Below are 114,998 nucleotides of genomic sequence, written 5' to 3'. Positions count from 1 at the left end.
GCGGCTCCGTAGTGGGCTCTCTTCCCACTCCCTCCTCCCCCAGTGCGCTGCTGCTCATACTCTGCTTCTAGTCGGGCTATCCTTCCAGTTAGCCCTCCTACCGTGGAGTCTAGTTCCCCGATCTCGGATCGGATGGTCTCAACGGAGGATTGCAGTTTGGTCATATTCTCACCTACGTGGGTTACCCTCTCACCTACATGGGTTATCTTACCGTCCATTTGGTCTACCCGGCCAGCAATATCTCCCATGCCGGTCTGTAACCCGGCTACCCACCCCGGGGTGGTCTCGCTGGGTCTCTGGGGCTCCCTTGCTCGTCCCCTTACTGCGATGGCGGGCTTTTCCTCCTCGTCGGAGAGTAGGCTCGCTACGGCGCACTCTTGTCCCCTCCCTCGAGGCTGCGCGCGCTCACCCGAGAGTTTCTCGCATTTGCACGCGCGCTCAACGAGGGTGTTAAAAGAGAGGCGTGCACCGTCTACATTTGGCTGCCACCACGGGGTGCGTGCCAAATATCGCTGGACCTTCCCGGCGGCGAGGCCCTCAATTATTTTTGACTCGTACTCTGGGTACGCGAGCTGGGTCAACATGCGTACGTCCTCGGCGTAATCTCGCAGATCCTCGCCGGGTTGGCGGCGGCGTGCCTCTAAGGCCGTCTGCGCATCCTCCTCGTCATAGGCGCCGAAGCGCCGTTCGAGTTCGCACATTAATTTTTCCCACTGAGTTTGTGCGCTTGCGGGCAGAGCTTCCACAAAGTCAGCTGCCCGCCCATCTAAATGTAGCTCTAACTGCTGCAACGCCTCCTCATCTGACCACCCATTAACTTTTTTAGCCCCCCTGATGCTGCGGGCAAACGATTTCCATGATGGAATTCCTTTGCCCGTAAATGTGCATTTGATTTTAATCTGGGTTGGGGGGTCTCTCTCCCTTGGGGGCGCGGGGGATTGTCCCGTTTCTGACACCAATATGTGGGGGCCGTTGGCCCCCGGGGTCCCTCCCGCCTGCATCCCCTATTCCGTTTACGTTACCCCACCTCCCTATTACCCGCTACGGTTTCGCCGGCATTCGAACGCGACGCCCCTACTGTTGCAGCCTCGCGCTGCGCTCCCACGCTGCGAGCATACGTGCACACAGCATCATCAATCAAACGCCACACTCCCCCTCTTTACACCGCTACGTACAGCTCTCGCACACTGCGAGCGTGTGCCCGTCTATAGCCCTGTGCGGCACTCGCCTCCACGATGAATAACCACGTTACCAATGCGCATCTGTATCCGACACGTAACGAACGTATGCGCACTCACGCACACAGCTCTCTGCGGCACTCACTCACCACTGAATACTCGCGTTATGATCGTGCACCTGTATCACACACGGAGTGAACACACGCGACACCCACTCTCGCACCGCTCTGCGCAGCGCTCCCCCAAGGCGAGCCGCAGCACTACAGAACCAGTGTACACACGCTCACCCACGCGCTCAGCTCCGCGCAGCGCTCACTCACGTGGCGAACCACTGTGTACACCCGCGCACCCACACGCTCACACTGCTCGACAAGATCACGCGAGGCCACGCTTTGCTATTAATGATTTATTATCTGCTACCTGGTAATTAATGTTGAATCAGTGAGTCGACGAGGCTGGCCTATTCCACTAAACCTGTACCTATTCCCTATCTATCGGCTATTATCCTACTTCATCTCCCCACTCACTGTTTGGTGCCGACGATGGTTCGCTGCGCCCTGTGCTAACAGCGTACCTCGGTGCGTCGCACGGACGTCCGGGTCGCTGGCTGGAGCTGCTGCTGGTCCTCTGGCGCTGGAGACAAGAGAGCGATTTCCCCTTTGCGCTCCCTATTTATCCTCCCTACCTCAAAGGGATGCGGCTCTGAACAATAGGCTCGCGACCCTCTGGCACGCGCACGGCGGTTCCGGGCGCTTTTGATATGCTAATTAATGCTCAACCTGCACGGCGCAAATTCCAATCAATCCCTTTCTCACGCAGGCCCCCCCATTATTGCAGTTCATGCGGCGGCGTCCGTCACAAAGGCTCGCCGTGGGAATCTGTGCACGGGCTCCCCGCGCGCCTCCCCTCTCCTGATCTATTCATACCTTCAGCTCAATCATTTACCCTCCCCAACAATTGTGCCTGCGCGCTCAAGCGCAACTATCCCAACCTTCCGCGACTATGCGCAAGAGCCCCTGCGGTCCTGCTACTCATGCTGTCCCGTCCTTCCCCTGCTGGCCTCGTCGACGCATGGGGGGGGGGGGGGGTGTGTGTGGGGGATGCGTTTCAACCATGGTGGCCGAATGCCCTTCGCCGCGGCCACACCATATTAAGGCCGGTCGCAGCGCCGCGGTGCAACGTAGCGTCGGGGGAGGTCATCCAATTCCCTGATCGCCGGAAACCGTGAGAGTTAATCCCGATAAGGGTTTCTCGGATAAAAAACGGTCGATCAGGTGTCCTCCCCTTCCCGCTCTATGGGGGGGGGGGGATGCGTGCGGGTGTGTTCATGTGAGGTGAGGTGAGGGGGACGTGGGGTCGGCTCCGTCGCTTGGTGGTGGCGAGGCCGCAGATGGGGCGCCTGCTGAACGGCTTCGTGGTGGCGGCATCACATCTTCCTTCCGTTATCAGGAAGCCACTGGGAGCTATGCACTTTTACATGCTCTAGATTGACAAGTTATTTCTTAAGAGGGTTAGATCGCGTAAATATAAATGTTTCGTTAAACCCGCCACCACCCGACAAAGACAATTTGTAATGTTTGTCACGTAAATGAAACGTGCCAATTCGTTACTCGTTCAGCTGAACTAGTAACGAGTTGGTATGTTTTGTTTACGTGACAAACCTCACTAATTGGCTTTGTAGGGCGGTGGTGGGTTTAACGACACGTTTATGTTCACGCGATCTAACCCAGAGCCCTCTATTGTGGATATTGGTCGCCCTCCGTGTTCAACTTATTTATGAAGGACTGTTTTTGTTTGTTTGTTGTCCTCCCCTCGCACCTCCGATTATCACGGTTGGCTACGTACAGTGCGAAAAAGTTCAACATGCAGGACATACTCCTCGGCCACTGCACTTAACCCATCGCCGACACATGACTAATGTTGATGTAGAACAACAACTATCATTTAAAATCGAAGTGGTTGAGCCAGATGATTGCGTCAGGAGTAGCGGAGTGAGTCGTTAAATGTCCCAAGGTTTTCTCTGGTTGACCACAGTCCAGTTTCTGGACCAGGATGTCCTTTGTCTTCACCGCTACCTTCTTAAAGGTGAACATGTAAGGTTGGCGTGAGGTCCAGCTTCACTCCGAGATAGGTCAGTGGGGTCATGTTGGATGTCTTTGTTGAGCGGCCTTTTGTGGAGTGGAGGAACCAGTCAAACGGCCTTGTTTTTAAATCAGCTACGTAACGCTGTGCGGAAGCTACAAGACCCTGCCGCTCCAAATAAAGCTGCCGCTCTTCACGGTCACACTGATGTCGTCCCTTTTTGTATATGCTTGGGAAACGTCCAGCCATGGTAAAGGAACATCTGCACTGGTTTGAAACATTTAGGCCAGCCTGTCTGCGATCTGTCCTGGGTTTGACCAGACTATTGTGTAAGGAGCTCACAGATCCATCAGTGAGCTCCTCCGGCAGGCGAGGCTGCGTTAGCGAGGTAATTTAGCCCGCATGCCCAGCTACCGCATGCCCAAGCAGTTCATGTCTGGCCGGATAGAGTGGGCGAAACGGTCACGGCGTGGGTTAGATGTGGTGCAGAAGAATGTGGAGCCGAGTGGCCTTTCCGAAGTCAGGTACATAACCAGCGGTGTCAAGATCGGCCTCTATGGAGGATGTTCGTGAAGGACGCTCCTGGGCAGCTGGAAGCAGTCACCCTCCAACAACAGCGTGAGGGTGGAGTGACGCTCACAACAACGAGCTCGTTGGCACAGTGGGGGGCACAGGTGGTTGTTCCTCAGTTATCGCAGTAAACCCATAGCACTAGGGTCTGTCCCGTGACCGCTTGCCAACGAGCTTTTCCACGTGGCTTCAATGTGCACGGAGCATGGCACAAGCGCCATAGTGACGACACCGCCACTTTGTGGAGAGCCGGTGGTTGTTGTGAGGGAGCTGGGCAGAGGAGTGCGAGGGAGTGTGGGGGGGAGGGGCAGAGACGAGGGTGAGTGGGGGGTAGGGGAGAGTTGATGGGAGGGAGTTGAGAGCCTCACCTGTGAGTGGGAGGGAGGTGTGGGGGGGAGTGAGAGAGTGTGGGGGGGGAGAGGCAGAGACGAGGGTGAGTGGGGGGTAGGGGAGGGTTGATGGGAGGGAGTTGAGAGCCTCACCTGTGAGTGGGAGGGAGGTGTGGGGGGGGAGTGAGAGAGTGTGGGGGGGGAGGCAGAGACGAGGGTGAGTGGGGGGTAGGGGAGGGTTGATGGGAGGGAGTTGAGAGCCTCACCTGTGAGTGGGAGGGAGGTGTGGGGGAGGAGTGAGTGGAGGCGGCGCGTGGGGGGCGCGGTGGGGGAGGGTGACGCGGCGGCGGCGGGATGAGGGCTGCTGCTGCTGGCTGGAGGTAGGGGGAGGGGAGAGAAGAGGAGGAGGAGAGGGGTCTCGCCTCGTTTCCCCGGGACTGGGAGAGTGGAACATGGCGGTGGCGAGTGCTACAAGTGGCCGTCGGGACGCGCTGCAGTGAAGTGGCCGCCACGATGCCCTTCTACAGCCGCGTGGTCGAGCCGCGCCACCTGGGCCGCCGCCACCGCGCGGGAGACGAAGCGGCGCTTCCCCTTCGCCATGGCGTGGAGCTGCGGGACGGAGCGAACCGGGGTCTGGTGGGGCTGCTGCGGCAGCTGGGAGAGCTGAGCCGGCACGCCGAGGGGGTCCTGGCGGGGCTCGAGGAGGAGGCGAGTGCCGTGGGGGGCCGCGCGGGGCTCCTGGCGGCCCGCGTGGGCGCGCTCGGCACGGCCGTGGCCGCTCTGGATGCCAAGCGGGTTCGAGTCCGTGAGTGTCTCCCCCTCACCACTACTCACCAATACTCACTCCACTACTCACACTGCCCCTCACCAATACTCACCACTACTCACACTGCCCCTCACCACTACTCGCCACTACTCACACTGCTGCTCACCACTACTCACATTGCCCCTCACCACTACTCACCACTACTCACTCCACTACTCACCACTACTCACTCCACTACTCACCACTACTCACACTGCCGCTCACCACTACTCACTCCACTACTCACTCAACTACTCACACTGCCCCTCACCACTACTCACCACTACTCACTCCACTACTCACCACTACTCACCACTACTCACACTGCCGCTCACCACTACTCACCACTACTCACTCCACTACTCACACTGCCCCTCACCACTACTCACTCCACTACTCACCACTACTCACCACTACTCACACTGCCGCTCACCACTACTCACTCCACTACTCACTCAACTACTCACACTGCCCCTCACCACTACTCACCACTACTCACTCCACTACTCACCACTACTCACCACTACTCACACTGCCGCTCACCACTACTCACTCCACTACTCACTCAACTACTCACACTGCCCCTCACCACTACTCACCACTACTCACTCCACTACTCACCACTACTCACCACTACTCACACTGCCGCTCACCACTACTCACTCCACTACTCACCACTACTCACACTGCTCCTCACCACTACTCACTCCACTACTCACCACTACTCACTCCACTACTCACACTGCCCCTCACCACTACTCACACTGCTCCTCACCACTACTCACCACTACTCACCACTACTCACTCCACTACTCACACTGCCCCTCACCACTACTCACACTGCTGCTCACCACTACTCACTCCACTACTCACTCTGCTGCTCACCACTACTCACACTGCTACTCACCACTACTCACACTGCCCCTCACCACTACTCACACTGCCCCTCACCACTACTCACCACTACTCACTCCACTACTCACACTGCTACTCACCACTACCCACTGCTGCTCACCACTACTCACACTGCCCCTCACCACTACTCACCACTACTCACTCCACTACTCACACTTACACGACCACCTCTCACGCAGCTACCGGCCGCAGCGAATACAAACAAATACGCCGCACGCACACGCCGTACACGCCGTACACCCAACACAATACACTACACATTGTGTGCACTGTATATAGACAATACACAGCTTATATACACAACATGTAGAACTTGTACATGAACACAACTTATATTTACACACACATACCACACTTTTATACCAAACTTTTTACACACAAAGCATATTCGCAACACAACTTTTACACACAACACACACAACACACACAACACACATACACCCAACACAGACAACGTCTATACACACCACCACCACCGCCACAGACTATACACCACAACACACAACTTATACAACACAGTACACACAACTTATACACCACAACACACAACTTATACACCACAATACACAACTTATACACCACGACACACAACTTATACACCACGACACGCAACTTATACACCACAATACACAACTTATAAAGCACAACACACAACTTATACACCACGACACACAACTTATACACCACGACACACAACTTATACACCACGACACACAACTTATACACCACGACACGCAACTTATACACCACAACACGCAACTTATACACCACGACACACAACTTATACACCACGACACGCAACTTATACACCACAATACACAACTTATAAAGCACAACACACAACTTATACACCACGACACACAACTTATACACCACGACACACCACTTATACACCACAATACACAACTTATAAAGCACAACACACAACTTATACACCACGACACGCAACTTATACACCACAACACGCAACTTATACACCACGACACACAACTTATACACCACGACACGCAACTTATACACCACAATACACAACTTATAAAGCACAACACACAACTTATACACCACGACACACAACTTATACACCACGACACGCAACTTATACACCACAACACGCAACTTATACACCACAACACACAACTTATACACCACAACACACAACTTATACAACACGACACACAACTTATACACCACGACACACAACTTATACAACACGACACACAACTTATACACCACGACACACAACTTATACACCACGACACACAACTTATACACCACAACACACAACTTATACAACACGACACACAACTTATACACCACGACACACAACTTATACACCACGACACACAACTTATACACCACGACACACGACGTATACACCACGACACACAACTTATACACCACGACACACAACTTATACACCACAACACACAACTTATACAACACGACACACAACTTATACACCACGACACACAACTTATACACCACGACACACGACGTATACACCACGACACACAACTTATACACCACGACACACAACTTATACAACACGACACACAACTTATACACCACGACACACAACTTATACACCACGACACACAACTTATACACCACGACACACGACGTATACACCACGACACACAACTTATACACCACGACACACAACTTATACACCACGACACACAACTTATACACCACGACACACAACTTATACAACACGACACACAACTTATACACCACGACACACAACTTATACACCACGACACACGACTTATACACCACGACACACGACTTATACACCACGACACACAACTTATACACCACGACACACCACTTATACACCACGACACACGACTTATACACCACGACACACCACTTATACACCACGACACACAACTTATACACCACGACACACAACTTATACACCACGACACACAACTTATACACCACGACACACAACTTATACACCACGACACACAACTTATACACCACGACACACAACTTATACACCACGACACACGACTTATACACCACGACACACAACTTATACACCACAACACACAACTTATACAACACGACACACAACTTATACACCACGACACACAACTTATACACCACGACACACAACTTATACACCACGACACACGACTTATACACCACGACACACAACTTCTACACCACACAACTTCTACAACACACAACGTATACACGACAGTACACACGCACAGTCGGACTGTGCACTGCTGTCGTAGTGGAGTCGCTGTGCGTGGTGGTAGAGGGGGGGGAGTCGAGCCCAGGCCACGCATCCTGTGGAGGAGACGACTGGAGTGCCCCTCCGAGACGGTCACCTCCCGTCTCGGTCGGGGCAGCTGACGGCAGCAGCAGCAGGAGGAGGAGGGTTCGGTGATGTGTGCTGGTTGTTTTGATTCCCGTAAATGATGGTAATCTTGAGGATGATTTTGTTGATGATAGAGCCGCCGGCTTCCTTTACGCCCAGGAGCGTTTCGGATAACTTTACACCTGATAAGCGACTTTCAAAAGTCGCATCTCATCTTCAACACATTCGAAAGGGGCACCCCTCCCCCAGTGGCAGCTGTCCCCGTGCGGCGGCACAAGGTGAACTCGGGGGGGGGGGGCGATGCCTGCTGCTGTGTGAGAGATCCCACACCGCAGTAATAACCAGGGCGGACTGGTGGAGTCGAACCGCAGAGCTCCACAACAGAGCGGCCGAGAAGGTGCCAACCGCTGTGGCTGTGAAGGTTTCCCACGTGGGGAGCCGATTGTTTGAGTTGTGGGGGAACCCTTTGATCAACGTGTCTGGGTTTCGCCCGGGTAGACTGCCTGGTAGCAACAGAACTTCGCACTGAAGTTTGGTTCAAATCGGATCGAGTTACTGGAGTTGTTATCCTGAGCTCCGCGTGTAGCCCACGGACGGACGGACCTCGTGCCCTGTTCTGATCTCGGCTGCGATTGTGAAGTGTGAAGCCGCGATGGACACAGACCCCGACATCTGGCACAACCCAACGTACAGCGCAGAGCCACTCAAGCACACAGTACAACCACACTACTACTACACAGTACAACCACACAGTACAACCACACTACTACTACACAGTACAACCACTCGGTACAACCACTCTACTACTACACAGTACAACCACACAGTACAACCACTCTACTACTACACAGTACAACCACTCTACTACTACACAGTACAACCACTCACAGTATAACCACTCACAGTACAACCACTCACAGTACAACCACTCGGTACAACCACTCTACTACTACACAGTACAGCCACTCTCAACCACACAGTACAACCACTCAGTACAACCACACAGTACAACCACTCTTCATCATACACAGTGCAACCACACAGAGTACAACCACACAGAGTACAACCACACAGAGTACAACCACACAGAGTACAACCACACAGAGTACAACCACACACAGTACAACCACACACAGTACAACCACACACAGTACAACCACACACAGTACAACCACACACAGTACAACCACTCTACTACTACTCAGTACAACCACACAGTATAACCACTCTACTACTAGTCAGCACAACCACACACAGTACAACCACTCACAATACAACCACGCTGACCACTGCACGCGGCGCAGTCCCCGTGTTGACTCTGGGAGCCCCCCCCCCGGCTGGGTCTGCGTGAGCAAGAGATTAGTCACGTGCCGCTACCCACACGCATCCGCAGCGGGCGTCTGGCATCTGCTTCTCGCTGCAGCAGGGGGCTCGGGTTCAGCTTGCAGCAGGGGTGAGTGCAGCAGGGGTGTCTGGCTCATAGTGCAGCAGGGGGCTCGGGTTCGGTGTGCAGCTGGGGTGTCTGGCTCATAGTGCAGCTGAGTGTGTAGCAGGGGTGGGTGCAGCAGAGGTGTCTGGTTCATAGTGCAGCAGGGGTACATCAGGTTCGTGGTGCAGCAGGGGTGTCTGTGTCGGTGCCGCAGGGTCGCTGCACGTGTGCAGGACGGGGTCAGTCGTTGTTTCAGGGTGAACGTGTAACAGCAGGGGCTGTTTGAATGAAGTGTAGCAGTGGGTGCAGCAGGATATGCAGCAGAGTTTGCTTGGAGAAGTGTGCAGTGGGGTGTGCGTGTATGAGAGTGCGGCAGGATGTGTAGATGGCGGGGGGGGGGTTGCAGCAGGGGTCCTGGGGTCGCTCCCCGTGTCCCAGTAAACACCCGGGCCCCGTGAGAATCTCGGTGCTTCCTTCCTCCGCGGGGGGGGGGGTGGAGAAATCTCACGCTTCTCTCGGAGTGAGTGTTAGAATGCGTGTGTGCGTGTGAGTTTGCGCGTGTGTGTGCGCGTGTGTGTGCGTGTGAGTGTGAGTTTGCGCGTGAGTGTGCGTGTGTGTGAGTGTGCGTGAGTTTGCGCGTGTGTGTGAGTGTGCGTGTGAGTTTGTGCGTGGGAATGTGTAAGTGTGTGAGTGAGCGTGTGTGTGTGCGTGTGTGTGCGTGTGAGTGTGAGTCTGCGTGTGTGAGTGTGTGTGTGAGCGTGTGTGTGAGTCGTGTGAGTGAGCGTGCATGAACTTTGGGAGCGGCACACACACACTGGTTAAACGCATCGCGCCAAGAACCCGGCGACCCGAGTTCGCTTCCCACTCACGGCCAAAATCGGTGACGAATATCCCCTCGACTCGGCCTTTAATGATTTCCTGTGCAAACACCAACGCTGGGGAGACAAAGGCGGCCCGGCGTGGTGCTGGCCACTAGTCCCCCCCCCCCCCGTCATCATGTGTGTGCCAACTTGGATAGAAGGTCGCTAACGGCCCTTGCCCCCCCCCCCCAACAGTCTGTTAAAGGCTACACGGGGGACCTTTTCCTTGTGTGCGTGTGTGGGATGCGGGTGCCCGGCTGTGCGGGAAGCCGCTGCCTTCCGCCCATTGATGTTCAGTGGGGACCGGGACCCACGGACGAGGGGGGGGGGGTGAAATTGTGAGTGGGGGTCATGGCTGAATGGGGGGCAGGTGGGGGTACCCCCAGTGGGAACGAGGAAGGAACAGGCGGAGGAGCTGATCACCGTGAGCCCCCAACATGGCGGCGGCGTGGCTCTCGAGTGTGCAGGCGGTGCAGCTGCAGAGCGGCCCATGCTGGGGTACAAAGTGGGGGTGGGGGGCGGAATTGGGCCACTGCACTCGCAGAGAGACCCACAGACTCCTACAGAGACCCACACACTCAGAGACTCGCAGAGACCCACGGACTCGCACAGAGACCCCCACAGACTCCTACAGAGACCCACACACTCAGAGACTCGCAGAGACCCACGGACTTCCACAGAGACCCCCACAGACTCCTACAGAGACCCACACTCTCACAGAGACTCCCACAGAGACCCACGGACTCCCACAGAGACCCACGGACTCCCACAGACTCCCACAGAGACCCACAGACTCCCACAGAGACCCACAGACTCCCACAGACTCCCACAGAGACCCACAGACTCCCACAGACTCCCACAGACTCCCACAGACTCCCACAGACTCCCACAGAGACCCACAGAGACCCACAGACTCCCACAGAGACCCACAGACTCCCACAGAGACCCACAGACTCCCACAGAGACCCACAGACTCCCACAGAGACCCACAGACTCCCACAGAGACCCACAGACTCCCACAGAGACCCACAGACTCCCACAGAGACCCACAGACTCAATGCGAACCAATGGTCTCTCACACACAAGAGCCTAGTGACACCATGAGCCACATGCTGTTGGCCCCTTTCTGCTCTGTACCCCTCTGCTGCCCTCTCCTAGCTCCTGCGTCCGATGGCAAGGGGGGGGGGGTGAACTAGTTGGGGGTAGGGGATTATGAAGCGATGTTGAGAAATGTGTGTTTTTGACAGCTCTAGGCGACGTCGACCGTCGCCACTGGCCCCGCGGTGTGGTTTCCTGACCGGGATGGGGTGGGGAGGCAGGGGGGACAGTCTTGGCAGGGGGAGCTGTCTTGGGGACTTTAGACAGGCACTGGTGACCGTGCTGTGTGGACATGGCCTGCAGTCCAGCGCCGTGCAGTCAGCCAGGGTTGGCGGATCGCACACAAAAAGACATATCCCCCATATAGCCTTAACAGACTGTAGGGGAAAGTGCTGTTAGCGAGCACCTATGAAGGCCGGAACGGTACACGAGGGGGTGGGTGGCCAGCACCACGCCCGACCGCCTTTGTCTCCCTCGTGGCGATGTTTACACACTGCACCAGGTACTCATTTGAGGCTGAGTCGACCTAGGGGAGGCCCAGGACCGGTTCAGATAATCATCACCGGTGTTGGCCGTGAGCGGGAATCAAACCCGGGTCTCCAGGTTCGTAGCGCAGCGCGCTAACCGCTACACTACCACTCCCCATAATCACACACACACACACTTACGCACACTCTCATGGCTTGTCAGGGGATTATTGCAGTACAGCAAGTGGGTTAGTTTCCATCGTCGACGGGGATTGAGCGTTGTTACCTCCCCGCTCGCACGCGTGGGGTTTCTCCGGACACTCTGGTTTCCTTTCGTAGTTGGAGTCGGCTGAACATCCCAATGTAGGACCACAGAGCTCAAGCAAATTGTTGATGCCGGTTCTCGCTGCTTTCCCACTCTTCAGTGGTCTCCCACGCCTCTTAAATCCTCAAACACTGTTACAAAAAATATATGTATTAATTTATTGTTATTCTATTCTTTGGGTCTTTCGGTAAAGTCACGTATAGATAGGTTCAAAGAAAATAACAAAACTACGACGTTTCGATCGCAACACAAGCGGTCGTCATCAGGAAAAGTCAAGATTTATTGTCATTCTTATTATTGCTGGGACCAGTCCAGTGCTAGTGCTGAGCCAGAGCCCCCCGTTCACAATGGCCATGGCCAGGGACTGATCTCTCACTCAACGTCTTCTGCAACGCTGCTGCGAGGCTGTGCCCGGAGTCGGGTTTATCAGCATAAGGCACTACCACTAGGATCATTATGGCTGCCCATAATGATCCTATATTATCGTACGCTATGTTCCTATACTCCTCTAGGGACACAGTCATTATTGCAAGGACACCGCAAGGCGAGGTGGATGTCGTGTGCCAACGTAATTGCAGTGTTATCATTACAGTTATTATTGTTGTTACTCCGCCTGCTTACCCAGGAAAGCCTCGCCAAGTCCCAAGACTCGTTTCTATTCAGTCGTCACCGATCCCCACGAGTCCGGCGACCCAGGGGGAGGAGATAGCCTAAGAGCAGATGGTGAGAGGCTGTGAGGACAGACCTATGGGTGTGTGTGTGTGCGGGTCTTTATGTGAGTACATATGTCTTTCTATGAGTCCATGGGTTTCTGTGCAAGTCTGTGGGTTTCTCTGCAAGTCTAAGTCTATGTTAATCTGTGGCCCTCTACGTGAGCCAATGGGTCTCTTTTTGAGGCTATTGGTCTTTGTGTGAGTCTATTGGCCTTTGTGTGAGTGGCTCTCCGATGTGAGTCTATGGCTCTATGTGAGTCTGTGGACCTCGACGTGAGTCTATGGGTCTCTGTGAGTCGATGGCTCTCCTATGTGAGTCGATGGCTCTCCAAGTGTGAGTCTATGGCACTAGGTGAGTCTGTGGACCTCTACGTGAGTCTATGGGTCTCTGTGAGTCTATTGGTCTGTGTGAGTCTATGGGTCTCCGTGTAAGTCTATGGCTCTCCTATGTGAGTCTGTGGCTCTCCTATGTGAGGCTATTGGCCTCGGTGTCATGAGACGGTCAGGACGGATCGTGGAGGTCACCGCGCGTCGCCTGTGTGGCAGCTGCCGGAGGGCCGAACGCATCGGTGGAGATGAGGAGCAGTGGGGGGCTAAGCGGCTCTGGCCGTGGTGATGTCATCGTGGATTGGTCATAAACGAGGGGTGTGTCCTGGAAACTTACGATAGCCCACACAAAACCTTCCTCTTATATAAACACTTGCCAATTACTCTTGAGAGCATCCATGCATGGGCCATCATAAGCATTGACCCACCCACTCGCTCATTTACCCACCCTCGTACTCGTATTCACCCACTCACCCGCTCACTCGCTCACCCACTCACTCGCTCACCCACTCGCTCACCCACTCACTCACCCATCCACTTACTCGTGCATTCACCCACTCACTCGCCCACCCACTCACTCGCTCACCCACTCACTCGCTCATCCACTTACTCGCCCACCCACTCACTCGCTCACCCACTCACTCGCTCACCCACTTACTCACCCATCCACTTACTAGTGCATTCACCCACTCACCCGGGCGTGGTACTGGCCACCCACCCCTCGTGTTCTGTGCGGGCCTTCATAGGTGCTACGCGCTAACAGCACTCGCCCCAACAGTCTGGTAAAAGGCTATATGGGGGATCATTGCCTTGTTTGTGTGTGTAGCACTTGCCCCTACAGTCTGTGTAGGCTATACGGAGGGCCTTTGTCTTGAGTGGGGAGACTCAAAACCTGGCCCCTCCTCGCTCACTGAGACTCCACTCGGCGCTTGCCTTGTTAAGGTTGCTGAACCCCCAGGTCCCTCCCATTGCGCGTCACGCTGTGGAGTTTATCCTCACGTGAGCAACAGCAGCAGCAGATTGTGATGGTCATGCAGCCAGAGTGAAATACTCGTCGGGGAGAGCAGAGAGATCACAGGAAGAAGAGCAGGAGACGGGAAGGAAATCACTGGCTCACTTGTCTACTCGCTCGCTCACACGCTTGCTCACTTGTTCACCCACCCACTAACCATCTTAATCTCCCACCCACTGGCCCACCAAGCCATTCACTCACTCACCCACCCACTCACTCACCCACCCACTCACTCACCCACCCACTCACTCATCCACCCACCCACTCATCCACCCACCCACTCATCCACCCACCCACCCACTCGCCCACCCACTCACCCATCCACTCACCTACTCACCTACTCACCTACCCACCCACCCACTCACCCAACAAAATCCTCAACCTACGCACTCACCAACTCACCCCGTCCCTCCCACACTCATTCAACAGCAGCAGGTTCCATTTGGTAACGTGCCCAGAGAATAACGAACATCTCGGGGCGTAGAGATACACAGGGAAAGGGGGAGGGAGCCAGCAAGGAGAGGAAGGAATCTCCGAGTGGAAGACTGGCGCTCCCCCTTCATTAAAAAACAAAATTTCGTAATGGATCCTCTCTGCGAGGTGTCAGTTTGTTCGCTGCTGCTGCCTTGCACAGTTCCCTCACTATGCCTGGTGCGTGGTGAAGTACGGAAAAAAGTTCCCGCGACTCGTGAAACAACGTGGGGGGTGGGGGGTGGAATCCGTCATCGAGCAGTGGATTGACGAGAGGACTGTACGTGCGCACGTGGGTGTGACCCTGCTTGGCCCCGATCCAGAGGTCACAAGATCGTGGTTTGGTTCCGGCTCAGCCTGGCAAGCACTCGGTTGAAAAACCACCAGAAACACGATCGATGATGGCCCTGTGCTGCTACAGCTCGGATGTGGCAGTGGAAAAGGCGGAGTGGGGTTAACAGCCATGCACAGGGGCCCCATGTGGGGTTGTCAGACTGTCGGGGTTTGACGCAGGACGGACTGGGAATCGGTGTTGTCTGTGTTCGGATGGCGGCACCAGGATGTTGATTTGTAACCGAAATCTGGTACCCGGTGGCGTTGCCGTGTGTTGAACCTCATTGCAGTTGTTTTGTGCATAGATTTAGTTGTAGACCCGGTGCCGACTGAGAAACGCGGCCAGGGTTGCTCGGCAGTGGAAAAGGCGGTGAACCTACCACCCACTCGCTCTGTCAGTCATTAATTGCACTCATTAGTTAATTCACTTATTAATTTGCCAAGTCACTCAGTAACTCACCCGCTTGTGCCCTCGCCCACTCACTCTCACTCAACCCGTTCGCTCGCTCACTCACCCGCTCGCTCACTCACTCACCACCGTTTAGGGTTGCCACCTTCTCTGGGTGCGACCCGGGACAGTCCGGGAATGTTTGGCTGGCGGCCGGAATTGAGTTTGTATCCGAGATCCTGGGACCGGTGTCGCCGTGAGTCGAACTTTACATTGCCGGCAACTTCGCTATTTCGATAACACCCCCCCGCTTCCTCGGGTGCCGACTGAGGAATCCGTTTGGGTTCGGCCTCCAGTAGAGAAGGCGGCCCAGCCTTGCCCCAGCCTCCACCGCGAACGACGCTGACCCCGCAGCGTTACCCCCCCCCCACCTCGTGAGTCCCGCGTGAACTTGTGACGTGGACAGCAGGCCGCGGGAGATGAGGGGCATCGGCTGTTTGGGCAGCTGCTTGGGCCTGTTTACTCTCACCGGGACGGTGAATGGAGGAGACTGCTCTGTGAGCTTCCCACCGTGGCCGGGTGTAAGATGCTCTTTGATGTGTACCTGTGTGTGATGTGTGTGTGTTTTCCGAGTGTATGATGTGAGTGTGCATGATGCCTGTGTGATGTGTGTGTGTGTTGTGCGAGTGTGTTGTGTGTGCATGATGCCTGTGTGAGGTGTGTGTTGTGGATGTGTGATGAATGTGTGTTGTGGGTGTGTAAGTATCTGTAATGTGGGAACATGTATCTATGAGTGTGTGTGTGTGATGTGCATCTGACCTCCAGGTGCACCTAGCCTGCCACAAGTGCCGTCATTGCGTCACTGGCACTTTGTGGCGTTGGTGGTAGTTGCGTGTGATCAATGCGGAAAACGATGGTGCGTTTTGCGCTACCAACCTTGCCATCCAAGTTTAATTCCAGCTCATGGCCAGCAAAAGTGGAAAATGTCCGAACCAGTCCAGGGCCACCCCTAGTAAGACTCAAGACTTAAATTACTACCTGGTGTAGTGTGTAAACATTTTCACTGTCGTGACAAAGATAACACGTGACAAAGATGGCACGTGACTGACCACCCAGCCCCTAGTGTGCCTTGCCGGCTTTCATAGACGTTCACCCCAGCAGCCTAATAAAGTTTATAGGAGGCATGTTTATATTTGTGTCTGTGTGATTGTGTGTTGGAGGAGGCTAGACGGGCGCGGCACGGCTAGAGAAGAGATGGCCTGATGTGGTACTGGAGGAGGTGGAGCTGAGTGGACTTGCCAATGACTGGTACCAGCGGTGTCAAGATCGGCCTCTATGGAGGAGCTCTTGAAGAACGCTACTGGGCAATTGGAGGCAGTCGCAAGTTGGCACAGTAGGGGGGCACCCGGGTCTCTTCCGTGACCTGCCAGCAGCGAGCATTTGACACGTCACGTGATGGCCTCAAGAGGGACCTAGCCTAGTACAGGTGACATTACCACCACTTAGTGGTGAACGACGGTTGTTGTTGTTGTTGGTATGCAATCTTGGTGTGTGCGATGTGTATCCGTGCGAGTTTTTGATGCCTGAGTGGCGTGTGAATGTGCGTGAGTGTGTGGTGTGTGCGAGTCTGAGTGCGTGGCTGAGTGTACGAGTCTTTGTGTATATTGGACTATGAGTGTGTAACTGTGGGTAGTGTAGCAGATAATATTAATAATTTACATTTATTTGTAAGCCACCTTCCACTAATGTCTCAAGGCGCCTTGCAATATTAAGGTCAAGATAGAAGAAGCTAAATAGAATTAACTGACATTTTCTGCACTACGAACCCGGCAACCCGAGTTCGATTCCGGCTCACGGTCAATACCAGTGACGATTCTCTGAACCTGCCCTGGGCCTCCCCAAGGTCGACTCAGCCTCAAATGAGTACCTGGTGCGGTGGGTAAATATTTCGCCACAGGGGAGATAAAGGCGGCCGGGCGTGGTGCTGGCCACCCACCCCCTCATGTGCCGTTCTGGCCTTCATAGGTGCTCGCTAACAGCACTTGCCCCAACAGTCAGTTAAAGGCTATACGGGGGATCTTTGTATTTCAGTGTAGCGGTTAGCTCGCTGCTCTATGAACCCGGAAACCCGAGTTCGATTCCCGCTCACGGTCAACACCAGTGACGATTCTCTGAACCTGCCCTGGGCTACCCCTAGGTCGACTCTGCCTCAAATGAGCACCTGGTGCGGTGTGTGAACATTGCTACTCGGAAGGCAAAGGCGGCCAGGCGTGGTATTGTCCCCACCACCCCCTCGTGTGTCGTGCCAGCCTGCATAATTGCTCGTAAATCGCACCTGCCCCAACAGTCTGTTATGGTTACATGGGGAGGGGGGGTCTTTGTGCGTGACTATGTGGGTCTAAGTGTGTGTGTGTGACTATGAGAGTGTGTGGATGTGTGTGTGTGAGAGACACTGAATGGGCTAAGCTACAATAATTACCCACTCTCTCATAATGACTCTCCCACCATTATGCCATTGCACCCCCTCGCCTGGCTAATAGTGGTGGGCGTGGGCCGTGACGTCTTCCACAGGTGAGCCCAGCCAGGCAGTGGCCTTGAGAATACAGTAGGATACACGTGGACGTGTGTCTGTGTGTGTGTGTTTTAGTTTTTGGGGAGCGATAGTGTAGTGGTTTGCGCGCTGCGCTAAGAAGCCTGGTGACCCGAGTTCGATTTCCGCTCACGGCCAACATCAGTGACAATTATCTGTACCGGTCCTGGGCCTCGCCTAGGTCGACTCGGCCTCAAATGAGTACCTGGTGCAGTGTGTAAATATCGCCACTGGGGAGACAAAGGCGGCCGGGCGTGGTGCTGGCCACGCACCTCGTCTGCTGTTCTGGCCTTCACAGGTGCTCACTAACAACACTTGCCCCCACAGTCTGTTAAGGCTATATGGGGGATCTTTGTCTTTTTGTGTTTGGGTGTACAGGTGTGTGAAGGTGTGTGAAGGTGTGTGTGTGTGTGCTTGTGAAGATGTGTGTGTATTTATAGGTGTTTGTGTAATCTGGGGCATCTGCCAGTCATCTTCGTCATCTCAGTCAGTCAGACCCAGGTGCCAACCCATGGCACCTGGCTCTGTCCCGTGATCTCCTTCCAGTGGGCGTTTGAAACTTCACGTGGCCTTAAAGTGCACCTAGCATGGCACAAGCGCCGTGGTGATGTCCCCTTCACTTCATGGTGAATGGCGGTTGTTGTTGTGTGTGGCTGGGTGTTAGTCCGTATCATCATGGACCAGAACGTTGGTTCAACTCTCAACACGGCATTGGTTGGTCATTCTGTTGCAGCAGGGCCCTCTTGATAAAGCATCTTGAGGCTCGGAGTGAGGCTTTCCAGGGTAAATGAATAACATTGGTGCCAAATACATCATATACACAGATCAAACACAACGCTTACACTGAGGGTTTCATTCATGAATCAAAAGCAATCTCAACTCTGCTATCCCGATCCAGGGATTACTCACATGGGCCGAGTCACTGATTTTTAAATACCACCGTCGATTTTCTGTAGCGGCCGTCACTAGCGGTGACCCGCGCTGTGATTCATGCGCCGTTTTTTTGGACGAGTGAATGAGCCCGCGTCCGTGTCCGTGCCGTTCTCTCCCAGAGCAAGGGGGGGCCCCGCCTATCGGCAGCTGCCCCCGTATCGGCAGCTGCCCCCGTATCGGCAGCTGCCCCCCTATCGGCAGCTGCCTCCCTATTGGCATCTGCCCCTGTGTGGTGCAAGGTTACGTGGCAGTAAGACTGCCCAGTCGCTGGCGAGGATTGCTATGCGAGTAATTTGCGGGTCATTTCTCAAAATGTTTGTTGCAAATTTTTACCGAGATTGACATTGGTTTTTTTTGTTCCGGGGGGAGGGGAAACTGGTATTACCCAGAGAAAACCCATACATAACAGGTGGAGAACATACAAACTCCATACACTCACACGAAGATAGAGATCCCTCTTATAGCCTTAACAGACTGTGGGGGAGTTACGAACCCAGCGACCCGAGTTTGATTCCCGCTCACGGCCACCAACACCAGTGACGATTTTCTGAACCGGACTTGGGCCTCCCCTAGGTCGACTCGGCTTCAAATGAGTACCTGGTTCGGTGTGTTAAACATTGCCACTGGGGAGACAAAGGCGGTCGAGTGTGGTGCTGGCCACCCACCCTCTTGTGTGCCGTGGCGTCCTTTATAGATGCTACTCACTAACAGCGTGTGTACTGCAAAGTTGTGAGCAGACTTAATAACATCAGTCCACAAACACCCCGCACGTTCCTCACTAATTACACCGCGACAGTACGTGTGGCCTGAAAACAGGAAATAGGTAACAGGCGACATTTCATGCAATAGCCATTCTGGGCCAGAGAGATGGAGTGGATAATATAAATGAGTTTACTCAATAGCTCCAATTAGTGTAACTATTTATAACCTTATTTACAAAACTGGTCTTCAGAACACATAAAAACAATATTCTCATCATCATCGGGCCGCTTGGTGTAAACAAGTGCAGTCCCCAACTCTTATGGTCATCCACTCCGTCTCTCTACAAGACCTCTATCTACATGCCATGAAGAAGGGCCATTCCCCAAAACGTCGCCTATATTTTGTTCCTTTTAAGGCCACCTGCGGCGGCAGCGTTGGCGGTGTTGTTGTTGGTACGGAATGTGTGGAGTTGTCTTTGTTGTCTGCTTGCGGCGCTTTCAGATGGCGCTTCTTCGGCCGTCTGGAATGCTATTCTTCTGATATTGGGAAGCCACTGGAGCTATGCACTTTGAAATAATCTAAATTGACAAACTAAATTTTTAGAACTGCTTTTTGTGTTTAGTTTGTTGTCCTTCCCCCACACCTCTGATTAACACGGTTGGCTACGTATGGTGCGAAAAAGTTCAACATAGATATATACATCATGAGTACATTACACACCCACTCTCTTGTCCTTACACTGGCTACCAGTCAAAGACCGAGTGGACTATGAGATGCTGCTGACCTGCAAGGCACTCGGGTCAGCCCTGCAATATCTACAGGAACCGATCCGTGTTTACTCTCCAACGAGCTGCCTTGAGATCTTCGGATCGCCTCCGGGGTCAAGGCTTTGTTCCTGGGGTGATGGGGCTGTTGCCACTGCTCAGCTGCCAGACTGCAAAACAACGCTTTGTGCCTTTGGCAATAAGACAATTGGAGTCGTTGGAGCTATCCTGACTTGAACACTCACGTCTGTAAACTGGCCTTTAACCCTTCGCCTAGTTCTGGCCATTTACCTTATGCAGGTTCTGTTAATTTCCTGGCTTTCCATACCATGGTGGTGGCGCATTGCTGCGATCTACAGATTAAATGCGCCACTTTGCAAATTTACATTACTGTCAGGCAAATCGTTACAGGTATCTGGGCGTCGAGGAGTCCGTGTGGCTCTGAGATCAGAGCGCCGGCACCGGCTGGGATTCCGGGTTCGATTTGGGGTTTCAGCCCCAATCACAGAGTTTAAACCGGATTATCAAGTCTAGTGAGCAATTGCATCAGCCCCTGTCTCACCAGTGACTCACGCAGAGACCCATAGACTCACACAGCGACCCAATGACTCACACAGAGACCCGTAAACTTACATACACATCCATAAACTCATGCAGACCGACCCGTGATTAAACTGGGTTCTCAAGTGCAGTGAGTTGATGGTCTCAGCCTGGTCACCAATGCCTGCACGAAAAAAAACAATCGCATTCTATCTGGTTATGTGCTTAATTTGGCTGAATTCCAGCTCTGAGAATAATAACATATCGGTTTGACTGTCACGCGACGAGCATTAGTCTCGTGCAGCAGAGCTGGTGGGAAAGTGATGTCCTCCACTCTGTTGACCAGGCAGTAGCTTGAAGAAGAAGGTATCTCAGAGGTAACTCGACGATATCCACTTCCGCAGGCCATTCTCCGACGCGAATGATCACGCCGCCCCTGCCAGAGTTTCCAAATGGATTTGAATGCTCTTTTTCCACTGGCACATCCGAGCCGTGTCAGCATGGTACTGTTATGGTACAGGTTGGTATTTCCATGGTTGTCTGCCGAGCCAGAACCAAACCGCATATGCACGTATGTTGAACTTCTTTCGTACCATACATAGCCAGCCGTGTTGATAAGCTTTTGGAATCGCGCGAAGACAATTGCTAACTTTATTCAGGGGGCCAAGTAAGGCCAGGGCCGTAGACGGGGGCAGGGGATAGCGACGCAGCCACTGTCATGTGACGTCATCGGCATGGGTCAGCTTGTGCAGTGTAAAAACGAGCTGGCTCTTCCCGAGTCAGCGTCTCGCAAGTTGCTCCAAGGCTGGCTTGGCATGGTTCGGGTTGTGTGGTGGAAAAAGCGGCACGTCGGTGCTGCGACCACGATGCTGACGGCAGTGATGTCACGGTCGCGTTGGGGGAACGAGCGAACGAAGCTCGTGTGGCGTTGGGTAGGCAGCTGTCGGACATGGTGGTGGTGGTATGCTCTTCAGGAATTAATTTATCGCTGAATATGTTCGCGGTGGATAAATTATATCTTATTTTAAGAATTGTTTTGTCCAAGCAGTTTCTGAGCACAGGCCCACAAAAGCCCAAATGTCAAGAAACAAACGGCACTCGTGCAACAGGTTTTTTAAGTTGAGCGAGGTTATTGTTGTGGTTAACCGTGGGGGGAATAGACGATGGGTGATGATGGTGATGATGGTGATGATGGTGATGATGGTGATGATGGTGATGATGGGAGGAGGGAATTCCAGAATGGAGCAGTGCGAGGGAAGAAACGGGGAGAAGAAGTGAGATGAAGTGGTGGGTGAGTAAATTGGTGAGTGTGTGGCTCAGTGGGACTTACACCTGGTAAGAAAAAAATCGTTTAGTTTAGTTTTATTTACACACCCACACACTCACCAATTTACTCACCCACCACTTCATCTCACTTCTTCTCCCCGTTTCTTCCCTCGCACTGCTCCATTCTGGAATTCCCTCCTCCCATCATCACCATCATCACCATCATCACCATCATCACCCATCGTCTATTCCCCCCACGGTTAACCACAACAATAACCTCGCTCAACTTAAAAAACCTGTGTGTGTAAATAAAACTAAACTAAACGATTTTTTTCTTACCAGGTGTAAGTCCCACTGAGCTATGTAGCTAGTTTTAAGAATCTACCTGGCCACAAATGGTAGCTGAATGAAGTGGCTTATCAAATCTATAGCAGCCAAATCCTCAACCCTTGTTTCTAAATGTGGAGGGAAAAACTGGAGGACCCGGAGAAAAATCCACGCGACCACAGGGAGAACACGCAAACTCCAAATATACAGCAGACGTCAGGGTTTGGATCGAACCCACGGACTCCTGCATACCAGAGATTGAGTGGATGAGTGTTGTGCATGAGTGAGTGAATTGTTGTGACCTGACGTGTGGTGAGTCTGAGTGAGTGAGTGCGTGAGTGAGTTGGTTTGGTGAATGAGTGAATGGTTGAGTGGGTGAGTGAGTGGAGGAGTAAGTTGGTGGGTGAATGAGTGATTGATTGGAAGAGTGATTGAGGGAACTGTTGTGACCTGAAGTGTGGTTGTTGAACAGTGTGATGTGTGAGACAAGACCACCCGGGTGGGTGAATCAGCGAGTGGAGTTGATGGGAACAGTAACTATGTTAGGAGCAATATCAGAGCGACAAGTAGGCGACTGACCGCTGGTGAGCAACTGAGCGGAGTGAACTACGTGATTCCCGGATCACATTTAGCCAAAGCCGTCGCGAGAGGAGGTGTGGTAGACTGGATACGGTGTGCTGGGGTGGTGGAATATATTTAGCGGGTCGCCGGGGGTTGTGAAGCCCCGGGTCCAATGAAGCCCTGGAGATGACGCTCAAAGTCTCTTATTGACCCTCGATGACTATTATTGACTCTCGATGACTATTCCCGTGACTGTATTTTGACTATTCCGTCACTGGGCAAGCGTGTGTGGGCACGCGCGCGCACGCCATGCCGCTGGCGGCCGAGGTCTCCCCGCGTCTGCTTTCACGACGGGGCTGTGGTGGCACTCGGCTACAGAAGGGAAGCTAAAGCCAACGTGGCCCCAACGAGCTCAAGGGTAACCTCGCCACCACCCCACCTCCACCACCCCCACTCAGGTTAATGCGACACTAAGCAGAGAAATGCACCAGACACAGTATCGGCTGGAGTTCAGATGGTAATAAATACATGATACGTCATCTCTCTCATCTCACTACAGTACTTATCTCTTATCTCTCACCCTCATCTCAATCCACATATATCTCACCTCGCGCCATCTCTAACACTCATCTGTATCTCCATCATCTCATTTGGGAGTTTATGAATTTAAAGAAGGGGATGCGGGGACCCCCCCCCCACCCTCTCATACTCTGATGGTACATTGTCTTTGAGTTGTGCGCCTTTTGGCGTCATCTGGTCCAACCCATGTGAGACTAGGCTCTAAGGAAAGCTGTCTCGGGTGTGGACCAATCAACTTCAAGGACAGTGCACATTATCAGAATTGTGTTTTTTGTTTGCATTATGACTGCAGGTATTGTGGTCTATGCAAACATGACTCCTTGTAAAAAGGTGTCAGTTTTGTTGCCAGATAGAAGGGTAAAAAAAGAATTACAGTAATCCCTCGCCACTTTGCGGTTCAAGTTTCGCGGCCTCAGTGCATCGCGGATTTTTCAAAAATATTCATCGAAAAATAAAAAATCAAAAATACCGCCATATCGGCAAGCGTATTGTGAAAAGCAGCGTTGTTTCATCGTGATGCGCGAGAGAAACGGTTTCCCAGGATGCCAGACAAAGAGAGAAACTCTCTCAGAGGCTTTGTACATACTCACGGGCACTCAAACAAGGCACGTGATTGGTTCCCGGCGCGAGATCGACGAATGAGAGCACGAGTGGATGTATCCCGTGAGCTGATTGGCTGCGCATCATCGCATCCTCTCCCAGCTTCTTCCCTTGTTGTATCTCGCCACTCTCGTTCACGCTGTCAACATATACGGAAATTCCTAGGGGGCCAATCCTACTTCGCGGATTTTCTCCTATCGCGAGGGGTTCCGGTCCCCATTAACCGCGATAAACGAGGGATCACTGTATCATATTTTTACTGGAAAATGAGGTTCCAAGACTGAGACGATTGAGCAGGATGCGTGCCAGGATCTTTCCTGCTATGGACAAGAGGGAGATCCCTCTGTAGTTTTCACAGCAAGACTTGTCCCCCTTCTTGAAGATTGTTACTTTGGTCGCATTCCTGAGGTCGCCAGGGAGGAGGTCTACCGCGTACCAGATCTTGAAGATCAGCTTGTGGAGCCTTGAAGTGAGCAGGTGGCTGCCAAAATGGAAGATTTCAGCTGGGATACCATCCAGACCGCAGGCTGTGTTGGACGTGATCTTCATGAGTGTAGTACAGTGGTTTTGAGCTGGTCCCATTGTGTGTGGATGGTGGCCTCTGATGTCCGAGTGCCTTTAGTATTGAAAGATTCAGCTTTCTCTGGCCGGACTTTCTGGTCTTCCGGTGTCTCAGCGCCAGATGAATAACCATTACAGAGTGCGGTGGTCGGTCTAGCAGTCCTCGGATCCCTTAATTGCCTTTGTAAAGATAATGTCTCTCAGATTACTGGCACAGATGATGACATAGTCCAGAAGGTGCCAGTGCTTGGACCTGGAGTACTTCCATATGGTCTTTTGTTGGTCTTTCTGATGAAAGACGATGTTTGTTATGATCAGGCCTTTTTGGGCACGCTTGGTCAGGAGGAGGATGCCGTTGGCGTTGACTCTTCCCACCCCGTCCTTGCAAATGGTTCTGCTCCAGATGCTGTGGTTACATCCAATCCGGGCATTGAAGTCGCACAGAAGTGTAATGCGGGCGTAAACGGCTTCGCGGATATGACGTCATGGGGGGGAGGAGTTAGGTCACGTGTGAGAGAGGGGTGAGGTCTTAAGGGAGAGATACCGGAAGAGACGGGAGAGTGTGGGAGACAGAGTTAGAGTGAGGCCACGCAGGGCGGAGGTCGAGGAGTGGCGAGATCGCCACACACACGGGGGAGTAAGACTTGGCACCTTCGGCCAGCGGTGACCAAGCGCGGAGGAACGACGGGCAGCGGTGGAGCTGCAGTGAGGGCAGCGGTGGAGCTGCAGTGAGGGCAGCCGGAGGACTGCACAGGGGATCTGCAGCGGAGCTGCAGAGGTGTGGAAGCTACGGGAGCGAGAGCAGCTATGGAACTGCCAAGGGGAGAGCTCTGAACGGGGGCCGTGTGGGAAAAGTGTAAGAACCCGAATAAAGGACAACGGAGACAGACCCAGGATCGAGTCCTATATTACAGAAGAATGACCTTGTCGCTCCTCGGGATGGCGGTGAGGGAGTCATCGATGCCGTCGCTCTGATGGTGGGTCATCAGCCTTTAATTGATACCTGTTGGGAGGTCCAGTAGCGCATTGGCAATCTTATTGTTGACTGCGAAGCAGACTCCATGGATCCGAGGTTAAACTGTCCAGCTTCCCCTTCCAGAAGAAGGTTTAATTACCTCCTCCTGCTTCCCTCCGTTGCCCCTCTACGGAAAGTCGTGTTTTACTGAGAGCAGTAATATCAATGTTGTGCTTCACTAACTCTGAACACGATGACCGTTCTTCGTTCCAGGAAATAATGCCTTGATGTTGTGCATGAGTGTTCTTACATTCCAGGTGCCAAAACTTATTTCTATTTTCGTTTCTTTTCCTCAATTTTTTTTGTTTTTGGTCGACCACAAGCATGGTGACCCCGCTGGGTGCTGTGTTGTTACCCCGCCAGGACATGTGGGATATCCTATGTTGAGGGCACCTGTTCTAGCCCCTTCCCCAATTTGAGGGTGAGCAGAGGGCATCCTAATGAGGACTGCTCAGCCACGGATGTTGCTGCCAAAGGACATCTCATCCACCATCTGCATGCAGAGTCGACTTCTAGATTTTTCACTAACCTGACAAAAACCTGCATGTGGAGTTGATTTACGTGGGGACCCTGGTGCGTGGTTGGGATCCACATGATCTTGACGGCTTAGTGGCTGGCTCCAGTGGCACTGCGAGCCACGGCGACTGAAGCCACTTTTCCCGCTGCAGCCTTCGTCCACCTTCACAGCCATTGAGACCCACCGTCTCTGCCTGTTCTGCCGTTGACTTCTTGGATTGCTTTTAGTTTTGAGCCTCCCTTTGACCTTGCCGCCATGAGTGACCCTACCAGGAGCACGAGGCTCCCGACAGCTTCGCTCTTGGGATCATTGGAACATGCAAACCTCTCCACCACAATAAGGTGGCAATCCTCGGAGAGCAGCTGCCTGCCAGCGAGATGTTGTGCACGTGTGTGTATGTACGTACTTGTGTGTACACGTTGTATGTACACCTGGTCTGAGCCATGGTATAGAATTAACACGCTTGTGTGTGGGCAGAGATAGTGCGGCGGTCATCGCGCTGCACTTCGAACTTGGCGACCCGAGTTCGATTCCCGCTCACGGCCACCAACACCAGTGACGATTATCTGAACCTGTCCTAGGACTCCCCTCGGTCAACTAGGCCTCAAATTAGTATCTGGCACGATGTGTAAACATTGCCACGAAGGAGACGAAGGTGGCCAGGCATGGTACTGGCCGCACCTCCGCCTCGTACCCTGCCCGCCTTTATAACAGCACTCACCCTAACAGTCTGTGGGGGCTATACAGGGATCTTTGTTCTGGTGTTGTGTAACACTGGGCCATGGGTGTGGTGAGTGTGTGGTGTGCTGTGTTTGTGTAACGTGTCATTATGTCTCTTTGTTTCCTGCCTGCACGCATTTTTTATGTCCCGTGAGTTTCTCTTGAATTCACCAAACATGTCAGAATAGTTTTTTAACTGTGCGCGCATGTGTGTGTGCCTTTCGCTGTACGCGTGGGGTTACGCTTGTTGTGCAGCGTGCGTGCTGCGGTGTGTGCAGGTATCGTAGTGCTGCTGTGCGTCACGCTGTGTAGTGTGCAGGTCTGCTTTGTGCGTGTCGTCGTGGAGTGTACCGGTGTGAGATTGTGGATGTGATGCTGTGTGTAGTCATATTGCACAGTGTGTAGCTAAAGTTTCCAGGTGTGTACTGATGTGTGTAGTAGTAGTAGCAACACGCTGTGAGCTACAGCTCACACACACAGGTACACGGGAAGCTCGCCGCGCGCAGCACCCCTATAACCGCGGCAGTGACACACAGGCGGAGGCGGCAGGGTGGACTTTGACAGGCCCGGTCTCCTCGCCCCCCGTGTATTTATAGCGCACGGGGGGGGGGGAATCTTCGAGTCCCCTCTTATAGGGGAAGAAGTTTCCCCCCTCTGTGTGGCATTATCTGGTCCTCGCCGGGTGAGCATGAGATGGTGGTGGTGATGATGATGGTGGTGGGGTCGGTGAGTCAGTGTCTCACTGGGGCGTGTGCCCGGATCAATGACACGGCTCACCTGGCGGCACACACGCGTGTAAACATACATACATACACGTAAGCACTCACACACGTGTAAACATATACACACATACATGTAAGCACACACACACGTGTAAACATACATACACACACGTAAGGAGCCGTCCATAAATGACGTCACGCGATTTTGGACGATTTTTGACCCCCCCCCCCCGTCACACGGCGTCACAAAAAGCCAGACTCTCCCCTCAAATATGACGTCACAAAGCTCTGCCACCCCCCCCCAAATAAAACATGCTTCAAATTTCTTTAAACTATTGTCATTGTAGTGCGTATTTAATGTGGCGCTGCACTCTGATGTTGTAGGAGAAAACACTTATTTAAAAGTCTATTTAAGTAGAACGTGTTGTCTATATTTATTTAAAGTTGCGAATTTTGATGTGACGTCACATTTCTCAACCCCCACCCCCCTCGTCACACATCGTCACAAATGTCTGACCCCCCCCCCCCCCAGGTGCGTGACGCCATTTATGGACGGCCCCTAAGCATCACACACGTGTAAAAATATACACACGTGTAAGCACACACACAACCACACACGTGTAAGCATGCACACACACACACGTGTAAGCATGCACACACCTACACTCCATGACACCCGAGACGCGAGCTGTCGCTCACTCTATGCACCAAAGCTTCTGTCGGCTGCGTTTGCCTCGGGGCAGCTTGGGTTTGTGTGTGGGTGGGTTTGTGTGTGGGTGGGTGGGTTTGTGTGTGTGGGTGGGTGGGTTTGTGTGTGTGGGTGGTTGGGTTTGTGTGTCTGGGTGGTTGGGTTTGTGTGTCTGGGTGGGTTTTGTGTGTCTGGGTGGGTGGGTTTTGTGTGTCTGGGTGGGTGGGTTTTGTGTGTGGGTGGGTGGGTTTGTGTGTGAGTGGGTGGGTTTGTGTGTGGGTGGGTGGGTTTGTGTGTGGGTGGGTGAGTTTGTGGGTGGGTGGGTTTGTGTGGGTGGGTTTGTGTGTGGGTGGGTGGGTTTGTGTGTGGGTGGGTTTGTGTGTGGGTGGGTGGGTTTGTGTGTGGGTGGGTGGGTTTGTGTGTGTGTGGGTGGGTTTGTGTGTGGGTGGGTGGGTGGGTTTGTGGGTGGGTGGGTTTGTGTGTGGGTGGGTGGGTGGGTTTGTGGGTGGGTTTATGTGTGGGTGGGTGGGTTTGTGTGTGGGTGGGTTTGTGTGTGTGTGGGTGGGTGGGTGTGTGGGTGGGTGGGTTTGTGTGTGGGTGGGTTTGTGTGTGGGTGGGTGGGTTTGTGTGTGGGTGGGTGGGTGGGTTTGTGGGTGGGTGGGTGGGTTTGTGGGTGGGTGGGTTTGTGGGTGGGTTTGTGGGTGGGTGGGTTTGTGGGTGGGTTTGTGGGTGGGTGGGTTTGTGGGTGGGTTTGTGGGTGGGTGGGTTTGTGTGTGGGTGGGTGGGTTTGTGTGTGGGTGGGTGGGTTTGTGTGTGTGGGTGGGTGGGTTTGTGTGTCTGGGTGGGTGGGTTTTGTGTGTGGGTGGGTTTGGGTGGGTGGGTGGGTTTGTGTGTGGGTGGGTGGGTTTGTATGTGGGTGGGTGGGTTTGTGTGTGGGTGGGTGGGTGGGTTTGTGTGTGGGTGGGTGGGTTTGTGTGTGGGTTTGTGTGTGGGTGGGTGGGTTTGTGTGTGGGTGGGTGGGTTTGTGTGTGGGTGGGTGGGTTTGTGTGTGGGTGGGTGGGTTTGTGTGTGGGTGGGTGGGTTTGTGTGTGGGTGGGTTTGTGTGTGTGTGGGTGGGTGGATTTGTGTGTGGGTGGGTGGGGTTGTGGGTGGGTGGGTGGGGTTGTGGGTGGGTGGGTGGCTGGGTTTGTGTGTGTGTGGGTGGATTTGTGTGTGGGTGGGTGGGGTTGTGGGTGGGTGGGTGGTGGTGGGTGTGTGGGTGAATGGGTTTGTGGGGGCTCTGGACGGGTGCGAGGGGCTGGTAACCCCTCCACCTTCAATTAACCACCACTAAACTACGAATTAAACATAAACCTGTAATTAATAAGCTTGTGCCGGAGGCCCCGGGGGGTCAGGCTTTTATGACGTCTCCTGGCCAAACCCCATTTGGCGGAGCCAGGAGATTGAATTTTAACCCTCGGGGCTCCTCCAGAAACAACGAAAAACCATTGCGGATGGCCACGTGGAATGTTCGAACGCTCACTGCGGAGGAGAGGCTGCCACTCCTCTGTCGGGAGCTGGACCAGTACCGCCTGGATCTCTGTGGCATTCAGGAGGTCCGGTGGACCGGTTCTGGCTCCTGCCACCATGAGGGGTGGACAGTCCTCTACTCGGGGCAGGAGACTGCCAAACAACAGGGTGTGGCTCTTCTTCTGAACAAAAGAATGAAGGGGGCGTGGGAGCGTGGCGGTGAGGTGTGGGAAGCTGTAAGCCCCAGGATACTTTGGGCTCGCCTTCCCATCAACCAGAGGCGAGGAGTGGTGGTCGTGGTTACTTATGCCCCCACCGAAGACGAACATCCGTGGAGGGATGCAGGCAAAGCCGATGAGTCGGACGCTTTCTATGACCTCCTGTCACAGGTGCTGGCTAAAGTGGCCACTCGGGACAGAGTCATCTTGTTGGGTGACTTCAATGCCCGAGTTGGTCATGATGCTGGCACCTGGTCTGGAGTGATTGGAAGGCATGGGCCAGATCAGCTCAATAATAACGGTAGGAGGCTGCTAGATTTTTGTGCAGCCCATGGGCTTGTAATTACCAACACGCTCTTCCGGCATCGGCGCATCCACACAACATCATGGATGCATGCCGGGTCCAAGCAAGAACATCTGCTGGACTACATAGTGACGGACCAGCGGATGCGAGCCCATGTCCTTGACACCAGGACCTACCGTGGAGCTGATCTGCCCTCTGACCATCGACTAGTCATCTGTAAGATGCGCCTGCCATTCTTCCACTCCGGTGGTGGGTGTACACCCAGGATCCCATTCCAACCAAAAGTGGCCTGGTCTAAGTTAGCTGATGAAAGTTGCAAGCGAGAATTTCATCATCGCTTGCAGCTGGGGTTGGCATCGTCCCCCACTCCACCTGATGTCGAGGGTAAATGGGCGAGGTTTAAGACTGTGACTCATGCAGCTGCAATGGCTGCTTTGGGTACGCGGTCCAGACCTCCCCAGAAACCCTGGCTGACGGAGGAGGTGTTCAGGTTAATTGAGAAAAAGCGACAGGCCCACTCTCATCGCCTACAGCATCCCACGTCAGAGAATGAGGAGGTTTACCGCAGCCTTCGCTCGGAGGTTCGGAGAGCCGTAAGGCGCTGTAAGGATGGGTGGTGGTCGCGGGTTGCTGAGGAGATGGAGTCTGCCTCAGTGGCCCGCGATCACAAATCACTATTTAACTCCATCAAAAAAGTAACCTGCAGCGCCACACCTATTACCATCATTAGAGGAAAAAACGGTGATCCAATCTCCGACCCCCAGGAACAGGTTTGCAGATTTGCTGAGCATTTCTGTGAGGTCCTGGGGGAGGGAAAATTTCTCAGCCAGGAAAACATCATGGCACAAAGTGGGGATAACCCTGCTGAGGCTGCGGTGCCTCAAATATTGGAAGAGGTCACTCCCTGTGAGTGGCTGGCTGAGGTACCAGCTGTTGAGGAAGTACTGAGGGCGATCCGGAGTCTGAGACCAGGGAAGGCACCGGGCAGAGATGATCTCCCAAGCGAAATGCTGAGGGAGGGTGGCGTTTGTGCACAGACTGCCCTATATGACATCATAACAACAGTCTGGACCACTGGACGGGTTCCGCAGGACTGGAAGGATGCCGTGGTGGTCCCCCTCTTTAAGAAGGGGGACCGTACCGACTGTAACAACTACAGGGGCATCTCACTCCTCAGTGTGCCGGGTAAGGTCCTGGCAAGGATTATTCAACATCGCCTTGCTAGGCACGCTGAGGAGAGGATTGCGGAGCCCCAATGCGGTTTCAGGAAAGGGCGGTCCTGCACAGATGCCATATTTTCTGTCCGTCTGCTACAGCAGAGGTGTAGGGAATTCCAAAAAGACCTACATCTCTGCTTTATTGACCTGGTCAAGGCCTATGATACCATCAGTAGGACTGGGCTCTGGGTTGTTCTTCGTGCTTTCGGAGTCCCTGACCCTCTGCTCACGATCATTAAGGACCTTCATGATGGTGAGCGGGCCCGGGTAAAACTACGTGGCCGGGAGTCGGAGCCTTTCCCTGTACACCTTGGGGTGCGACAGGGATGTCCTCTGGCTCCCACATTATTTAACATCTATTTCGACTGCATAGTTCGTGAAGCCTTCAATAGCTGTACCGGGGGAATTACCATTTGGTACAGATATAATGGGAGGCTGATCGACGCCCGGGTGCGATCAAGGGATGGCTCCTTATTGGTCAACCACGTTATGTATGCCGATGATTTGGTAATAGCTGCTCATTCAGAAGAGGAGTTGGAGACGCTGCTGCTGAGACTGGAGCGTGCCACTAAGAGGTGGGGTCTTACCATCAGCCCCACCAAAACTAAGCACCTGCCTGGGTATGTTGTACCATCGGGCACTCCACCCCCACAACTCTCAATCGGTGATGGGGCAGTTGTGGAGAGAGTGGAGAGTTTCCCATACCTGGGCAGTGTGCTTATGACCGGCTCCAGTTTATCAGCAGAGGTCTCACTCCGAATCAGTCGAGCGGCAATATCTTTTCATCGGTTGCGTAACGCTGTGTGGAAGCTACCTGGTCTGTCGCTCCGCACGAAGCTTCAGGTCTTCTCGGCCACGGTCATTCCCTCCCTTCTCTACGCTTGCGAAACGTGGACCCCCCTAGTGGAGCATCTTCGCCGGTTGGAAACATTTAGGCTGGCCTGCCTACGATCCATCCTGGGTTTAACCAGGCTGGATTGTGTGAGGAGCTCACAAGTCCTTGAAAGATCTGGGCAAAGTCCCATCAGTGAGCTCCTCCGGCAGGCAAGGCTGCGTTGGCTGGGTCATGTAGCCCGCATGCCCAGCCACCGCATGCCTAAACAGCTTTTGTTCGGCCGGATCGAGGGGGCTAAACGGGCGCGGCACGGGCTAGAGAAGAGATGGAGTGATGTGGCACAGGAGGACGTGGAGCTGAGTGGACTTGCCGATGACTGGTACCAGCGGTGTCAAGATCGGCCTCAGTGGAGGAGGCTCGTGAAGGACGCTACTGGGCAGTTGGAGGCAGTCGCCCTCCAACAACAACGGAGGGCGGAGGAGCGACGCTCACAACAACGAGCGGAGCGCCGGGTGGCTAAAGCACAGCAAGTTGGCACAGTAGGGGGCACAGGTGGTGCATCAGCCAGTCATCTCGGTCATCTCGGTCAGTCGACCCGTGGCACCTGGGTCTGCCCCGTGACCTCCTGCCAGCGGGCGTTCGACACTTCACGTGGCCTCAGGGTGCACATGGCCTGGCACAAGCGTCGTGGTGACGTCACCGCCACTTAGTGGCGAATGGCGGTTGTTGTTGTTGTTGAATGGGTTTGTGGATGGGTGGGTGGGTTTGTGGATGGGTGGGTGGGTTTGTGGATGGGTGGGTGGGTTTGTGGATGGGTGGGTGGGTTTGTGTGTGGGGTGGGTGAGTGGGTTTGTGTGTGGGTGGGTGAGTGGGTTTGTGTGTTTTGTGTGTGGGTGGGTTCGTGTGTGGGTGGATGGGGTGTTGGGTGGATGGGGTGGTGGGTGTGTGTGGGTGGGTTTGGGTGTGTGGGTGGTGAGTAGGTGTGTGTGGGTGGGTGGGTTTGTGTGTGGGTGGGTGGGTTTGTGTGTGGGTGGGTGGGTTTGTGTGTGGGTGGGTGGGTTTGTGCGTGGGTGGGTGGGTTTGTGCGTGGGTGGGTGGGTTTGTGTGTGGGTGGGTTTGTGTGTGGGTGGGTGGGTTTGTGTGTGGGTGGGTGGGTTTGTGTGTGGGTGGGTGGGTTTGTGTGTGGGTGGGTTTGTGTGTGGGTGGGTTTGTGTGTGGGTGGGTGGGTTGGTTTGTGTGTGGGTGGGTGGGTTGGTTTGTGTGTGGGTGGGTGGGTTGGTTTGTGTGTGGGTGGGTGGGTTTGTGGGTGGGTGGGTTTGTGTGTGGGTGGTTGGGTTTGTGTGTGGGTGGGTGGGTTTGTGTGTTGGTGGGTGGGTTTGTGTGTTGGTGGGTGGGTTTGTGTGTGGGTGGGTGGGTTTGTGTGTGGGTGGGTGGGTTTGTGTGTGGGTGGGTGGGTTTGTGTGTGGGTGGGTGGGTTTGTGTGTGGGTGGGTGTGTTTGTGGGTGGGTGGGTTTGTGTGTGGGTGGGTGGGTTTGTGTGTGGGTGGGTGGGTTTGTGTGTGGGTGGGTGGGTTTGTGTGTGGGTGGGTGGGTTTGTGTGTGGGTGGGTGGGTTTGTGTGTGTGTGGGTGGGTGGATTTGTGTGTGGGTGGGTGGATTTGTGTGTGTGTGGGTGGGTGGGGTTGTGGGTGGGTGGGGTTGTGTGTGGGTGGGTGGGTGGGTTTGTGTGTGTGTGGGTGGGTGGATTTGTGTGTGGGTGGGTGGGTGGGGTTGTGTGTGTGTGGGGTTGTGTGGGTGGGGTTGTGTGTGTGTGGGTGGGTGGGTTTGTGTGTGTGTGGGTGGGTGGGGTTGTGGGTGGGTGGGTGGGGTTGTGTGTGGGTCGGTGGGTTTGTTTGTGGGTGGGTGGTGGTGGTGGGTGTGTGGGTGAATGGGTTTGTGGATGGGTGGGTGGGTTTGTGGATGGGTGGGTGGGTTTGTGGATGGGTGGGTGGGTTTGTGGATGGGTGGGTGGGTTTGTGGATGGGTGGGTGGGTTTGTGGATGGGTGGGTGGGTTTGTGTGTGGGGTGGGTGAGTGGGTTTGTGTGTGGGTGGGTGAGTGGGTTTGTGTGTGGGTGGGTGAGTGGGTTTGTGTGTGGGTGGGTGAGTGGGTTTGTGTGTTTTGTGTGTGGGTGGGTTCGTGTGTGGGTGGATGGGGTGTTGGGTGGATGGGGTGGTGGGTGTGTGTGGGTGGTGAGTAGGTGTGTGTGGGTGGGTGGGTTTGTGTGGGTGGGTGGGTTTGTGTGTGGGTGGGTTTGTGTGTGGGTGGGTGGGTTTGTGTGTGGGTGGGTTTGTGTGTGGGTGGGTTTGTGTGTGTGTGGGTGGGTGGATTTGTGTGTGTGTGGGTGGGTGGGGTTGTGGGTGGGGTTGTGTGTGGGTGGGTGGGTTTGTGTGTGGGTGGGTTTGTGTGTGTGTGGGTGGGTGGATTTGTGTGTGGGTGGGTGGGGTTGTGTGTGTGCGGGTGGGTGGGTTTGTGTGTGTGTGGGTGGGTGGGTGGGGTTGTGTGTGGGTGGGTGGGTTTGTTTGTGGGTGGGTGGTGGTGGTGGGTGTGTGGGTGAATGGGTTTGTGGATGGGTGGGTGGGTTTGTGGATGGGTGGGTGGGTTTGTGGATGGGGGTGGGTGGGTTTGTGTGTGGGGTGGGTGAGTGGGTTTGTGTGTGGGTGGGTGAGTGGGTTTGTGTGTGGGTGGGTGAGTGGGTTTGTGTGTGGGTGGGTTCGTGTGTGGGTGGATGGGGTGTTGGGTGGATGGGGTGGTGGGTGTGTGTGGGTGGGTTTGGGTGTGTGGGTGGTGAGTAGGTGTGTGTGGGTGGGTGGGTTTGTGTGTGGGTGCGTGGGTTTGTGTGTGGGTGGGTGGGTTTGTATGTGGTTGGGTTTGTGTGTGGGTGGGTGGGTTTGTGGGTGGGTTTGTTCGTGGGTGGGTGGGTTTGTGTGGGTTGGTTTGTGTGTGGGTGGGTTTGTGTGTGGGTGGTTGGGTTTGTGTGTGGGTGGGTGGGTTTGTGTGTGGGTGGGTGGGTTTGTATGTGGGTGGTTGGGTTTGTGTGTGGGTGGTTGGGTTTGTGTGTGGGTGGTTGGGTTTGTGTGTGGGTGGGTGGGTTTGTGTGTTGGTGGGTGGGTTTGTGTGTGGGTGGGTGGGTTTGTGTGTGGGTGGGTGGGTTTGTGTGTGGGTGGGTGGGTTTGTGTGTGGGTGGGTGGGTTTGTGTGTGGGTGGGTGGGTTTGTGTGTGGGTGGGTGGGTTTGTGTGTGGGTTGGTGGGTTTGTGTGTGGGTGGGTGGGTTTGTGTGTGGGTGGGTGGGTTTGTGTGTGGGTGGGTGGGTTTGTGTGTGGGTGGGTGGGTTTGTGGGTGGGTTTGGGTGGGTTTGTGGGTGGGTTTGGGTGGGTGGGTTTGTGTGTGGGTGGGTGGGTGGGTTTGTGTGTGGGTGGGTGGGTTTGTGTGTGGGTGGGTGGGTTTGTGTGTGGGTGGGTGGGTTTGTGTGTGGGTGGGTGGGTTTGTGTGTGGGTGGGTGGGTTTGTGTGTGGGTGATTTTGTGTGTGGGTGGGTTTGTGTGTGGGTGGGTGGGTGGGTTTGTGTGTGGGTGGGTGGGTGGGTGGGTTTGTGTGTGGGTGGGTGGGTTTGTGGGTGGGTGGGTTTGTGGGTGGGTGGGTTTGTGGGTGGGTGGGTGGGTTTATGGGTGGGTGGGTTTGTGTGTGGTTGGGTGGGTGGGTTTGTGTGTGGGTGGGTGGGTGGGTTTGTGTGTGGGTGGGTGGGTTTGTGTGTGGGTGGGTGGGTTTGTGTGTGGGTGGGTTGGTTTGTGTGTGGGTGGGTGGGTTTGTGTCTGGGTGGGTGGGTTTGTGTGTGGGTGGGTTTGTGTGTGTGTGGGTGGGTGTGGTTGTGTGTGGGTGGGTGGGGTTGTGTGTGGGTGGGTGGGTGGGTTTGTGTGTGTGTGGGTGGGTGGGTGGGTTTGTGTGTGTGTGGGTGGGTGGGTGGGGTTGTGTCTGGGTTTGTGTGTGTGTGGGTGGGTGGGGTGGTGGGTGTGTGGGTGAATGGGTTTGTGTGTTTTGTGTGTGGGTGGGTTCGTGTGTGGGTGGATGGGGTGTTGGTTGGAGTGGGTGGTGGGTGTGTGTGGGTGGGTTTGGGTGTGTGGGTGGTGAGTAGGTGTGTGTGGGTGGGTGGGTTTGTGTGTGGGTGGTGGGTGGGTTTGTGTGTGGGTGGGTGGGTTTGTGTGTGGGTGGGTGGGTTTGTGTGTGGGTGGGTTTGTGTGTGGGTGGGTGGGTGTGTGGGTGGGTGGGTGTGTGGGTGGGTGGGTTTGTGGGTGGGTGGGTTTGTGGGTGGGTGGGTGGGTGTGTGTGGGTGGGTGGGTTTGTGTGTGTGTGTGTGTGTGGGTGGGTGGGTTTGTGTGTGCGTGGGTGAGTGGCGTTGTGTGTGCGTGGGTGGGTGGGGTTGTGTGTGGGTGGGTCGGTGGGTTTGTGTGTGGGTGGGTTTGTGTGTGTGTCGGTGGGTGGGGTTGTGTGTGGGTGGGTGGGTGGGTTTGTGTGTGGGGTGGTGGGTGTGTGGATGAATGGGTTTGTGGATGGGTGGGTGGGTTTGTGTGTGGGTGGGTGTGTTTGTGTGTGGGTGGGTGAGTGGGTTTGTGTGTGGGTGGGTGAGTGGGTTTGTGTGTGGGTGGGTGAGTGGGTTTGTGTTTTTTTTGTGTGGGTGGGTTCGTGTGTGGGTGGATGGGGTGTTGGATGGATGGGGTGGTGGGTGTGTGTAGGTGGGTTTGGGTGTGTGGGTGGTGCGTAGGTTTGTGTGTGGGTGGGTGGGTGTGTGGGTGAATGGGTTGGTATGTGGGTGGGTGTGTGGGTGGGTGGGTTCAAGTGCGGAATACTGGGGAGACAAAGGCGGCCGGGTGTGCTATTGTCCACCCTACCCCCTCGTGTATGCTCACAGCACTTTCCCCAAGCCTACACATAGGGGCGAGGGAACTTGCCCTTACAGTCGATATGTCTATACGGGGCTTCTATGGTTTTACTTTTGACCCATGTGAAACTTGGCTGTCGTCATCCTGTTCTGCGGCATCTGCAAATTGCTGATGTGCACACACAACAACAAAGATCACCCGTATAGCCATAACAGACTGATGGAGCAAGTGCTGTTAGCGAGTAGCATCTTTGAAGCCTGGCACGGCACACGTGGGAGAGGGTGGCCAAGCACCATGAACGGCCGCTTTTGTCTCCCTAGTGGCGATGCTTACACATCATACCAGGTACTCATTTGAGGCTGAGTCGACCTAGGGGAGTACCAGGACCGGTTCAGATCATTGTCACTGGTGTTGACCGAAAGCAGGATTCGAACCCTGGTCGCTGGGTTCTTAGTGCTACCGCTCTCTCACAAAGGCAAAGATCCCTGTAATGACTTAACAGACTGCTGGGGCAAGTGCTATTAGCGAACATTTAAAAGACACACATACACACAGACAGACACACACACAGACAGACACACACACAGACAGACACACATACACATAGAGACACACAAAGATCAAAGATCCCCCGTATAGCCTTAACAGACTGTAGGGGCAAGTGCTGTTAGCAAGCACCTATGAAGGCCAGAACGGTACACGAGGGGGTGGGTGGCAGCACCACGCCCGACCGCCTTTGTTTCCCCAGTGGCGATGTTTACACACCGCACCCACACATACACACACACATATACACACACATTCACGCGCGTGACTTCTATTGGCTGGTAGTGACATCATCGCGGGCAGGGCGTGGTGCTGGGGGAGGGTGGATGGGGGAAGGTTTTGCTGGGAGGGGTGAATGAGCCAGGTGAGTAGAGGAGGAGTCACCCAGCGAGCGTGGCTCGCAGAGACTGGGCGCGCGTGGCTCACTATCGCCCTCGTCCCCTTCGGAACCTCCACCCCGTCCCCGGGGGAGGGTGGGGGGCACTGACCCCGGGCCGAGACCCCTGCCATGGGGAGCCAATGGGGAGGTGGGGGTAGAACATGTGAGAATGTGCTGTGACATCCGTTCCATCTGTCCCGAGCTGCAGAGAGGAGCAGAAGCATGAGGCCCAATGCCACCCGCTCTAAGGAGACCACATGCATTCCTCTATCGCACACCTCTGTGTCTGTCCACGTGTCTTGCATATCCACGTGCGCGTGTACATGTGCTGTCGTGGCCATGTGTGCTCATGCGTCTGTATGTACCTCTTTCTTTACACGTGCTGATGTGTCTTTGTGTTCGTGTGTGTTTACACGTGCTGATGTCTGCGTTCGTGTCCATGTGTCTGTGTGTGTTTCCATGTGTTTTTGTGTGTTTCCATGTGTCTGTTGGTGTGTCCATGTGTCTGTGTGTACATGTGCTGATGTGTCTGTGTGTCCGTGTAAGATTGGGATCGGTAGTGCAGTGGTTAGCGCTCTGCGCTACGGACCTGGTAACCTAAGATCGATTCCCGTCCACGGCTAACACCAATGGCGAATATCTGAACCAGTCCTGGGCCTCCCCTCAGTCGACTGCCTTAAATGAGTACCTGGTGTGGTGTGTAAACATCAGCACTGGGGAGACAAAGCGGCCGGTTGTGGTGCTGGCTACCCACCCCCTCGTGTGCTGTGCCGGCCTTCATAGGTACTCGATAACAGCACTTGCCCTAACAGTCTGTTAAAGGCTATATGGGGGATCTTTTTCTTTGTTTTACCCCCTTTGTGTGAGTGGGGTTATCTGTCCCTTGAGGCTGGGGGACCCATGTGTGGGGTTAGCAGCTCTTACACTCATGCACGTATCGACTCACACGAACGCACGTGGCACACACGCGGCACGCATGCATAATGCATGACCACATGGTGGCTCACATCCACGGCTGGGACCTTCTGGCCGTGTGAGCTCCATTCTGGCTGTGGTCAGCTCCATGCTGCCTGTGTGGACTCAACGCTGCCTGTGTGAGCTCCACGCTGACTGTGTGAGCTCCACACTGACTGTGTGAGCTCCACGCTGACTGTGTGAGCTCCACACTGACTGTGTGAGCTCCACGCTGACTGTGTGAGCTCCACGCTGACTGTGTGAGCTCCACGCTGACTGTGTGAGCTCCACGCTGACTGTGTGAGCTCCACGCTGACTGTGTGAGCTCCACGCTGACTGTGTGAGCTCCATACTGTGTGAGCCCCACGCTGACTGTGTGAGCCCCACGCTGCCTGTGAGCTCCACGCTGACTGTGTGAGCTCCACGCTGACTGTGTGAGCTCCACGCTGACTGTGTGAGCTCCATACTGTGTGAGCCCCACGCTGACTGTGTGAGCTCCACGCTGACTGTGTGAGCTCCACGCTGACTGTGTGAGCTCCACGCTGGCTGGAGGTAAGACGGCCTGTCTCCTCTAGAATGGGGAATTCTGCTGTCAAGCCGCTATATCTCACTCGGCAACGTCCTGCAGGTGCGTGCGTGCGGTCGTTAAAGTCGGTCGTGAGAAGTCTGAAAAAATCTGTGAGGAGGCTTTATTGGGCAAATTTTGTTTGTGGGCGAAGTGGGTGGATAAGTGAGTCGGTGGACAGGCAGGTGAGTGGGGGTGGGTGAGCAGGTGAATGCCCGTGAGCCCCTTTCATGCAGCAGTGGATAGAGTCTGGCTGTGTGATAATAACAGCGTGTGCAAGCAATCACAGTATGCGTTCAAGCGTCACCACAATCTGTGCTGGGTGGTGGAGGGCTTAACAAGAACTACAGCATTAAAATAACACTGCCGCCTCGTGGCATCGCCCACACTCTGGTGGGCGATGATGGCAGCGGCACCGGAGTCTGATGCCAATGTCGAGGTCTTGCTGCTTGCCATGATGAGAGGACTTCAGCAGAGAGAGAGAGAGAGACTTTCATATCGTTTCACACGTCGCGCTTTCGCGACCAATATCCATAAGATACATTTTTTTTAGGGTTAGATTGTATCAATATTAATGTGTCGATAATCTCGCCACCACCCGACACAGCCAATTAGTACAGTTTGTGACCTGTACAAGATTATTAGAGTTTGTGGTTCTTCTCTTTCTCCTGCATTGAAGGAGCGCAGACTGCAGTGATTTACTAAATGGTCAATAGTTTGGGTTGCATGCCCACAATTTTCACTGTGCCTTCCCTTGACATTTTTCTCTGCATCTTTATTAAGCTATGCGTCTTTGGGAGTCTTTCTGCATCTGTCAGTCTCTGTGTATCCCCGTTAATCTCTTTTATGGGTTTCCTGTTTTGGTGCATAGTTTGGATTACAGTGACTGCTGTACTTAAGAACATTCGACTTACGAACTTTCAGAGATATGAACAAGACTGAGAGTTGTAAATTCAACTACCGTACAATGTATGGTTTCTACATCTACAGGAGATTATACAACTTTTAAAGCCATTCTCCATGTTTAGTGTACACGCCGTACAACGTGTTTGGAATCGACGGGAGTAAAGTTGAACTTGCGAACAAATCAACTTACGAACTGACCTGGAACTTAATTTGTTCATAAGTAGAGGAGTCCTTGTACATGGCTCAAGCGTGCTGCCGAGTTGTCCCTTAAATGTTTTACTCGTGATGGGAATGTTACGCATCGGCCTGCTGGTGACGTTCTGATGCGGTTGACGTTTCCACCAATGGAGGAATCTCAAAGCCAGGAGGAGGTGCCGATGATGTTTGGGTCTTGAGTGAGGTGCTTATTATTCTGGACGTCCGTGTTGTTACACTTTGTTTGCCAGCGTTCTTCCGGATCTAGGTGGCCCTATCTATTGTGTGTTTTGCGCGCCGCCTTAAACACAACTGACGGCGTCGTCCGGGCGAGATGGACGTCGTTTATTCGAATCCGGATCAGATCAGCAGAGCCTAGCCCAGAAAGAAATCTGAATTCATAGCATTGCCTACGAACACCCACGTTTTAAATACCCATCTTTTTTTTCTGTTGTGGTGCGTGCCGGTGTGTGTGTGCGTGCGTGTGTGTGCGTGAGCAGCTGTGTCGAGCCTGGAGGAGGGCGCCCGCCAGTGCGACCACTACCGCTCGTGGTGCGAGCTGCAGGAGCGAGTGCTGGCACCAGAGACGCGGCCACCCTGCGTGTGGGAGTTGCACCGCAACGCGCGCTCCTCCCTGCGAGCTGCGCTCACAGGTAAGCACGCGTCACTGCGCACGAACGCGTCACCCATGTGTCTTTGTAAGTGTGCTTCTGTGTATGTGTGCACATCACCCGTGTGTACCGGTGGTAGTGTAGCGGTTAGCGCTGAGCGGCACTACGAATCCTGGCGACCCGAGTCACGATTCCCGCTCGCAGCCAACACCAGTGACAATTATCTGAACTAGTCCTGGGCCTCCTCTAGGTCGACTCGGCCTCAAATGAGTAACTGGTGCTGTGTGTGGTAAACATCGCCACTAGGGAGACGAAGGCGGCAGAGTGTGGTGCTGTCCACTTTCCCCAACAGTCTGTTCAGGATATACGGGGGGTCTTTGTCTTTGTGCGTGCATGTGCAGACTGCGACTGGTTGCGAGGAGACGGGCACCCGTCGTCCGACCTCTACTCGCAGGGCCCCACGTTCGCGAGTCTCCCCGGAGGCCGCGCTTCGGTACTCGTTTGGTGCCTCCACACACACATGATGTGACCATGGCACTTGTGCCAGGCAGGAGGTCTTGGGACAGACCCAGCAGGTGCCATGGGTTGACTGAGATGACTGGCAGGTGCCCGGCGCTCCACTCGTTCTGAGCGTCGCTCCTCTGTTCTCCGTTGTTGCTGGAGGGCGAATGCCTCCCAACTAACTACCCATTAGCAGCGTCCTTCACAAGCCGCCTCCACAGAGGCTGATCTTGACACCACTGGTACCAGTCATTGGCAAGTCCACTCAGCTCCACATCCTCCCTCCAGCTCTCAAGCCCGTGCCATGCCCGTTTAGCCCCCTTTATATGGCCAAACAGAAGCTGCTTGGGCTACATGACCCAGCCTCCTCGCCTGCTGGAGGAACTCACCGATGGTGGGACTGCTGCTGGTGTGTTGGGGGGGGGGGGGGGTTGATCGTCGTGTTTCCGTGTTCCGCGTTCGGCTTCAGGCCGGGGAGGACGGCGAGGGGGCCCAGGAGCATGATGATGCCGCTCACGGGGGGCTCCTTCCCACTCCGGAGGAGCGGATGCGGCGCCTGGCACAGAACTTCCCCCCGCACACGGTCGCCATCGACGTGTCCGGTATGCGCACGCCTGTATGTGTGTGTGGGGAGCGGTAGTGTAGCAGTCTGCGCGCTATGCTACAAACCTGGTGACCCGAGTTCGATTCCCGCTCACAGCCTACACAAGTGACGATTATCTGAACAGGTCTAGGCCTTAATTCTAGATTTGAAGCTTTCGTGACTGCAAGATTTCATATTCTTAGGTTTTTTCGATAAAGTCACGTAGGTTAAACATTAAAATTAATATAAGTAAAATAAAATAAAAATCACGACGTTTTGGAGGCAACACAAGCCTCCGTCTTCAGGTGGAACCGTCACAGCCATGACAGCTGTATCAAGTAAATGAGAGATTGCAAGAGCTACCACTCCGTATATATAATGGTTGGAGAGGGGGAAGGGCCAAGTACGGCACACTTTTTATTAATATGGTAAGGTGAGGCTTAAGAGGCTGAACCTTTGTTATGGAGAGGTACAGTTTGTGACTAAGCCTGGCCTACATAACAATAGTGTGAAAAAAGAAACAAACTAAACATGGTAAAACAAGCCTGGCTGTCTATCAATAACCTGTAATAGTTGTCTGTCAAATAAGATGGTCCAAATAAGTGTAGTTAAATCTTTTTTGCATGGTTAATCACATCTTTCCAATTATTACTCAGTTTATAACCATCATCACGGTTGAAATTATGTCTGTGTTTGTATATTTGTATGGCTTCGTGTACAAACCTTTGATGGTAGCCAGGAGGTTTGCAGAGCACCTTGGTCTCGGAAAAGACAATTTCATGAGAGCCCACCGAGTTGTAGCAATGATCGGCAACGGCCGAAGAATCAGTTCTGCCGTGTTTCAGATCTGGCTTGTGCTCGCGGACACGATCAGAAACATGACGTTTCGTTTCTCCAATGTAGCAATCACCACAACTGCAACTCAATTTGTAGACTCCAGGATACTGTAAGTCAGGAACCACATCCTTCACAGATGGAATCAGATCACGGATTTTATGCACTGTACTGAATCGGACTTGGATCTTATGTTTGTTTAGAATTTTGGAGATCTTTTTGGTTACGCCTGCTATGTATGGTAACGTGATAGTTTTGGTCGGAGTTTCATGTGGCTGTTTCTGTGTGGTGGGAGAAACAGCTTGGCGGATAGTGCGGTCAGATTATCCGTTCATCCTGAGGGCCCGATGTACATGTCTTAATTCACCGGCCAGGTGGTGTTGGTCAGAAATGCCATGGGCTCTGTGGTATAGCGTTTTGATGAGATAATTCTTTTGAGATGGGTGGTGGTGGGAATCCGGTTTCAAGTAGGAATCTGTGTGGGTGGCTTTCCTGTAGACAGAATGTCCCAAGGATCCGTCAGGCCTCCTCTCAAACAGAATATCCAAGAATGGTAGTTTACCATCTTTCTCCACTTCCATGGTGAATCTGATGGATGGGTGTCTGGAATTGATGTGGTCCAAGAAGTGGTTCCATGCTGGGAGGCCATGTGGCCAGATGACGAAAGTGTCATCCACATACCTCTTCCACAGGGAAGGACGCAGGGTGGATGTCTGGATGGCGTCTGATTCAAACTTTTCCATGAACATGTTGGCTATAACTGGTGACAAGGGGGAGCCCATAGGGGTACCCTCATTCTGTTTGTAGAAGGTGCCATTCCAGGTAAAATAGGTGTTGGTGAGGCAATGCCTAACCAGCGCAGGTACATCAGAATTCAATCCATGTTGGACTAAGTCCTCAATTATTGTTAGGGTGTCCGGTACTGGGACTTTGGTAAACAAAGATACTACATCAAAACTGACGAGAATGTCATCAGGAGATAGTACCATGTCCTTAACCATAGAGACTAATTGGGTTGAGTTGAGTACTGCCGAAGAGGTCTTGCCTGTGAAGGGAAGCAGAGTATCTGATAGAAAACGGGCTAGTTTGTACATAGGAGAGTTTATCGTCGACACGATGGGTCGAAGCGGGGGGTGCCTTCTTTATGGATCTTGGGAAGACCATAGAGTCTGGGAGGTCTAGCCGCCGATGGTTTTAGAGAGGGACGTTTGCTTGGTTCGATTAGGGAAGTCGAACTCGTGATGATATTGTTGGTTTTTGTCGTTAGGCTTTTAGTGGGATCGTTTTTAATTTTGGAGTAACTCCCATCATTAAGAAGGTCCAGGATTTTGTTGTTGTATGAATCTTTATCCATGATGACCGTGGCATTGCCCTTGTCTGCCGAGAGGATGATTATATCATCTCTCTTTTTAGGTCCGCGAGTTCAGAGCGTTCGTTTTTGCTGATGTTGCTAGTGGGTTTCTTAGCATTCTTAAGAATAGTAGCTATTTCAGCTCTTGCTACATCCGCATGGATGTGTCCTATGCCTCTGAGGGCTACATCAACCTGAATAGGTCTAGGCCTCCCCTAGGTTAACTCAGCCTCAAATGAGTACCTTGTGCGCCACTGGGGAGACAAAGGCGGTCGGCTTTGGTGCTGGCCACCCACCCCCTCGTGTGCCGTGCCATCCTTTATAGGTGCTACTCGCTAACAGCACTTGCCCCAGCAGTCTGTTAAGGCTATACGGGGAATCTTTGTCTCTTGTGCATGTGTGTGTACTACACAGTTGTGAGCAGACTTAATACAATCAGTCCAGACACACCCCGCACGTTCCTTACTAATTATACTGGAGATCTTCGTCTTAGTGATTGATGTGACTGTTGGTGATGGTAACGTATGGATGATGTGGTGGTGCTGGTGGTGAGGTGTGGTTGTAATCGGTGCGGCTGTTTGTGGTGTTCGCGGAGTAGGCCTTGGGTTTGACCGCCAGGCCACAGTGCGCCGCTCATACCTGGGCGGGGATGGGACCCTGAAACGACGGCACAACAAAGCCGGCGCCTCCTCTTCGTCGTCTGCAGTGGCGGTGATGTCCTCACGCCGGAGGACCATCTCCGGCTTCCCAGAGAGCCTGCAGCAAGACTTGGGTAACAACACAAAGACAAATGTTCCCCCCCCCCCCCCCGTGTAACCCACACGGGCGGTTAGGGCAAGTGCCGTTAGCGAATAACGACCAAGGTTATCACGGCGCACCTACGAGGGGTTGAGGTGTGGGCCGGCAACCCACCTGGCCGTCTTTGTCTCCCCAGTGCTCTGATTTTTACACTCCGCAAAGAGTATTGCATTTAAATCTGAATTGTTTTAGGGGAGACCCCAGACCGTTTCAGGAATTCGTTGATGTCGGCCGTGGGCAGGGATTGCACCCCGCGTCGCCGGGTTAGTAGCACCGAGTGCTAACCACTGAGCCCCTCCCCACAGACACACACCCATGCCGACACGTGAATGCTCATATGCACAAAGACAAAGATCCCCTGTATAGCCTTTACAGACTTATGGGGCAAGCGCTGTTGGTGTAGCATCAATGAAAGCCGGCACACCACATACCCGGCCGCCTTTGTTTCCACCAGGGAACCTAGGGGAAGCCCAGGACCGGTTGTATCTTCTCCCGGTGGTCGTGTGGATTTTTCTCCGGGTCCTCCAGTTTTTCCCTCCACATTTAGAATCAACATCATGCATTTAGAGTATTTGGCTGCTATACATTTCCACGTGATGAGCCACTTTGTTGAGATATAATTTGTGATGTCCAGGTCGCTTCTGAATAAGAGCTATACAGCCCGGGGTGGGCCTAATCTGGTAAAAATAAAAACAGTTTTCGGTGCGGGAGGGACGAGGACGCGGAGGAGACGCATTGCCTCTCCAATCCTAACAGTCACATCCCCCATGTCTCCTGCAGCCTCCGTGGGGAACGAGCTGCGCGCCCAGCGCGGCCGCTCGCTCTACCTGCACAGCGCGGCCGACGTGGCAGCTGGAGGCGACGTGGCAGCTGGAGGCGGCGGGGGGCGGCGGAAAGCGAGACTCGCAGTGTCAGACGGACGGCGCCGTGCGCGTGGTGGCGCCCTCCATGCGCAGGATCCGTGCCCAGCGGGGCCACGGCATCGCCGCGCTCATGTGCCGCCCGCCCGGTGTGGGGCCCGGTGACGACGGCGACGCCGATTCCCTGGCCTACAAAAGCCTGCCTCGCCTGCCCTGGTGCCCACCTGGTCACGACAAGGGTGCACTGCGGAGGGACGCGGAGGCTTCTCACCTGGCCGCGTCGATGCCCGGGCTACACGACCCCCGCAATGGGCGAGGCTCCCCACGGGGAGCGACATCTCCGCGACCGTCTCCGTGCAACCGCTCGGGCTGCTCGGCGGACGGCGGGGAGGCTGCGCCGAGGCAGAGCAACGGCCCGTGGGCCGCCGCGACGGCCTCCCGTCCTCGGTCGGAGGAGATGGCGCCGAGCAAATCGCCGTCGCTGCCCGTGGGAGTCATCGCGCCGCAGGTGGCTGGGCGGCCTGGGCCAAACCACGGCGCAAACCTCCGCACCGGGTCGCCGATGTGTCGGCACGGCGGGGAGATGCCAGACGCGGCGGCGAAGGACGACGACGACGGCGGCGACGGTGACCGCCTGTCGTGGAGCGAGAGCGGCGCCTCTGTACAGAGCTTCGAGATGTTCGAGCCGAGCAACTCGGAAACGTCCGACACTAATGGCTCCGAGTCGACGGTCACCTCCTCCGGCCGCTCGGGACCGGCGCGAGGGTACCGCCCATCGGCGCAGGCGCCCTGGCCAGCCGCGGCGAAGTGCCCGGACCGCCTGAGCCTGGCGCCCGGCCAACACTGGATCTCGTGTGGCGGCTCCTCGGCCCACAGTTTTTACGGGAGCGCCGAGGGCTCCTCGACGGGCACCGAGTGCGGCTCCATGTACTCGGTGGACGCGGACGGGTTCTACACGTCCATGCACGTGGACTGTGGCCTCTCCAGGGCAGGCGCCAGCGGCGCTTCGGCCACCCTCGCGATGCGCCGGGAGGAGCGGCGGTTGTCGGAGGGGAGCAGCGACAGCGCCGTGCTTCGCGCGGTGTCGCTCCGCAGGCCGAGGACGAAGCCTCCGCCACCGCGGAGGACCGACTCGCTCACCAGGAACTTCTCGCTCCGGCAGCACGAGCACGCGGCGGTGTCGCCAGAGCCGCTGCCCCCCGCCGCCAGACGACGACCTCCTGGCGGATGGTGGCGAAGGCTACGTCTCGCGCGACTGGTTCCCCCGCAGTCCCCCGGCGGTTCCGCGCGCCGGCGACGCAGCTCCCCCGCGGGGCCGCCGGAGCCCTTGCGGCAGAGCGGCGACGTCGCCTGCCGTGGGCAACTTCGAGCGGGTCCCACCGCCCCTCCTCTACTCGCTGTGCCCCCTGACCCCAACGCCGGGCGATGACGGCCACTCGCGCTTCGAGTACGCGGAGAGCTGGCGCGACAGGGGCTCTGTCGCGGGAAGCGAGAAGTCGGCCACCTCGGACTCCGGCGGAAGTGCCGCGACGTCACGTGCCGACACGCCGTGCGGCTTCCCCGCGCGGCCCTCCAGTGACACTTCGGGGCTCGGAGAGGGCTGCTCCTCTACTTCGCGCGCTGCCCCGGGTCACAGGCCTCGGCCTCCCGCGGTGCCGCAGCGCCGGTCGTCGCTGATGACGGCGCCGGTTGACGCAAGCGCAGAGGAGGAGGGGCCGCCCTCACCGACATCGTTCCCCCCCCCCTCCACTTGAACTCCTCGCTCCACCGCCGCAGTACCGGTCCTCCCCCCCCCTCGAGTCTTCCTTCGCCGCTCTTCCTCCTCCTCCGCTGCCCTCTCCGCCGTGGTCTCCCGCCTCCTGGGCAGAGGGGCGTACGCACCCTCCGGACGCCGAAGGGAACCGGATGCGGGACTGCAGCGCGACACCGCCGGCACTGCAAACCTGCAGCACGCCGTCTGTGGAGACGCTGCGGGCGACGGCCATGGCGAGGGATCCGGGGATGGAGGCCGGAGGCACGCGCAACGGCGAGACGGCGCCGCCGAAGAAGACGAAACCTCCGATCCTGCCCAAGCCGCCGTCGCCGCGGAGATACGGCCACCCCTTCGGTCTGACCGCCGGGGGGCTCCGGGAGGGAGGCAGCCCCCCCAAGGACGAGGCGGCGCGGGCGTCACGACAGGAGCTGTGCGGCGGAGAGGCTCCGCTCGGAGCACCCAAGCCCGGAGGTACATGCCGCCCGGTGGAGAGCGCAGCAAGGAGAGACGCCTGTGCCACGCAGGAGAGTGCCGATTCTTCTACCAAGAACGACAGCGGCTGCCCCGCGCTGGTGGACGGAGACTCTGTGAGCCCGGCAGAACATTCCCAAAATCAGTTGTCCCACATCACTTGCAGCGCGATTCGGTCCAGCAAGTCCGAAAGCCATTCCAGTGAAATGCAGTCTAGAACATCTGAAATCCATTCCAATGATCTTAAGGCTGACACGCCTGAGTCCCATTCCGGTGAAATCCATTCCAGCACCTCTGACATCCATTCCCCTGACCTCCGGTCTTGCATGCCTGACATTCAATTTAGCGGAATTCAGTCCATTAAACCTGACATCCATTCCATTAAACCTGAAATCCAGTCTAGTAAACCTGACATCCAGTCTAGTAAACCTGATATCCAGTCTAGTAAACCTGAAATCCAGCCCAGAGTGCCTCCTGACCAGGCCAGCAGCCTCCCAGCAGGGAGGAAGCCCCCTCCCCCCGTGGCCAAGAAGCCCACGGTGTCGTCTCTCGGGCTCGTTTCATCGTCCGGTGTGCCGCCATGCTCTCCTTCCCCCTCGTGGCCCTCGTCACAGGCGTTGCCACTGCCAGTGCCGGAGGCGTCCCCTGCAGAGCGGGCATCGGGCCGTTCCCTGGCCGCGACCGCCGATGTGCGGCGCTCGGAGCCGGCCGGTATGGCTCTGGGAGTTGCGGGGACTCCGCCGCCATCGCCTGCACGCCCCTCCACGTCCGCGGAATTCGCCGCGAGTGCCGGACAATCGCCGGGCGCGGCCTGTGCGGATGTGGGGCGCGGCGCGGTAGAGGAGGAGGAGCGGGAGGTGGTCTCAGTGGTCCCGGTAGACCCAGTGGGAGGAGGTGGAAGAGGGTCTGATGCAACAGACTCGGCACTGCGCCGCTGCTGTCCTGGTACGGAGGCAAGGACAGGAGATGAGGAGCGGCTGTCGCAATTGCAGGGTAAGGGCGTCCACACGCACGGCACGCTGGAAACGCGGCTTTCATTCGTCCTCCCGTGTCTCCGCTCGTACTCCCGTGTTTCCGCATGTCCTACTGCGTCTCAACTTATTTCGCCCCCCTCTTCTGCGTCGTGCCATCTTCACTCCGACGCCCCGTTGTCCGAAGGCTCACGTCAGACGCACGCACCGCATGCGCAACCATCTCGCCAACCCGGCCCAGGATTGCCGTGGGCGTTAACCCGCGACCGTAACCCGCAAGCGTTTCACGATATGGCCCATCTTAGTCGTTTTTTGATGCGCCGTGTGAACTCTCCACGCAAATCTCTCGCGCACTACAGTGGTGGCGGTGACGGCGGAGGAGGCAGTGGGCGAGGCCTCCGAGGACGTGTTCACCGACAACGACACGGAGGCCGACGAGCGGTGGGACGCCGCGGAGCGGAGTACCGGGAATACGGCAGCCCCGACCCACAACCTGAGCCACACACGCACCACGGAGGACCTCTTCGCAGCCATCCACAGGTGAGGCCATGTGTGTGTGTGCATGTGTGTGCCTGCGTTTGCGCATGTGTGTGTCACAGGGAGAAGCGCAGGTGGCATACAAATGTAGTAATTTGATGGCCTCGAGGCCCAATATCATGATCCGTTGCATTGGCGGCGCCGCCGCCGTCTCTCCCCGCAGGTCCAAGCGCATCCATCTGGGCCGCCACAACTCGGACGACACTTTCCTGCGACACCGGTCCATGTCGCCACCCGTGCGTTCGCCGGGGACCCCGTCACCCGGCGGGGTCCCCGGGGGGGCGCGAGGCCCCCCGGCACGCCGCGCAGGTCGCAAGCAGAGCACCAGCAGCGACGACTTCAAAGCGCTGCTGCTCCGCAAGGGCGCGCGCTCCGACGTCGGCACGCGCATGTCGGCCGTGGAGATGCTGAGGTCGGCGCGTTCGCCGGGCGCGCTCGCTGGGGCTGCGGTGCCTGACCGGCCGGAGGACGAGGCGGAGTTCGCGGAGGCCGACGCGCCGGCGCGCGATAAGAGCCGGCGCTTTGTCAGTGAGGGCTTCTCCCCGCGTGGCGGCGGCGGGGGATTTGGCGGCTCACCGGGGACGCCGCCACCACGCCTCGGCCGATCCAACACCCCGCCGAGTGCCGGCTCGAGGCGCTACAACAACCGCAGCCGCCTGCACAGCACGCCCATGCAGGCAATTCGCGAGGGCGAGGGCGAGGCGGGTGGGGACGCGGTGCCCTCCTAGAAACCCGCCCCATCGAAGCCCATTAGGTCGCCGGATCGTGGCTCCCCACGCGTCCTCGCATGGCCTTGGGACAGGCTCCTGCCGGGAGAGCGGTGGTGCTCACTCAGCTGTAGCCGTGCGCGTAACGGCATGCGTGGTGACGCCGTCACGGTAATGGCGTGCGCGTTTTTAACGGTAACTTATTGTCTTAGGGCGGTGCGTAGCGAACGGGCGTGCGAGTGCATTGTGTCTAGAGAGCGGGCGGGCGGGCGTCCCGCACTATCGTGGCCTCTGCCCCTAATGGAAGGTGCCCTGGTGGAGGAGGTGGCGTCGAAACGAACGCTATCTCGCCTACTGTCCCCATTCACGACGATGTGGGGAGAACGCCCTCGCCGCTTCCTCTTCTCTGCTCCGGGTTGGTAGGGGGTGCTGTGGGGGCAGGTAGAGAAACGGGTCCGACACTCCGTCTGGGTCGCTGGTAGACTGGAGGAGTAGGTGGCCCGTGATTCGTAGCCACGGCCACAGTGAGAGGTGGAATACTGGATGTGGTGTGCCGGTTGCGGAAATATTTTTTAAGTATCGCCAACCGACCTGGACAGACATGACTAAAATGAATTCCTGGACGGTGCGCGAGCAGAATTGCACTGCATGCGTTTGTGTGTTTTTAATCGCGACGACGAAGATGATGATGATGATGATGTAGAATTTGTAAGGTGCGCTGTTCGTTTATTGTCCGAGAGAGGGAAAGAAGAGAGAATGAGGATGATGCAGAGGCACGGAAAACCACAGACAAGTGGGGGAAGGTCGCCAGAAATGGCGCCAGCAATATCCGAAGCTCTGTGGTCCTATGTCGAGATGTTCAACCAACTCCGTTAATAATAATAATGAGTTTTTTTATAATTGTCAGGAAACCAGAGCACCTGGAGAACACCCACACGCCCGAGTTGGGATAACACAGATGGAAATGAACCCACTTGCTGTCCTGCCATACCCCTGGCCAGCCAGGAGAAGGCGACCTCGACACGAAAGCATGTGTGATCCACCAACCCCCCGCCGCCTCCAGAGCGCAGGCTTGCAGGCCGTGTGCAGCGTAGCCAGCAGCTGACTGTGGGGCACTTCCAGTGTGGACCACCGTGGCGCCATGTGGCTTCAGAGATGGGGGCAGGGGGTGGAGTCACCCCCTGTGTGTGGGGAGGCGGGGGATGGTGACGTCGGGAGATATTTGAGATTGAATTCAAAATAAACTATTTTCTCTGCCGGGCTGCAGTCTCCATGAGCTCTCTCTTTGTTCTTCACGCACGCCTGGCCTCTTCTCACGTGAATCGTTGGAATTCCAGGGCACTGCAGCGTCGAACTGGGCAGGGGGCACCAACGGTGGCTAGGAGATGTCAACTACCTCGCCTGGTCTCCAGGAGGTCGTGGGTTTGATCCCGACCCTGACGCCTGCTGCTGTATGCTTGGAGTTTGTGTCTCTCTCTCATCATCATCACGGTGGTTAGGAGATGTTAACTACCTCGCCTGGTATTCAGGAGGTTGTGGGTTCAATCCCAACCCTGACGCCTGCTGCTGTATATTTGGAGTCTGCATCTCTCATCATCACGGTGGCTTGGAGATGTTAACTACCTCGCCTGGTCTACAGGAAGTCGTGGGTTCGATCTCGACCCTGACGCCTGTTGTATATTTGGAGTTTGCGTGTTCTCTTTCTCTCTCCCCGTGGTCGGATTGATTTGTCACTGGGTCCTCCAGTGTTTCCCCTCCACATTTAGAATCAACAACACGTGTTTTTGGCTGCTATAAATGTTCACACAATAAGCCACTTCGTTCAGACATTTGTGATAACCATGTCGCTTCAGAAAAAGAGCGACAGTATATTGCTCAGTTGGCCTTGCCTGGTAAAATAAAAAAAATAATAAGAATGGCGCGATACTAAATTAACTAAATTTAATACGTGAATCAGCCCCATAATGTAAAACGTATATGGTCTCCGATGCATTTGTTGGCGAGTGCTCTACCACCACCCGTGTCACAAGTTTCGTGGTGCTGACATTTACAGCTTGCACAGGCTCGAGCACACCCAGTTCTCTGCCCTTCTCTGCAGGACCATCTGGGAGAACATCAGTGGGCCTTACCTGGTAAAATAAAATATTTGTAGTTTTTTTTTTATTCCGGGATCGTGGTTCTCTTTGCGCCGTGGTGGCGCAGCGGCAGAGCAAGCAGCTCCGCGAATTGGAAGGTTTTGCGAGGTCAAATTGTGCGCGATGGTGGATTTGAACCGTCGGTAGAAATTCCACATGACGAAGATGGAAGTTAAATCGCGTCCCACATGTAGAGTCTGCAGTGGTCTGGCAGTAGGGAGGGGGGGGGGGCGATGCTGCTCTATTCTGAACCCGATCTGATTAGTTAAGCGGAAGAGCAAGTGAGCGAATCCAAAGGTTGAGAGTTCAAATCCTGGCTTGGGGAATGGGGGGGGGGGGGGTTGACTCGGCCCATCATCTCTCCCTCCGGGGTCAATAAAATAAGTACCACTTTGTATGGGGGCAGATTTGGAGTGGTTGTCCAATGGATAAACCCACCCCTGCTGCCATAGGACCGTGTGAATTTCCAGTGGTGGCAATTTCCAGTGGTGGAAATTCACACTGTCAAACGTGGAACGAACAGCAATGGTTCATTGCACCTGTGGGCTCTGTCTTGTTTTGATCGTCCTGGGGAGAGCGTATCTGGGTGAGGTTTTTAGTTGATCCATTTACAGGTAGAGGAAGCTCTGCAGGTGGACCAATTTAGAGTATTTTTGCTCGACTCTTCCACGCCGGCCGGATGCCATGAAAGATGTTTTGGTACCCATGCTTTACCCCACCGCACGCAACAACCTGCCTTTCGGCTTAACTGGTATAACTGTACCCATTTTTACTGCTTGGGTGGGTGGGGGAGGTGGGGGGGAGATGGATGTATTTAAGAAATTAGCGCCATTATTTCAACTCCTGCTTCAGGAGATGGAACTGAACCGGCGATCCTCAGGATTATAAGTCCGGTGTTGCTGCTCACCATTATTACCACTGCGGCAGCATTGCTCGTACGCATTCGTGCAGTGGTTTTAAACCTCGGGTGCGAGATGCCCTTTCTGGGGGGTGCGAGAGAGTGCCAGATTTATTTTAGAAAGTAAATCATCGAAACTCAGCACGGCCACATAAGTACAACTATTTTGTTTAATCACACCTATGTATTTATTAGCATGCTTTATTTTTACTATTGAGAACCCAAGGAGTGCAAGGCTGCAGTAAAGGTTAAGAACCACCGCATGAGTGAGACGTGATGATGATGAAGAAGTCGCGGGGGTTCCGTGCCCTGCACCCACAGCCCTCCAGCTCCTCCCCTGCCGTCTCCGCAGTGACTCTCCCCGACTCCCCGCCCCCTCGACTCGAAGCGACCTTGGCAGTCTCCGCACCTTCTGCTGCTCAGCGCGACATCACCGAGGGCGCGTAGCGGGCTCCAAGGTGAGATGCGTGTCGCTGCCCGTCTCTACACGCGTGTCAGAGTGACTAAGTGACTGCGTCTACACACGCGTCTGTGAGTGACTACACGTGTCTGAGTGACTGTACTCGTGTCAGTGACTAAGTGACTGTCTCTACACGCGTGTCTGAGTGCGAGTGACAGTCTCTACACGCGTGACTGCGAGTGACCGTATCTACACGTGTGTCAGAGTGACTACACGTGTCTGGGTGACTGTACTGGTGTCAGAGTGACTAAGTAACTGTCTACACGCGTGTCTGTGACCGTACTCGTGACTGAGTGACCGTATCTACGCACGTGTCAGAGTGACTAAGTGACTGTCTACACACGTGTCAGAGTGACTACACGTGTATGGGTGACTACTCGTGTCAGTTACTAAGTGACTGTCTCTACACGCTGTTCTCAGTGACTGGGAGTGACCGTCTCTACACACGTGTCTAAGTGACACGTGTCTGAGTACATCTCATGTATGTCCAAGCGAGCCACGCCGAGTCATATCACTCGTTTTCAAAAGGGCCTCCTGCCGCTGCAATTGGGTTGTTTTTAATTTGTCATACTGTTATACGTTTACATCAAAGTACACAATGTTGAATGGGATGAGAAGCCTTGCGCGAGGGGGCAACACTCTATTCCCACCGTAGAAATGGAATCAACGGATGTGCTATGAGTCCACACACTTTTACCGCCGTCTGCTGGCGAGCCAGGGCTACGGCTCCTCCTCCATAGTCCACCCACGGATTAAGAAGGAGCGTTTCACAACAGCGTCTGTGTGTGATCCACCAACCCTCGCCGCCTCTACAGTGCTGGATCACCAGGCAGTCGCAGCCACGGTGTGGTTGCATGGCCACCAACAACCACCAACAACAACCACCCACCACCACCACGAACCGCCCCGCTCTCACGATTGGCTATGGGGCAGCTGGGATAACGTCACTGCGGTTGAAGTGGAATCGGTTCGTCATTGCCCTGGCACTGGTGGCCCGGTATAAATATCGCGGGCTGGGTGGTGGCGGGAATGGGGGGGGGGGTCGGGTTACGTCGCAGCTGTCGTCCTGCCCATCCATATTTAGCCGGGGGGCTCCGTGTGCCCCGGCCCGGAATAGCCGCGGCGGCGGCAGTGGCGGCGGCTTCGCGGGCCCGCCAAGAATATAGCCGCGTGGTGGGGTGATCCGGCTGAGTTGGTGGTGTGGTGGAGGGTTAGGGGGAGATTGCGTGCGGTGTTAATGCCCGTCGTCTCTCTGTTTTTTTCCGTGCGGTGTCAAAACCCGCGGATTGTAAGAAAGGGTCACCGTTTCTGAGTCGGGTGTTCTCGTGTGTGTTGGGAGTGCAACGGGTAGCGTGCCGCACTGCGCTACAAACCCGGCGACCCGAGTAAAATTCCAGCTCACTACCAAATAACAGTGGCGAATATTTGAACCAGTCCTCCCCGAGGTCGACTCAACCTCAAATGAGTGTGTAAACATCCTCACTAGGAAGACAAAGGTGGTTAGGCGTGGTGTTCAGGCCACACACCACCTCCGTGCTGATCTTTCATCGGTGTCCGCGAACAGCACTTGCACCCAACAGCCCGTGTAAGCTACACGGGGCAAACTCGTCTTCATCGTGCGTGCCGCTCACAGGGCCAACGACAGCTCCCAGATGGAGGCAGAGCAGCTCACGTGCCCACCTTGCCAAGAGGCCCCCCAGGACCCCACAAATCCCGAGACCCCCTCCCCCCCCATGATACCGGAGGCCACGGCGACCCTCGAGATCGCCCCGGCTCCCGAGAGCCCTGGGAACTCGGAGACAGCTCCTGAGGGCAGTGCGTCGCTGGAGGCCGAAGTGGCGTCGCGGTCCGTGAAGGTCGGCCCAGCATCGCCGCCGCAGGAGGCCCCCTGCAAGGCCGAGGGGCCGCCCGCAGTGACAGCAGAGGCTGTGCTGGAGGAGACAGGCGCGCAGTTGATAGAGCCTGGCAAAGTGGAGGAAGCCGAGTTGTCTGCAGTCCAGGAGCTGCTGACACATCCGGTGAACAAGAAGAAGTTTGGTGAGTGGTGGCGTGGCTGTGGACCATGTTACTCTATGGGCAAATGCTCGTCTATGGGCAATGTTAATCTATGGGCAATGCTAGTCTATGGGCAAATGCTCGTCTATGGGCAATGTTAGTCTATGGGCAATGCTAGTCTATGGGCAAATGCTCGTCTATGGGCAATGTTAATCTATGGGCAATGCTAGTCTATGGGCAATGTTCGTCTATGGGCAATGTTCGTCTATGGGCAATCAAACTTAATTTGGAGCTTTCGTGACTGCAGGAATTATTATTTGGTTCTTTCGGTAATGTCACGTATAAAGATAAAATAATAAATTAAATTAAATACTAGCATACGACGTTTCGATTGCAACACAAGCAATCATCATCAGGTATAAATTAAATAAAAAACACAAATCTAGTATACTTAGAAATGTAATGTAATACAACAGAGAGTCGGATAACATAACAGTCAACACCCTATCTGGTTGATTACGTTCTTCCTGAGAATGCTACATTTGAGAGAGAGATTAAACACAGAACCAGAAACATAGACAGACATATAAGCAGACAGATATCACAGAGATAAATAGAGAGAGAGCCAACATAGGCACAAAGAGAAACTATGCCTCTGTGTCGAGGCCTTAAATAGAGAAAGGGGGGGCGGGGAGAGAGGGAGGGGTTAGAGAAATTAGCATGTCCATGAGTGGAAACGGTGAGTGGCAAGGTGTAAAAAGCTTGAGAGAGGGGGGCAGGGGCGGAGAGAGAGGGGTTAGAGAAATTAGCATGTCAATGAGTAGCACGATGAGTGGTACGGTACGAAAGCTTGAAAAAATTAGGAGGCAGGGAGAGAGACACACTAAATTAACTAACCTAGCAAAAATTTCGAAATGTAATGCAATGCAACACAGAGGGTCGGTCAACACACAATTAACGCATAGCCTGGCTGATTACGTTCTTCCAAAGATTGCTAAATTAGAAGTTAAGTGTGAAATTTGAAAAAACACAGGCACGAAGACCGATACACAAGCAGTCTATGGGCAATGCTAGTCTATGGGCAATGTTCGTCTATGGGCAATGCTAGTCTATGGGCAGTGTTCGTCTATGGGCAATGCTAGTCTATGGTCAATGTTAGTCTATGGGCAATGTTAGTCTATGGGCAATGCTAGTCTATGGGCAATGTTCGTCTATGGGCAATGCTAGTCTATGGGCAATGTTCGTCTATGGGCAATGCTAGTCTATGGGCAATGTTCGTCTATGGGGCCGTCCATGAATGACGTCACGCACCTTAGGGGGGGGGGGTCAGACATTTGTGACGATGTGTGACGAGGGGGGGTTGAGAAATGTGACATCACATCAAAATGCACAACTTTAAATAAATAGACAATACGTTCTACTTTATTAAATCGACTTTTTAATAAATGTTTTCTCCTACAACATCAGAGTGCAGCCGCACATTAAATACACACTACAATGACAATAGTTTAAAGCGATTTGATGCATGTTTTATATTTTGTTGGGGGGGGGGAGGGGGGGGCAGAGCTTTGTGACGTCACATTTGAGGGGGGATCTGACTTTTTGTGACGCCGTGTGACGAGGGGGGGGGGGGTCAAAAATCGTCCAAAATCGCGTGACGTCATTTATGGACGGCCCCAATGGGCAATGCTCGTCTATGTGTAATGTTATTCTATGGCCAATGTTCGTCTATGGGCAATGCTAGTCTATGTGTCGTGGGTTCAACTGAGTCGCCCTCTTAGACTTGGAGGCAGCGCATTTATTTAGTTCCAACACAACGGAGTGACTTCCTCTTTAACAAGACAACAACCTAGGGTGGTGACCACCCAGCTAATTACCCCTGGCTACTGAGTAACTGTTAATTCCGGATCCTGGTCTGCGTGCTGGAAGACTCGTAGAACGGAGATCGTAGACGAAGGGTTTCTTCACCGGGACAGACAACCACGATCCCTCTCGGGAAACTGCTTATATTCTCTGCGGCTTGGCCGGCTCTGTCCTTGGACACGCCCCCTTCCAGAGCCATCGGGAAGAATCTGGGTTCCAATCACGTGGCCCTCCTAGCCCCCTCTTGGGGCCCCCCTGTCAGTTAAACTGGTCACGTGTCCTCCCGGGTCAACCAAAGTTCTATGGCCTTACCCGACCTTTCTCTTAGGTCGGCACACACACGCCGTGCCCTCTCGCGCCGGCACTGCACTTACAGCATGGTGCCATCCAGCGATGTCACTCCACGCACACCGTGCTCCTCTAGGGCCCGTACTGCACCCACAACATGGTGAAATCCAGCGATGTCACTGCATCTTTACATTGAGAGCCTATGGGCAATATTAGTCTATGGACAACGCTAGTCTATGGTTAGTCGCGCGGTGTTCTTTCTCAAAGACGTCGGTGAGCATGTCCGTGATATTTTAGTTTACTCTAGAACTTTGCATCAGTCACTCCTTCCAGTTGCATCAAATTTCTTCTGTAAATACATTCGCCATCTTCCCCAGCTTCGGTGCGGATCAATTCTGTAAATAAAAGTCCAACACGACATAGTTACTAGATCTCGGCACAAAAGCAATTCGTGCCGCCCGAACCCAGACGCCGATTCCCGGAGTGTGGGGGCTAAACCCAGAGGGGGAGTCCAACCCAGTCGTATCTCACGGTGGCACCCACTTACGTGAGCATGCGTGTTTGCGTTTGTCTTTGTGTGTGCGTGTGTGCATGCATGTGAGGATCGGTAGTTTAGCGGTTAGTACGTTGCACTATGAACCTGACGACCCGAGTTAAATTCCCACTCACGGCCAACACCAGTGACAATTATCTGAACGGGTCATGGGCCCTCCCCTAGGTTGACTCAGCATCAAATGAGTACCTGGTGCGATGTGTACACAACGCCACTGGGGAGACAAAAGCGGCCGGCCGTGGTACTGGCCACCCACCCCCTCGTGTGCCGGGCCGGCTTTCATAGGTGCTCGCTAACAGTACTTGTCCCAACAGTCTGTTAAGGTTATACTAGGGATTTTTGTCTTTGTTTTGTGCGAGTGCGTGTGCAGCCAAGCTGCTAGTGCAGCTCATGGAGTCGCTAAGCGACTTCGCCAGCCCCGAGGAGAAACTGGCGGCGCTCTGCAGCAGATACACAGAGATGGTAGTGATGGGCACACACGCACGCCACGCACGCACGCCACGCACGCACACCACGCACGCACGCCACGCACGCACGCCACGCACGCACACCACGCACGCACACCACACATGCCCATGCTGAGTCACCCATGCAGTCTTTGCCGCGTCACCGCGCGTGTCTCTCAGTCTCTGCAGGCCCGGTCATCGCGCCAGCTCGCCGCCGCCGCGTCCCATGAACGTGACCTCCTGCGCACTGACAACCACCGCCTGCTGCTCATGAAGGGGAAACTCGAGACTCTGTGCAGGGAGCTGCAGCGCAACAACAAGCAACTGCTGGTGAGGACCTCCACCGTCCATCCATCGGACTTTTTAAACACAAACCTTGGTGCAGCCGACGTTTCGCTTGCATGGGTCACGGATTGGGAACGGGGCGGGCGACAAATAACCGTTGGGGCCGCCGGTGGCCATTTTGCAGCCAGCGTCTTCAATCGGCCTCGTCACGGTCGTGTTTGTCGGGCGGCGGTCGCGGCCATCGTCGCGCTCGACCATTTTCATTGTCGTCGCCGCCGATGATCGCCGTGACTAGCCGCCGGTTGTGCATTCGGACAATGGGCTGGGAGCAAAGCAATTAACGGACGGCGGTTGTCCCCCACCCCCCTCCTGTGGCCACATGCAGGACGAGAGCCTGGAGCGCGTGCACACGGAGGAGAAGAAGCGGCGGGAGATGACGGAACACTTCCAGGCGACGCTCGACAACATCCGCAAGCAGATGGAGCTGAACGAGGGCCGCAGTGACCGGCTCCGCGGCGAAAACCAGGAGCTGGCGGAGCGGCTGAGCACGCTGCTGCGAGACTATGCGCAGCGGGAGGAGGTGAGCCTTCCGCCACCGAGTCGCCAGCGCGAAGCCCGCGGCCGTTTTTCTCACGTTGATGCCTCATTGTGTTTCCCTCTCGCTCAGCAAGTGGCGAAGATCCTCAAGTACCGGGAGCTGCAGCAGCAGCTGTCGGCCGTGAAGCTGCAGGAGGAGTCGGAGCTGCGGCACGACGGCGAGCAGCGGCACGAACGTGACAAGGAGTTTGTGCGTCGCGCACTGTGGCCACCACAAGCACACACACACATATGCACGCACGCACGCACGCATGTGAGGTTCGCGCATTGTGCAAGAACACGTGTGTAAAGTTAATGCGTTATGCGGGACACACGCACGTGAAGTTCATGTGTCACGTGAGACACACGCATGCATGATGTTTACGCGTCATGTGGGACACACACAAATGAAGTTCACGTGTCGTGCAGAACATGCACGCATGATGTTCACGTGTTATGCGGGACACACACACCTGATGTGTGATGCACCTGACACACCCACCTTGCAGAGGCCATATGTGATGTTCACATGCGTCAAGCGTGTCCCGCGTGGCATTCATACCCCTTGCGTAACACACGTGCGACGTTCACATGTGCTCCAAACCTGGTGACCCGAGTTCGATTCCTGCTCATGGCCAGCATCAGTGGCGAATATCTGAACAGATCCTAGGCCTCTTCCTTGGGCGATTCAGCCATAAACAAGTATTTGGTATGATGTGTAAACATCACCACTGGAGGGACAAAATGGCCAGGGCGTGGTGCTGGCCAAACCACCCTCATAGATACTCCGTGTAGGCTGTACAGGGGGATGTTTGTCTTTGTGCGTGCCATCGTAAGCTGCTCATTAACAGCACTTGCCCCAACAGACTGTGAAGGCTATTTTAGGGATCTTCGTCTTTTGCCGTCCTTAGCTGCTGCACCAGGCGGCTGAGAGCAAGCTGGTGCTGAAGGTGATGGAGGAGAAGGAGGAGGCTCTGAAGAGACAGGTGAGGGGCAGCCACTGCGCCCCACTGCTCACCACCACCACCGCCCACACAGTACCTTGCCGTGCCCACAGAGAAACCACGATTATCGATGCTCTCCAACTCAGGTTGAGAGCATTCGTGCATCAGTTCTGTCCGTGTGTTCGTCTGTCTGTCACAGGGTGGTGGTGGGTGGGATGATAAGTCTCCTACAGATGATCAAATTATAACTGGAAAACAAATGCAGAATTTCATCATCATTGCTTCAACACAAGCAAACTCGACCGATTTTGTCTTTTGTCAGCGGCCAGGCTTAAGCTTATCAGTAATCAGGCTTAAACCAAAGGGAGCCCTTGCCTTATGAACATCTATGAACATTCACCAGCATCTGTTCAAGCAAGCTTGCCTCTGCTGATGAAACACTGAATATTAAAAGCAGTCCTTGCCCATAAACTTTTCACAGTTCACCGCAGCACTGGTTCAAGCGAGCCCGACTGCTAATGAGACACTGACCGTCGAGACCGATCCAGAATTTTGCTCGCACCGAACCAATGCTGTTGACATTACATGCTCCGAGGGGAAAGGCTGTGAGGCTGATCGGATGTGGGAAGGAATCGTCGTGTTGTCTACTTCCTTACTTTGTTCCCTACGTGTGGCTCATGCACCCTGAGTTAAAACGGGGTTGAGGGGGATTGGGGGGTAGGTAGCGTGAGCCGTGGACCTGCCCCTTGGGCGGAAAGCTCTATCGGAGGACTCATAGTTGGTTGAGCGACTCTGCGGTGCCTGTGCAACCGTATGTGTGTCTGCGTGTGTTTGCCGACAGCTGCTGCTTTACACGCAGAGGATTTCCGAGTTCCAGGAAATGCTGACCAAGAGCAGCAAGAGCTTCTCCACCTTCCGCGGCGAAATGGACCAGGTTCGTCATCGCATGATAATGCCGCACGCACGCATTCACATCAACATGTGGCCAGTCGTATTGGGGGTTGATGGCCACTGGGGAGACAAAGGCGGCCCGGCGTGGTGCTGGCCACCCACCCCCTCTGGTGCCATGCCGGCCTTCATAGGTGCTACTCGCTACGAGCACTTGCCCCGAAAAGTTTGTTTAAGGCTATACGGAGTAATCTTTTCTTTAGACACCATGTGTGTGCGACACTGTGTATGTGTGTATGTGCGGCCAAGGGGGGTCTGGATGGGTGCGAGGGCCTGTTAACCCCTCCACATTCAACTGAACTACCACTAAAACACGTGTTAAAAATCGAATTAACCTTGTGCTGGAGGCCCTGGGGGGGCAGGCGTCTATAACATCTCCTGGCCAGGAGACTGAATCCTTACCTTCGGCATTCCTCCAGAAACAGCAAAAGGCCATTGTGGGTGGCCATGTGGAATGTTCCACTGCTCACTGCAGAGGAAAGGCTGCCACTCCTCAGGAGCTGGACTGGTACCACCTCGATCTCTGCGGTATTCAGGAGGTCCAGTGGACTGGCTCTGGCTCCTTCCACCTTAAGGAGTGGACAGTCCTCAACTCGGGACATGAGACTGCCAAACAACAGGGAGTGGCTCTTCTTCTGAACAAAATAATGAAGGGGGCATTGGAGCATGGTGGTGAGGTGTGGGAAGCTATAAGCCCCAAGCTAATGTGGACTCACCTTTCCATCAACCAGAGGCGAGGAGTGGTGGTCATGGTTACTTATGCTCCCACCGAAGATGAACATCAGTGGAAGGATGCAGGCAAGGCTGTTGAGTCAGATGACTTCTATGATGTCCTGTCACAGGTGCTAGCTAAAGTGACCCCTCTGGATAGAGTCATCCTGTTTGGTGACTTTAACACCCAAGTGGGTCATGATGCTGGAACCTCGTCTGGAGTGATTGGAAAGCATGGACCAGATCAGCTCAATAACAACGATAGGAGGGGACTAGACGTTTGTGCAGCCCATGGGCTTGTAATTATCAACACACTGTTCCGGTGTTGGCGCATCCACACAACATCATGGATGCATGCCGGGTCCAAGAAAGAACATCTGCTGGACTATATTGTGACGGAACAGCAGTTGCAGGCCCATGTGCTTGACACCAGGACCAACCAGGGAGCTAATCTGCCCACTGACCATCGGCTTGTCATCTGTAAGATGCGCCTGCCATGTTTCCACTCTGGTGGCAGGTGTGCATCCAGGACCCCATTCAACCCCACAGTGTCCTGGTCTCAGCTAGCTGATAAAGTTGCAAGTAAGAATTTCATCATCGCTTGCAACTGGGGTTGGCATCGTCCTCCACTCCTCCTGATACCAAGGGGAAATGGCCGAGGTTTAGGACTGTGGCCCATGCAGCTGCAATGGCTGCTTTGGATGCACAGTCCAAACCTCCCCAGAGACCTTGGCTGTCAAAAGAGGTGTTCCGGCTGGTTGTGAAAAAGCGACAGGCCCACTCTCACCAGCTACAGCATCCCACGTCAAACAATGAGGAGGCTAACTGCAGCCTTCGCTCAGAGGTTCGGAGAGCCGTGCGGCACTGCAAGGATGGGTGGTGGTCGCAGATTTCTGGGGAGATGGAGTCTGCCTCCATAGCCTGCAAACACAAATCACTTTTTAACTCCATCAAAGAAATAACTTGCAGCACCACACCCATTACCATCATTAGGGGAAAGAAAGGTGATCTGATCTCTGACCCCCAAGAACAGGTTTGCAGATTTGCGGAGCATTTCTGAGGGGAAATCCTTCAGCCTGGAAAACATCAAGGGGCAAAGTGGGGATGACCCTGCTGAGGCTACGTGCCTCAAATATTGGAAGAAGTAGTCACCCCTGTGAGTGGCTGGCTGAAGTGCCATCTTTTGGAAGTACAGACGGTGATCCAGAGTCTGAGACCAGAAAAAGCATCGGGCAGAGTTGATCTCCCAAGCGAAATGTTGAGGGAGGATGACGTTTGTGCGCAGACTGCCCTAGATGACATCAATAACAGGCTGGACCACTGGATGGGTTCCGCAGGATTAGAAGGATGCCCTGGTGGTCCCACTCTTTTAGAAGGGGGACCACACAGACTATAACAACTACAGGGGCATCTCCTTCCTCAGTGTGCTAGTGTAGTGAGATGAAATGTTGTCACTCTATGGTTAGCGCCAGCCACTATTACACATGTGCTGCTGAGCATCGGGTAATGGAGGGACACGTGACTGGGAGCCGGGGGCTTCTTACTTGATAGAGCAGGCGGCGTGGCCGAGGGCGCGGCGAGACCGCGCCCAGGGAAATAAAGGAGGAGCTCCGACAGGGATCGGGGTTCATTGTGGGGATCAGCCTGGGATCCCGCGTCTCTTCGTCGTCACTCTCCTCGTTCGTCGGAAGTTATAGCTTCAGGTCGTGGGTCAAACAGCGTGAGTGCTGGCTGGCCCGTTCACTACAGTAATCCGCACGCACATAGTGAACAGATAGCCACACCTAGCTATAGAACCTGAAGTGGTTAGAGCAGTGTAAATAAACGTGTTGCCTCCAACTATAGTGTGTGTGACTCAGTGCTATATACACTACACTAGGAAAGGTCCTGGCAAGGATTATTCAACATCACTACAGTAATTTTACTGGAGCAGTTACACCTGATGATGGAGGCTTGTGTTTCTTCAGAAACGTCGTGATTTTATTATTATTTTATTTTATTATTATTATTTTTACCTACGTGACTTTGCCGAAAGAACCTAAGAGTATCACCTTGCCAGGTACGCTGAGGAGAGGCTTGTAGAGCCCCAATGTTGTTTCAGGAAATGTCGGTCCTGCACAGATGCCATATTTTCTGTACGTCTGCTACAGCAGAGGTGGAGGGAATTCGAAAGGGACCTAGATCTCTGCTTTATTGACCTGGTGAAGCCCTATGATAACATCAGTAGGCCTGTGCTCTGGGTTGTTCTTCGTGTTTTCGGAGTCCCTGACTCTCTGTTCACAATCATTAAGGACCTTCAAGATGGTGCGCAGGCCCAGGTAAAACTACGTGGCCGGGAGTCAGAGCCAATCCTTGTCCGCCCTGGTGTGATAGGGTTGTCCTCTGGCTCCATTATTTAACATCAATTTTGACCACATCGTTTGTAAAGCCTTTGAGGGCTGTACCGGAGGAATTTTCATCTGGTACAGATACAATGGGAGGCTGATCGATGCCTGGGTGCGGTCAAGGGTTGCCTCCCTATTGGTCAACTATGTTATATATGCTGATGATCTGGTGAATGCTGCTCACTCAGACGAGGAGTTGGAGGTGTTTCTGCTGAACCTGGAGCGTGTGGGGCCTTACCATCAGCCCGACTGAAACTAAGCACCTGCCTGGGTATTTTGTGCCATCAGACACTCCACGCCCACAACTCCCAATTGCTAATGGGGCAGTTGTGGATAGAATGGAGAGTTTTCCATAATTGGGCGGTGTGCTCATGACCGGCTCCGGTTTAACAGCAGAGGTCTCACTCCGAATCAGTCGAGCGGCAATATCTTTTCATCGGTTGCGTAACGCTGTGTGGAAGCTACCTGGTCTGTCGCTCCACACAAAGCTTCAGGTCTTCTCGGCCACGGTCATTCCCTCCCTTCTCTATGCTTGCGAAACGTGGACCCCACTAATGGAGCATCTTCGCCAGTTAGAAACATTTAGGCTGGCGTGCCTACAATCCATCCTGGGTTTAACCAGGCTGGATGTGAGGAGCTCACAAATCCTTGAAAGATCTGGGCAAAGTCCCATCGGTGAGCTCCTCCGGCAGGCAAGGCTGCGTTGGCTGGGTCATGTAGCCCGCATGCCCAGCCACCGCATGCCTAAACAGATTTTGTTCGGCCGGATTGAGGGGGATAAACGGGCGCGGCACGGGCTAGAGAAGAGATGGAGTGATGTGGTGGTACAGGAGGACGTGGAGCTGAGTGGACTTGCCGATGACTGGTACCAGCGGTGTCAAGATCGGCCTCTGTGGAGGAGGCTCGTGAAGGAAGCTACTGGGCAGTTGGAGGCAATCGCCCTCCAGCAACAACGGAGGGTGGAGGAGCGACGCTCACAACAACGAGCAGAGCGCCAGGTGGCTAAAGCACACCAAGTTGGCACAGTAGGGGGCACAGGTGGTGCATCAGCCAGTCATCTCAGTCATCTCAGTCAGTCAACCAGTGGCACCTGGGTCTGCCCCGTGACCTCCTGCCAGCGGGCGTTCGACACTTCACGTGGCCTCAATGTGCACATCGCCTGGCACAAGCGTCGTGGTGACGTCATCACCACTTAGTGTCGAATGGCGGTTGTTGTTGTTGGGTTTGCACGTGATGCGCAGATGACAAAGAAGATCATGAAGCTGGAGAAGGAGGCACTGGTGTGGAAGGAGCGCTGGCAGCAGAGCAGCCGGGCCCTACTGGACATGACTGAAGAGGTGACGACACGACACACAATGCTATCAGAACCAATGTCATGGTTCATAATTAGTGTATTTTGGGTTTGATCATCGTTTAGGTGTAATGTCACATATTTATTTTTACTATAACCCTCCACTACCACCCAGCGACTGGCCAATCAAATCAAGTTTTCACGGATATGGGCAAATATGCCAATTTATTTGGTTTGTCAGCAAACAGGAGGAGGAAAGATGAAAAGTCCACACACTGGAGATTACAAGCAGCATCGGCAAGGAGGTGTTAACAAACGCTCAGCTGTCCTCCCCTGACCATGCTAAATGTAAAGAGCTGAGCATTATCACCTAATCTCTCTCTAGCGTAGAGCAAGTACAGTGGTACCTCGGTATAAGACCGCTTTGGAATATATCGAATTTGGTATACGTCGTGTTTTTACGAGAGGAAAAATGTCTTGGGATACGACGTCTTGCTTGGGATACGATGCGCTGGCTAGAACTTGTATGGGTCGGGATGAGTCACCGCGTACAGTACGCGCGTATGCCCCGTTCACGACTGAAATAAAGCGAGAGGGGCGGGGTGGCATGGGGGAGAGGGCGGGGGGCGGGGGGCGTGGGGGAGAGGGGCGGGAGGGCGTTGGGGAGAGGGGCGGGGGGGCGTGGGGGGCGTGGGGGGCTGCCCCCATGGATGGTGGAGCCCCGGGTCGAGGTGCGCGCGACGTGCGGGGTTGAGGCACGTCACGTGGCCAGCGCAGCTGACAGCAGCGCGGTCACGTGGCTTCTATATGCATTTTAGTAATTGGTGTTTAAATTATTTTATACAACCCCATTAATGTATAATATGCCATATAAAATATAATTTCTTATACTCTGGAATGGATTATTTCCTTTCCCATTATTTATATTGGGAAAAATTGGTTTGGTATACGTCATTTTCGGTATAAGTCCTACCTTCTGGAACCAATTAACGATGTACACCGAGGTACCACTGTATGTGCAAATCACACGTCCCAGTTTAAGTATGTAAGCCATGTGATAGCTTCAGGAGTATTGCGACTAGTTATGCTTAGTCCGCTGGAGAGCGGGCGTAGGATGCAGTTGTTCACAATATGGTCCATTGTCTGGTTCAGGTGGCCGCAATCACACTGTGGGTTGTCTTTAATTTTCTTCTTGTGGAGGAGGTGTGCGCAGTGACCTGTTGCTGTTCTGAAATGGTTCATAGAGCACCATAGTTTTCTTGGCAGATCAACACCGTGCATAGCAATCATGGGATCCTCGATGAGGCTTTTATTTGGAATGTCCACAGAACTCCACAGTGTTCGCCAGCGGTCTTCAATAGACCCCGCTTCATCCAATTGTCTTGCACAATCACAGATTGGTTTCCAGGATTTCAAACGAGTTCGTGGAGTGTTAAGCAGGTCTTGTTGTAATGGTAAATGTACACTGCCTCAGATGTTTTTCCAATAGGTTTGCTGTCGCTGCATCCCGGCGGAGGTTTGCTGGTGTAATGTTGGCCAGAACCGGTAGCCACTCAGTGGGAGTGCATTTCAGTATGCCCGTTATTGTTCGAAGGACGCTGTTGTTTTGGGCGTCCAATTTCTTTGTGTGGGCGCTTGATGCCCAGACTGACACGCAGTACTCGGCGCTGGAGTGCACGAGCGCGAGGGCGGTCATGCGAAAAGTTTTGGTGGTGGCCATCCCACTTTGTCCCGGGCCAGTTTGCATAACAGAGCTCCTCTGATTTTTTTTTTCACACCTTTTCAATGTGCTTTTTGAATGTGAGGCTTCTGTCTAGTGGTATGCCAAAGTACTTGGTATATTGGTCATTTTTGACAGATTTACCACAGAATGTCATTTCCAACTGGGCGATTATGTCATGATCTTTCACCTGGCAGCCCTTTGATTGGTGGAAAACCAACCACCATCGGGTTGGCTGCCCACCACTTGCATTAACATTGGCTGCTGACATTTGCGCTACGCCTATTTCAAACCCTTATAATAAGTCAGGTGGAACAACCACAGTAAGAAAATGCTGAAGTAGGTGAGAGAGCTGCCGTGGCAAGAGGTTATATAGGAAAGAAAGGGGGGAGGCAAGGGAGGAGAGAGAGAGAGGGGGGGTGTGGGGTAGGGGGGTCTGCTTGAGCATTAGGGGAAGAGGACGTGAGGCTGGGGGGGAAGTGGGCGGGGCTAGAAGTGGGAAGCTGAGTGTGGGACACGGGGGCAAAAAAATCTATTAGTAAACGGCAGGTAGGATGGAAACAACCACAACCAGTTAAGGCATTACCTGGTTAATAACATCCTTCCAATTATTGTCCAATTTGTATCCATCTTCTCGGTTGAAGTTATGTCTGTTTATATATCTGGATGGCTTCATGAACGGACCTTTGATAGTTGCCCGAAGATTTGCAGAGTACCTTGGTCTCGGAAAAAAACTATTATGCAAGCCCACGCCGTTATAACAATGGTCAGCTACGGCAGAGGTATTGGTTCTGCTGTGTTTCAGATCTGCCTTGTGTTCGCGAACACGGTCCGAGACATGTCGTTTCGTTTCTCCAATGTAACTGCTACCGCAGGTACAACTCAGTTTGTTGACTCCAGGGTATTGCATGTCAGGAATTACCTCCTTCACAGATGGGATTAGATCACGTATTTTGTGTATTGTATTGAATAGGACCTGGATCTTGTGTTTGTTTAATATTTTGGAAATATTTTTTGGTAACACCTGTTATGTATGGTAAAGTGATGGTTTTGATTGGCTTCTCAGGAGATTGTTTCTCCATGGTTGTAGAATCAGCTTTGCGAATAATGCGGTCCGAGTACCCATTCATCTTGAGGGCTTGGTGTACGTGTTCCAGTTCACTGGCTAGGTGGTGTTAGTCGGAGATGCAGTGGGCCCTATGGTGTAGTGTTTTGATGAGGGAATTCTTCTGGGCTGGATGGTGGTGGAAATCAGGTTTCAGATAGGAATCTGTGTGGGTGGCTTTCTTATAGACAGTGTCCCAACGAACCGTCAGGCCTCTTCTCAGGCAAAACATCCAGGAATGGTAGCTTACCATCCTTCTACACTTCCATGGTGAGTTTGATGGATAGAATTGATGTGATTGAGAAATTGGTTCTTACCTATATCATCTCTTGCCACAGCAGCTCTCTCGCCTACTTCAGCATTTTCTTGCTGTGGTTGTTCCACCTGATGAAGATTGCTTGTGTTGCGATAAAAACGTCGTGATTTGTTTTACTTGATTTTTACCTACATTACTTTACCGAAGGAACCAAAGAGTATGGATTCCTGCAGTTACGAAAGATTCAAATCGAGATTACTTTGAGCCTATCTACGTGACTTTACCGAAAGACCCAAAGAATGTCTTATCCATTGATTTTATAGTTCACGAGTAGGTTATCTTCAGCGTGGGTTTCCTGGAGTGCTACAACATCAATGTGTTCTTGATGTAAACACTTGGCGAGCACCTCACTCTTTGCTCATGAGAGGCCTTCCACGTTTAGTTGGTACACTTGAAATGCAGGTCCCACTCTTCTTTGGCTGATCATTTGGCCTTTAAAAGGACCGCTTTTTGCATGCGATTTGCACATATTTCAAATCGAAAATACACGATTTCCAAAAAGGCCGAATTTATGGTATTTGTCGTGAGATGAGGCACTTAACAGGTGGGTCGTAAGAAGGCTACCATCTTCCACCCTGATGATGCTGGTTGTGAACAGCTGATGATGCTGGGTGGTAACCCCTGATGATGCTGGTTGTAATTTCTAGTAAAACGTCGTGCAAAATTGTCACTTTTTTTGCTTGCTTTTCAACGTTCTTCCTCTGGTTTCCATTTGGATATCTCGTGGGGCAGCGCGACCCTCGTGTGTTAGAGAATGGCCCACAGAAGCTGATATATCTCAGAGGGTGCCGCGGTGGCAAGATGTTAATGACCTCGCCTGGTTTTCAGAATTCGTGGGTTTGATCCCGCCCTCGACGGCTGTATATTTGGAGTGTGCATGTCTCCCTCTCCTCGTGGTGGCCTGGATTTTTTTTCCAGATCCCTCTGGTTTTTCCCTCCACATTTAGAAACATGCGTTGAGAGTATTTGGCTGCTATGATAAAGAGCTATATTGCTCAGTGAGCCTTACCTGGTAAAATTTAAAATAATAGAGCTATTTCAGAGCTGTCTCCTAGATGATAATTGCTGGTGAACTCTGGTCCATGCACGGTAGGGGGCAGCACTTTCTGCACCCTCACTGCTACAGAGAAGGACGTTCAGTTTCTTAAATCCCCCCTCCCCGCTTCCGTCCACCCAACAGTAAGAAAGGGGTCAAGTCGAACAGCACGTCACGTGCGGTGGGGTAAAGTGTGCGCGCTCCCACCTCTGTCCAGTGTGGAAGAGGAGGCCAAATACCGTCGAGAAGAAGTAGGGGGGAGGGGGGCGAACTCGCAATTGCTCTTCTCTCGTGTAGGCCCTTTCAATAGGAATGGCCTAAGCGAGGCATTGCAGAGCTGTACCTTGGCCTCGTTACATGACAAAAGAAGTATGAAGTACTGTCTTCCCTAATTACTTCACACTCCCCACTTCGATTTAAAGCTTTCGTGACTGCAGGGATTCACTTGTTGTTATTGTCAGGTCTGGGGTTCGTGGCAGCAACATCAGATTAGAACCTCTCCCCATCTTTCGTCCGCTGAATTCAGTATTCAAATACTTGCCGAATTGTGTGGGCAACGTGCGCCGGAGACCCACCTCGCTGCAGGTTTCAAGCTGCAAACGGGCTTTGTGGCTACCCTGCGGACCACTTGACAATTTAATTTGTTTGGCTTTGGTCGGGTGGTGGAGGTGTTACATGACAACAAAAAATTTGCCCAATCATTGTGGCGATTATCTGCCTTCTGGCGGTCCTGGGCCGATCCAGCAAAACTGGCAAAACCGCTGCAAAGACTGTATCCATTCCAGCTATTGGTACCACGTGTAGCGTGGCAAACCAAGTAGCTATGCTTGATTTAAGTGTTAAATATTAAATACAGTACATTATACACTTACATACGACAACTTAAACAATGAAAATACTGCACATGTACTGTATGCAGTACATCACCCCATGCAGAGTCTTCCAATTATTTGCATCTATTTGTATGTTTATTTATGCCAATTTTATATAGTAAACACATTTAAAACACTCAAAACATAAAACAACACCGAAAAACATGTCATACAAGAATGTGCAAAAATAAGCCATTTCCAATAATAACGATTAGTGATAATTATCCGGCGTTTTGAAAATTTGGCGCCCCACCCCCGAAGCCACCGGATAATCTATTGTGTCTTTACAAACGCCCCCTTTTTGCTTCGTCTCTATCTTTTTCCTCTCCTCCAGAAAGTTGTGCGTGACAAGGAGATGGAATGCCTGCAGCTGAAGCTGCAGCGTTTGGAGCGACTGTGCCGGGCCCTGCAGAGCGAGCGCGGCGACCTGGCATCCTGCGTCAAACAACTAACGAGCCAGATCAATGGCAACGCTCCCAGCGGCGAAGCAGTCGCGAGCTGCGACCTCCCCGCAGACGATGCGCCGGCGTGCAGCTCGCCGAGTCAGCTTGGCAGCGAGGCGGACGACCTCGCTGGTTTGGTATCGGGCGACCTCGCCGGTATGGCTATTGGGGTTTGTGTTCTCACGGACTCTGCATCCTGTGCGCTTGACCAGTTCTCCTGGGAGCTCATCGATTCTAAATTTTCGGTTTGTGATGCCACCGGCTCATCGGCTGGCGAGGCAATGCCGAGCCCCGTACACGGTGCCAGCAGTCCGTGCTCCCCCCCCGGCGAGATCGGCGAGAAGTGCCCAGACATGTCCGGTGACGGGAGTCAGCCACTCGTGGGTTTAGCGCAGCTACCGGCACTGTGTCCTGCTCCGGTATTGCGGAGAGGTGGCGATGGTTTAAGTGATATTGCTGCAGGGCAAATATTGACCTCTCTGCACGCCACTAATACTGACACCGTGGAGAAGTGCGTTGATCCGAAAGTTGGCAGGGTTGAGTCAGACACCACCAGCGCTAACCCAGACGAGGAAGCGGGTAAGGTGGAACGAGACGTCGGTGGTAACCCAAACACAGAATCCAGCGAAGACGATTCTCGTGCAGGTAACGTTGCACTTGGTGTCAGTGAAGCAGAAGGTAAGCTGTCAGTGAAGCAGCCAGAGCCCGAGGTGCATGCAGTAGTGCGCAACAGCGCTTTCGATAGCCTGCAGGCATCGTGCCAGAAGCTGGAAGAGTCTTTTTCCCTCATTAACGCCATGTGCCAGCAGTCGCAGGGCTTTCTGAATGCTCGCAAGCAGACGGCTGGTGCGGCACTAGAGGAGGTAGCGAACGGCTCTTTAACCGGGACGCCATTGCTACTTGGTGTCGAAAAGGAAAGGTTGGAGGCGTCTCCCAAAGAAGGCAACCTCATCCTTTTCTCCGACCAGCAGGGCACAGTCGAACTAAGCAGCAGCAGCATTAGCACTGTGGAGTCACCATCAGACCAGGACGTGAGCTCATCAGCATCACGTTAGAGGATAATCTATCTCGGTCTTGCAGACAACTTGCTCCATCGCTCACACAACAGAGTAGGTCACCAAATTTGTTACATGGTACACCAAGCTGGGACCGTTCCTCGGTAAGCCTAGGTCTATTATCAAAATAACACAGCGGACTGCACTATCGTTCCAACACGGCGACATTGGTACCAGATCTCGGTTACAAATCGATTTCTGACACCCGAACAAAGATGTCAATTCCCGGACTCTCTGGGTCAGACTCAGGTAAGCTGGTCCTGCCACCCAAGTAACTTCTCTGACGAGGCTCTGGTCGGGGTTACCACCAAGAACCAGCTTCTTGGGTCACCATGGCTACTAGGGTTGCACGGCGATACTACGATGATACGAGGTGCACAGTGATTATATTGCTTTGCAAAAGATCGTCATATCACGCATTTAATTTTTCCAATTTTTTATCACGATAATAAAATATTTATCAAATAGCAAGAAACAAAGTTCACAACTATAATAATAAATTTAAAGAAGTTGTTCATCATTAATTCAGCACTTTGTAAAACGTTGTTCGGGTTGATGGGCACGGGGGGGGGGGGTTATATGATGTCATCATGTTCCAACAGCGCGTGGTGTGACAAGTGCGACAGACTGTGAAGTCACAATGATTCTACGACTCATGGCAGCCTCAATATTGAGTGAACTGCAGCTAAAGAACTTGTGTGTGGTGATCTTTATTTCTTACGTGAAGAAAAGCAAAGTAACGACGTGATGTGAAAAATGTATTACAAAGTTGAGGGAAAACCACGATAAATCGTCACAGCTTGATATGAGAATCGTACATTTTTAAGGATATTTAAGGCCGTGTCGTATTGCATTGTGAGAGGTTATATTGTGACAACCCTAATGGATAAGCCAGGTGAGGGCTCAAGAGAGGAGGATAGGCGTCTAATTTGTAAGAGTGACCTGGATCACCAAATTAACAAAAAGCACAGCAGCGAACATCAATAAAGCAAAGAGAAATCACGATAAACAACCAAACAGAAATCAGAGCAGAGACAACCAGATAGAGATCAGAGCAGACAGCCAGATAGAGATCGGCTCAAACGCAACCGCACCACACAAGAAAAACAGTGCACAAACGTAGAGACGTTTAAAATGAAATATGTTCTCTTACAAAAGGACATTTACAATTACTGTTATGGTAAAAGTGAGTTACAAAAACATCACAATTGATTTTGCGTGATTATTGCACTACTGTCGTATGTAAACATACGAGGATTGTGCCTGGCTGCCTTTGTCTCTGCACTAAGCCAGCTTTAGAATAGTCCTTAGGTCTTTCGGCATCTCTGGAAATTACACGCCGAGTACAGACGTTGAAAGTACTAGCAGGGTGCACATTCAGTGATGGTTTTATTCACAAACCACTGGTTAACACTGCGACAATACGCAGGCGTGAAGACTTCTGTGCAGCCCCTGCTATTCCAAGTTATAATAAACTCGAGAGAGAACCCCAGTGGTGACCCTGTATATTCCTCGCTCCGTCGGTACCGACATCCCTACTGAACCTCCTGGCCCCGCGCTCATCTCTCCAGCCTTTCACGGGTGTCCCACTGAGTAATCCTGGCTCCTGTTGAGTACTTCCTTAGCCTTGCCCGCTCCTGAAGAGTCTTCATTTGTGTGTGTTTAATTTGTTGTTCCTTTTCCGCACCTCCGATTAGCACGGTTGGCTACGTACGGTGAGAAAAAAAGTTCAACCAAACATACGTACATACATTCCCAGTCAGTTACTTTCCACTCTGAGAGGTTATATTGCGACAACCCTAATGGATAAGCCAGGTGAGGACTCAAGAGAGGAGGATAGGAGTCCCTCTTAGATCCAAAATCCCTCTTCATCCACCAAAGTGCACAAATATCAGAGGCGGGCATCCCAGACTCCCGGTACCTCGCTGTTTCCCGATTAGGTCTGCTAGGATCCCACTCTCACAATGACTGTCTTTCCTCCCGCACCACTCCAGCATTATGACCCGGATTGGCCCAGAATTTGCATCCTTGGTATTGAATAGCTAAAGCAGACAGACATCTCACTCGAATTCAGTTCTTAGGCTTTTTCAATGGAACTTTTTAGATGAGATACATGCGAAGTTAAAGTTTACAACTAAATAATAATACAGTCGGGCCATTTACAAATAGGTTATTGGGGGAAAATACCAAGCTGATTTAAACGTAACTTTAAGTTAAAATTTACTTTGGGTAATGAGGTGGAAACTCAAGAAACCAGGATCGTAATCTCCCGTGGAAGAGCTGGGCCATTAGTTTTCCAGTAGGAGGCGATGATTTCCATTGAATAGCTACTCGCTCACGCGCCACAGCACTCCCGCATCTGGCGCACGGCAGTCCGCTACCCTCTCACCCTTCACCTGTAACCATCAGCACAGGCAGCGGTACCTTCTCACTCCTGAACACCAGCATGGCACGCCAAACATCCGCAGCATCGACATCAGTCGCCTCATCATCTCCAGCGCTCGTCCGCCTCGACGGACCTGCGGCCTTCATCACCGTTAACCACCTGTGGTGCCACAGCAACGGAGCAATTCCGCCGGCGCCGCCATCCCCTCGCACCCCTCCACACGAACGCACGCACACCCCCACTAAACACACGCACCCACGTAGGGTCTCGTGGGGGGGGGGGGGGGGTCACCTGGTACCATGGCTTTTTACCCGAGGGGCCCCTAGTGGGGATGTCCCACGGTTTCCCAGTGCCAGAAGATTGGCCGACCTCCCCAGGCCAAATTACATTGCGGCCCTCGTTAATTGGCTTAAAATTGTATGGGCGCGACAAAGCTCACCGGGCTAACCACAACGAGACACTCACAGCACAGGGAGATAGGGCCTCGAGTTTGTTTGTAGAAAGTTACATTGGAACTTTCTACAAACAAACTTAGGGCACCCCAATGGGCTCCCCCCTATCTCCGGTTGCAGCCAACGCTTTCATGGAGAAATTTGAGACTGACGCCATCCAGACTGCCACTCTACGCCCGACCTTATGGAAGAGGTACGTAGATGACACTTTTGTCATCTGGCCACACGGCCGGCCTGCTCTAGACCAATTCCTCGACCACATCAATTCCATACACCCAGCCATCAGATTCACCATGGAAGTCGAGAAAGATGGCAAGCTACCCTTTTTGGATGTCCTAATTAAAAGGAGACCTGATGGTTCAATGAGCCACGCTATCTACAGGAAAGCCACCCATATGGATGCTTACCTAAAACCGGATTCCCACCACCATCCATCCCAGAAGAAATTCCCTCATCAAGACTCTATAGTCTATACCATAGAGCCCAATACATCTCCGACCAGGAACACATTGCCAGTGAACTAAAACACGTACGCCAAGCTCTTAAGGCTAATGGTTACTCCGACTACACAATCCGCAAAGCCATCACTCCAACCATCAAGAAGGATCCTGTTGAGGAGCCTTTCAAAACCATAAACTTACCCTACATTGCTGGGGTCACAAAAAAGATCTCCAAAATCCTGGTAAAACACAAGATCCAGGTCCAATTCAACACAGTACATAAAATCCGTGATCTGGTCCCGTCTGTAAAAGAGGTGGTTCCAGACATACAGTACCCTGGCGTCTACAAACTAAGTTGCCTCTGTGATAGCAAGTTACATTTTAGAAACCAAACGACATGTCTCGGACCGCATCCGTGAACATAAAGCAGACTTGAAACACGGTAGGACAAACACCTCAGCCGTGGCAGATCACTGTTACAATTCAGTGGGCTCACATGATATTGACTTCTCCAAGACAGAGGTTCTCTGCAAGCCATCCGGCTACCATGAGAGATTCGTTCATGAGGCGATCCACATATACAAACACAGAGACAATTTTAACCGAGAAGATGGATTCTGGCTCAGCAATCATTGGAAGGACGTAATAAACCATTTCGGATCTTAACTGATTGTGTTCACGTTTACGGTGACTTTCAGACCGCAGTCCACTCACTGGCATTGACTATATATCTTGTATTCTCCGCAGATAATGGATTCTTTGCTCTGCTGCAAGCTTCCTATCACCACTCTCCCATTGACATATTTCGTTGCTTCCTCTTAGTACCTTTCACGCGACGGTCAATGGTATAGTGTATAGTATATTGTATAATAATAAATAGTATAAAAGTGTAATGTTTAATACAATATATAAGGTAATATATAGTATCGTAATTGTACAGTGAATATACAGCAGTGTGGTATACAGTTAGGTGGGTAGAATAATGCATAGTGTAATATTACAATGTATAGTCTATAAGAATTAGTTGCTGCGGCTCCATATTATTAACATTCCTTCCCTTTATTAATTCTAACCTTACTCCCTCCCTTTGATGCTGCTAATCCTGCATAATGCATGGGCATAGTGACTTTAACCCCCTCGCCAAACCTCCTACGCATTTCACAAGTAGTACTAATCGCATATCTACATTTTCCATAAATATGCTAAATTCCTCTTGATATGCTAATTATTTTGTCAAGATGCTCTTCGCCCCTCCATCTCAGCTTAAATAGTCGCTCCAAGCCTGGGGCGTGCCATTCAGACTCTGTCTTCTCGACAGACCTGTTCTCCACATGAGGACGGCTGCTTGCGTTGTGGCCGAAACGTCCTGAGAATTATTTATTATGTTTTTATTTTTATTATTTTATTATTTCCATTCTACGTGACTTTACCGAAAGAACCAAGAAGATGGTTTATTAATGGCGCGTCTAAAGAAAACCCTGTGCGGCCCGGAGTAAATATTCTACGAGCAGTGCCTAGCCTATCCCTATTCAATCCCTGGGTGTACCCCCACTCTACTTCTCACCTCGCAGACGCACTCACGGTGTCCCACAGACGCTGTGGGAGTCGGAGGGACGAGGATCCGAGAGGTCTCTGCCTGGGGTCGAGTCGTAGCAGCACTCGCTTGCATCTCTCGGACGCTGCGAGCGGCTGGGAGTTGGACCGGGCAGAATCCAATGATCCACGGTCACGTGGTGTTATCCTGCGCGGCCAACCTGGCGCCTACCTTTCAATTTTAAACCGATGCCCCACCCCTACCTGGAGCGTTGCTTCCCATTACGCCTCGATCCATTGTCTACGCCCCCGTCCTCCCCGGACTCAACCGGTTTGATCGGGGTGGCCGTCTCGCGGAATACACATCTGCAGTGGGTCCAGGAATTTACCTCCCACCTCCTCTTATACGCAGCACGTTTACGCAGTAGAAATAGCCTTAACGGCGAGACGTGCACCCTGGGTCCTGACGCAGGTCATCTCCTTCTTTTCGTGTAGCATCAGTAGTGATACACCACGCATTAAGGCTTATCCACCGGAAGATAGGGGTGCATATTCATACAACCCTGTACCAGCCGTCCCCTTCCCGCTAGCATTAACATCTGTTTGCACAGCGGATTAAGGCTGATCTACCGGAGGGTAGGGGTGCATATTCATATGGCTATTTTTAGCGCTAGCCGTGGTGGGCAACGTGCGCCTGCACGGGCACGCGCGTGCACGCAGCCACCTCCGCATTGGCGGTGGTGTACGTGGGGGGGGGTGTGAGATTACTCCGGGTGGTGGTGAGCCAGCCACTTAGCCATGTCCCTCAGACAGGGCGCTGGTGCGGGGGGGGGCGATCACTCGATCGGTGGGGGCCCGGCGAGAAGTGGCCGAGAAGGAGGAGGGGGTGGACGTCGCACCCCGCCCGCTCACGGGGAGCGGGGAGGTGGGCGTTAGCCCCCACACCTACTCATCGTTGGCCTCCTGGAATCTAACTTCGGTATCAATGGCCATTGGCAGTACTCTCGACTCCACCTCATCCTTCCGACAGCTACACTGACCCCACATCTGTCCTTCATTTTTAACTCCCACCTCAGGGGCTCTCAATTGTTCAAGTCCGACCATCGCCTGCGAGATCGCCAACACCCTCGCCTGCATGGCCAGATCTCGTGCTGCTCCTTTCCTTTTTGCTCATTGCGCAATCAAGCAGTGCCTGCGCGTCACCAGTCTCTCTCTCTGCTGCACAATGTCCACAACCACCCAATGACCCTGGCAGTTGGATTGCTCTGCCCCTGCCAATGCCTGTGGCCGGCCATCGGCACATCTCCCCTGCTTGCAGGTTGCCTTTTCGGCATTGCTCCCAGTGTCATCTCACGGAGTTATTCCTTGGCCATGCTCGGTTAAACATCACGCACCTGTCACAGTGAGCATACCACTGGAACTCGCGCGTCTAAACAAAATCCACCTCGTAGAATTTGTGTCGAGGTGCGGCGTGCACATTAACTGTCATTCCGGGTCAGATAAGGTTCTTGTAGGCCTTCAGTGATAATTTTCTACAGTTGGCACTGGTGCCCACGTTACTGCCGCCGCTGTCACTCGCTTGTTTTGCACGCGGTACGGATAATACGTTCATTATTTAGCCTGTGCCCTAATTCGATGGGGGGCGCTTTGTACCGCAGATAAGTAGATTTTATTGAAATTAATTCAGAAAAAAGCAATGTAAGCCTAAAAATATTATAAGCCAAAAAAAATCACTTTTGCCATGATTATCATATCGGATGACCACTTTAAAAGGATGACGTTCATTTTCATCAATAACATATTCTATGTTCTGACAGGACGACCACATGGCGGGTGTAGCCGGTACAGGTTTACCTGTAATGAATTGCACGTGACTTACTCGGAGGCACTTCTTCTATTAACCAGCACCATCGGTATAATACACACCAGACCTGGGTACACACTCTACAGTCGCTCGCCTATACACGACTCTACGTGGGTTGCTAGCCTATACAAAACACTAACCGTCTAACACTGACGGCGCTGAACCGAGACAGCCAACAACTATCTAACAGCGCAATATGGAGTGAAGACAACAGCGACGGTGGCGATGATCTTGAACGGCACAACAGGGATCCCACTCCAGCCACAGCCATGAGGTTCCTCACAGGGGCCCCTCTTATATTCTCAGGCTTCGCTCTGCCCCAGCCACGCCCCCTCTCTGGAACCTACTAGCAGGTTCCTGAGGCTTCCCGATGGTCCCCCATCTGTGACCTTTCCCCTCGATGTACCCCTCGAGTGTATATTATGGCCTGCTGACTTCAGTACTGCCATACACCGCAGTTCCCTTTTTTCGCCAGCAGCCAGCACTATGCCACTACACATGTGTAATGAGTCCAACTGAGTCGCAGCCGTTATTCTTCAGAGGCAACACATTTAATGTAACACGTATATACAAACGGGTAACTGCCCCTTTACCAGATACAGCCTGGGGTGGTCACCACCCAGCTAACTACACTATACGTAGGAGTTAAAGCTACAAAGGGTCGGACCCTCACTCAGGTCCCTGGCCACGTGGCTGCTGAAAGTTGGATTGGGAACTTTGCCCGAGATATCTGGAGTGCCGTTAGGTTCCATTGAAATTCCACCTCAAATGATAACGGTTGATGATCTGGTCACCGCAATTTACGGTCAGAACTTGCAACACATTCCTGTCAAAGAGCTTGCATAAAGAGCAATTCTGTCACCTATCAACAAGGACACTCTCGAAATGAACCGAAACATCATCACACGGCTGTCTGGAGATCTCCAAATTTATCCTGGGGACGCATTGAATTACCCTCCAGAATTTCTTTACGATAAAACGCCTTCAGGAATGCTGCCACACACATTGGCACTGAAGACAGGCGTTATCATCATGCTGCTGCGAAATCTGAACCCAAAGAACGGTCTTTGTAATGGGACGCGTTTGATGGTCAAATCATTACAAAATAACTTCATCACCGCAGAGATTGTATCGGAATGCAACCAAGGCGAAATCGTTTCCATCCTCTCGGGATGGAAACGATTTCGCCTTGCTTCAATTGATGTCACTTTTCCCTTCATACTGAAACGACGGCAAATTCCTATAATTCCTGCATATGCGATGATGATCAACAAGTGCCAGGGTCAGACTTTTGAAAATGTGGGCATCTATCTCAATTAACCCGTATTTTCCCATGGACAGTTGTACGTGGATCTGTCTAGATCTAAAAATCCTCAGCAGATCAAAGTGTTCATCAAGGACAGTCAACTGCAGGGAAACCTTTTGAACAGTGATAAGAGATTCACAAGAAATCTTCCAAAGTCCTTATTTTCATTTTTTAAGTTAAAAAAATGTATTTATGTGCAACAATTCCTAAAAAAAATTACAATCACACAAGAGCATGTAAATGTAAATCTTTAATATTACAGCTTCCGTCCTAGGACAGGTAAAAAGCTAGTGTATAATAATTGTGCACTATATAGCATATCGGAACCTTAGAAACGATTTTGTTATACGTTTTATCTATATATATGTAGTGGTTTAACGCGCGCCAAGGGGGGTAATTATAAACACGTGTGGGTTGTGGACAGTGGGGTCGTATCAGGACAAGCAGGTGTTGCTGGGGGACAATGGCCGGAAGGAGACGGTATTGAGGCCGCTGGCCCCCGAGGTCTCTCCCTGCTGGGCGCCGACTGCAGGGGTCCCGCCGTTTCCCGACCCCTCGCTGGTGTGCGAACAGTTGCTGCCGCCGCTGGGCTCATCACTCGCGGGATAAGGGCTATCGCCCGACGGCTCCCCTCCCTGGGTCGCACCTCCGCGAGTTCACGAGAGAGGCATGGCTCGTCGCCGGCTCCCGGACGCTTGTAAACACTGCGTTGCCTCTCCGCCAATCAAACGCGACGCCTCCCCTCACACAGCCCCGCGCAGCAATCACACGCTCTGAACGGGGGGTCAGGGGTCGGAGGGCGAATGACGTTGCTCGCGTCTGCATTGCCGATTGGTGTTTTCGTTACGGGAGGTTTAAAGGGCTGCGAGCCGGCGTGCGTAAGGGTGGGTTAGTCCGTACGCGGTGCGGGGTCCGCAGGAGCCAGAGGGAGCGTACACCCGTGGCGCACTGACTACACACGCTGTGAGCATACGTACACACAGCACCATGCGCTTTCACACGCTCGTCGAAACCACACGAGGCTACAATTAGTTATTAATGATTTATTACCGGCCGACTGCGATTCACTGTTAAGTCAGTAAGGATCGACAAGGCAGGCCTACACTATCGCCCGAGGGTCTGCACCCGATTTATCTAATTTCATGGACTCTAAGTGGTGTTGGTTTCCGCAGACTCAATCCCAACACTCTCTCTCCTCTTACTCACCGTTAGATGCTTACGGCATTCCAGTGGTCTCGTCCTCGCCGCTCACCTCGACGCGTTACACGGACGTTCGAGTGGCTGAACTGGAGACCGTCCCGAGGGCAGACTTTTGGAGCAAGAGAGGGCTCTACCTGTCTGCGCCCCCCTTTTATCGTTAACCTACATCAAAAAACGCTGACCCGAGGGCCTTCACTGCCAATCAGGTCGCCGTACCGGTTCAGCCGCATTCCTGGTTTCCCTAACAATGGGCCCCCGCTGGCTGCGGCGCCGGCGGTGGTCCACGAGCGCCTTTGTTATGCTAATCAGCCGCGGTTTCCGTAACAAAGGGCTCGCCATGGGCTGCTGCGCGGCGGCGGTCCTCGAGTACACCCACTATGCCAATCAGCCGCCCCCCTGGCTTCTCCCTTCGTTCGTGGCTGCGGACCCCTGCCTGCCTTGCCGATCCATGTGTGGGGGGGAGGGGTGCGTTTCATCCGTGGTAGCTGGACAGCCCCCACCGTGACCATGCAATCTCAACCCAGGTCAGAGCGCCGCGGTGCGAATTAGCATCGAGGGAGGTCGCCCAATTCCCTGGCCGCAGGAAACCGTGAAGATTATCCCTATGAGGGCTTTCGGGTGGAAACCTGCTGGCCAGGTGACCTCCCCTCGGAGCTCTATGGGGGGGAAATGCATGAGGGTGTGTTTATGTGGGGGGCGGTGAGGGGGAAGTGAGGTCGGCCCCGTCGCTTGGTGGTGGCGAGGTCGTAGATGGGGCGCCCGCCGAGCGGCTTCGTGGCGGCGGTATCACAACGGCTCGTTAGGTAATTATGGGATGCAGGGCAGTGATTGGCCGGTTGTTGTTGTCAGGGACGAGGTGGCGCCTGTAAGTCTGGGATTGGGAGCAGGTGGCGGCGGGGGGTGCAGGGCGTTGGGGGGGCACCGGTTAATTAATTGGAAATTAATAGGGACGGGTATAAATACGGGAGCGTGAGAGTGAGACGGGGAGTTGTGCTGGGAGCTGGACGGAGACGGTCGGAGCAGAAGAAGAAGAAGATATGAGAAGTATAGGGTAGCAGTGGAGTTTAAGAAGAAGTATAGGGTAGCAATGGAGTAGAATAAGAAGTATAGGGTAGCAGTAACGACGGAGACGAAGAAAATATGAGAGATAGAATAGGGTAGCGGTGGAGCAGGAGAAGAAGAGACGAGAGGACAGATAGGCTAGCAGTGGAACGGGAACGAGAAAGACAGTCGGAGTGAGATGGAGAAGCCGAGAGAGAGCGACGGCTGGAGTGAGACGGAGAAGCTGAGGGAGAGCGACGGCTGGAGTGAGACGGAGAAGCTGAGGGAGAGCGAGACGATCGAAGCCGAGACGGGCGAAGCAGAGAGGAGAGTCGGGAGAGACGGAGAGAGAGACAGGGAGGAACGGAGCGAGCAAGGCCGGCGGAGCGCTGCGAGCGAGCGGAGAACACGCTGGAGAGTGGTGGCGGAATGTGCTGAGTTTGATAAAATAAAGTGACGACGGAAGAAGAAGAAGTTGTCCGTGTAAAGTTCAACACTACATATATATAAAAGATATATTTGTGAATATGTGTGTCTATTCGAAATGTTTAGCATACTTCCCATTGGGGTACACTTATTTTGTCTGTAAAATGTACCATTCCAGGTGAAGTATGTGTTGGTAAGATAGTGCCTTACCAAAGTTGGTACATCTGGATTCAGTCCTTGTTGGACCAAGTCTTCAATGATCACAATGGTGTCAAGTACAGGTACATTGGTGAACAGACAGACTACATCGAAACTGACAAGCAAATCATCCGAAGACAGTGAGATGTCCTTGATTAGAGAAACCAAGTGAGCTGAGTTAAGTACAGCTGAGGTGGACTTGCCCATGAAAGGAAGCAGGGTCTTAGACAGAAATCGGGCCAGTTTGTAGGTGGGTGAGTTAATCGTGGAAACGATAGGACGGAGAGGGGTACCTACTTTGTGGATTTTTGGAAGGCCATAAAATCTGGGTCGTCTAGCAGCCGAAGGTTTTAGGGAGCTCTGCTTGGTCTGATCGATTAGAGAAGTCGATTTAGTGATGATATTGTTGGTTTAAGTAGCTAGACAGTTGGTGGGATCTCTGTTAATTTTGGTATAGCTGCCATCATTAAGAAGGTCCTGAATTTTGTTGTTGACAGTGGCATTGCCCTTTGCCATTTATGCACGGGAATTCTAATAACACTGGTCAACACACTTTTTCTGGAATAAGGTATTCCAACTGTTCTAAGGTAATTGTGGGGTGCTGATTCCAAATCTGGCATCAGTTTTTGTCTATGACATCAGGTTTTTGAGATATCAAATGCATTTTCAATAAAAACAGCAAATGTATGCTCATGTAATGGGAGCGTAAATGGGGTTGCTGCTGGACTCTGGCCCAATCACACGGTATTGGGGGCGGAGCCCGGTATGGGGGGCATGTGAGAGGGGCCGCCGTTCACCTCGGCTCTAATGGGAAGCGAGGTGAATGGAGGTGGAGCCAGCAGGGCAGTATGGGAAGATCGGATCTGACGATCCGGAAGGGAGGAGTCAGGGTCACGTGGGAGAGATGATATAGAGGGGAGCCTGGAAGAGATCGAGGCCAGTTGATGGAGTGAAGAAGCGGGACCACGTTGGGTGGCCGCCGCGCCATCAGCCACGTGGCTGATGGGGCTTTGGTACACCGTGGGCCAGCGGTGTGCGGAGCGGGGAGGAGCGGAGCAACTAACGGGAGAGCGCGTACGTGGCACACGAGACGGAGCTGACAGAGGAGCGTGCGTGGCACGCGAGAGGAGCGTGCGGGGCACGCGAGAGGAGCGTGCGTGGCACGCGAGAGGAGCGTATGTGGCACGCGAGAGGAAACGCTGGTCCCTTGTCAGGACCAGCGGGATGTGAAAACGAGTGGAGGAGCTGAGGAGGAAGCGCGTGCGCGGGGCGCGCGAGAGACGACGCTGGTCCGTGGAGGAGACCAGTGGGGTGCGGAGAAGAACCTGAATAAAAGACAAGCGGAGACCAGTATCGCCTAACAGAGTCCAATGGAGATGCATACCGACAGTGCTATAGGAAACAGCGCTATAGGAAACAGCGCTATAGGAGGACTCTAAAACATGGTTCCAACCAAGTTGCATTGCCGACAGTGCTATAGGAAACAGCGATGTAATAGTATGCTATAACATGGTTTGAATGGAGATATGCTACCAACAGCGGTTTTAGAAACGGCGCTATAGGAGGACGCTATTACATGGTTAAAATGGAAATGCGTAACCAACAGCGCTATAAGAAATAGTGCTATAGGAGGTCACTATAACATGGTTCCATTGGAGATGTATTACGAACAGAGCTATAGGAAACATCGCTATAGGAGGTCTCTATAAAACGGTTTCAATGGAGAAGCATACCAACAGCGCTATAGGAAACGGCGCTATAGGAGGCCTCTATAAAACGGGTTCTAATGGAGTTGATTTACTGACAGCGTTATAGGAAACAGGGCTATAGGAGGATGCTATAACATGGTTCCAATCGAGATACATTATCAACAGTGCTATGAGAAACAGCGCTATAGGAGGTCACTATAACACGGTGGTGCTGGTGGTGCTGGTGGTGCTGGTGGTGCTGGTGGTGGTGGTGGTGGTGCTGCTAGTGCTGCTGGTGGTGGTGCTGGTGGTGCTGCTGCTGCTGGTGGTTGTTGTTGGTGGTGGTGACTGTGCCCGCGCATATTCATACGGCTATTTTAAGCGCGAGCAGTGGGCAGCAGCGCACGGGTACGCTCGCGCAAGGAGTCACGTCCGAGCATTTTGGGGAGTGTTCGCGGGGAGTGCGTGGATAACCCCAGGCGGCGGAGGGCCAGCCCTGAGTCATGCCCTACAGAGAGGACACAGAGACGGCGAGGCCGATGACTCGATCAGCGTCAGCGCGGCGGGAAGAAGGGGAGGAGGAATGGGGAGAGGAGGTGGAGGAGCATCAGCCCCCACAGTATGGTGTCAGAAGTGGGATGATCCCCCACACGTCCAAGGGAAAGAGGCGCTCCACTCCACGCTAAGGTGAGATGTGTATTCACCGGCCAAGGGATTCCTTCATGGAAGTCGTTAGCCCGCAACATCACATGTGCTAAAGATATTAATGGCTGGACGGACGCGCAGGCATTACAACAGGTTAATATGCATTTGGATGGGTGGGCAGGCGACTTTGTGGAAGCGTTACCCGCAAGCGCGCAAGTACAGTAGGGGGAATTAATACGCCGACTCGACCAACGCTTTGGCGCGTGTAATGAGGAGGAGGCGACGGCGGCATTAGATGCGCGCCGCCGCCAACCCGGCGAGGACTTTCGCGACTATGCCGAGGACGTGCGCTCGCTAACACAGATCGCATGCCCGGGGTACGCGACAGAAAAAACTGAGGACCTCACCGCCGAGAAGGTCCAGCAATATTTGGCTGGCACCTCGTGGTGGCAGCCCGATGTGGGCTGCGCACGCCTCCCCTTTAACACCCTTGTCGAACGCGCGAGTGCATGCGAGAGACTCTCCAGTGAGCGCGCACAGTTCCGTGGGCTGGGACGAGAGCGCGCCATCGCAAGCGTTTTTGCTGAGGAGGAAGAGGAGGAGCTCGCCAGGATGGTAAGGGGGGGGGCAAGGGAGCCTCCGGGACCCCGCGAGACAGCCCCGGGAAGGGTAGCAGGGCTACAGACTGGCTTAGGGGATATAGCCAGCCAGGTAACCCAAGTAAGTGAGAAGGGGACCCGAGTAAACGGCCGGATAACCCAAGTAAGATGACAAGTCCAGGCTGAGGTGGGGGGATTAAATGGACAGGTGTCCCGATTAGAGTCAGAGTTTGGCCAGCTGCATACTTGGGGGGGGGGGGATGGAGTGGGCAGGGGGCCTCCTACGGGGCCGCCACCCGGGCATGTTACCTGTGCGACCGTCGGGGGCATCTCGTGAGAGACTGTCCTCAAATCGCCCGCGCTAGACATGCGCCAGGGTTAAACACCAACACCCCCTAGAGAGTGGACCAGCTAGGGGTGCAATCAACGCGGTCCCAACACAGATGGACGATAATAATAATGGTGAGTGAGTGACCTCCACGCAGATGCTGACAGCAACACCCAAGAACGCGGCGACTGCGGGCGACTGGCTGCGGGAGCTGGTGGCGGGAATCACGGGGGCCACGTCGCTGGTGGAAGGGCAGGTAAATGGGCGGCGTACCCGGATTCTGTTGGACACGGGGGCGGTGGCCTGCAACGTGATCAGGGTTGACGTGGGCCGCCTACAGGCCCCGGACCGCGCACTGCACACAGCGAGTGGAGCCGGGATGGGACTGCTGGGGAGGGTCACCCTGGAGGTCCGCCTCGGGCACCAGGTGTGTGGCCAAGAGTTCTATGTCTCGAGTGTGTTGTGCCATGAGTGTATCGCAGGTACCGACCTCCTGGAAAAGTTGGGGCTCAATGTACAGCCCCGCCAGCAATGCGCCACCATGGAAGGCAGTGGAGAATGGATTCCGTTCCTGGGACGAGAGCCGGATCGCCCCCGCTTCACACCCGTGACCACTACCCTGGTGTCGGCCGTCACCATCAGGCCACTTGCAGAGATGCTTGTGCCAGTGGCAACACCCCCCACCGACCCCGCACACCGACCATCGGGTGAGGTAATGCTAATTCCTTACCAGGAGTTGGCGGCACGGTACAGGGTTGTAGGGTCAGCCACGCTAGTAAATGTGGATGGGAGCCGACTGTTTATGCGGGTATTTAACCCCCACAGTACCCCAGCAATGCTGCGACGGCGCACCACGGTAACCACAATACACCCCCTGCACGCACGCCACTCTTACGACTCAGTGTTTGCCCTCTGGGCTGAAGACCCCTGTCACCCTGAGGACAACCAGGACCTGGCCTGGCGAGTGGGCCCAACTCCAAGAGCCGAGGTCGTCCCCTACTTGACGTGTTACACGTACCCTGGGCAGAATTACCTAAGGGGGAGGCCGATCAGCTGCGTGGGTGATTGCGTAAGTACGCTGACGTGTTCAGTGAGCACGATTCGGATGTGGGCCAGACAGACCTCATTAAGCACCAAATTGACACAGGTGCCGCCCGACCCATCAAACTCCTCGCATACCGAGTGGGCGCACCGGAATGGGCCCAGATTAAAGAGACAGTCGTGGATATAATCTAGCCCTCAGCGAGCCCCTGGTCTGCCCCGGTTGTACTGGAGACAAAAAAGGATGGGTCAACCCGGTTTTGCGTTGATTATCGAAAGTTGAACGCAGTCACCCTCGGCGACGCCTTCCCCATCCCCTGCATCGATAACACCTTTGACAGCCTCGCAGGGGCGCGGTATTTTTCCACCCTCGATCTAGTGTCCGGGTACTGGCAGGTGGAGATGGCGGAGGAGGATCGGCCAAAGACCACATTTACCACCCCGATGGGACTGTTCGAGTTCCAAGTACTCCCGTTCGGACTCACTAACGCACCTGCGACATTCCAGCAGTGGATGCAGTTGGTGATGCGGGGCTTGCAATGGGAACAGTGCCTAATTTACCTGGATGACGTGATAGTGTTCAGTAGGTCCCTGTCTGAGCACTGGTCCAGGTTACGGAAGGTGTTCCAGTGACTGCGAGCAGCCGATCTCAAGCTCAAGCCGCGTAAGTGTCATATTGCGCAGCGCGAGGTTGGGTACCTCGGACACCGCGTCAGCGAGGCAGGGGTGCGTACCAACCGAGAAAAGGTACGCGCCGAAGTGGAATGGCCACGGCCAAGGAACCTGACAGAGATCAGGTCATTTTTGGGGCTAGCCACTTATTATCGTCGATTTGTGAAAGGATTCAGCGAGATTGCACGCCCCCTCACCAAACTCACTTCCCCTAAGAACCCCTATCAGTGGACGGAGGCCTGCCAGACGACCTTCACCACCCTCAAGGACCACCTCACCCATACCCCCCCCCCCACCCTGGCTTTCCCTGACTTTTCCACCTATTTCATTTTGGACACTGACGCATGCAGCAGTGGGCTGGGCGCGGTGTTGTCACAGGTGCAGGATGGGATGGAGCGGGTCATCGCATTCGCCAGCCAGACCCTGAGCGGGGCCGAACTGAATTGTTGCATGACCCGTCAGGAACTGTATGCTGTGCTTTTCGCGTGTAAGAAGTTCCAAACGTATTTGTACGGTAGGAAATGCCGCGTGCGCACTGACCATTATGCTCTGCAGTTCCTCCTCACATTCAAGGAACCGCGGGGGAAAATGGTCTTGTGGCTGATGCAGCTGCAGGAATATAACCTGCCAATCGAGTACAGGACTGGGCGGACGCACGCGAATGCGGACGCCTTGTCAAGACGGCCCGCGGTGTGTGCTGAGACGAGGGCAGAGGAGGCCTGCCCGTGCTTCATGGGGGGACACTGCCGGCAGGCAATAGCCCCCCTGGAACGCCCTGAAACTAACCCCCTCCATCGAGAGAGAGAGTACCGTGTGTGCCACAGAGACCCCTGCAGAAGGAGCCAGGGACCCAGTGGACCGCCCAGCAGGCACGGAGCCCACACCCCGGGGCTCGACGGGCCGCTCAACCCCGCCCAGTAGGATCCAAGAGGACGTCGGCTGTGCAGACCCAGCAGCGGGATTCGGACCTGGCGGCGGTGGAGGCGGCCCTGCGGGAGGAAAAGGTCGCCCTACCGGGACCCTGGAGTGGCTTGTATACCCGGTTGTGTGTAAAGAACGGGGTGGTGCGGAAACTAACCGAAGCCGGCCAGCCGGAGTGCATCTGTGTTCCCACCCAGGTGCGGCCCCAGCTGCTACGGTTGGTGCACGACCACCCACTCGGGGGCCATGATGGGGAATGGCGCACTCGAGAGATCCTGCGTCGCCAGTATCTCTGGCCCAAATTGGCGCAAGACGTGGCGGCTTGGGTACAGGGCTGCCGTGCTTGTCAGCAGTGTGGGCAGAAACCGGCGCGGTATCAGGTGCCCCTGAGGTCGTTCCGCATCAGCCGGGCGAACCAGCTAGTTGGGATCGACCTACAGGGGCCATTCCCGCGATCCCACTGAGGCAACTGGTATATCCTCATAGCGGTGGAGTATTTCACGTGCTATCCTGTGACGTTGGCCATCCCCGACAAAACGGCCCTTGTGGTTGCCCGGGCATTTGTGGAGCACTACGTGCTTAAACATGGGATCCCCGAACGAGTCATTACTGACAAAGGTAGTGAGTTTGAGGCAGAGCTATTTCAGGCACTGTGCCGGGAGTTCAGAATCCAGAAGGACTGAACTACGGCGTACCACCCCCAGGTGAATGGCATGGTGGAGCACATGAACCAGACCTTAGCCGGGAAGCTCAAACGTATGGCGGCCGCCAATCAACAGGATTGGGATGAACACCTCCCCTATGCCCTGTTCGCATACGCCACCACGGTACACACATTTATGGGATAGACCCCGTTCCTAATGATGTTTGGTCGTGAGTCTCGCCTACCCACAAATCTGTTGTTCGGCGTTCCCCAACCGCAACCGGAGGAAGGGAGCCGGCCAGTGGAGCACCTGATGGGGACTCTATGAGGGGCCCGTGGCCGCGCCTACCAACAGGGGGAGGCCACACATCAGCGGCAAGAGCAGGGCACCTGACCCCGTATGGAGCCCCCCTTCTACTCGATGGGCTTTAAAGTGTGGCTGCACACCCCACGCGTCGGGGCTGGGCAGGTGGGGAAGCTGACCACCTACTGGCATGGACCCTGGACTGTGGTGCGGCCGATCTCCCCCTAGACGGTGCTGATCCAGGGCGGGGAGAAGGGCCGAGAGACGGTGGTCAACATCCGCCGATTAAAATAATGGAGAGCAGCCCCAGCGAGAGAGACCCCCACCGTTCGGGTACCCCAAAATCCCGGGACCCTTGTGCCCCCCATACTCGGAGGCTTCGCACCATATATAGGCCCCTGAGAGATCTCGGCTTGGCCGGGAGGCGGCGGGGGTGGCGGCCCCTAAACCCCTCTGCCTCTGAGTTTGTTCCCCAGCCCGTAGGTGCCGGGGGGGGCGGGAGGAGCCTTTGGAGTGGAGAAGGAGACAGCCGCGGGAGCCCCAAAGAACGGAGCCACGACCCACGAGACCGGCAACGAGGGCCGGGAGAGTTCTCAAGGGGCTATGTGATGCCACAGCAACGGAGCAGCTCTGCCGGCGCCCCCACACATACCCCCACGTAGGACCTCATGGGAGGGTCCCTCGGCGCCTGGGTTTTCACCCGAGAGCCCCCCTCGTGGGGAGGTCTCACGGTTTACCAGTGCTGGGGAATTGGCGGACCCCCCCCCCCCCAGGTCGAATGGCACTGCGGCGCCGTGGATTGACTTGAAATTACATGGTCACAGCGAGGCCACTAAGCAACCGCAGAGAGAGCACACCCAGCACAGTGGAGGGAAACCTTGGATGGAGCCGAGCTTCCAGCAGGCAGCACGAGAAAGAGAGGGGCAGGCGTATAAAACAATGGATTAGAAAGTGGGAAAAGGCAAAACGGCAGGTGGGTGGCAGGGCAACGAGCGGCGGGCCGAGGGTCCTCCTGACAGGACTGAGGTATGCGTGGAGGCGCTCTGATTGGCTGAGAGGACCGCCCAGCTCTGATGTAGAAAGAGATAAAAGGAGGAAAGAAAAAAAACGGAGAGTGTCTTTTTTCAGCGAGTAATTCCACCAGCCTTCCAGCCACTCGAGCATCCAAGAGACGCGGCCGAACAACAGTGGAACACGACAAGGACAGGGATCTCCTGCACCCTCGTCTTTCGACTCCCAGCACGGTCGTGAGTATGTAAGAGGGGTGAGGAATAGCGTGAGGGTTGGGAACAGCCAGGTGAGACGCTGCTCGCTGGGGGGGGTTTCGGCTCCGGGTCACGTAGCATTTACTTGCAGTCGCGCCGGGAAACGCGTTCCTTCGGAGTGGGCAGGTAGGAACTTGGTTGGACAGCGCATTCGTGCACGACAGAGAGCTCGCGGTCACGTGACGCACTTCAACCAATCCGGGAGTGTACATGTTTGGGAGGGGCTATGCACGACAGGCAAATAATGCCGGGTGGGCAGTGTGAAACTGTTGTTCCTACCTGTATAAAACTCTAACATAAAATACCGACGTTGTGTGGTTTCTGTGGGTGTGGAGGGGTGCTGGGAGTAGGGTGGGGCAGGTGTGAACAACGGGTGAAACGCGTGAAGCAGCCTCGATTCGATTGTCGTTGTGTTTGTGCCGCGCTAACTGCGCGCGTTTGAGCAACGGGTTAACGCGCGAAGCAACCTCCGCGTGACGATCGTCGTTCATTCACCATTGTGCCCGAGTTTTGCGCGCGAATCCTGTCGGCGTTCATTCATCATTGTGCCCAGGTTTTGCGCGTGAATCCTGTCGTCATTCATTCATCATTGTGCCCAGGTGTTTGCGCGCGAATGCGTATTCACCCCGCGCGTTTTACGCAGTCGGTTCTCGTTGCGACGCTCGCCTTAAGGGTGTCGGCGGGTGCGTAATTCAAGCACGTGGTGCTGCTGGTGGTAGTGCTGGTGCTGCTGGTGCTGCTGGTGGTGCTGCTGGTGGTGCTGCTGGTGGTGGTTATTGTTGGTGGTGGTTATTGTTGGTGGTGGTGACTGCGCCCGCGCATATTCATACGGCTATTTTTAGCGCGAGCCGTGGGCAGCAATGCGCACGGGTACGCGCGCGCAAGGAGTCATCTCCGATGGGGAGTATGTGGATAACCCCAGGCGGTGGAGGGCCAGCCCCGAGTCATGCCCCACAGAGAGGACGCGGAGGCGGCGAGGCCAATGACTCGATCGGCGTCAGCGCGGCGGGAAGAAGGGGAGGAGGAAGGGGGAGAGGAGGCGGGGAGCATCAGCCCCCACATACCGTGCCGGTCTTTTGAGGTGCTGCTCGCTAACAGCACTTGCCCCAAGAGTCTCTTGAGGCTACACGGGGATCTTTGTTGTTGTGCGTTTGTCGGGAGCGGTGGCGCAGCGCGTAGCGCTCCCAACCTGGCAAACTCGAGTTTGATTTCCACTCACGGGCACCCAACACCATCAGCGACGATTACCTGAACCGGTCCTGGGCCTCTCTTAGGTCGACTCGGCCTCAAAGGTACCGGGTGCGGTGTGTAAACAATCGCCGCGAGGGAGACAAAGGCGGCCGGGCGTGGTGCCGACCACCCACCCCCCTCGTGCGCCGTTGCAGCCTTCGTAGGCACTCACGAACAGCACTTGGCACAACAGTCTGTTTAGGCTATACGGGGCCTGTTTGTCTTTGCAGTGGCGCACAAACAAAACAACTTTACATTATGTCATTGAAATGCAAAAGACCATCGGCGACGTTTCGGTCGATGGACTATCATACCACGATGCATGGAAGGGCCAGTGCCCGAAACGTCGATTCTTGTTTTCCCCTTTCAGGCCACAGAGCTTGTTATTGTAGAGTGTTGTTGGTCTGGTGTGTTGTGCATGTCTATTAGCAATACATACGTTACGTTATATCGCGTGGAGTATTATAGAGACACTGTATTGCTGTAAGCGGTGAATTTTAGGCCGTGCGGCGAGCCACGGTTCGCGAATCGATGACTCGTGCGGTCCTTCGTGATGTAAACAAAATGTCCATAGCTTAATAATAGGGTTTTCCCCTTTTTTCTGGCAACAAAACTGAAACCTTTTTACAAGGATTCATGTCTGCATTAACCGCAATACTTGCAGTCGAAATGCAAACAAAAACACACTATGATAATATATGCATTGTCCTTGAAACTGATTGGTCCACACCAAAAAGAGGGGAAAAACACTATTATTATATTTTGGTACTGGCAAAGGAGGTCTAATGATGTCCATAGCTTAGTGGACCTTACCTGGCAAAATACTAAAAATGTATTTGTTTAATACAGGGGTCCTCAAAATTTTTAAACAGGGGGCCAGTTCACTGTCCCTCAGACCGCTGGAGGGCCGGACTATAGTTAAAACAAACTATGAACAAATTCCTATGCACACTGCATATATCTTATTTTGAAGTGAGGGAACAAATACAATATTTAAAATGAAGAACAAGTAAAGTTAAATCAACAAACTTGCCAGTATTTCAATGGGAACTATGGGCCTGCTTTTGGCTAATGAGATGGTCAATCTTCTTGGTTCTTTCGGTAAAGTCACGTAGAAGGGAAGTAATAAAATAATAAAAATAAAACATAATAAAACAATTCTCACGACGTTTCGGCCACAACGCAAGCAGCCATCCTCAGGCGAAGAATGAAACACCCCAAGCTTGGAGCGTATATTTAAGCTGGGTTAGAGGGGGGGGAGGTGGGAAGAAGAGCGCCTAAACAAAATAATTTGCATATCAAGAGGAATTCAGCATATGGAAAATGCGTAGGAGGTGGGCGGGGGGGGTTCCAAATCAATACTATGCCCGTGCATTATGCAGGATTAGCAGCATCAAAGGGGGGGGGGGGGAAGGGGGGGAGCATTAACAAAGGAAAGGAATGTTAATAGTATGTAGCTGTAGTTACTAAACAACCACGTAAAAAACTACAGTATAAACTGCATGACAAACTAAAGTATAAACTACATAGCATCATCAGTAAACTTACTATACTCTACAATAAGCTGAGTTACTAACAGTAAGTAATACATGAAACATTCTACGTTGTAAAAAATTATATAATATGCTTCCATCTAAACTTTATTCTCTTACATCACACGCGTCTATACCGTACTATATACTTCCATAGGCAAAACCAACATTAAATTACATACTGTATTGCTATAAACCACCCTATACCTTATACATTTTTAATATAAACACTATGTATTATTCTACCCACCCTAATGTGTATCAAAATGGTTTATTACGTCCTTCCAGTGATTGCTAAGCCAGAATCCATCTTCTCGGTTAAAATTGTCTCTGTGTTTGTAAATGTGGATCGCCTCATGTACGAATCTCTCATGATAGCCAGATGGCTTGCAGAGAACCTCTGTCTTGGAGAAGTCAATGTCATGTGAGCCCACTGAGTTGTAACAGTGATCTGCCACGGCTGAGGTGTTTGTCCTACAGTGTTTCAGGTCAGCTTTATGTTCACGGATGCGGTCCGAGACATGTCGTTTCGTTTCCCCAATGTAACTGCTACCACAGAGGCAACTTAGTTTGTAGACACCAGGGTACTGTATGTCTGGAACCACATCTTTTACAGACGGTACCAGATCACGGATTTTATGTACTGTGTTGAATCGGACCTGGATCTTGTGTTTAATCAGGATTTTGGAGATCTTTTTTGTGACCCCAGCAATGTAGGGTAAGGTGATGGTCTTGAAAGGCTCCTCAACAGGATCCTTCTTGGTGGTTGGAGTGATGGCTTTGCGGATTGTGTAGTCGGAGTAACCATTAGCCTTAAGAGCTTGGCGTACGTGTTTGAGTTCACTGGAAATGTGTTCATGGTCGGAGATGCATTGGGCTCTATGATATAGAGTCTTGATGAGGGAATTCTTCTGGGATGGATGGTGGTGGGAATCCGGTTTTAGATAAGCATCCGTGTGGGTGGCTTTCCTGTAGACAGAGTGGCTCATTGAACCATCAGGTCTCCTTTTGATTAGGACATCCAAAAAGGGTAGCTTGCCATCATTTTCGACTTCCATGGTGAATCTGATGGCTGGGTGTATGGAATTGATATGGTCGAGAAATTGGTCTAGAGCAGGCCGGCCATGTGGCCAGATGACAAAAGTGTCGTCTACGTACCTCTTCCATAAGGTCGGGCGTAGAGTGGCAGTCTGGATGGCGTCCGTCTCAAATTTCTCCATGAAGATGTTGGCTACAACCGGAGATAAGGGGGAGCCCATTGGGGTGCCCTCAATTTGCTTGTAGAAGGTTCCATTCCAGGTGAAGTATGTATTGGTTAAGCAGTGTCTCACCAGGGGGGGTACCCCAGCATTCAGTCCTTGATGCTGGGGTACCCCCCCTGGTGAGACACTGCTTAACCAATACATACTTCACCTGGAATGGAACCTTCTACAAGCAAATTGAGGGCACCCCAATGGGCTCCCCCTTATCTCCGGTTGTAGCCAACATCTTCATGGAGAAATTTGAGACGGACGCCATCCAGACTGCCACTCTACGCCCGACCTTATGGAAGAGGTACGTAGACGACACTTTTGTCATCTGGCCACATGGCCGGCCTGCTCTAGACCAATTTCTCGACCATATCAATTCCATACACCCAGCCATCAGATTCACCATGGAAGTCGAAAATGATGGCAAGCTACCCTTTTTGGATGTCCTAATCAAAAGGAGACCTGATGGTTCAATGAGCCACTCTGTCTACAGGAAAGCCACCCACACGGATGCTTATCTAAAACCGGATTCCCACCACCATCCATCCCAGAAGAATTCCCTCATCAAGACTCTATATCATAGAGCCCAATGCATCTCCGACCATGAACACATTTCCAGTGAACTCAAACACGTACGCCAAGCTCTTAAGGCTAATGGTTACTCCGACTACACAATCCGCAAAGCCATCACTCCAACCACCAAGAAGGATCCTGTTGAGGAGCCTTTCAAGACCATCACCTTACCCTACATTGCTGGGGTCACAAAAAAGATCTCCAAAATCCTGATTAAACACAAGATCCAGGTCCGATTCAACACAGTACATAAAATCCGTGATCTGGTACCGTCTGTAAAAGATGTGGTTCCAGACATACAGTACCCTGGTGTCTACAAACTAAGTTGCCTCTGTGGTAGCAGTTACATTGGGGAAACGAAACGACATGTCTCGGACCGCATCCGTGAACATAAAGCTGACCTGAAACACTGTAGGACAAACACCTCAGCCGTGGCAGATCACTGTTACAACTCAGTGGGCTCACATGACATTGACTTCTCCAAGACAGAGGTTCTCTGCAAGCCATCTGGCTATCATGAGAGATTCGTACATGAGGCGATCCACATTTACAAACACAGAGACAATTTTAACCGAGAAGATGGATTCTGGCTTAGCAATCACTGGAAGGACGTAATAAACCATTTTGATACACATTAGGGTGGGTAGAATAATACATAGTGTTTATATTAAAAATGTATAAGGTATAGGGTGGTTTATAGCAATACAGTATGTAATTTAATGTTGGTTTTGCCTATGGAAGTATATAGTACGGTATAGACGCGTGTGATGTAAGAGAATAAAGTTTAGATGGAAGCATATTATATAATTTTTTACAACGTAGAATGTTTCATGTATTACTTACTGTTAGTAACTCAGCTTATTGTAGAGTATAGTAAGTTTACTGATGATGCTATGTAGTTTATACTTTAGTTTGTCATGCAGTTTATACTGTAGTTTTTTACGTGGTTGTTTAGTAACTACAGCTACATACTATTAACATTCCTTTCCTTTGTTAATGCTCCCCCCCTTCCCCCCCCCCCCCTTTGATGCTGCTAATCCTGCATAATGCACGGGCATAGTATTGATTTGGAACCCCCCCCGCCCACCTCCTACGCATTTTCCATATGCTGAATTCCTCTTGATATGCAAATTATTTTGTTTAGGCGCTCTTCTTCCCACCTCCCCCCCCTCTAACCCAGCTTAAATATACGCTCCAAGCTTGGGGTGTTTCATTCTTCGCCTGAGGATGGCTGCTTGCGTTGTGGCCGAAACGTCGTGAGAATTGTTTTATTATGTTTTATTTTTATTATTTTATTACTTCCCTTCTACGTGACTTTACCGAAAGAACCAAGAAGATGAATCCCTGCAGTCACGAAAGCTTTAAATCGAGAGATGGTCAATGTCCGGTTCCATATTTGTCACTGCAAGTCGTAACAAGTAATGCAAGTGTGCATCCGTTAGTCTAGATCTGGTTGGAAATTTCAAATGTTTCATTCTGGAAAAAGTCTGTTCACAGACATAAGTGCTGCCAAAGATGGTTGCCATTTTGAGTGCATGGTTCCTGAGATGAAGATATGTCTCAGAGGGGAGAGATGCATAGAAATTATGAAGGCTGCTTGACTTGAATGCGTCTTTCAGAGAGTCACAATTCTGCAGTTCAGCCAGTTCCATTTGGTAAATTGTATCCATCATTTTCAATGTCAATAGAAAATGGGTTACGGAAAAGCTGTATGTCCTGTTCATGGAGATGAAGCTCTGTAAATCTAAATTGGAACTTCTTTTGCAATTTTTCCAGTGAATCCACACATGTTTTGTTTGGGAATTGCAACCAATGGTTTTTCCGCTAACAGATTTTGAGTTGTGGGGAGATGGCAGAAGTTTTCCTCCTTAACTTGTTTGATGAGGAGGCCTAATTTTACTTCAAATGCTTTGACATGTGATTGCATATCACAGAGGAGCTTCCCCTTTCCTTGAAGTTGCACATTGAAACTGTTGAGTAGCTCTGTTACATCTGTCAGAAAGGCAAGGTGCCATTTCCATTCTGCATCATTGAGCTCTGGTACTTCTTTGTATTTTGAAAGCAGAAAAGCTGTAATCTGTGGAAGTAAGTCATAGAAACGTTTCAAAACTCTACCTCGACTCAGCCAACGGACTTCTGTGTGGTACAGAACATCTTCATTTAGTTCAGACAGAAATTCCTGAAATTGTCTGTGGTTTAGTGCATGAGCTCTAATGAAGTTAACACAAGATACCACCATTTTCATAACAGAGTTCCACTTCAGTGATTTACTACACAACGCTTGTTGGTGGATGAGGCAGTGTATGGCTATTGGATGAGAATGGTTATGTTTGTCCATCTCTTGGTTAACGCGAGCAATTACTCCTTTCTTAGACCCCACCATGCTAGGAGCACCATCAGTTGTCACACTGGCTAGTTTAGCCCCATTCAGCTCCAAACCATTCACAGTTTGGCAAACCTTTTCATAGATATCCTCTCCTGTAGTTGTTCCTTTGATGCTTTGCAGTGCAGCAAGCTCTTCTGTGACTTCGAAAGTCATTCGTCCCACGAATAAAAATTAGAAGTTGTGCAAAATCACGAACATCATTGCTTTCGTCGAGTGCCAAGGAAAAATAGGAAAGTTTTTTTGTGGAGTTTTGCAAATGCTGATGCAAATTGTCTCCCATTTCTTCAATCCTCCGTGTAATTGTAGGTCCTGAAAGGCTCACTGTACTAAATAAATCGGCCTTCTCTGGACACATCTCTTTGGCAACAGAAATAAGGCATTCTTTAACAAATTCTCCCTCCACGAATGGTCTGCCAGTGCACGTTATTAGCTTGGCAACTTGAAAACTTGCTCGCAGTGATGAAATATTTAGCTGCTTCTGCTTCATAAAAGTATTTTGCTGAGTTGTTAATGTATTTTTCAGTTTTAATATTTTATTTTTTCTCACTTCTCCGACCAAACAATCATATTTATCTTCATGTTGAGTTTCATAGTGTCGACGTAAATTGTATTCTTTGAACACAGACACTATATTCTGGCATATCAGACACACAGCTCTTTCCTTGTACTGCATGAAAAAGTAATCATAAGTCCACTGTTCTTTGAATATCCTACACTCCGAGTCAATTTTTCTCTTTCTTGACATCAGTTTCCTAGGGAGTCAAAATTGCTATTAGTAAAATACCAATATATATATACAGCGCTACAAAAACAATATACCAGCAATAACTTTGCCCACACAGAGACATACAGACTGCACTGCCCATCAATGCAGTCTGATTGGGGGAACTCCGCTTTTACCCCAGGCTCACACTGGTGCGGGTGCCATTAAAAAGTTAATTACACCTGCAGTTTTGTTCACAGATCGCAGTACATCCCCAGCACACAGGAATATCACTGGGAGTGGAGCCGAGGGGCAAGTGAGGGAGCTGAGGGAAGGAGAGCCAGTCAAGCGCAGCCAGGGGAGGGCTGGCAGCCTTAGGCCTGGGGGGCAAGTCCAGTCAATTGGCCCATTGAACCATTCACCAGCGCAGCCCGATGAGTGCCCACCACCGCAGCTCAATCAGTGCCCACCGCCGCAGCTCAATCAGTGCTCACCAGCGCAGCCAAATCAGTGCTCGCCACCGCAGCCCAATCAGTGCCCACCACCGCAGCCCAATGAGTGCTCACCAGCGCAGCCCAATTAGTGCTCACCAGCGCAGCCCAATTAGTGCTCACCAGCGCAGCCCAATTAGTGCTCACCAGCGCAGCCCAATTAGTGCTCACCAGCGCAGCCCAATTAGTGCTCACCAGCGCAGCCCAATTAGTGCTCACCAGCGCAGCCCAATTAGTGCTCACAAGTGCAGCCCAATTAGTGACCATGGGCCGGATAAATGTCCTCCGTGGGCCGCATGTGGCCCGCGGGCCGTAGTTTGAGGACCCCTGGTTTAATAGATTACTTCACTTGAGCTATGCTCGATCCACCGCTGAGTGGAATCTGTCAAGGTTAAATGTCGCATGATAATACCATATTTTCCCGCATATAACTAACTGTTGTATATGTCGGGTTTTGAAAAATTTATAAAAAAAATAATAAAAATGTAATGAAGATTGGGAAAATGTGTATTTACCGGAAATTACGCTAATCTGTGTAATTATGCACATAAATTATGCTAAGTGTGGATATTATCTCATCAATGTATGCGAATGTATACGATTATGCTAATGTTGGTAGTTATGATAATTAGGTTTAGCTTCGTTGTCTAGGGTCGTATTATCAATCGGTATGATGCAATTATTCACGCTTAAACATTTACTGATTACGTCTTAGTGTGTTTATGTCAGGTCACCAAATTTATATATCAACGCAAGATACAGTTCTTATAAATAAGATTATTACGCATTAACTCAGGAAGGAGCACTCAGACTCTTCTGTGTTAAACAATTTTAATTCTAAACAAAAACGTAACACTCTAATATGCGAACTCTCATGCTTGGAATTATCCACAGTATCATCGGGGAAATTTCCCTCGGTGATCAGTACATTTAACCATCAATGATTATGTCGTAGAACTGGGCAACCGAGCAATTGATTAATTCCACCGAATAAGCGAGCATATATGGCGATAGGGAAAGTCCTTAAAACATGCATGCAACGATATTCATACGAAAGGCAATAAAAGCCAATTGTTATACCCCAAAGGAAAAAGTATACGTCAATAGATTCATCGGCATGATTATATAATTAACGAAATGTCTTGAGACAATGGTGTGCGGCGGTGTGTCCTGCTTACGCGAGATACTTATCTTTTGGCTAAGCTTCAATTAATTCGTGGGCAAGATTCGGTGTTCAAAAGAAAGGCTTAACACAATATTCTCCCTGTGAGCGTGTAGATTCGTAACGAAGGTTTCAAAAGTTTAGTTTGCATCGATTAATCTATTGGTAATTTTATGCGATAAAAAAGAATAATAATAAAATATATAACGACTAATTATAAACTACCGTATTCTTATCACTCGATGAGCAGCGATGCCTTCATGACCAGCGAATGGTTCATCTGTGTGTGTGTGTGTTGTTTCTTTGAGAAATTATTGTGTTAGTCCGGGTATGTGTAGTAGGTTCCAGGAGACTTGGACGACGTAGTTGGAGGTACACTTATTTATTAACCACAATGTACATAACAGGTCGAGATGTACAACACTCGAAGGGGTATCGGCCCCTTCACCCGTCTAACAGGGAGATCACACAATCTATGTCACGGCTAGCCTACTCCTAGGTCCTCCACTACAGGGCTAAGGGAGGCTAGCTAACCCAGCTCTGGTTAAGCTGGGATTACGGCACCCTGAGTCCTCAGACCGGCTCTTACAAGAGCATCGGCTCTGGGCTCTTGGGGCCACGCCACTGGCTTGCCCTGGTCGGTCCTGAGAAGGACAGCGATCCAGGGGAGTCCCAGGGCCTATCTAGCCGGTCTTCTTGCTTCGCTGGTTAAGGCTGAACACTGCCCCCCGAGCCCTCCGGCTCACCACCTTATATAGCAACTCCCCCACTGAGGGGTGGGGCCGTGGGAGATCCCAGCACCGAGTTAGCCCCCCAGGCTAAACGGTGCGGACGTGGATGTAAGCACCTCTTGGCGTACGGGCATAACCACGCCCAGTGTGTTTGTTTGCCCTCCGTAACACCTCTACATATGTATATGTGTGTGTGTTTTTTTCCTTGATCAACTCTTTGTATTAAGTAGACGCCAGGTGCTACGTCGTGAGCTTGTGAGGCTGGGGGAGGGGCATACAAACAGCGGTTTTCTCTCCCTCGCTTCCTCGCTTGGGCGGGTTTGCTGTTAGCTGCAGGCTCTCTCCGTAGCTGGATGACGAGTCGGCACGACGCTCGCCATCGGCGGTGCGAGATGATTCCGTCGTCAGATAGCGGGCACAGCTCGTCTGCTGCAGGATGTCTTGGTTCCCAGCTGGTGCAGGTCGGTGTGTGTAGTCGAACACACGGCGCTCTCGCTGGCGCTGACACTCTTGCTCGATGGCGCGGCTGGTGCTGTGATGCTGGCTTGGTCGATGTTTGGCGCTTTCCGCCCATTCTCGAGGATGATGCTGGAATTCTTGTCAGCTCAACTCAAACTGCAGTGGCTCGTGGGAGTCGGTACCCAGAGCAGAATGACTTTCGAGCGATACTTCTTCTGTTGGCGCTGGTGGTGCGCTCTCTCTCTTGCTCCGTGCTATCTGGCGATGCACGATTGCGCTTGCAGCGTGTCCTCTGTTGCTGGTCCTGTACGATGCTCGCTTGGTCGATACTTGGCGCTTCCGCCCTTTCTCCCGGTTGATTGCTCGTTAGCGCAACTCCAGCTGCAGCTGCTGGCATCCACTCTCAAAACTTGTAATTGTATTCGCACACCTCTTAGCCGACTGTGAAAGCTTAGTGCAATCAAACTTATCGCAATCCTTGACTTTGCGAGCGACACAACACACCAGAATAACTGTAGAATAAAAACTTTCGGCGATACTCTGTCGGCCGATGCCGAACTCAGCTCTGCTCCCTCGCGAGACTGTTCCCTCGTGAGCCTCCGTCGCGAGAAGCCTCCATCGCAAGACTGACAATTTGTGAATCGTGTTCGGACTTAGAAATGTATAATCCCTCCCCGCTTTCTCTCCCTTCTCACAAAGGACCCGAATTTCCTTTGATGTCGCTTGCTGTGGGGGAGGGGAAGTGGTATGTGAGTCCGTGTGTGTGTTCTACTTTATTGGGGTGATAATTGGATTCCTCGAGTTATCTCGCCAACAAAGGAAGTTTGCTCCAGATGGCCCCCGGTGCGTCCCCTCAGCGCCCCCACCTTCCCTCGCGGTGTCTTTTTGTATTACCCTTGTATGGCTCACCTCCTGCTCTCTGGCCTCGAGTGTGAAAGGCAGCTGTTGTGAGGGTGGTTGTTACAATTTTTGTTTGTGCCTCGTGCTACACCGCGGTTGATTAAAAACTATATTGGCCGAATTATTCTTAATATTAATTTTGGAAAAGGGCTCATATATACAACATAACCCGCGGGGTATACCACTTTTTACAAAAAAACAAGACCCTGCGGGGTATATGGAGGTGCGGGCTATCTGATTTTTTTTTTTACACAAAACGCTATTTTTGCGGGGTATATGCGTCTGCGGGTTATATGCGTCTGCGGGTTATATGCATATACGGGCTATATGCGGGAAAATAGGTAATCGTCGACCCAATCCTCCCTCCCGGGTTGTAGGAATCAACGCGATTCAGAAGTCGATTCTATGATCGATTTTAGATTTGTATCATCGTGCCTGCACTGTACATTGAAAACTCATCTTTCAATTGAAAAGTATATTTTAAAAAAAAAATTGTGTTTAGTTAGAACTTTCCCTGCACTTCCGATTAGCACGGTTGGCTATGTACAGTGCGAAAGACGTTCAATATGCATACTACGTACGGTGAGAAAGAAGTTCCACATACACATCTTTAGCACTGTCTATGGGACCCTCTTTGCCGGTAGCAATAATACAGGAGGTGGTAAGATGTTCAAACACCAAATAGACACCCATTGCAAGGCATCATTGTATGCATGTTAAACTTCCTTAGCATCGTACGAAGCCAACCGTGTTCAACGGAGGTGTGGTGAAAGGATAACAAATTAAACAAACCAGTTCTAAAGATTGAAAAGTGCATAGCTCCAATGGACTTCCTAATATTAAGTCTGCATAACCACGATTTTTTGTGGTAAAACATGCAAACAACTAATGCTGTGGTGGTGATAGTGATAAATGATAATGATAGGTGGTGAAGATGGGTGGTCGGGATGATACTTCCGGTGATGAAGGTTGGTGGTGATGATGGTTGATGATTATTTGTGGTGGTAGTGATGGTGATGATAAGTGGTTCTTATAATGGGTGGTGGTGATGATAGGGTGTGGTGATGATCGGTGGTGGTGTTGCTGATGGTATGTGGTGATGATAATGAGTGTTGATGATGGGTGTTGATGATGCAGAATGGTGATGACGATGGGTGGTTATTATTATGGGTGATGATGACGATGAAGATGGGTGGTGGTGAAGATGTGTGGTGGTGTTGATGATGGTTGGTGGTGGTGATGAATGGTAATCATGGTGGGTGGTGAATATGGGTTGTGGTGATGATAGGTGCTGATGACGATAGTTGCTGATGATGCTGGGTGTGATGATGATGGGTGTTGATGATGATGGCTTATGACGATGTTGGGTGATGATGATTGGTGATGATGTGATGGGTGGTGTAGATGGTGGTGGTGATAATGATAATAGTCCGGCGAAAACAACCCCCTACCTCCTCGTGGTGCCGGACAGACAATGCTGTCGTGGGCAGTGCAGTGGGGGGGAGGGCCAATTCCGATTGACCTTTCCCCTCAGGGCGTTGGTAACCACCACAGTGGCCAAATGGGGGCTCTGGACGGGTGCGAGGGGCTGGTAACCCCTCCACCTTCAATTAATTACCACAAAACCACGTAAAATTTTCTAATTGGCTTGTGCCGGAGGCCCCGGGGGGACAGGCATCTATGACGTCTCCTGACCAAACCCCATTTGGCGGAGCCAGGAGATTGAATCTTTACCCTCGGGGCTCCTCCATAAACAACAAAAAGCCACTGTGGATGGCCACGTGGAATGTTCGAATGATCACTGCGGCGGAAAGGCTCAAACTCCTCTGTCGGGAGCTGGACCGGTACCGCCTGGATATTTCTGGCATTCAGGACGTCCGGTGGACCGGCTCTGGCTCCTGCCACCATGAGGTGTGGACAGTCCTCTACTCGGGGCAGGAGACTGCCAAACAACAGGGTGTGGCTCTTCTTCTGAACAAAAGAATGAAGGGGGCGTGGGAGCGTGGCGGTGAGGTGTGGGAAGCTGTAAGCACCAGGCTACTTTGGGCTCGCCTTCCCATCAACCGGTGGCGAGGAGTGGTGGTCGTCGTTACTTATGTCCCCAGGCAAGGTCGATGAGTCAGATGCCTTCTATGACCTTCTGTCACAGGTGCTTGCTAAAGTGGCCCCTCGGAATAGAGTCATCTTGTTGGGTGACTTCAATGCCCGAGTTAAACTGGAAAAGTCCCTGAGGCGTACGGAATGCGGTTTTTTGGCCTCGAAGAATCGTCGAGGGGCAGCTGCCAGAACCCTGAAGAAAGCGCCCCTGACAACGCATCGAGGGAATCGTCCATCCGTGACAGAGGGTACGCATCTGTCACGGAAACCTTATTAAGTTTACGAAAATCGACACAAAACCGGAGGTTACCATCTTTTTTCTTAACAAGAACAATAGGTGCTCCCCAGGGGCTATTTAATGGAGAGATTATGTCAGCGGCCAGCATCTCATCCACCGCGCAGCACACATGAGCCCTTTCCGAGGAGCTCAAATGGTGTGAATTCAGTTGTATAGGGCTCGCCTCACCGGTATGAATGTGGTGGGACAAGAGCAATGTGCAACCCAATGAAAGTCATCTGTGCTAAAAACGTCAGCATAGCTGGATAGCAGTGCCCGTAGCGCGCCGCGTTGATCAGCGGCCAATGAAAAATTCTCATGGCACAAATCCGCGACCCAACGATCGTCGGACATCGCCCCAGGATGAGTCGCCCCAGCCAATTTCCCAGGTCGGTTCTCATCGTGGTCCGTAAAGGCGGTAGTGACATGAGCCAAAACCGTACCGGCCGGGACCAAAACACCGTCCGGACCCCATTCAAAACTTGCAAAAACAGGGCCTGACCGGCACGGATAATCGTTTGGGCTCCCACAAGAGCAAGACTCTTGGTAGCGGTGTTTGACGGGGACAACAGCACGCCTGCCCCCGCCTCTGCTCCGCCGAATCGTTTACGGTATTGTAATGGCATGAGCATTTGGGAGCCCAGAGGAATCTCAACAGTGACATCCGCAAGCGCCCGCACTGTCACGCATGGCGGAGGACGACTGAGCGGGGTCGGCAAAAAGAACATCTCTAGACAACCCTGATCCACAATAAATTTAACATACATCTTACAAAGAAAGTCGGTGCCCAATAAACAGGGCACTGCCAAGGACCTGGAAATCAAAACCGTCCCTGATGCAGCAACATTCCCAATAGCAATATGGGCATCCAACCTGCCTGGCGATGCCCATACTACCCCCATTAGCAGCAATATACGCATCAAAAGCTGGCCGCATCCGTGCGGCAGGGATAGAAAGGAGGTGGAAAATCACGTCGGAGATAATAGTGGCAGACGCCCCATTATCCGAACGTCTACCCCCTGTATAGAACCCGGTACCGTGGAAGATCCCATCGCTGCTGTCACAACACGTCGTGCCAATTTCCTTCATTGTGTTATCGACCGTGGCGAACCCCCAACGGCATCGTCTGAATCGCGAAGTGGCGGGCTACTACGCACGTCGGAAGATGCATGATATGTCAATTGATGCCGGGTGTCTGATGCGTGCCGACTTGCCTGGCCGGGGTCGTGGTCCGTCCATGGAGGTGTCACCGAAGATGGAGGCCCGGGAGGCGGTGGAGGACGAGGGCCACTCCGGCAGTCCCGTGCAAAGTGGCCCAAGTGGCCATACTTGAAACATGTCATCTCAGCCTGCTGAGTGGCCCCATCATCGGCCCCATCGTCGGCCCCCTCGTTGGCCCCATCGTCAGCCCCGCGCGGCTTAATAGGACCCTTCACGACGTGGGTCAGGTCTCTGCCACGGATCCCAGCGAGGAGCGGTGGTGGCCAGGTCCTCGACCCCCACGTGGTCCGGGATGTGGACGACTTTAGATGGCGCCCATCCCTTCGGGTCACCATCTCGGCCCACGTCTCCCGTCTAGGTGGCCATCTGTGCCCAACGGCGCAAGTTGTCCTGGGCGTCGTGGCACCTAGCGGCCCACCGGGATGTTAGCGGCTCATGACCGCACACCGGCAGTGGAATGCCCATCTCTTTTAACAGTTAAAACATCTTGCACAAGATGAGAGGGTCGAGCACATCAGGCCTGGCGGCCATCGCGAGCGCCAACAGAGCGCCCCGGTAGGCAAGGGGAGATTAGTTGCTCCCTCGCCGACGATGCATAAACTTCCTCTGAGTGTCTAAAGGTGGCTCATAAACTTCCGCCATCTCGGCAAACGCGCCCTTCAATGTCTTCTTTTTGTCAGAGGGAATAGAGCGGAACACCGCGAGCGACACATCATCGAGGAGGGTAGGTAAAACGTCCAACGCCTCCTCCTCCGTCCACCGCACCGAACGAAATACTGACTCGAACCGCCACGTAAAATCACTCGAGTCGCCGCCCACGACTAATTCCTTGATCTTCTTGGTTCTTTCGGTAAAGTCACGTAGAAGGGAAATAATAAAATAATAAAATTTAAACATAATAAAATAAAATTCTCACGACGTTTCGGCAACAACACAAGCAGCCGTCCTCAGGTGAAGACAAAGCTGTCTGAAAGACAGCGCTCCAATGATCACTGCTAAGCTTGGCAGCGTATTTTAAGCTGGGTGGGAAGAGAAGAGCGCCTTGACAAAGGAGTTTACATATCAACAGAAGAATGTAGCATTGAATAAGCTGTGTTAATGTGAGAGAATTAGCAGGATGTTAAAGTCAGAAATTAGCATGTAACTGGGAGATTAGCATGATGTTAATGTGAGGAATTAGCATGTAACTGGTCATGGAAGTGGCTATGTAAAGTCAGAGTTTACATATTAACAAAGGCATTTAGTATATTGACGCTAAAGAACTGCAACCACCCACTACAATAAACCGATGTGAAATAACTAAATATAAACTACTTTCTAGATTTGAAGCTTTCGTGACTGCAAGGATTCATATTCTTAGGTTTTTTCGGTAAAGTCACGTAGGTAAAAAATTTAAATTAATAAAAGTAAAATAAAATAAAAATCACGACGTTTCAGAGGCAACACAAGCTTCCGTCTTCAGGTGGAACCGTCACAGCCCGACAGCTGGATCAAGTAAATGAGAGATTACAGGAGATACCACTCCGCATATATAATGGTTGAGGGGGGGGGGGAAGGGCCAGGAATGGCCCACTTTTTATTATTATGGTAAGGTGCGGTTTGAGACTATGAATAGACTGCATAACAAAAGACTGAGCCTTTATTATGGAGAGGTTCGGTTTGTGACTACGCCTAGCCTACATGTAGGCTAGGCGTAGTCCTAGCCTACTTTACCGAAAAAACCTAAGAATATAAACTACTTTAATATAATCAATGTACTCAATATATTCTCCAATAAGCTGAGCTATTAACATTAATAGCTCAGCTCCAATAAGCTGTATGATAGTGGGTGGTTGCAGTTCTTTAGCGGCAATATACTAAGTGCCTCTGTTGATATGTAAACTCTGACTTTAACATAGCCACCTCCGTGACCAGTTACATGCTAATTCCTCACATTAACATCATGCTAATCTCTCAGTTACATGCTAATTTCTGACTTTAACATCCTGCTAATTCTCTCACATTAACACAGCTTATTCAATGCTACATTCTTCTGTTGATATGTAAATTCCTTTGTCAAGGCGCTCTTCTCCTCCCACCCAGCTTAAAATATGCTGCCAAGCTTAGCAGTGTTCATTGGAGCGCTGTCTTTCAGACAGCTCTGTCTTCACCTGAGGACGGCTGCTTGTGTTGTGGCCGAAACGTCGCTAGAATTTTATATTATTATGTTTACATTTTATTATTTTATTATTGCCTTTCTATGTGACTTTACCGAAAAAAACAAGAAGATGAATCCCTGCAGTCACGAAAGCTTTAAATCGAAATTTAATTCCTTGATGTTGGGAAGACGATGACTGCGTCCCGCACCGCTGTCACCGGCAGGCTTCATCACAGCCGGCAGCGCGCCACGCGGTTCCAACGAAATGGTGGGTTCAGACTGCACGTCTGCAGCCGCGCCCAAAATGGCGGCCTCCCACCACGTGGCACCCACCACGGTCGTAATGGCGGACGGCCCCTCCGCGGGCATAATGGCGGCCGTATTTGGCACGAGCGGACCCTCCGTCTCCACTCGGCAGCACGTCCTGTGGCCATCCCGGCGCCGCAGACGACGTGACCTGTGTCACGAGGTGAAGCAGAACCGTGCGGAGAGAGTCAATCTGCTCAGCAACACGCCGCCAGCTGTCGTCCGCACCTGGAGATGAAGACGGCGCTGCTCCGACGTCCTTCCCCAGTGCTATGCTCGCGCCAGCTGTGGTTACAGTAACCGAGTCCACGGCACCCGGGGTCGGCAGGTCTTGAGTGAGCGAGTCGTCATCGTCGTCGGAAGATGGTGCAGGCGGGTTCTTTTTTTTAGATGTTTGGACATTCTTGTAGCACGTCGCGTTGTCCGGTTTCAAGAGTCACTTCTGGCACCAGTTGTAATAAACGACTTCGACGACGAACGTTAACTGGCGTCTTTATTTATTTCCGTGTCAGCTGGACAGATCCCCGCTCCTTCTCATGTAATAACTGTTCGTTCTTCCCTGCGCGGCGTATGTTGACGTTGTTCCACTTACGGCTCTCTCATGCTCCCCGCTCCTGCGCACCGCTGGCTGGCGGCGCGCAAGGAGACCACCCTTGGACCACCACATGGCCGCTGGCGTTTCGAAGGCGCGAGACGTGGTCCAGCTCCAAGACTTCCCACACTGACCTTGAACCTCTTCCTGCTTCCCCTTATATCCCTCTCACGTGGAGCCAAGCCCCGCCTCTAGCCAGCAGCGGAGCCTATCCAGCTAGTCGGCGACCGTCGGTGTACTCTCTTATTACACAAGTATTAATGACTGCTTAACAAGATGTCATGACATTACACTTGCAGAATGTGTTCATGAAATTTACATCACAATGTTAGTTTTTATTTTTAAACTTTATTCAATAACAATTACAGAGCCCATGGTATTGACAACATATCAAGGGGAAGGGAGGGGGAAAAGACTAATAATGGTATATACATGTGTAATAAAAGACTCGACCACAGTATCTGGCTTGGTGTCCTTTATTCGGGTTCGTCTACTCTTCCCACACGGCTCTCTCCCTCTGAGACCCTCCGCTCGGCGCCGACGCTGCTGTCGCTCCCGTCGCCGCTAACAGCCTCGCTGCTGATCTCCTCGTGTCGCTCCCGTAGCCTCTAGCAGCCTCGCTGCTGATCTCCTTACGCAGCCTCTCCGGCTGCCCTCGCTGCAGCTCCACCACTGCTCTCCCTCTCCGAGCAGTCCCACTGCTGCCTCTTCGTGCAGCCTCGCTGGCTGCTCTCGCTGCAGCCTCGCCGCTGCTCCCTGGGTTGGTCACCGCTGGCCGACGGTGCCAATCCTCTCTCCGAGTGTGTGTGGCGATCTCGCCACTCCTCCCAGCCTTCGCCCTGCGTGGCCTCACCCTAGTCCAGTCTCCAACAACCTCCTGTCCTCTTCCGGTTTCTCCCCTTAAAGACCCGAACCCTTCTCCCACGTGACGTAACTCCTCCCCTCCGTGACGTCACATCCGGAAGGTCGTTTACGCCCGCATTACACCACCCTCCCCCGTAGAGAAAACCCAGCCGACCTCGGCTGAACAAAACTCCGAACAGTAATGCGGGCGAAACTGACCCTGACACACTAAAGGACACTAAGCATGCAATAATTATAACAGTAAAAACAACAACACAACATAACAATCAACGAAACGTAAGAGATTTAGAACGTGTGCGGGTCGCCGGCCCGTCCTGGACGGTCGGCGGCCCTCCCGCAGAGCGGGAACGTGATGGGGTTTTAAGAGTGACAGGCCGCAATCCTCCTGTCGCTGTTGGAGGCCCACCAACGTCCCGTGTCCCCGAAGGCTCAGCCCCGGAGGTGTCCCGCGATTGTGCTTGCAGCGGGGTCGGAAGGGCTGCAGGGCTCGGAGTTCCGCAGTCCTGGCAGGCACCCCCCGAGCAGGGCCCCCCGTCACCTGCGGTGTCACGGCCGGTCTGTCTGGAATAGGCACGACAGGCGCTCTTGCAAGATCAACGGACGCAGGCAAGGGGGAGTCGGCAGCAACAGACCCCGGCAAGGCAACATCAGGAGATGACGCATCCGGTAGGGGAGCAACATAAGGCTTCAAGCGCGACGTGTGAACAAACCAGCGACGAGATCCAATCTGAACACGTGCCGACTGCGGGTTGGGAACCTCGATGAGGTGGACGGGCCCTTGCCAAGGTTTATGCAATTTAGGAGAGGTTCCTGGCCGCACCTGCGGGCAATGGAGCCAGGCCAGGTCCCCAACCTTCCAGGGTCACTCCCCCTTGGAACGTCGAGCATACCGCTCGTTCCGGGCCTGAGCTTTGGCCGTAGCCACGCGGGCACCCTCCCGCGCCTCCGTGACCCGGCGAACGGTGTCCCGAATGTAATCTGGGAGTGGTTTACCAGGTCCCCTCACACCGGTTCCCAACTGCACATCCATCGGCGGCACGTTTTCCCGACCATACATAAGGAAAAACGGCGAATATCCTGTAGCCGCATGAGGCGTCATCCGGTATGCCGAAAGCACCCCAGGGATGTGCAGATCCCAATCTGATTGTTGTTCACTCACCGTGTGGCACAGCATGGCTGACAATGTCCGATTTAGCCGTTCGACCATACCATCCGTTTGCGGATGGTATGGGGATGTCCGTACTTTCTTAGTCCCAAGGGCCGCGCACACTTCCGCCAATAATTTAGAAGAAAAATTTCGGCCCTGGTCCATGAGGAGTCTCTCCGGCGCACCCTTGTCCATAACGTACCCGAATAAAAAGGCCTCGGTAATAGCCACGGCCGATTGGTCGGGCAACGGCCAGGCCATCGGCCAACGGGAGAGGTACTCGACTCCAACCAGCAAATATTTATTACCCCTCACAGATGGTGGGAAGGGTCCCAAAATGTCCAGTGCCACCAATTCATTAACCCGAGAAACCTGAATAGACTGTATAGGCGGCACATAAGGATGTTTAGGTGGCTTACGCCGGGCACAATCAGGGCACGCGCGCACGTGCCCGACGACATCTGTCGCCATGCCGTGCCAAAAGTAATGACGTTGCAACGTCAATAAGGTCTTTTGCACACACAAATGTAAGAGCGTGTCACAATGGAGAGTCCTAATTAACTCGTATCGCAGGGACGCTGGCACAACCAGACGCCAGCGTTCCTGGAATCCTTCCCTCCACATGAGCAGACCATCTCGGAGAGCGGTTTCCGGCACCCCATCCGTACCCGGACCCCCACTCTCCACCGCAGACCGCTTCCGTAAGGACAACAATGACTCATCCATCATTTGTTCCCGAATCCACACAGACCGTGGCAGATTCAAAACCCCGTCAGTCGGACCCGGCTCCATCGGAGCATCCGGCCTCTCGACGGCCAATGCAACCGGCTGAGGGGGGGATATAATCGGCGTACACCTATGCGTCCCCGACGCGCACGCGCAAGGGGAGCGCTGCGGCAATCTTGAAAGTGCGTCTGCATTCGCATGGCGCACCCCCTTCCGATGATGAATTTGGAAGGAAAATTCTTGCAGCGTGTCCAACCAACGCGCCAACTGGCCGGATGGCTGATCCATCTTAAGAGCATACTGCAAGGCCGCATGATCCGTACGCACAATAAAGGAACGACCGTACAGGTACGGTCGAAATTGGCGTAGAAAAAAAACAACAGCCAAAAGTTCCCTGCGAGTGACACAGTAGCGGGTTTCCGCGGGAGACAAAACCCAGCTACCATACGCCACCACGCGCTCCACACCCCCTTTAGACTGAGACAACACCGCGCCAATACCTGTGTCACTCGCGTCCGTATCAAGAATGAAGGGGTGATCGAAATCCGGATAATCCAACGTCGGCGCCGTAGCCAATAGATCACGCAGGCCCTGAAAAGCCGCCTCTTCCGGCGGTCCCCAACCAAATTTTCGTCCTTTACCCGTAAGGAGGTGCAAGGGCCTCGCGATCGTCGCAAAATTTGGAACGAATCTCCGATAATATGAGGCGAATCCCAAAAACCGACGTACATCTCCCACGGTGGCCGGAGTTGGCCAATCCCGGACGCACGCCGTTTTGTCCGGATCCGTGGCCACCCCCTCAGCACTCACGATATGCCCCAAATAACGGACGGACCGTTGCAGTAGGTGACATTTCTTTGGTTTGAATTTCAAATTCGTGGAACGCATCCTCGTGAACACCGCCTCCAACCGCCGTGAATGTTCATCAAATGTGCGGCTGAAGACGATAATATCGTCTAAATATACCAGACATGTCTCCCACTGCAACCCCGTCAATACCAGCTCCATCAACCTTTGAAATGTGGCAGGGGCCGCATTCAGCCCCATCGGAAGACAATTCAATTGAAATAACCCCTGCGGCGTACGGAATGCAGTTTTCTCCCGTGAGGGCTCGTCAAGGGGAAGCTGCCAGAATCCCGAAGAGAGATCCAGCGTAGAAAAGAACTTAGCCCCCGACAAGGCATCGAGGGAGTCGTCCATACGCGGCAGGGGATACGCATCTGCCACCGATATTTTATTCAATTTCCGGAAATCAACACAAAATCGCAATTTGCCGTCCTATTTCTTGACCAAAACAACAGGCGCGCCCCATGGGCTGTTAGATGGAGATATTATGTCCGCAGCCATCATGTCATCCACTGCCCCCCGAACGTGTTCTCGCTCGGCCGGACTCATCCGGTGCTAGTTCAACCGAATAGGGGCAGCGTCCCGTGTCAATATGATGGTAAAGCAACGAGGTGCGTCCCAAATCCAAATCGTCGGAGCTAAACACATCCGAATACGTCAATAACAATTTACGAATCGCACAACGTTGTTCCTCGGACAGGGAAGAATTTTCCTCACATAAGTCGGCAATCCAGCGATTATCCGAAGCTACCGGCTCGGAAACACCAGCAACCACGCCCTGGCTGTGCAGGCAATCTTGTGCCGTAAAAGCCGTAGTGGCATGTGCCACAACCGTACCCGCTGGGACACACAC

The 114,998-nt window shown here is 53.0% G+C and overlaps 3 protein-coding genes across 3 annotated transcripts; all 3 read left to right on the top strand.

The window, feature by feature from the left end:
* The first annotated feature begins 4,518 nt into the window (after window positions 1–4,518).
* LOC144735848 (actin remodeling regulator NHS-like) lies at window positions 4,519–47,076 on the top strand. Its single transcript, XM_078618387.1, has 6 exons — window positions 4,519–4,964; window positions 41,763–41,915; window positions 42,275–42,366; window positions 42,844–42,976; window positions 45,741–45,914; window positions 46,721–47,076. The coding sequence occupies exons 1-6, from the start codon at window positions 4,673–4,675 to the stop codon at window positions 46,963–46,965; spliced, it is 1,089 nt and encodes a 362-aa protein (XP_078474513.1). The 5' UTR covers window positions 4,519–4,672; the 3' UTR covers window positions 46,966–47,076.
* A 1,160-nt stretch (window positions 47,077–48,236) lies between these two features.
* On the top strand, window positions 48,237–52,501 carry LOC144735847 (uncharacterized). The gene is made up of 3 exons (XM_078618386.1): window positions 48,237–50,017; window positions 50,355–50,535; window positions 50,696–52,501. The coding sequence occupies exons 1-3, from the start codon at window positions 48,706–48,708 to the stop codon at window positions 51,258–51,260; spliced, it is 2,058 nt and encodes a 685-aa protein (XP_078474512.1). The 5' UTR covers window positions 48,237–48,705; the 3' UTR covers window positions 51,261–52,501.
* A 113-nt stretch (window positions 52,502–52,614) lies between these two features.
* LOC144735846 (uncharacterized) lies at window positions 52,615–75,055 on the top strand. The gene is made up of 10 exons (XM_078618385.1): window positions 52,615–54,730; window positions 56,366–56,769; window positions 59,802–59,893; window positions 60,058–60,207; window positions 60,548–60,742; window positions 60,830–60,949; window positions 61,650–61,724; window positions 62,524–62,616; window positions 66,967–67,062; window positions 72,400–75,055. Exons 2-10 carry the CDS (start codon window positions 56,385–56,387, stop codon window positions 73,561–73,563), a joined length of 2,370 nt encoding a protein of 789 aa, XP_078474511.1. The 5' UTR covers window positions 52,615–54,730; window positions 56,366–56,384; the 3' UTR covers window positions 73,564–75,055.
* The last annotated feature ends 39,943 nt before the right edge of the window (window positions 75,056–114,998 follow it).

Source organism: Lampetra planeri, chromosome 57, assembly GCF_965212315.1.
Source record: "Lampetra planeri chromosome 57, kcLamPlan1.2.h2, whole genome shotgun sequence".
In the NCBI taxonomy this organism is placed as follows: domain Eukaryota; kingdom Metazoa; phylum Chordata; class Hyperoartia; order Petromyzontiformes; family Petromyzontidae; genus Lampetra; species Lampetra planeri.
This window is presented reverse-complemented; position numbering and strand designations above follow the sequence as displayed.

Coding starts and splice junctions, on each gene's coding strand:
- LOC144735847 (XM_078618386.1), top strand. CDS start 48,706: ATGCGGGACTGCAGCGCGACACCGCCGGCACTGCAAACCTGCAGCACG. Junction 50,018..50,354: donor GCGGCTGTCGCAATTGCAGG/GTAAGGGCGTCC, acceptor CGCGCACTACAG/TGGTGGCGGTGACGGCGGAG. Junction 50,536..50,695: donor CTCTTCGCAGCCATCCACAG/GTGAGGCCATGT, acceptor CTCTCCCCGCAG/GTCCAAGCGCATCCATCTGG.
- LOC144735848 (XM_078618387.1), top strand. CDS start 4,673: ATGCCCTTCTACAGCCGCGTGGTCGAGCCGCGCCACCTGGGCCGCCGC. Junction 41,916..42,274: donor CCTGCGAGCTGCGCTCACAG/GTAAGCACGCGT, acceptor GTGCATGTGCAG/ACTGCGACTGGTTGCGAGGA. Junction 42,367..42,843: donor TCCCCGGAGGCCGCGCTTCG/GTACTCGTTTGG, acceptor GTTCGGCTTCAG/GCCGGGGAGGACGGCGAGGG.
- LOC144735846 (XM_078618385.1), top strand. CDS start 56,385: ATGGAGGCAGAGCAGCTCACGTGCCCACCTTGCCAAGAGGCCCCCCAG. Junction 60,743..60,829: donor ACTATGCGCAGCGGGAGGAG/GTGAGCCTTCCG, acceptor CCTCTCGCTCAG/CAAGTGGCGAAGATCCTCAA. Junction 61,725..62,523: donor AGGAGGCTCTGAAGAGACAG/GTGAGGGGCAGC, acceptor GTTTGCCGACAG/CTGCTGCTTTACACGCAGAG.